Here is a 142,892-nt window from a genome sequence, read left to right as displayed (position 1 = left end):
TGTACTGTTACACCACTATTCTAGTAAAGGGGAGGGAGGGCTGGGATATCCCGCTAGCATGTTTCACCCCACCACATTTTGTATGTATGTGCCTGTCCCATGTCCGGTGCCTGTAATTCAGTAGTTGTCGTTTGTTGATGTGTTACATATTTGTTTTTCGTTCATGTATTGTACATTCATTTGGACGTTTGTTTTCCCGTTTGAATTGTTTTAAATTTGTCATTTCGGGGCCTTTTATAACTATACTTTGCAAAGAATATATAGCACTGAAGTGAGATGATCAAAAACGTCAGTACCTAGAATCTATTCTTCAAGACCATCGTGTATTTTTTGAGAAATTGATATGGAATATTGATCATCAAGGTCTTGGTAAAATTCATGCAAGTTTATCTAACTGTTTTTTTAAAGAACTAATTGCAAATATATTAACCTGTATGTTGTCTAGAAATTGAACATTTGGTGTTTTTTGTAAATTTTATCCTAGTGAACTTATCATCCGACATCAACATGACAAAAGTTCAATGATGTTCACAGCTCTTTGTTTAAAAATCATCTAAATTATACATTTCAATATACTTATGTCGCTTTCTTGCTGACCATGCATCGAAAATCTTCAATCCCTCCTCACACAGCTTCAAAACAAAAGGAATTAATCCCTAAACATATTGATTTACGGTATAAGGTTTTCTGTGTAAGAAAGGAGAGGTTTATACGCACATAAAACTAATTTGAGAACACTATGTTGTGCCAGTATCAATCTGTAGATTAATGGGTTGCGTTGTGTATCACTGGTAATAGTGATTTCAAATTGGACCTAGGCGTTACAAAGTAAAAAAATATCTGTCATTACATTGTTCTTTTCAATAATAGCACCTACTCAAAAGAGGAATACAATAGAACAAAATCAAATTTCTTTCGACGGAAAAGTGGAAGACTAAATAATGAAAGACGGTAAAACTCTTGTATTTTTATAACAGAATACTAGCTGTTATGATAAAAACGAACGCGAGTTAAACTATACGTGCACCTCAATTCAATTGTGGGATCTAGTCAAACATTTCTTGAACAGTTGTCATATCTGTAACCTTTTTATGATATTTGTAATGAAAACTTGTACTGATAGAAATCTTAAAAGTCAATTTCCAACTTGTTTTTTTTTTTATTAAATAAGACGATATTTACACAAAACATTGTTTAAGACCAAAACACAGATCATCTTCCATGCTCAGGTAGTTGGGTCTAAAAGACACATATCCTTTTAAAAAGTAAAATCACAAAAATACTGAACTCAGAGGAAAATCAATTCGGAAAGTCCATAATCGCATGGCAAAATCAAAATAACAAAACGCATCAAAAACGAATGGACAAGAACTGTCATATTCCAGACTTGGTACAGGCATTTTCAAATGATGAAAATGGTGGATTAAACCTGGTTCTATAGCGCCAACCCTCTCGATTTAATAGCAGTGTCATCAAATTCTTTTATATTTACATGATGCGTTAAATAAACAGTCACACTTAATAAAATAGTCAAAATATTGGTACATCAGACATCATCGAATAACAATTTTAAAAGGGACAATTTAACAGAACACAAAAGCATCTTCTGTCTACGAACACATTGATTGATTTGAGTGTCTGACGTCAGATTTGTTTTTATACGTCACATAAATTTGTCGTTCAATGTGCATACAAACAGTTTTAAAATTTAAGCCTACAGGGTTAAAAATTCAAAAGTATGTAAGATTAAATTACAGAAATAGACCGAGATTCAAACCAGTCCAAAAGTTATAGGTAGAATTTATGAGAATCCAAAAATAGTTAATTCCACTACGCGATTGAATGATTTTGACGTTTGTGGTTCAACTTATATAGTAATTCATACAAGTCATAATATATATATATCATAATGACACTTAATAGACCATTATAATACTGACGGGATCTTTAGAAGTACAGAGTCACGCAATAAGAACAAAAGATGAAGATGAAAGCCAATACAAACAACATTGACGAGATGTATAAGTACCGAGCCACGTCAAACGGATATCACATAAAACCATTCAACAGTTAAAGCAATATCAATAATAGGGGTAAAAGTGTTGTAAATAGACTAGTCCACGTATGCCAACAGTATGTAATCATCGAATGTCGATGATAGACTATTGTATACCAAAAGAAGAAGAGAACCAATTTGATTTAAATACAGGTCGATATATAACTTTTGATTTGGTTCATTGAAGCTGTGGACCTAGGAAAATCACAGATTTATATTTCAATAAGATTGTTCTCGAACAAAGGAAGGAATTCGTCATCACAATTGTTATATATGCCACTGGACGAACACTAATTATCCCCAGGGGATGTGAATATTTTGCTGGGAAACTTTTGAGTATCAAAGTTTCAAATTAATTTCGGGATTTAATTTTAAACATCGTTAAAACGATGTGTGTCTAAGGTGAACGCCACAAGAACCCTGTAATACTAGTACGAGAGTATAGCATGTAAACATTCCTTTTCAATAATATGGTTGTATTGGAAATCTTTTCATACAGATTGACAACTCATTGTCCGATATGCATGTAATATTTGCCACATGACGCCCATAGTTCTTTCTACCATCATCACCTTATTCTTTGATATTGCTGTAAACATCGATGGTTCACACCCAAACAAAATGGGAGTAATGGACCTTCAGAGCTTCTCCGTGTTATACACTTGTGAAATATATAGACGAAATTTCTGTATTGAAATGAATCTACATCTCACAAACAGGATTTTCAAATAACGATTTTGAGTTATCACCTTACAAACCAATATAAACGTATGGCAAGATATAACCATGAAGGAATTTAGTTTTTGTCAGACGCAAGAACTCATCACTTTATCATAATTTCAAATATCAAGAACAAGCGGTCGATGTCGATAGTCTGTTTTCTAACTGTTCAGAGTTAGACATGTCACTTGTTCATTCTTGGAAGCCTTCATATTCCCCTTCTAACGATGGGAACTCTTTCTGATTGTGTTGACTATAAATGCTTGTATGGTAAATCTGTACAAGCGGTTGCATTTCCTCTCCTTTCCCAACAAACAAACGAACGAAACGCCACTAGTCTGATTTCTCTGGAGCTCATCCTCAATGGCTCTTATACGTCAGGAAACTTACATGTATATACTAATAATGATTGTTTCATGAACAACGATGTATGGACGAACTATTATAAATTCGTCAATATCAGTTATGCATGACTAAAATATAACTTTTATTACAACTACTGTATTACTTATTTGGATTAATGACGGCTATCATGTTCAACATTGCACAAATATTATCATAGAATTTTTAAAAAAATCCTCAAAAATCCTCAAAAGAAATAATGCCTTAGCTTAGATAATTGGTATTCTTTTCACAAAAAAATCGTGTAAATGATTCAAGTTGTCAAATGAATTTAATTATGTAAGAATAAAATTTTAAAAAGAAACTAAAAAAAATCATGCATGTTGTATGTTGTATTTTTTTGTCAATTAAAAACTTTAAAATTGCAATAGTTTTATTAGCATTTAAACACAGCCAGATTTGAATACAAATTAAGAAATTCCGGTAAAGTCAATGATATCAAACAGATGTACAATGGTATATCAAATTGGGTAATATTGGATGTACAATGGTATATCAAATTGGGTAATATTGCATTTAGTTTTCATTAAATATTAAAACTACTATTTTTTACTTCATATTTGAATCTTTACGCCAATTGCCGCTAAGAAAGTCATCAAAAATTGTTTCCTTTTATTTTTATACACTTTCGGAATTACGAATCTGAATTTTATTTTCAATCAATTTACACAATTTAATTATTGTATCTTTATTCTCATCGTGTATTAAATCTTAGTGTATTTACATCGTGACAGCATATACTCTTTCTAATCCTTTCTGTTTATCAGGTCAGGACCACTACCTTATATGGAAATGCATGAATTAGCATACTTATGTTCTCGCACATGTAATTATTTATTTACATGTGACGCAATTTATTTTTACCTATGTTTTTGACCAATCCACTAAATGAGTCACAATGCATGATGGACTACTACGTGTTTACAATCAACCAAGAACACGTGTTATTTATTTAAAAACAACACATTTTTTCGTGCAATGCGGGATTCACAATTTCGCTTAGTTTTTCATTTTGTGTATCCTCATTTATAGTTCGTGATATAAAGTATTACTTCCATGCTCAGATTAACGAAGAGTTGTTTCTATGCGAAGAAAACAGGGTTTGAATTACCCGATTTATAGCCATTAACATATTTGATGATGGCACAGAGATTTCATGTATTCGTCTACCAGACAGCAACGAAACAACAGCGAAAAACACAATTACCCATGAGACAAACTTACTAGTGTAAGAATAAGCCATCGATAACAGCCAGTGATAATACTCACGAGTACAGCAATGTTCGTATAGATAATTAAAGGCAGATGTGTGATCCTTGAACTTTGTGTTCGTAAAAAAGGCGAAGAAATATTTACATACATGGCAGTGTTAACAAAATCTATAAGTATTTATCTTTGTCACATTTCAGTATATGGGACTTCCAAACTGTTCCCTTTGTTTTGAAGGTAGTGAAGTCAGCAACTGTTGTTCCAGTTTGCTCGATTTTAACAGGCTCGTACTTTTGCCAAACTGAATAAACCATTACAGCTGATTTCTTACACTTGCAAAGTAAAACTTTGGTTGGCTTGCTTGCCTTGTTTGTATAGTTGTTTATACAAGCTTTAAAAATAAGATTGACATCTTTAAACAATATATATTTAATATATATAGGCATAGTTTAAGTTGTATATTTTCTATTTTGTACAATATACAAACAAAGCAAGCAAGCTAACCAAAGTTTTGCTCTACATGCATTAGGAAATAAGCTGTAATAATGTTATCCATATGTATGTGCGACAAGGTGGAAAAATTTATATGTTTTGTGAAAATTGCATCGTTGGACCTATAATAAATAAAGAAGATGTGGTATGATTGCCAATGAGACAGCTGTCCACAAGAGACCAAAATGACACAGAAATTAACATTCATAGATCACCGTACGGCCTTCAACAATGAACAAAGCCCATACCGCATAGTCAGCTTTAAAAGGCCCTGATATGACAATATAAAACAATTCTAACAAGAAAACTAACGGCCTTAATTATATAAAAAAAAATGAACGAAAAACAAATATGTAACACATAAACAAACGTCAACCACTGAAATACAGGCTCCTATACAATATATTTTTTTATGGGATAGATTTCTTCTCCTTTGATATATTTAATTGGGCCGGGTTTTTTTTTGTGTGGTTGCTTGGATTGTTTGACACATTCAAGAAATTTTTGGGTCATTTATAGCTCATTTATCATTGAACCTATGCCTGCTTACTTTACTAAATTATGTCTTTGTTGGAAAGATGTCTCATTTGGCACTCATACTTCATCTTCTTATTTCTATATACAAAGCACGTTTTAGAAAGAAAAACAAATAGGTAAAATAGCACCCACTATGATCCAGAGACTTTTAATATTGGAGATATTTTACATATGTCAACAGGAAAGCAGCCGAACGATAAAAAAACCCTCTGAGTTATATTTTGTGATAAAATTAGCAACAAACGGATATTATCGATGGATGAAACAATAAAAAATGAATTGAGCTATATACCGTAACCGCTCCAGGAGGGCGGGGATTCCGAGGGGATGGAACCTCTTTTTTGAACGATCAGTGCATTTGAATGGGGACATGACGTTTGAACCCCCTCCCCTGTTGTCAAGGTTTAGGACCCCCTTTTTTGAAATGGCTGGATCCGCCCCTGCCGCGTTCGTAACACTTATTTTTAGCATACTGAATATTATGATGTTCTTACTTTTAGTTCAGGTCCTGATAAAAAAAAATTACACATTCAGTACAGAAAGAAGTGTTTCAATGAAAGTTTTCGTGTTTTTCTAGGCAGAAATGATTTTGGAATGACATTATACCTGTTTAAAAGAGCTCAAATGATTTTCTTAATGGACAGTGGTCACTTCATTGGATATTTCACTGTTTCATGTCGTGAAATTAATGCTGGTTCAATTCATAACAATGCACAAAACCGGTTCAACTACTTTTGCAAGGCGACAAAGAAAGTCGAATCGTGAAGCCAGTAAACAATATTTTTTTAATCTGAGCATGCAAAATGAAGATTACGTTATATATTTTACATTAAATATATTTGCAGAATAAAAACATTGGTAATGAGAGTCCCAGACAATATATTAGTTGACTGTTTTCCCACTAATTCCACGTGTTTTAAGTAGTAGTTTACTCGTAGTAGCCCACAATGCATTGTAGTTCATTGAGTCGATTGGTCAGTTTTTCAAGGCCATATTGGCCTTGTGTTTTGGAAATTACTATGCAAATATATTCTGACGTCAGAATATCTAGAGTTCTCGACCTGTTTATCCTTTCCAAATAACAACATTTATACCTGTGTACGCTTGAACTCACACCTGCGGCTAAATAGCTATAAGGTAAACGAATTGACCTCAAGCCGAGAAATATACAGTGACCTTTACAAAATAATATACACACTCTGCTCACACATTAGTTGCATTGAAATGATTATCAAAACAATAACGGTAAATATAACTGAAATATTTTCAGTTCAATATCAGTAAAAATGTTCAATAAATATTTTATGAAAAAAATCTCAACAATAATTAATTAAAATTTCAAAAACAATTACTAGAGATAATTTTATTCAATCAATACAAAACGGTACATATATGCATATTCATTTTCGTTTATTCTTATATTGTGGTTAATAACTTCGACCATTCGTCAGCTGTGCGCTTTTAATTACGTATATTGTCGATAAGGTATAAGAGTTAAACAGATTTTATTTTTTCCCAGAATTCAATAAATCGGGCTAATACGTCACGACCCACTCGAGAATTCAACCAAAAAAGTTACAAATACTTGATTTTCTCCGTTATTAGAAGGAATATAAATTTAAAACTTTGCAAATGTGTTTTTTATGTTAAGATGAACATAATTAGATGATAAGTAAAAAATCGCGGAATTTCCCTTTAAGTTCACAGTGACCATAAAAAATTTCAGGGAATGTTTTTATATCATAGTTTTACTTGCACACAACCCTAAGTAATGATTTATATACTTTGATTTAGTATCATGTTATGATCTTTTTATCAAATGCTTCAATAGTAGAGAACAATGACAGATTCATATATTGATTCCTTTACGTGGTTCCCGAAAAGAAGTTGAAAGAGTGAAAAGTTCACGGACGTCGGACCCTAAATTTGATACATTCAATATGAAATCTTTCTTTCATATGCATCAACAGAGAGAGAGAAAAAAACATCTTTATATAGACGAATCGACAAAAAAATAATTCAACAATATATATAATGAACATTGTTTGGAAAAGTCAACTTTTCTAAAGTAGCTTTCTAAATTATGTTTCAGAAAAACTTAAAAAATGCATTTATTTAATATATTTTTTTATTTTTTTCTAATTTAATTTAATTAATTTATTAACATATGTATACATTATCAATTAGTGACTAATAAGAGTGTAAGGTACTCTGTCAGCTAGTTTACCTTAATCAATTAGTGTTAAATGATATATGAGTTGTAAGTCGCTCATGATAATTATATAATCTACTTAGTACATCAAAAGTAACTAATCAACTGTTACGTTTACAGGAAGTTGGTACACCTGTCGCAAATATCTAAGTTACTGGTATTCTAGTGATTAATTGTATCAGAATATAATAATAAAAAAAAAAGAGGTCAGTCAGGTAAAAAAAAACAAACTACTAACGATCACAATAGGCACTGGGTTGATTGAATGATAATAAGTTAATTTCACCCATGAATTTGATTAATTTAAAGACAAATTGCGCTAGCAAAAATATAACGAGACTCATTTTAATAAATTTTAGACGCTTTAGCAAATATTTGACAGTATTGCTGTATCCGACATTATATTAATTTTGGAATTTAGAATCCGTCAAAATTGAAACCGCTAAAATTTGTGGTATATTTTTTTGTCTCTTAATCGCGTGTTTTACACTCGCTAACAAAATTCGATATACGATAGTATAGGACTGATCCCAACTGTATTATACAGTACGTTTGAATTACAGCATGAATGAATTAAGATAAAAAGAAAGTTTAGTTTGATGATTCATGTCGTTACACTTTAATAAATGCATTTAATTGTCTTTAAAACGACTACAATAGAATATAACATGGTTTACAACGAGAATTATATATGGGTCTACATATTTGAATAACAATTGTTTTTCATTGATTAGAGTTACTTAATATTAAATACGATAATTTATGTAACTAATATTGTTTTGTTTGAATGATCTCTTACTGCCTTCCAAACAATATTTTAAAAGACTTGTCACTGCATAATGGCGTTAAAATATTTCTGTTTTGATTTCTCAACAACATTCTTATTTTATGTTTTTTTCAAAACTAGTAAAAAAAGATGAATTCGAAGATGCAGAGTTTGACTGTCCCTTTAGTATCTTTCGTCCCTCTTTCAAAGATGCATCCAAAGATGCATCCAAAGACGTATTCGAAGATGCATCCGAAGATGCATCCGAAGATGCATTCGACTCTAGAACCTCTAGTAGTTTTTCTCTTAAAGTAATTACTGTCAGGATTTACATTGGATTTATAGTTAACATGGGGACAATGGTAACAACAAATCTTCTCTTAGCAAAATATCTAAATACAGAAGTCATCAGCGGTTTTGTGATTTTTTGGACGTTACTTATGATTTTAGTTGTGTCTCTCAATTTATGTCTACCTTATTTCTGCTCGAGCATTTGCAAAATAACACAAAAACAATCAAACATATATTTATCAAAACGAGGCCAGATGTTTTCAATATATTATAGAATTGTTGATATGACAGTTGATACTGTATTATTTTCCGTTTTCTGGAGTCTTTCGGATTTAAAATGGACACAGTTCATGATAGTAGCATCAGTTTTCTACGGCGTAGAAATGCTTACTTGCATAATTGTACTTGGCAAAAGTATTAGAGACTACCGCAAAATACAAAATGTGTGTGAAAATTGCAACCAGAAGACATCAAAGGAAAACGCCAAAAAGAAAACGGTTATTGAAGTAAGTAATAATAACATTTTTAAGTTTCATTTGTTTTGTTATATTGCCAAAATAATCTTTATTGTTTTATTATGATCCGTGAATTGCCACATCTATCTTAATCAGCATAAAATTAGATATAACATATAAAAGTTACATAACGTTAGGAATAAGACTACAAATTCATAGACCCTTGCTTTCTATGTTAAATTTAACAATTTCAAGCATGAATGGCTACTTTGTCTTAAGTTCAAATAAAGTGAACAAACCCTATAATTCTGACTTGTACAGAAATATTCAACATACTGCTTATTGCACATGAGAGCACACTAGCTCCCGGTAGTTTGGTAGTACAAAAACAGGACTGCTCTGAACAACAGGACAAATGTGCCCTCTTATTATGATTTCATGTATTTTTGTTTTCGTTTCAAAAGAAACTTTCAGGGATGTTTCTGCAATAATTCCAATTCCTTTAGCTTTAATTTGATACCGAAGTTATTTTACTGATTGACACAGTAACAGCTATGCAACTGGCTAAAAATGAAAGAAGTCAAACAGAAAAACAATAGAACACATGCCACAACATAAAAAACTGAAGAATAAGCAACACGCACCCCACCAAAAACTGGGGGTGATCTCAGGTGCTCCGGAAGAGTAAGCAGATTCTGTTACTCATTTGGCACCCGTCGTGTTACTCATGTTAAAACAAATCCGGTAAATAGTCTAATTCGATAGGTCACATTCATGAAAGGGAAGGAGATTGCAGTTTAAAGCTTCATCTAATATAAAATAATGATGCTTTAACAACATTGTCATTCGAATACATTCGGCCTTTCTTTGTGCGTTTTCTGTTTCTTACCCTTCCGGTCTGTATTTGTTATATATGTGTGAGACCGATTTAGAAAAAGACAGCAGATTCATGCAGTATTCAACTAGTGATCCACCAGAAGATCTAGTAATGTCTCATTTCAAAGTTTCATCACACAATTCAAGTAGCTGATTAACAAGGTCTTTGCCACTGACTTTAGATGCTTGTATGTAGTCTTTCTATGGAGAGACAAAACATGTCCAATCTCCATCGGAACCAGCTGATGCAACAGTTGGACGTTTTACTTTTTCTACTTTTGCTGAGACAATGGCACCAGCGGCTGCGGAGTACACTATTGCATGAGTTTTTAGCAATGCTACAACCACGACAGAGTCGAGATCATCTGTCTCATATTGGCAACCCGGTTCTTCACTGCAGGCATGTTTTAATGTTGCGTCAATAGTTCTCAAAAGTGTTGAGTCATCTCCATCATAAATGAGTATACCACTGTTTTCTTATATTTTGAATTGACATCAGAAATGATGGAGATCTGAAACAATAAATTAATTAATTAATAACAATCATTAAGATATTCTTCTATTAACTTCAAAGATATCATCATTTTGTTAGACAATTCCTCACTGAATTGTTAGATATTTCTCAATGAATAAGATAAAGAATTTAAAAGATACATTGTTATGTCTGTTCAAAAAAATATGTTATAATTAACATCTTTCTAAAGTTTTAACTCCCTTTCATTCTCTAGTAAAAGTTATCAAAGGTACCAGGCTTATAATTTGATACGCCAGACGCGCGTTTAGTGTACACAAGACTCATCAGTGACGGTCAGATCAAAATAGTTTAAAATCCAAACAAGTACAAAGTTGAAGAGCATTGAGGACCCCACAATAACACAAAGTTGTGCCAAATACAGCTACGGTAATGTATACATGGGATAAGAAAATACTAAGTATTTCGAATAGTTCACACTTTTGACAACAGCAAATTTATACAGGTGACCATATAATTGATTTTCAAGTCAAGAACTAAGTGTTGACTGCTGGGTTGGTGATAAACCGCGGGGACGAAACTTCCACTAACTGTAGCATCGACCCAGTGTTTTTTTTACAGTTATCAGGCTTTTAATTTGATACGCCACACACGCGATTCGTCCACATAAGTCTCATACGTCACGCTCAGATCAAAATAGTAAGAAAGCCAAGCAAGTACAAAGTTGAAAAGCATTGAGGACGCACAAATCCCCAAAAAGTTTTGTCAAATACGGATTAGGTAATCTATGCCTGGGATATGAAAATCCTTAGTATTTTGAAAAACCGATACCAGACTTGTAATTTATACGCCAGATGGGCGTTCGGTCTACAAAAGACTCGTTAGTTAAGCTCGAATACAAAAGTAAAAATGTTTTTTCAGGAAATTTAAATTCATTAGATCTACTTCAAAATCTTTTATCACAACTTTTGTTTTATAGAATAATGATACTAAGCTGATTGTTAACGTTCATTTAGATTTGTGCATATTTGTAGAAAACTTAGAGTAGACTTTTGATTTCATATTATGTGGTTTCATGTATTGTCGTTGGTGCTGATTTGCTATAGGTTGAGATTTAAAAAAAATCTAAAATTTGATTTCGTGGTTTTATCAAAGTTCGCAATCAAGCATAAGTTTCGTACTTTGTTAAATTCTTAAATTTGTTTTCACCTTAACAAACGAATTTCGTGAAAAATAGTATCAAACGAACAATAATAAATTATTGGTATTGCACCTCTACTGAAATACACATTAGCTATTGATGCAATAAAACTGGCACCCTCCGTAGTTAACAATCACAATAAACCGATAATCGATAAGTTGGACTTAATCTATCTTTTCTATGGGAATACGTTATGAAGATACAGAAGCACTGACTAAAGATACGATAATACACTCGGGACGAACATTCAACCAGCATTGTCAACGATCATTACATTAATTTTCTCTCAAGAATTGAAATATAGTAATTATCCTTTATTTTTGCAGTATTTAGATAAATGTGTGTCAGTGTTTGTGATTTACGTGAAATAAATAAGTTAGGGATTGGACTTTACAAATATATAATATAAACTTAGTAGACATTATTACAAATCACCTTTTTATCTTATTACAGAAGCCATGTGAATCTTTACCAGATACACAATCAAATGCTGAAAGTTTAAAGTTAAACGATGTGAACATTGGTAAGCTTCAAACAAGTGTTTTATTATTTATTCTACCAAACAGCTGATAAACAGAGGGCCTCAGACAAATCATCCCAATTCGATATATGATAAAAAAAAATAGTTTCCTGGCTTTAGACATTTTGGGGTTTGATACGACAGTGTTAAAGTATGTTTGTAATGAACATATCTAAAATGATAGTACCATATGTCGTTAATTATAGTACAGCATTAATGTTCTAAATAAATTCATTTGAGGTAAATAGAGTCATTGCGTACATGTTACCTACAAGATAACAAAACACTAGCACTTTTTGTACTGATATGAATTGTCATTGATATGGTTATATTTATAAATTTACTGCTTATAAATTTTTGAATTTTTTGAAATACTAAGGCTTTTCTACCTCGGGCATAGATTACCTTAGCTGTATTTGGCAAAACTTTTAGGCATTATGGTCCTCAATGCTCTTTAACTTCGTACTTTATTTGGTCCTTTTTGGGATTCGAGCGTCACTGATGAGTCTTATGTAGACGAAACGCGCGTCTGGCGTATTTCATAAATTTAGTCCTGGTATATATGATGAGTTTATTGTTAATTATAGATGATCTTTAAATGTTAAGGGTTTTTCGTTTTAATGCTTGCAGGAATAGAAACCTTACTCTTTGCAGTTTCATTTCTAACTGCTGAAGTGTTTTTTCCCAATTCACCAAGACATATAATGCCCACATTTTAATTGCATCATATGACTTCTTGTCTTACTGTTAGTTTATGAGGACAACAGACATTAGCCTGAATAATTGAGTACTTATTTCTATAGCTTTATATGATCTACATTGAATTGTCATAGATGTCTCTCTTCCTTCATCAGACTGGTGTTGTAACTAGAACAACGGCAGGTGTCTTGCAAAAGTAGGAACTTCTCATACTATTTGGACACCCGTGTTCATTTCCTGATTTTTTTAGGTTCGTGCTGTTGATGTGTGTATATTTTTGTTATAATTGTTGGTTGTCTGTGCCTTCGTCGTTTTTGGTGTTAACAAATTTGGTCTTTGTCTTTTTGGCACTTTGTTTATAAATAAGATGAAGTATTAGTGCCAATGAGACGATTCTCCATCAACCATCCAAGTCATGCAGTTAAAGTGAACAATTACATATCATAGCTTTAGGCCAGATCAAACAGCAAGCTATAACTGACCCCAAAATTACTAATGTACAATAATTCAAACAGAAAAACCAACGATCTTTTTTATATACAAACGGAGAAATACCTCTGAACCACACAAGCAAACGGGGCAACTAGTGAACAGCAGGCTCCTGACTCAGGACTGACCCATAAACATGCAGCGGGTATGGACATTTTGTTCCACTGGAAACGATATTGTTGTTGAAGGCAACCCTCTTTCTGATTACAAGATACCGGTTATTATTTAAATCCATATTTATGAAATATGTAGTTGCATGTATTTGAAATTTTCGAAATTCGTAGAACTAACGGACGAACTGTTTGTGTATTTATAAAACAAATACATTAAATGAAAGATAAGACGAAAAACGGCCATCATTAATATTTTCACATGTCATATTTATGCAAATGAAATTGTAATAGTATTGTGATAATTTCGTTGTATTATCAGGATTTGACAAACCAAACGAGCCTTTACTGCAAACACTTCTAGAAGATGGACCAAAGGCGGCGAAAAAAACCAAAAAGGTATAATCAAACTATTGATCTTATTGTTAGTTGAAAAAGAAATTAAGTCCAAGGAGTAAACCGGATGCAATATATCTGTTTGACTATTTGTTCATTTGCTAAACTTAAACTACTTTTAATTTGAGTCATTTATCCAAGAAACAAAACAATGCACTATACTAAAGCATTTACTCCTTTGAGGATTTCTAGAACTATACTTCTTGAACATTTAAAATTGTACACTTCGACGTGCTGCATCAAATACATGAAACACATTAAAAGTAATGTTCGGTTTTGACATCAATGAATGTTTTTTTTTGCTTGTCAAACAATTTTCTAGTGACGATGATTATTTAAGACAAGTGTAATGCAAACCTGAGGTATACGTTTTGTTCAGTACATTTCTTTCATTGATTTAAAATTATCAATTTGCATAAATTTTCGATGACTCAAATTTCAGTTTATGTCATCTTTAAATGAAATAGATCAGTATGTTCCTTGATTATACAAATATAGAAAATAAGTTGGGCTTTATACAAACATTTATCTTATATGATATTTCTCCTAATTCAGTCTTCATCTAAAGTGCATCCAGATACAGACAATATGACTGGACGTGCAAGGGAACATACATTTAAAATTGGTAAGTTTTGATAAAAGTGAGGAAAATGAAAATCCATTTGTTGATCAAGAAATACGAAAGATGGATATTTCAGGAAATCATCGATACACATCCACCATTCCAAGAAGATGAACATATAATAAAACATTTTTTTCTAGGTCAGAGTGTTGTATTTGTTTCGCAATGTATTGAGAAGAGTTTTTTATATTGTTTGACGACGATGTTGATTGTAAAGAAATCATTTACAAGATGATAATATGAATAAATGTTGTAGATAGATAAAGTTAATCCTGGTACCTTTGATAACTACTTTGAATGTTGACATGTTTCCTATGCTTTCTTTTGGATGAATATCAATGAATGTTGTAAACATAAAAACGATATTCCTTATTAATAGTGTTTTTATTTTGTTATCAGCCTTGGATATTGATAAGCCACCAACAAATAAAAAAGTAAATGATCGCTTACAAGGTCGAACACAACACCGTTTACAAATTACAGATGTAGAGGAAGGACCACAACCAAGAAAGGTTTTCCTTAAGGTAATTATTAAAGAATCAAGATGAAACATAAACTAGAGTAAATTTTCATTGAGTACACTTCAACCAGAAGATTTTATGCTATTTAAATGTTAACAATCAGACATGTTTTGAATCGTTTTACTGTTCAACTGCTTTGATTCTCACTATAGGAATGAGGGTATGCAACTTCGACAAATACAGCAATTGTATGGTCCAATGAGAACATTTATGCTACGGTCAACCAAGTTTCTTATGCCGTTAATTAACATGTGAAGGATGATCTTTCTTCATATTTAGATGAAATGTTTATCAGATTCCATTCTATAAAGAAAATTTTGAATAGCACGTACGATACCTTTTTAACTAGATATGTTTGTTCAATATGAATGTGCGAATGAATGTTTATATATTATCAAATAATCAAGAAACTTTGTACGATCCTACCAACGAATTATTCATATTAGAAGGGAGTCCTGACTTTTTGCCAAATTTCAGAGTACTTATCTTTGAATTACAATTTTGTTTATATTTATTCTGTACTTTGTGGATCTCAAACATTTGACACGTTTCACTTTATATACTTTGAAACTGTGTGATTTGTCATAATCAAATATGATGATGTGCATATATTTTAAAATGCTGGTCAATTAACAAATCAGAGAGGTCTGCCCCATACGTATATAGTAATTGCTTATAATTTAAGTATTGATGTGTAAACAAGAATATCTACGATAACTACTACACAGTGTATATTTTAAATTTAATATTGTGGAAGCGAGGATATTTTGTCAACTCTACAAACAGTTCTAGTATCTTATGTTATGGTTTTTGTTTCATCAGATTGCCTTATCGAGGAAACTAAAACATGTGTATGAAATAGAAAACTTTAAAATAACCTATTGTCATAGGTTTATTTTTTTGTCTTTTATATGAACTATGTCATATGCTTAAAACTGATGATGCAAAAGGACGTAATTCAACACTTGTTTGAATCAATAATCTGTTCTTGGTACACAGCCCAACATGATTTAATTGATATTTGTTTTCAGCATATGCGATTCTTTACCCCTCTTTCGGAATATACTGCTGAAGTTGCTGAAGCCAATTTTAGCAAGTGTCATAATATTTGCCGTTTTCGATAGTGTGGAGATTGGTTTAGAACTTTTATAAATAATAAAAGAGAGAGGGTCCCTATGAATTTAATATTTTACAAGCATATTATACATATAAAATGTAAGTCTAATTTCGAGATTGTCCGACGCCCAGTAGTCAGGATGTTTTGACATAAATTATTATTGTTTTTCAATTATTTAATTATTTTTTTTACACGATTTGACAACGTGTGAGAAATGAATATCGCTTGCTATCAACAATACCTATGTCTTTTATACATACCGGCCAGGGTAACGACTCTGAACCCATATTACTGACATGTCGTGCTGATATAGACATTCCAGATGGTGTCGGATACGATAAGGAAAAGGCCATGTAGTAATATGCTACACATTGAAACACATAGTCTTATTATATAGGTACATCTGGTTGGAAAATAGTACAAACTTAAAAACATTTTTTTTTTTTAATGACAACCTGTTACACTTCAATAGTATATGTCAGTCATAAGCAGTGTATTTTGCAGACACATACAATTGGTTTTTACCCTAAACATTTACTTGTATGTCAATAAATACATATTATCAACTCTGGTCAGTCTGATGTCTTTCATGATGGTGCTTTGGTCGTTTATTTTGTTTTCTTTAAAAAACCTGAATGTAAAACATATTTATTTGATCATGAAATAAAATACCAGGTTTGATTTGATATCAAATGACGTTAAATCGTACGACACACACATGCCTTTACCTGATGTCCTGAAACATGTAGTTGATTGACAACATTACATGCTATATGAATAGTCAAACTGACAAGTCAAAAACTAATTGCTAATTCTATGGCAAAAACAAACGACAACAGACACTACAAAACACAACATACAAAACTTAAGAATGAGCACCAAAAGCAGGGTTAATTTTATGCCCTTTTTTCTTTTTAGAGAACTGCACTAGATTTACCTCAGAGATAGTTTTTACTTTTCTTTGTTGTGTTTTGCGAATTGTGTACTTTTAAATGTCTGTTTGTCTTTTTCGTTTTTTTGGCCTTGGCATTTTCAGTCTTTTTCTTGATCTTTGAGTTTGAATGACATTCTGGTATCTTTCGTCTCTTTATTTAAATGAGTATATGAAAGTTTTCTGAAATAATTTTCAACCATCTATCAATATTTATATTATATAATTAATGATTAATTCGGGCACCTGTTAAACTTAACGTGCTAATTGCAACATTAATTATGATCTTAATTGGTATTTTGGTAATACAAAGCGTACATGTTGTATAATAATAAAGAGGGTGTACTAGTATGTGTCAGTCATTAATAAAGCAACTACAGACGGAAATGAGAAGTATTTATTGTATTTTTCCCCGATTTCAAAAATGCATGTCATTCTGTTTGACAACTATTAATTTATATTGATGTTTTAATTGTTTATTTGATAGGAGCATTCTGATTTGAATCGAGAGGTTTCTAAAAAACCATCAATACCACCAATTATCTTACATTCTTCAAGAGACCCACTTTCCTCTGACGACGTTTCACTTGACTCTGCAAGCAATAGTGATGACAAGAATCACATCCAAGAAGTGACTGTACACAACAATTATTTACAACCAGTATCTCCTTATGTGAAGTCAGGTATTTTAAAGTTTATGGATATTAAATGAAAATTATTTTTCATGTACATTCTCAGTGTTTTGTTTTTATATAAATTATGTTTTTTATTGCAACAGTTTTATACTTCAAGATATAAATCTATTCTTTAAATGATGTGCTTCTGTTACTTAATTTGTAATTTCATGATCACGAATGAAAAGATAATTTTACTGTAGTATGATGTTGAGACATATTGTTGACTTTTGAGAAAAAAACAATTCTAATCTTCTGATCAATCAAGAACAAATTCACATGGGTTTTGGAAGTCTTGATTTTTAATTAATCACTTATTCGTTACTTAGAAAATATTGTGACTTTAGTTTATAAAAAAGACACATGGAAAAACTATCACTTTAGGCTCGACTTGATTCTCAACGTCAGGCCTTGACAACAAATTGAAATTTTAAATGATTGAATCCTCATCTGATAGAAAAGTATTGTATACATCAATATTTTGTAGCTAGAAAACTGTACATCCTCGTCTGTTTAATCATAGATTTTCAATGATAATAAACACGTTTTATTTGTATGTAGAGTTCTCTAATAAAAGCTTCATTGATTGCATAATGGATATTAGAATTCAAGAAATGCATAGCGCAAAAATGGACAAGTTCAAAGGTAAATTAAATTTGCCATTAAGGTTGTTCATGTGAGGAGTATCAAAATAAAAGTATTAAGAATTTTCCGTTTCACATAAGTGTGAAACATCATTTCGTCGAAAAACCTTGGAATACTTACTATTGAAGTTATTGTCTATTTCAATATGATATAAAATATGTTAATTTGAACCTGTGAACGGCTTTCGTCATAATAGTCACAAGGAAGCGCGGGTACCAAGAGAACATTAATCATTCATAAATCAGGGATTATTTGTCCTCAATGCTAAGTTACAAACATGAATGTCCATGGAAAACTCCAAATGCTGATATGATGATTGTCATTTTCTTTCGAGCTTATCATCTTTGTTTTGATTTTTTACAATGGTGAGGTATTAAAATAAGAATAAGGTATTATGATCAGATTACAATTCAGATACCTATCCGTAAAGTACAAAAACAAAGATATTAACATTTATATCTCATTGTAGGCATTCAACAATTATCGAAACATATTTCGTATTTTTTAGCTAAAAGTACAAAATTCACAAATATGATAAAACATGAGATAATTCAGAACTGGATGCTAGAAACAAAGCATCTTATATCATTTTTTTTCAATAAGCACTAACACCAAATCGAATATTTGTTTTTGATAACATTTTTCTTTTTCTTTTTCATACTATCATTTTTTACAAGGAATGATGAACCTACTTATTAACTGTAATGCTTTTGTTGTTAATTGTGACGTGGACAGGAGACTGCACACTAAAATTAAGTTTTCAGGTTTGTATAATTTCAATGTTGAATTAAAGTGGTTTATTATACTGCACTGAATATAAAGTACTTACAATAACATGATTATAGTCAAAAACAGAAATACAGAAACACACGAACAAAGACATTGATTGATTGCAACTTAATGTTTCAAAATGCACACTAATTAAGTCTGTTTACAAACATTTGTATCTGAAACATTCAATTTAGTAGAATTTCGATATCTCTCTTATAAGTGGTAGACACACATGATATGAAAAAGATATCTGGTTTATAATTTGGCACGCGTTTTGTTAACAAAAGGCTCATCAATGACGGAATTGTTAGTCTTCAAAGCTCTTCAACATCGTACTAAATTTTGCCTTTAAAACTCGTTTTTACTTGGGAGTCGCTTGTGAGTCTTTTGGAGACACAACGCGCGTCTGGCGCAAATATAAAACTTCAATTCTGGTAAAAATGAAGATTTCATAAGTCGAAAGTCCAAATCAGCGTACATCTGTAAAAACCTTGTTTAAACATATCAACAACAATTCAGGACACTCAAAGTTTGCATTTGAACACTGTAATATTATATCCGGTAGCATGAATAAAAAAAGAACACATATGGTTGTTAACGGATTTTTAAAACGTTTATACAGTAATCGATATTGTCTTTTGTTGCAGACATTCCAACAGTTATAGATTTAAGCCAAACGCATATTTCAGACTTTGCTAAACTTGTGTTCACATCTCATCATGTTGACAGGAAAACACTTCCATCAAAATTTTGGACAAATGTACTTTTGCCTTTGATTAGAAACCACGAATCTGTTTTATGTCAATTGTTACTCACAATCATGACTGACATGACAAAAGACCAATGGACAAAATGTCATCATTTTTTATTGGAAGGTTTGGCCTCGTCAATGATCAACCAAGACAAAGATACATCAAAAGTTATAGCATGGTTTATTACAAAGAAGTTCCTTCTAAGTCTCGATAAATCAGTTCGAGAAAACATAATTGATATCTGGCCTTCATTTATATGCAATTGTCACAAAAAGCAAAAAGTGTTTTGTTCCCACGAAATTGCAATAAATATCGAGATGAACACATTTAGACTAGATTTACCGGAAATCTTTTGGAAAATAAACATTAATTATACATTTGATGATAGAGTCAACAATAAGGAAAATAATTTAATTCGTGAGCATTTACAAAATATGAGTGGTAAAATACATATTCCTAATAAAGAATCAATATCAAGTGTTGATGCTAAACACCTTTTCATCGAACACAATAATTTATCATTGATCTGCAAATCGCCTTTTAAATCCAATGGATTTCGACAAAAGAAACACAAGGTTATAGAACAGCCGTCTATTCAACTATATTGTAAGAGAAAAGGATTCATACCTGTGGGTGAAAATCATTTTCCAAGAACATTAAATGGTTTGCAAACAGATGTTTTAGAAGGTAGTCCCCACTTTTTATCACAACTTAAAATTGGTAATCAGGTTGGAACAGATGAGTTCAAAATGGGTACCCTTGGAGGTTTTGTTCAGGTGCGAGGAGATAAAGCGTTTCTGACATGCCTCCACGTATTCCTGAGTGCAGAGGAACTTGCATCGGATAATATTTCACTTGACGACGAAAAGACAGTTCCAGTTAAACTGTACAAGAAAAACAAAACTTCCCATGTATGTGGTAAAATCAGAGAAATAGCATTTGAAGTGGACAATGAAAAAGAAACTAGCATTGACGCAGCTTTGGTTGAAATACCTGCAGACAGTATTGATAATTCGAATTATGTTGATGTAGAAAATGGACAAGTATCCTTCAACGATATAGGTTAGTAATATTAAGCAAACAAAATAAACCACAATGATGGAATCTTAAGAATACCAGGAACACATATTGTTTAAAGTTGACTGCATTTTCATGATCGTCAGTTTTTGTACAGGAAATTGTAGTCTTTTCTACTGTCGTATTTTCGGTCATCAATCTTGTCCTTTTCACGATGATGAACTGCAGATTGAATTTTTGTTTTGTTTTCTTAGTATGGTTTATGAAGTTTGGTAAAAACAACATTTACATTATAACTTGTTACCAAATATAATATATATCGCATGCATCTTGTATTTAGTAATTATCAAATATAAAAAAGAAGATGTGGTATAATTGCCAATGAGACAACTATCCACAAAAGACCAAAATGACACAAACATTTACAACTATAGGTCACCGTACGGCCTTCAACAATGATCAAAGCTCATACCGCATAGTCAGCTATAACAGGCCCCGATAAGACAATGTAAAACAATTCAAACGAGAAAACTAACGGCCATATTTAAGTAAAACAAATGAACGAAAACAAATATGTAACACATTAACAAACGTAAACCACTGAATTACAGGCTCCTGACTTGGGACAGGCACATACATACATAATGTGGCGGGGTTAAACATGTTAGCGTGATCCCAATCCCCCTCTAACCTGGGACAGTGGTATAACAGTACAACATAAGAACGAACTATAAAAATCAGTTGAAAAAGGCTTAACTCATCAGATAGACAAAAAATACAAGTGGGCGTGGCCGGGTACTTATACATCCCGACACAAAAAAGACACAATGAACAGATCTGAGAGTACTCGCAGTTATCTGATAGCTAGTTAAAAGCCACTAACAACTAATAAAAAAATCATGCCTCTAAGACTAAACACTCAATCCGTACACATCCAACATACAATGGATTTAGTGTGAAGACGTCATAAACTGTTAGAGAAGAACATGACCTTGTGCAATGCCAAGTTACAGGTATCGACATATTGTAGATTCATGAAAATGTATATGTATATAACATACTAGTAATATTTAGTAAGCATTTAATCTACTGATAACAAAATCAATATTTATACCAATAAAAACAATTTTCAATGATCTTATTAAATATTTGTTATGAATACCTTAGGTTTTCAAAATTGCCGGGGTAAAAAAAAGTATATTGATATAGTGCCCTGATTCCAAATGACGTGACGTCATTGCATCCCTAACGACACGTTTGTGATAAAATGTTTTAGATTTAACCTTTTATAATTAGTTAAATTGTTATAACTGACTTTTGTTCTCTTTTCTGCAGAACTTAGATATGTGAAAATAATATTATAACATGTCTTTCAATATTGACCCGGGTATCATTCCTCGACCCATATCGGTCCTCGGCTTGAGCATCGAGGCCGATATGGGAGTCTCGGGCAATATGGAAAAGGACATGTTATTTTTTATTCTTCCACCACCTGATATTAATTAAAAGATACCTAGCTGGCATAAACGTTGATAACCATTGCACATCATAACCAGCCACTGGACGTTAAGCAACCAACAATCAATCAATCATTATAACCAGAATCAAATATGTTATCTCATTAGAAGACAAAAGCTATGAATAAGTGCTTTATTAATTTATATTTTTGCTTCAAAAAGTGTTAGATATAACATCCCTAATATGATTAGCATGTAAATAAACGTAAACGAATTACTAAAATGTAAATTTATTGATTAGAGCTATGTTTATTTTATTCTTTATTCGAGTGAATAGTTACATAAAAAAAAACACATTTGGTAATGTTTTAATTGTTTATCAACTTATTAATTGAATCGGTTGTTTAATGTGACAATCAAGTGTCATTGTGTCAAATGTAGACAAAATGCACCTATATCGTTAACAAGTTTATATTTAACAACCACTCATTTTAGGGCATTGATGGTTGATGTTTTATCAACTTAGTATCACAAGTCGAATAGTCAACGCTCCAGGGTTGTAATGAATATCATTGATGCATTTAAAAAAAAAATACTTTCTTATGTTCTATCACGTTTCCTAGTTAGCATAAGGCCACACCAATTTAATTTCTTGTTCTACGGATTTTTCGACTCCAAAATTGGATCGAGCGAAAATTTATTAAAGAAAAAATAACTTGCAAATATTGAAGGCGAAGCTTGAAAAGTGTAGGCGAGCGTTTAAACATTTTTTTTTAACATAGACAAATAGGTTTTGACAATATTTATCAAAATAAGATGGTATAAAACTTGATTTACCACATATACTTTGATATGCAGTGTTTTGTTCCTGTTTACAAAGAAATAATTAAATGATCACCATTGAATTGTCAAAGCTGTCTTCCCCCATTCTTCACAGAACACTGTGGCTGTCTTGTATGAGGCAAGAACTGCACATCAATCAAGAACGCCTGTGTTCATTTCTTGGTTTTGTGGTTGAAGCTGTTCGTTGATGCGTGAACATTTTAGTGTTTTGTGTTATATGATTGTTTTCTGTGTCTATGTCGTTGATGTGCTCTCATTTTAGGTGTCTGTTTGACACTTTGTATATAATTAAGATATAGTATGCGTGCCAATGGGACGAGTTTTCTTTCCAAGTCATAATCAGGTCGGGAACAACTCCTGAAATAATGAGTGACCCCTCAATGTAATAACTTTTTTTTTAATTTCAAGTGATATAATGTATTTTTTGGTGAAAAATGTTATTTTAGTACAATATGGCAGATATTTAATTTAATTGCAATACTCATAGAAGAAGACCCTATATCAATACTGAACGAATAAAAATGAGATGAAGAACAACGATCAAGAGTTGTTGACGTATTTTCTTAAGTATGTTAGAGTCCTTCCTTTAATCACAAAGTGATAAAAAATTAATCTAGAGTTGTTTCTCCTTGAGATATCATTAGATTCCTCTGGTCCGTCTGCCACAACGTGTCCGACCACTTGTGTTTCCTTGGCAGTTCTTTTCTGGACAGCTCCGTCCTTCGTTTGGGGAATTTCTTCGTTCTGCACTCTCTGCCCTCCTGCTGGCCGTTCTGCTCTTCTTTCCTATGGCCCTTGATGGCGATTTCTCTTGTTTAGCATCTTTTCTTTTTCTTTTAAATAGTTTATATAATTGGTCTTACACCTGCTTTCTGGTCGACAACATATTGACAAGTGCCCGATACGGGAATTCCATGATTGAAGCTGATACGGGAATTCCAATATTCTGATTCAAGCTGCGAGCGCCATCTATGTCCATGCCAAATATGACTATGAGCTACAGGCTGCAACACCCACGCACCCACACAAATATTTGAAAAATATTGAAAATATAAATTTTTTATAATCTCTATTATTTGACGAACCTTTTCCTAAAGAACTATACGTCTATCTGGTATTATATGGTTCAAACACGTCCAATAATTTTGTAATATTCCTAGAGTTTAATATATATCTTCTTAATCATGTTAATTATTACAAATAAGTGGACACCTTACATAGAAAAGTTGTTCAAAATACGATAAAGTTTCCCCCCTTTTGAGTTTTAAAATCTATGTTTTCTCTTTTTTCTCTGCAACAGTGAAATTGCCCCTTGTCTGAGGGACAGTCCCTTATTTAAGGGAATATTCATGTTCCCACCCTGATATATATTTAAAGTTATTACAATCAAAGTGCATATAACGGCCTCCAACACCGGGCTTTGGCACAGACCAAGCAGCAAGCTATAATTAACACCAAAATTACTAGACTGTAAAACAATTCAAACAGGAAAACCAACGATCTAATCTCTATACAAACAGGGAAATACATATGAACTACACCAACACACGACAACTAATACTAAACAACAGGCTCCTGACTCAGGACATGTGCAAAGATATATAGCGGGTTTGGATAGTTTTGTTCCAACCGGGAAATAATATTGCAGTTGTAGGTAACACTTCTCCAGAAGTTCTGCGTACTTTATTCTACCAACGAAAATCAACACGATTTTGCAGGGGAAAGTAAGTAAGGGAAGGACACCAATGTGAATATATCTTTTTATGTTTACAAACAGTGGGGGAGATATGCAAGATTATTTTTCCGGATGCGGGAGGCGGGAAAATAAACAATTTTTTTTTCCGTTTTGAAAAAAATATGTGCGTGAGGGTTCGTCAAGCAAAGAATTAAACGTGTGTGACCAAAGTAAGATTTGGTACTCCATTCTGGACCTTTTTGTACAACTTTTGGATTAGTTACAGTTTTAGTAGAATGATACTTATGAAACTTATAAAGCGAATAATACTTGCGGGATGGTGACTTAAGCCTGTAATTTCAAAATCTCTTATTTAGAATTGTTAAAGACTTCGAATAAACAGTATTGAAATTAGTAATTTTTCTAAAGTTCTATATCACTTTGTCACGAGAAATCACATAGAAGTACATTCAATTACGTGAGCTTAAATGCATATCGAGTTTAATTAAGACAAAATCTTACACCGAGGGGTATCAGGATTGATTAAATGAAAGACCGACCGGAGGGAGGTCTTTCTTTGAACAATCCTGACACCCCAAGGTGTGTTCTACGACAAGAAAAACCTTCAAATATGCATTATCTGGCTTATATACCGTAAAAAAATATTAATTTTATAAAGATTTGTAAAATTTAGTATCCTATTTTACCGACAACACTAAAGTGGGATATTCCTTTCTAATGCGTTCAGGTTTTAATACGCCCTGCGGCTCATTTAAAATTTGAAATAAAACTCACAAAATAATTTAGATATAAACCTTTTGAAAAATGTTATCCATACACAATTAAAATATTACTGTAACTGTATGAAGTTAGACACAAATGTATTGTTACCATCCGATAACCGTGTATGACAAATACAAGACACATTGTAAGTTATTTATTGTACCACTTAGCTTATCGAAAAGGGGAAGGGGAATGTTTTTTTCTTTCTATTAGTTATGTTATTTCTATCGCGGATAAAAGTGGTTATTTTTTTAACAATTTTACTTGAATCGAATGAAAAATTCAGAAAGATTGTCTTTTTAATGGCAATACATTTTATAAAAAGATAATCAGGATATAATTATATACCCTCCGCACCCGACCCTTTCGTGAGTTACTTTTGTGTTATTCGATAGAATATAAGATTATCTTGATCATTTGATAGAGTAAAAGGTAAACATAAATTTTAAAAAGTTAGGAACTGACACGAAGACGAATATAAATAAATGTAGGCCACAGTATGATTTCCTATTCAGTGTATCGTTCTGAACATGCATGAAATATTTCCCACTGGACGTTAAGCAAGCAACCAAAAATTAATCAACAGATTCAGTTTGACTCAATAAGATTTTCAAAATCTTACACACGATAATGTTAAATCTGGATTTATTTTATGAAAGTCTATATTAAAATTCATCTGACACATATGATAATGTGTCTTTATTGTAGCGATAAATCAACAAAACTTCACGTTATGTGTTTCTAAAATTAAAATGCGGGACTACAATGGTTTCTTTTACACCTATCATTAATTGAACTTTAAAAATAAATTTCCAAATCGGCAACAAAAAACTATTAGACGAATAAAGTTTTGAAGTAAATCATAGATTGCATGTTTATCAAGGAAAATAATGACCTTACACAGGTCATTATTTTATTCCTTGGAGCATATACCATTGAAACATGGTATCGTCCAGGTTGATTCTGAAAAAGAATGACCTGACATTCTGAAAGAAAATAACTCCATATAGGTATATAACGATTGATAACTGATATATTTTAATTTCGTTTCAGTTCTTTTATACTTTTATTTTCTTAGTAAAAAGGAGTATACTATAACTTAAGGCAACAGTAGTATACCGTTGTTCGAAACTCATAAATCAATAAAAAAATAATCCGGGTTACAAACTAAAACCGAGGGAAACGCAATAGATGTAAAAGGAGAACAATGACACAACATTAACATATATATAACACACACAGAAACGAACTAATCATTAGACAATATCCGATGAGAATAACAAATATAACATCAAAACTTTATACATAAATTTGGGATAGAAAAGTACATTGACACGTCTTATAGTAATGTGAATGCACACTCAAATATAAGAGGAAACAAGCAAAACAACAGAAACCAACTTTGAAATGTAACACATACAGAAACGAAACAAAATATAACAATGGCCATATTTCTGACTTGGTTCAGGACATTTTTTTATAAGAAACAATGGTGGGTTGAACTTGGTTTTGTGGTGTGCAAAACCTCCCGCTTTAATGACAATGTTAAATATAACATTTAAATGACAACATAACATAATAGTTTGATTTGTGAAGAGTAACTACATGTACAATGGACATTTTTCTTATTAGTATAATATACATATAGAGTTGCAATGATAATTGCTTAGAGGCCAGCTGAAGGGCGCATCCGGGTGCTTGAATTTCTCGATGCATTGAAGACCTGTTGGTGACCTTTTGCTGTTGTCTGTTCTGTTGTCGGGTTGTTGTCTCTTTGACACATTCTCCATTTTCATTCTCAATTTTATTATATAATATTAATGTGTTCAATTGTACTATTTATTACTAGTAATACCAAAAAAATGGAATATATAATATGGATCTGAACTGAACACATGATTGTAATGTTGCCATTTAACAATTTTAAAAGTAGTTTTTTGCAATATTCTAGAAAATTTGGTTGTTGTAAAAAACATGTTTCTTTTATACAGGCATGAAGTCAGAGTATTTGAATAGTAGCTGTGTTGACTATAAACCTCTACTTTTTTCCATACCAAAACCAGTTTTACGTACTGTCTCTGTTGGGGCTGTGTCAGGATGTTTTGATGGAAATAAAGCCCAGGTTGAGGCAAATGAGGAGAAATGTATCGACTTGGAACCAATCGACAAAATATACAGCAGGGCCGTCCTCGACGAAATTAAAAGAAATGTAAATATTGTTATCAATCATCTGCAACTAATTCCAATTGCCGTGTTACCGAACGATAATATCATCAAAACGAGTATTCAACAACATTGTGATCGTAATTTATCATCTGAAATTAAGAATATCATTATTGATGTAATAAAAAATATATATCCAACGATCCATTGTACAAGTGAGGTGGATATCGACAATTTTATATTATGTAAAACAAACAGCAGATTTTCGGCAATAGTAGGAGATGTTCACATGCAATATGCATTTCTTAAGAATACTGGTAAAAACATGGCCATAAAAAGAACATCACGCAGAGTTTACAATCAGCTTTACATATCCAATATACCGTTTCAGCCAGGTGATTCAGGAACTTGCATTTATGTGCTTAGTCCAGTTCAGGGTTGTATTGGAATGGCAATTGCTGACCATCCACAAGGAGGCTGCATAGCAACTCCTATAATGGACATTCTAAAACATTTCAAAATAAGAATCAAATGAAACGTCAGATTAACAAATTTCATTAGACGTTTAAATGGTTTATTCAAAGGTGTTTATGTTGTGTAATGAATTTCCATACTTATTAAATAAACTCATAATAGATACCAGGACAAAGTTTAGCGTTTCATCTACAAAAGACTCATCAGTGACTCTGAACCAGACAGTAAAATCTCTATTTTGATTATAGGCTACAAATGCATATCTCATAATGTGTAACAACAGGTTGAAATAGTAATACATTTTTTTGTAGTTCTGACTTTTTGATATATCAAAATAGACAAACACATGTGCTGAAACATACAAAATGATTTATAAACTGCATTTCTTTTTCATTTTATCTTTTTCTATCGAATGCAATACAATCGCTGATGAACAAATATGTGTTTCGTCAGTACTTATATTCTATCCATAAGTAATTATTTAGCGGTAATCTAGTACGATCATTTTGTGTACTATTTTCATATACATTATTTATATGAAAAGTAAAAACAAGAATGTAACATGGCATATCCTCTTGTAGATCATTTTGATTTCGAAAACAATCATTTGGAGACCAGATCATGCGTAATTCATCGACTGTGTATATATGATCATTTAAATGTGTTTACTCGATTGTTTTAGTTTGCACACAACGCCTTTATATATGTGTGTTTAAATTTTGCTGTGGCAAGAAATGTACTACTCTGATCTTAATTGACAGAGCTTTATAGTCTTACAGATGAGGAATCATAGATATTTTCGAGTATTCTGTCCTTCTAAAACAAAAATATATTGTCGCGATGATATAGTCAATTTCGAAGTTCAATTAATTGTTGTCTGCATTATTCAAGGTAACATTCAGTGGCGAATATTTCATGCACGTTCAGGACAATCCCTGGTTAACAATATATAACAACATTGCTACTGTACATGTTTAAGTATCTGTATTATTCGACAAACAATTTCGTTTAAGGAATTGACTGCCCTTTGAGTGAGCTACTTATGTTGGTGAAATCCGACAACCTTTGCGTAAAAGGATGAATCAACACCGGTCTGAAAATTAAGAACCGCACTTCAGGGATTTTTATAACCATTTATATTAACCAGACCTTCTTAATCTATCAAATTACGCATTTATCCGCACAGCAATAGCTTGATTCTAAGTACTACTTTCAAAACAGGTAGAGAAAGTTTCTGGATAAAGAAATTAGGTACTGCGATGCCATATGGTTGCAATGCGAACATCAACTGAGTAGGAAACAAGTCTGGTCTACAGTGATTTAAATGTAATGAGCACTATTTCATAATACTTAAAGACATCACCGTATAGCCATCGGAAAACAATTACCATCGGCCTTATTTTAAAATGTCTTCAAAAATACGGATCGCCATCTGGGAGCTTTTATATTTTCTTTCACATCTTCGTCATTCGTTAGAATTATATACATTTTCACCTAGTTGTTAGTCAAAACACGACAGTCTACGGATTATAATGAAATGACGTTATGTTTATTTCAATGTTTTATGGTATTTTGTTCTCCTAGAAAAAAAGTTAAATCTTCAAAATACCAAACTACTAGAAAAATTTATAACGGAAAGTCCCTTATCAAATGGCAAAATCAAAAGCTCAAACACGTCAAACGAATGGACAACAACTTTTATATTCCTGACTTTGTATAGGCATTTTCTTATGTAGAAAATGAAGGATTGCACCTGGTTTAAAGATAGCTTCACCTCTCACCTGTATGCAGGGTTTTCGCTGGAGGTCGCCATTTTCGCAATTTGCGAACAAATAATACGTGTGGCGATAAAAATTCGCTATTTGAGAAAGAATTTGGCGAAAGAAAAATATATAACGATTTATTTTACTCCATCTTGTTTAATTACTTTTTTTCGAGTTTCTCGGACTGTACCCGATTAGACAATACTCGGAATTCAACTTGACCTCATTAACATTTGGACAGAAAATAAATAATCAGCTGATTGCATTTTATAGTTATCGACAACAAAGTACTAATTAATCAAGGTGTTGATTGAATTGTTTGACAAAATTATATGGTAAAATGGCTTCCGCTAAATGTCACATCCAGAATTTATTTACCACTTTGCGACGCACGTGTTTGAAGCAAACTTTTGACATATTCTCTCCTTTTAAAGATATTTTAGAATAAAAAGCTGTTGTTGTGACGAAAAATGTTCAAAAGCAAGAAAAATCTCCGATTCAAAACTTAACTATCCTTTGACTTTAATATAGGTAATTGATTTGGGAGACTACTTTAAATACGTTTGAGGGACACACGTGTTTCAAGCATAGTTTTATGTCTCATTTTTTCCATTTACAATGGTCAAGAAAAGAAAAATGTCACTATGAAGAAATCTATCAAAAAAGGATGGGAACAACAACTCGAATGAGAGTAATCCTTCAATATAATGACTACACATGAAATGAGGGATCAATTTCATGTGATGAAAGCTTTTGGTTTGTTGTAAAAACCACTTCTTAATTAGTACAAAAGGGTACATCAGTATTTTTCTTTTAAAGAAACTTTCCCTACGAACTATACCGGTATTATATGATCAAAACATGTTCATTAATTTTGTTATATTCATGGACTTATATCTTCTTTGTTATTAAAAAGTTAAACAAAATTCTGTTGTTTTAAAGTAAATGTTTAGTGTTTATTCTTTAAAATGTAGACTCTAAAATAAGTTTGAGAGAATAATCATAGATACAATGGGGCAAAAATCATCTTATTAAAGGGAAGGGGTTAGACAAAAAAGATAAATTTAAACGAAAAATATATGTATGTTACTTGGCGAAAAAAATAATTAAATGGCGAAAGAAATAATTGCCACAGGGAAAACCCTGCCTGTATAACATACTAAAAGTAATACATTTCATTATATTAACAACTATGTGTGAACAAAACAAACAGACATAATATGTAACAATGTCAAAAATAGGGGTACATAGTTCAACATTGTATTATAATCTGAAACACTATGACACAAACGAATTTGTAACAAAGAAGCACAAGGCATACTCATATTAAGCAAAAATTAAAACCTGGAATACAAAACATTATCAAAACACAATGACGGGATGTATTTGTATTGAACCACATCATGTATCGAAGAATCACAAAAAGGTTTATAGACCAAGGATATAGCACAAAATGAAAGACAAGAATCATGTTTTCGTCAATAGTACAATAATACAATGACGGGATATATATGTACAGAGTCACGTCAAATGAATATTACCAAAAGCAAGAATAAATAGTAAAAGTAATATTCATAAAGAAAAATAAAAGTTCTTTGACACACCCCAGGTTCATCAACGTTTTGCTCAGAAACTGGAGACGTTTTCCAAAGTCTGAGTAGTAGCTACAAGCTCTTGGATATCGAATAAGTTTAAAATGTATTTCCCATATGCAAGTGAAGTTTGTATATGCAACATCATTTTGAATGTTTATAAACACGATGTTCCTGACTTTACTACTAATTCATCAATAAAACGGAGATTTATTTATCAACATCATATGCCTTTTAAGAAAAATGTAGGAACTTAAAATTTCTGAATTTGTTGATTTGATGACAATTTAAAGATCGATCTTGGCTGATTCTTAATACTATACAACAGTTCCCCTAATTTGACAGAATTCAGTCCACTTCACTGCATGTTCTCCAGTATAACCCATGAACAGTGTTGTATATTTTTAACAAAAATGTTTATCAAAGATGGATCCAACACTGAATTCTAATAATTAGTTTAATAAAGCATATCCTTTTGTTCCTACAATTCCTTTCTGAGAAAGAATAATTGGTATTCAAACTATCTACCAAAATTCATCTCAAGACTTCTTATTGTATTATCACGATTTGTTTTCATTTTTAAATGATGTCGTGAAATATTCTGCGATGATCGTTTGTTGGCATTATACAGAACACATTTCACAAAAATACTAGCACAGTCCAAGAACATGTCTATACATAGTATTACCGTTATTGTCACGGAAGTGATGGAAGTTGTCAGTCCTGATAAAAAATAATTGGAAATCACAAGTAAAACATCATACATTACGTCTGCTACCTTATACATCACAAAATACTTCCGAGATTTATATGGTGATATCTTTCCGGTAAGTGACGATAATTAGATGAAAAATGAATATGTACATTATAATTGACATGAATAAGCCGAAATTGACACCATTTTGTCTATAATTGTCTCTGTTTGTTGCACAAATGGTGAAAAATCCAAATACATTTAGTAATTCCCCTATCGATATCCGAATGATGTAGAATGGAACATTAGATGAAAATAATCTATGCAGAATCATACAAGATATATCCAGGTTCGAAAACTGCATTGTGGTAATAACTTTGGTAGTGCAATTCTAAAAGATATAAACAAAGTTTAAAAACATGATTTAGCAACGGGACAAAGGTTTTAAATAATGAATATGTTTTAAATTCATATCGCTAGGTAGTATGACGGATCTTTAATGGATTTAGTGGCTTTTGTTATCGCACTTCTATTATATGATATTTTGCCAACACCATTTTATGAGACAAACGGACAACAATGGTGTCAGAACATATTTCACTTGACTTCTCAACAAAATGCGTACTTTACATGACCAGAAATTCCTGTAAAGAAATGGAAATTGGAACAAAAAGCATTTTGTTGAAACGACAAGCTTACGACTGGATTTTGATTTTTTGCTAACCTGGTTGGATTTTTATTGATATTCAGTTTGTTTGCAAAAGATGAAAATGAAGAAAAACATGGCGATTTTGTATTTTTTGGTGTCGTCCTATTATACAACGTATTATTCTCTACTTTTGTGCGGCTTATGTACTTCAGGAAATTTAGTAAACTCAACGAGGAAAATATTCACAAATATTGTAACACGTTTAGACAAGCTAATATACTATACAGATGTCTCGAGATCGTATCTGATACTTTATTATTATGTTACTGCCTATATCTATCCGAAAGTAAAATGAGTGGGTTGATGATAGGAATTATATGTGTCTACTGCATCGAAATGATTACTTCTATAATTGTATTCATGGCAGTTCTAAGGGATACATTTGACTGTAATAGACTACAATTTAATAGACGTCATAAAATTTACGAGGAGCCCCAGCAATCATCAGTATCAAGTTTCCGGGAAAAGGTATCTTAGCAAAAAAAGTTTCTAAATTTATATCAGTGTGACAAATTTAATATAAATATGATGGTTAGGGTACATTGCCAATTAGGCAGCTCTCCACTGGATGACAAATGACATAGACATTAGCAACTGAAGACGTTGTAGTTCTTTCAATAATGAGCAAAATCAAACTACATAAATAACACACGAATAGAAGGCCCTATGATTAAAATGTTAAACAATTCAAACGGGTAAATAAACGACCTGATTTATGTACAAAACTAAAAAATAATAAAAAACCACAATCATTGAAATTTTGAAAAAAACTTTGATGAATATATTTTTAAAAATCATTTTCTTAATGTTGGCATACTGTACTTTTCAGACGACTACAAAAAAAAGTGATATTGATCCACCTACAACAGAGACCAGCTTTACTCATGAGCCCTTTATTATAATTGGTAAGTAGTCATTAAGCTATCATGTTGTTCATTAATAAAAACATGTAAAACATGTACATTTTCGTGACAAAGGAATTTATGGTTTTAAAACATTTCAAGGCCAAAATATCATACCAGTCTAAGGTTTCTTCATTGAAAAGAGGACGATACCCATTGCTAACAGAGAACAATTAGGTACATGTTAATAAATTGATCATTTTGAACACTTTAACAATTGCCAAATTGTTGATGAATTGATATGATATTCTTTTATAACGATTTTTATGAATGGTTATTAAATAAACATTTTTGAATCACGTATTTAAATACTCGATAACATTTTAAAACAAGTAAAGATAAAACAGTCTTGCTCTAGATAGAATCAATATATTTGAATAAATTGGTGTTTTAATTGCATATTTTACATTTAAGATGTATATAAATTGATGAATTGATTTGTTTTGATAACCAATAGACTTCTTGACTGTTAACAATGCATTGTTGATCATGTTATACACATTTTCAACAGAATGTTTTTCTTTCGGTCTCCGATATTGTTTATATGTTACAGGAATCATAGGAAAACTGATAAAAGTCGTATTTTAATTCGCGCTTGCTAGTGAATAATTCATCAGTGATGTATCTTTGCTTATGGTAACAAAATTGAACCACATCGATTGATAAAAAACGAATTGTTATTTCATTACTTCCGTTTTATTAATTATTGAACAAAACAAAATGTCTTTTGAACAAAAAAATAATGTCCAAACACGAAGAGCACGATAGTCGTGTGAGGGCACTTGACCGCAATGTTTTTGATTAAATAATAAAAGAACCCTAAAAATCATTCCAGATGAATGATCAAATTCCGTAAAACAATTATTGTGTAGATAATTTTTATATGAATATATCTGAAAATACTTTTAGTGATGTAGCAAAGACTATTTGTAACAACTATAATAATAGTTTAATATGTGAATTAAACCAATGTAATTTAATAGTTAGTTTTACTGAATATTATCCCTGGGTATTCAGTTGTAATCTAACAGGGAAACTTGATGAAATGCTGTACACCAAGTTTAATTGTAAAACAGCAATATGTGCAATAAAGAATCAATTAGAGTTTAAAAAAAAAAAAAAAAAAAAAAAATGTAAATTTTTCCATATCACGTAGCTAGTGACTTTTGGCTTATATCTAATGGTTGAGGAAATATGAATTTTTCACCAAATGTTCGTTATAATATTAAATGTATTTAAATTGATTTTAAGATATAAAAAAGTGACCTGTAAAGTATAAATTATTTTTATATTTCAAGCACCAAACACCCAACCACCACCTAACTTAGAAACAAAAGTCCACAGAAAACGTCCATCAATACAGATCGTACAGGTAACATTAATAGGATAGAACTCAATTTGACTGCATTAAATTATTCCTAAGATGAAGACATGCATTTCTGTGCCGTTATATATGAACACCAAGAGCAGTAAGATTACAAGGTTCGAACCCGGTAAACCGTGTACCTTACCACAAAATTATTTTCATTTACCTGTGTTTTTTGTTGTTGTATATGGTTGCTTTTTGTTCAAGACTATTTTTGTCTTTTCCCCAAATTATTTAACATCTCACAGAAGTATAATACCGTCGCCTTAATTTATTCCGCTCTTATTTTATTGATTTCATATTTACATTGTATCACAGATCAAACTTATTCGATCAGTGCTTGTAAATTAGTGTCAATATGTCTTTAGATTGAGTCAAGCCATTTTAATTTATATTTTAAAGTGTGTCTTTCAATGTTGTGATGCTACACTATTGTTTCAGATTAGGGTGAAGGTTGGTAAAACGTTTAAACCCGCTGCATTTGTTTGCACATGCCCTAAGTCAGGAATCTGATGTTCAGTTGTTGTTAGTTGATAAGTGTTTTTCGTTTCTCGACTATTATAAAGATTATATTGTTGGTGTTCCCGTTTGAAAGGTTTTACACTGGTAATTTTTATGGCTCTTTATAGGCTGCTGTTCAATGTGAATCAAGGCGAGAGGATGGAGACCGTACTTTGAACTATAATGCTTTACTTTTATAAATTGTGACTTTGATTGAGAGATGTCTCATATGCACATCTTCTTACATATATATTATACATCAGTACCTAAACACTGATTGATCATCCACCAGCAACGGCGTCGACCCAATGCTAGTATTTTTCGTGCGTCCAAAATGTCTTTGTGAATTGAAATTTGTTGAGAAGGCTTAAATCTTAATATTTTGAAAGCTACGGGTATGTAACATTTATTCATCACCCCTATCAAAACTTCATTCTCTGTTCAATTTATGTTTGGAATTTACTGTTACAAACCCTCATTTAAACCAATTTAATTCCAATTACAAACACGTTTTGCAGGATCTCGATATTGACGAATTCAAGTCTAAACCTCGTGATTGCACTTGTGCTAGTTCCCAATTAACATATAATCCTGCTAGCCACGTTTTTATCGGTGACCTCAACATTGTTAATAACACTTTTCTACGAAATGTGTTATCGAAAGGTCCGAAATATCGTGAGCCTAAATCCATCAATTGGAAATACAACTTTAAATTATGATGGATTCAGTCGAGGGTTATGCCAGGCAATGGGCTAAGCTCGAAAAGGAAGACATAGACACTCTTTCCGAATTGATTAAGGCAGTGAGGTCGTTAATACAAATCAGAATTAAGAAACTGAATGAGTCCATCACTGCCCATGCTACGTCAATCTTTAAAGACACAAATGTTGCAATACACCTATCCGACATCCCTGAGAAATATGTTGTTGTCCCCGTAGCCAAAGCCCCAAATAACATTGTTTTTGTGTGTAAAAGTCATTACATTTACTGCTTGATAAACGAATTAGGTATTGACAATTCACTTGGAAACTCACATATACCCTCACGACACTTACCAAAGAGAAAATCCTGGATAACTATATGTCTGTTCTGTGTTCTTTTGGAATTTCAGCCAAAGATGAAGAACTGGATCTTCCATCACGGAATAGGATACCTAAACTACATAAGTGTCCTTACAAACAACGGTATATTGATGTGTCTTTCAAGTGCTTCACGTAACCTCTTTCTAAATTATCAACATTTATTGTATAAGCAATCAAAGACGGGCTTCAAAGTTATTGTGAAACTGCCTATTCTAGAGGTGGCGTGAATCAGATGTGGATACTTATAAATTCCAAAGATCTTTTAGAGTACATTCAATCTAACTCTCTTTCATCTTGTAACAGTATTAAAACATTTGACTTTTCTACTCTTTACATAAGTATTCCACATTCCAAACTAAAAGACAAATTGAAAGAGTTGGTATTGCTTTGCTTCATAGAAATGAATGGCCAACGTAGATACAAGTATCTTGTCTTAGGCAGGAATAAATCCTACTTTGTAAAGGATCACTCTGATTCAAACAATTTCTTTTCTGAAACTGATATTATTAAGATGCTGGATTTCTTGATTGACAACATATTTTGTTACGTTCGGATGACATGTTTTTCAACAGACTTTCGGCATTCCAATTGGAACAAACTGTGCTCCTCTACTTGCCGACTTATTATTTTTATTATTATGAGGCTGATTACATGCAGAAACTTCTCAGGAAGAAAGATAATAAGTTAGAAATATCCTTTCACTAAATAATTCAAAATTTGGTGACTATGTGGAACGCATCTATCCCATCGAACAAGAGATAAAGGATACTACAGATACAGTTAAGTCGGCTTCATATCTTGACTTATATCTAGAAATGGACATTGAGGGTGGGTTGAAAACAAAACTTTACGACAAAAGAGATGATTTCAGCTTTCCAATTGTGAACTTTCCATTTCTAAGTAGCAACATTCGAGCAGCACCTGTATACGGGGTATATATCTCCCAATTGATACGATATTACCGTGCTTGCATTTCCTTTCATAATTTTCCTGATAGAGGGTTGCTGCTCACAAGGAAGGTATTAAACCAAGAGTTCGAAATGGTGAAGTTGAAATCACCCCTTCGTACATTTTACGGACGCCATCACGAGTTGGTTGACCGTAATGGAATAACCGTTTCACAAATGATATCGGATATTTTCCTTACGTCCTTCCCTTTCATGAATGTGACCTACTGAATTAGACTATTTACTGGATTTGTTATCACATAAGCAACACGACGGGTGCCACATGTGGAGCAGGATCTGCTAACCCTTCCAGAGCACCTTAGATCACCCCTAGATTTTGGTGGGGTTCGTGTTGCTTATTCTTTAGTTTTCTATGTTGTGTCATGTGTACTATTGTTTGTTTAATTGTCTTTTTCATTTTTAGCCATGGCATTGTCAGTTTGTTTTAGATTTATGAGTTTGACTGTCCCTTTGGTATCTATCGTCCTTCTTTTATGACCAAAGGGAACATTAGGGAGATGGACCCCAGTTTTACTTTTTGATTACATGTTATTTTATGTGTTTGTAAGAGTTTAAAAAAAAATATGACAAGATAATGTATACAGTATTGAATTATGTTATGTTCATGTTTCATCTAACGATTATCCAATATTTTATTTATTTGTACACTGAACATAAAGGATCAATCCATGATAAAATTAATCAATCTACCCTTGATAATATTGAAGTTTCTAAAATGAAATAAACTTTTAAATTTTTAGAAGATATTTTATCGTTGTATATTCAAGAAGACAATATGTCGTGTTCTTCAATGAAAATAATACTTATTAAAATTTCGTGCGAAACTCCTTGTTGAATAAAGCGTTATAAGCAACACTCAAACATTTTAAAACATTTGTAAACATAATAACAAATTTATTTTCTCTAATAGTTCCGTATTTTGACAACATAGCCTTTATTTTACAATAAGCATGTCCTTCATGGCATTATTAGCAAATGGTAGAATTGAGAATGGAAATGGGGAATGTGTCAAAGAGACAACAACCTGACCATAGAAAAAACAACAGCAAAAGGTCCCAAACAGGTCTTCAATGTAGCGGGAAATTCCCGTACCCAAATGCGTCTCTCAGCTGGCCCCTAAACAAATACATACTAGTTCAGTGATAATGAACGCCATACTTATTTCCAAATTGTACACAAGAAACTAAAAAAAATAATAATAGAAGACCGACAAATGCAAGAGGCTCCTGACTGGTGACCGGCGCAAAAATGCGGCGGGTGCATCCTGAAACCTGTCGTCAAACCTGGTCTTGCTTCTTATTGATTTCATGATGCGAGTCGCTCACTGTTTGTTTGTTACTATGATTCGTATAAATTAAAATGAACAGTGAAGAACTATTGTTAAATGATCAATTTTCATGTGTTACATTACAAATCTGCATTTCTTTACATTACAGTAACGGTAATAATGATATTTTTATCAATATTAAACTTCTCTTCAGCCTTTGGAACAAATTGCGTTTAAAGATATCACAGAATCTGCAGCACGTGAAGTGATGCACTATGAACAGACTTCACCCACCTCTCCTGTGAATATATTTCCAACTTCATACAGCTTTGTAGAAAGTAGAAACCTGTCGAGGTTTGAAAACAACCTAAAGCTTTTTAATAAGAAACCATCGGATAGTCATACAGGTTATATATTTCAGAAAGAGTTTAAAGGAGAAGGTCCGATCAGGACTGATTTTGGCCTCAAATTTCAGGTTCATCTGACGAAAGATTTTAACCACTTTTTAAACACTTAAGTGACTGTTTCACTTGATTCAATAAGTTTATGTGAAATATTTTAACTGATTTAGTTATTAAAAACCATCCGATTCAAGCTCAAATATGAAAAATCTACCAAATATGCCGAAAAATGACACTTTATAGATGGTTTTTGTCAAAAATGAAAGTGGCCGCATCCGTGTTCATCCACAACCTTTAGATATGTTATGTATTATCATAAAATACAACTAACATTTCAATATTAAGGATGAACACGAATGCGGCCACTTTCGTTTTACACGGAAACTGTCTAAAATTTAACGAAAATGCTAGAATTTTGAAGATTTCAGTAATTTAGCATGACTGAATGGTGCTAAAACCCGATTTATGTGCATGTATTGACAAAAACAGCCCATATGTATGTAGCAGAAGCATTCTTCTGTCCAATAAATAACAAAAATCTATAATTTAACAATTTTGTAAAACTACTATATTTTGGGGCCAAAAAGAGGTCTTACCGGACCTACTCAAATAACTAAAGGGAATCGTTTACATTTTATATAGACAAGTTTTTCCTCTCGATTTTCTCGCTGCATTAAAAGACGCATTGGTGGCCTTCGGTTGTTATCTGCTATTTGGTTGGGTTGTTGTCTCTTTGACACATTCCTTATTTCTATTCTTATACGTGAAAGAAGCGCTTCAGTCCAGTTTTCGGGTATTCAAAGAGTTTTGAAATGGTCTCTTATTTATGTGAAAAACTTTACATAAACAGTACATAAAATATACATTTTCATGCAAAAATACAATTTGTCGTCATTTCTGTGTATGCTTAATATAACGAAAAGGATGTATTATGATAGCCAATGAGACAACTCTCTACAAGAGACAAAATGCCACAGAAATTAACAACTATAAGTCACAGTACGGCGTTCAAAAATGATCAACGCCCATATCGCATAGACAGCTATAAAAGGCCCTGAAAAGACAACGTAAAACAATTCCAACGAGAAAACTAACGGCATAATTGATGTACAAAAATTGAACGAAAAACAAAAACTAACGACAACCACTGAATTACAGGCTCCTGAATTATAACAGGCACATAGATACAGAATGTGGCGTGGTTACACATCTTGGTGGGATTCCAACCCTTCCCAAACCTTGAACATTGGTATAACAGTACAACATATGAACGAACTATAAAAATCAGTTGAAAAAGGCTTAACTTATAGGTTTATATACATTTAAATGTAGATGCCAATAACCTGAATACAAAATACATAGATTGTATAAAGGACAAAAGATTATACAGTTATCATGATAAGAAGATGAAAGCATTGGACAATGATAAAGGTATTTAATTTGTACTGTTTTATTATTTATTGCATCGTTGTATGGTTTAGTCATACACAGTTCTATATTTTAAGACGTGTAATAACATTTATGTTATGTGCAAGGTGACACTTAATATTTTAAATTTAATTGTGTACGTGACACCCCAGTTTGACATTATTATCTCCACTTTTTTTCTTGTTGGAACTAATGTTTAACAATGATTACACCGTAATTGATCCAATTTCGTTTATCTGTGTATCGGGAAATCTGTAATTCAAAGTACTAGCTCGTCACCCGAATTCATTAACGGGATAGAAAGTTAAATATAGGATCATCCAATATTAGTTTTTATTGTGTGTTTTCAGATATTACACAAACGAAAAATAAAATGTACCGAGATAAGGGAATTGTCTGATTTTCATGATTACATATGACTTTTTGTTACGTCGATCCATTGTTTTTAACCGTACTACATATACAAATGATATTAATTACTTTCTTACCATATACCTTTCGTTAGGATTGAACAACTTACTTCTTCGATGTAATGGTTTTGTTGTAAATTGTGTTGTTGACAAGAGATTGTATACTTCAATAACGACCTTTGCATGTAAGTATTAGAAACTAAAATATATATAAGATTAATATCGAAGCAATTAAATGTACACTACGCACACACACATACTGACAGCAAAAGGAACGACGCCGTTCATTTTTATGGGAAATCGTGTTTTTCATTTGCGAGTGACACATAAAATCTCAACATTCTTTCATAGCTTCTTTGAAGCTTTTAACTAAACAGCTAGAAAAACAAACGTATTATTTCCGATTATAGTGACATTTGTTTTACTAATGTAAGTGGACGATCATATGACGTATTCTTAAAAGCTAATTACATTTTGTAATTACTTTGCATAACATAAAGTAGTTTAAAAATAATTTTTCTTCAAGTACCATCAGTTTCTCGGTTTTAAATTAATGCTTTCTCCGTGCTATTAACGCTGATTCAGAAACTGTTTATACAGTTTGAGAATATTTAATGAAAAGGAAAAATACAGCACGCATTACTTACATGTGAAGGCGATTTTTATCTATATTTAAATATATGACGATAAATATTGCAAATATTGTACTTAAAAACTTTGTTATATAAAACAGTTCATCCTGTATCATATGTGTATATAATATTTATTCCAGCAATACCACTTGATTCCATTCTTCATTGGAATAAAGAAATGACAGATTTTGAGACTCTTATGTTAACTGTTAATTACGTTCGGCTAAATACAATTTCCTCCCAATTTTGGAAAAGGATTATCCTACCTGTGATTGATAATAAGTCCTCGATGTTATGTCGGTTTTTATTAACTGTGATATCCAACGTCAACACACAGACAAAGCAGGAATATCGTACGAATTTGATGGAAGGATTGTGCATTGCGATGGCTAAGCAAGACCCAGATACTTCCAAAATTATATCTTGGTTAATAACAAAGATTTATTTTTCAAAATTAAGTTGTAGTGTAAAAAGAAACATTATCGACATCTGGCCTGCAACAAAGTGTAATTGCACGGAAAAAACACGTTTGTTTTGTTCTAAAACAATGGTAATAATAGTAGAGATGGATGCATTATGTTCTGAGTTACCAAACAGCTTTTGGGAAATTGATGTCCAGTACATATGTAATGGAAGGGAGAGCAATAGCGAATGTTCTGAAGTACACGATCATCTACAGAATTCTAGTAGTACAATTCATTCACCAAATAAAATATCGATATCAGGTCGAGTCTCAAAGAACCTATTTGATGAGCACAAAAACCTCTCTTTGATTTGCAAATCATCGTTAAAGTCTACCGGTTTTGAAACGAATAATCACAGAATTATTCAAAAATCATGTATACAACTATACTGTAAGAAAAAGGGGTTCATACCCATTGGCGACAGTCATTTTCCAAGAACTTTCATCGGAATGCAGACAGATTTTTTGGACGGTAGTCCTCGTCTTCTATCACACTTGAAGGTTGGGGATCAGATTGGAACAGACGGATATAAAAGGGGTACACTTGGAGGTTTCGTTCAGGTTCGTGGAGATAAAGCACTTTTGACATGCCTTCACGTATTTTTGAACGTCGATGAACTTGCATCGGACAATATTTCACTAGACGACGGAAAAATAGTGGAAGTGAAACTTTATAGGAAGAACAAGAGATCAACTAAATGTGGTAAAATTAGAGATATAGCATTCGAAATGGATAATGCTGGAGAAACAAGCATTGACGCAGCTTTGGTTGAATTACAAAAAACCAAAATTGATAATTCTGATTATGTTCATACGGAGAATAAACGGTTATCATTTACTGATCTAGGTAAGTCCTGATAAGCAGTCGTTAAATTTATCTTTTTAACATACTTAACGTATTAAAGAAAAAAAACATGATTGACGTAGTTTCCACAACGTTCATTACAAAACTTTATTTTTTAAGACGCTTTTGATTTTTCAAATTATGTTTCTTTGAACAGCGGTATACTACTGTTGCCTTCATTCATGCTGTAAAAATGCCTGCTCTAACATTCATGCAAATTTGTTTTGGCGTTTATGCGATGACAAAACACTTTACAAAGTTCGATTTAAGTAATTCTACAAATTATCGTAGTTTTAACTTCGTACTGTTGTTACCTTTCAACTTTCATTAGCATCATTGATGATTTTTTTTTTAAGTTGAAACGTTCGTAAATGATTATAAGCCCATTATTTGTAAATATGTTTCTATAGTAGAGCTAGTGAATCAAATTTCGTTTCATAATTTTTTGATATTGGTATTCGATTTACGAAAATCTATAAAGATATCAAGAGGTTATCAGAAATCAAACACCATAAAAACTCGTTAATAATGCTCTCCTTTATGACGTCATTTACCATATAGAAGGTATAGGGATCGCCTGTATCCCTACACTATTAACGTTTATCAACGGTCTTAGTGATTGTCGTTGAGCAGGATGAACTAGAAATAATGTATGTTCTGTGGCTTTTTAATTACAATTCCCTAGTGGCAGAAGTGATGATTGTCAATTATGATAATTCAAATTTAAGACAAAAATCACGCAATAGAGCATTATAGTTTTCCTACCATTCGCTAAACATTAAAAAGAAAGTTACGATGCCCCTAAACAACGAATAATGTTCGCTAAAATCAAAGATTTTGACAAAAATGTATCGAACTTGAAAGTTGTCTATTCTCAGAACACAACAATCAACGTCGAAAATAAAAAAGTAAAAATCCAACGCCCGTAAAGCTAAAGCAGTTCATTAATTCATAAATTACAGATACTTCATGTTAATGATTAGATACATAGTTTTTATTCAGTTTTTCGTTAAGTTATATTTTTTTACAGGTATGAAGTCAGAGTATCTAAATGATAGTTGGGTTGACCACAAAGATCTATGTTTCGGCCTAACACGACCAATTTTACAAACTGCTAGCGTGGGTGCGGTATCAGGATATTGGAATGCAATAGGCCCTTCGGCTATGGAAAATAAAGCAAGACACATTGAATTGGAATCAATCGAGGAAACATACAGTAAAGCAATTCTCGACGAAATTAAACGAATCGTAGAAGTTGTTATCAAGGCTCTCAGACAAATTCCTATAGCAATTTATCCGGATGACAGTACCATTACAAGCTGTATAGAACGTAATTGTGAGCCGAACATATCACCTGAAATTAAAAACATCGTTAGTGATGTTATCAAAAACATTTATTCACCTAGTAATCGTACAAGTAGTGTTGAAATCGATAGATTAATCCACGAAATGGTTTTCTGTACAACACAGAGTAGATTTTCTGCAATAATAGGCGACGTTCACATGCAACAGGCTTTCCTTCGGCAAACCGGTACCAATATGACTATAAAAAGAACAATGCGCAGAGTATACAATCAGCTTTACATATCAAATATACCGTTTCGACCAGGTGACTCAGGCACATGTATATATGTGCTCAGTCCGAAACAGGGATGTATAGGAATGGCAATTGCTAACCATCCACTCAATGGATGTATTGCAACTCCCATATTGGACATACTCAAACACTTCAAATTAAGAATCAAATGAAATATTTCAAACTCATGTACTAGGACAAGATTTGAAGTCATGTGTTTTCTTTTCTCTCTCTCTCCCCCCTTTTTTTTATTACATATATTGATTCATAAACTTCAATAGATTCAACATTGTTCCAAAACTTCTCTTTATCGATGTAACATTAAAATGTAAAAATGTTACCTTTTTGTGATTTCATCGAGTGTCGATTTTTTACTCAATACGATAAATTTTCCTATTATGTTTGCTTAGTTTTACAATCAAAACAAGTATCGTTTTCTTCCACAATTTCATCTTTTTGTATCAAAAAAATCCTATTGATGTCAAAAACAAGAATACAAAAAGACCTTATTATATAGAATGTACATATACATAGGCAAAGTGCACAAAAATATGTAAAAATATCAATCAACAAATAAAAAACTGCCGTATTCCTGACTTGGTACCGGAATTTTTCTCGGAAAAAAATAGAATCAACCTGGTTTTATAGCTTGCAAGATCTCCAACTTATCTGGCAGTTGGATATAGTTCCGTTATATTGACTTAGCAACTCAAACACACATAAAAAGGTGTGACATTAATTTGGTTAAAACATCCATCATTCCTCACACATTGTGGAAAAAACACCACCGACATACACCACAACAGACACCATTATTCAAACGAACATACAATTAATATAACAAAGACGACAACAGAAATGGCGAAGTTCGGATCGAGTTTCCGTTTATGCTTAGAATTAAAGCAAACATACCGAACTAAATTGAAGGCAAGTAAAATTATCTCACTTCGAATCGATGCCTTAACAGCATCAATTCTCGAGATTTGACAATTTTGTAACTCTATCGATGGCAATAATGTCTTGTCTTTGACCTGTTATGTTTTTTGAATACAAAAGATTATATTTACAAATTTTAAGGACCACTTTTATTTCCGAATAAAGCTTGTAAATAGCATAAAATTCGTTTGTCAAAAAAGTAGTTTACATAACCAATATATAAAAAAGAAGATGTGGTATGATTGCTAATGAGACAATTATACACAAAAGACCAAAATGACACAAACATTAACAACTATAGGTCACCGTACGCCCTTCAACAATGAGCAAAGCCCATACCGCTATAGTCAGCTATAAAAGGCCCCGTTAAGACAATGTAAAACAATTCATACGAGAAAACTAACGGCCTTATTTATGTAAAAAAATGAAGCATGCCACAGTAGCATGAAATGATAACAATACCGTCAATTGGGTTATTTCTGGTTGCAGTGTTTATGTGGTCTATTTTCTGCCTCCAATGACAGTGCCAAAAAAAGAAACACACCAAAATAAAGTAACACTAAAAATTGAAACGCTGAAATCGCGTACCGGTATGATAATATCATAATGTTAATTGTTGGGAAAATATATTATGTTATTATATCTTCTGTATATTTCCTACAATTATATATCATATTTGTAAACAATAAATAACTTATTAGTATTTTAAAAGTGATTTTAATGTTCACAACTTTATTTCATAATTTCTTTCAGCTTTTAACCACGATAAACGGAAATATTAAAATTGCATCCAGTATCAGATTCTTTCAGTAAGTTAGCTTTGTCGTGTTTCTAGTTTGAGAAATTCAATGTTAAGGTAGATCACAAGTATATACTTTTTTGAGACAGAATTTTTTTATAATTTGCCAAAATGAAGAATTAACTATGCTATTTTCAAAAATTTAATAAAAAGTATGGGTCACCGTGCTATTTTTAAAGCTATGAGTCGTTGAAAATTGCCAAAATTTGGTTAGTTTGTTCATGAAAAAACGCATTAGTGTGCATAAAACAATTCTATGAGAAAGAATTTTGAAATAAATTGTGAGAAGAAAGGTTTCATAATATGTTTTAAAAAAATAAAAAGAAAACATGGTGTCACCGAACTTGTTTTCTTGTTAGAAGTAAAAATAAACAAAAGCCCTATTAGACCAGTATAAATTTTGTACTTTAAAAGTTATCTCCCCTTAAATGGCTTATTTGAAAAAAAATGATTTCAAAACTAAAAAAACTAAAAAAATTAATATTTGTTAAAGTATTTTGTATAATACGATTCAATAACTTAGTCTTCTATAAATAGAAAAAAAACTGTAACAATTGAATTGCAAATCTGTCTCCAAATTTGCAGATTGAGGCAAATAACTAGACCGATTTTGTACTGTAATTGTACAATCCAAGTTGGTGGTATACCATGAATCTACCTTAATTTGTAAATAAACGGGTAAATAAAGGTAAATTATACACAAATCCGCCACAATATCCCGACACCAAAGTTTCCAAATTTAAGGTATGTCGTCCTTTTTCTAAAACTTGGTTGCAACAATGGAACTTCAATTACATTTTGAGGTGAGGCATTTTAATTTTTTTGTTTATTATCTGTTTCGGGTAAACGGAATGGTGCTGAATATGTTAAATGCACCGGTATGAGGACAGTAGTTGGCAAAACATTTCAAGAAGAGACCTAATAGGTCTTGACAAAGAATCCCGAAACGATAAAGAACTCAGAATCCCAACAAGGATAAACGGCGTAGATGATAGTAATTTGCCAATGACGTCAACGGAAAGAAAACATGTTGTAAACGGTAAATAACGTACATAGTATTCACTTTCATAGTAAAAATATAAAAATATATATACAAGGGTACACAAAATAAAAGCAACATTGTAAAAACTCTTTTTCCTTTAAATCGCACATCAGATGCTATCTAGAGTAATGCCCCTTAGCAAAATTAATAACTATAGTTTGTTTTTAGATAGCACAATACAAATATTTTTTCACCCCCAATCAGATTCCTTTAAACTGGTGTAATTCATTTCATCCTTCTTTGTATTCTCAGATTTCCAAAAACAACAATAGAACAAATTTTATACCCAATTGAATTTAGTGGTCTTTTATGAATTGATGTTGCAAACTTCATTGAAGATTTATGAGAGAATTAAATACAAAAAAATCTGAGACACCATTTTGTAGGTCAAACTGTGTTGTGCAAAAATTTATATTTTTTTGTGGGATGCTATGAATAATAAAGAAGCAAAATTCATTTAAGTATGGACATCACAATATGGCAACTAATTACTTATAGTATAACTAATCGCCGTATTTGAATATCAGAAAATAAGACAACGCGTGACCGAACGACGCATGGATTAAACGAGTGCGCAAGCTATATATATGTTTTTCCTACGCATGTTTTGTTTCGACGTTATCGACGTCTTGACAACGCCTATTGTTGTATGACATCAGAGAGTGAAATAACCACGTTTATTTCACATGTGAAATTATCGGTTTTTATCTAACTGGGAAATCAATGTAATTCATTGCAACCAATGTAATAAATAACAATAAATTATGTAATAAGTATGTCATAATGAAATTATCACAATTTGAAAGATTAATCCTTCTTCTTTCTTTTGGTTCCTCATTTATAAAATTTACTGAGATCAGTTCCTCTTTTTTCACAGCTTTCTTATCTGTATGAACAAGAAAATGATGATTTTAATTGGTTGATCATGTTTATTACAATAATTTTGTTTTAGCAGAGGTTTGTTTGTAATATTAAGCTAATAAACGCTATGCAAAGAAAAACAACTCTTAATGATTGTTCATCTGATTCTCATTTCTTGACTATTGTTTTCCCAAAAATTGTGATTTGGTTTTGGTTTCATGAATAAACGTTAAATATCAAAAATAATACGTGTTATGATTGCCAATTAGGAAACTTTCTACAGGCGACTTAATGACACAGGACGTCCAAACAGAAGATGCGTCTGAGATAGTTTTGAGACACAGCTTAACATTTTCTTTAATTGATCCATCCAAATTGGTCTTACTGTCGAGAACACCACCATTGGTTAGCATATTGATTTGCTTTTCGTGCCTTCAATATGAAAACTAAGTATATAACGGTTTATTTTCCTATGATAATTCTTCTCAGTTAACTTTGTCATTGAAATGATTTGCATGGTTTTGTAGTATGTCTATTTTCAAGAATTCTTAATATAGCTTTGGTTAAAAAAAAGCCAGAAAATATATTTATATAACCATGTCTATAAACCTTGATCCTATCCTGTAAAAAGTAAAATCACAAAAATACTGAACTCAGAGGAAAATCAATTAGGAAAGTCCATAATACATGGCAAAATCAAATAACAAAACGCATCAAAAACGAATGGACAAGAACTGTCATATTCCTGACTTGGTACTATCTCACTGAAAATAAAATTCAATAACAAATTGGTGGCCAGCTTGATTCAGATAGATTTTTTTCCAGAAAATAGGACCCTGTACTGGTATTACATATTTAAAACAAAATAGTTCCTATGTATAGGTGTAAATATCAAACTATGTATATTTAGGTAAATTTGGTAACAAGCCTGTCTCCATGGACAGAGTTTGCGAAAAATTTTTTGCCTTGGTGGTCATTGAAGAAAATCTGCAGGTCCTTACTATTAGTTCTATTGAAAATACTAAAATTGTGTCAGTCCTATGCCAAATTTTGGTGGTAAAATCCTAAGGACCACCACTTTTTGTGAACTCTGCATTGATTTATACCACTTACCTGGTAAAGTCTGCAGGGACTGCAGCAGTTACAAAGGAAGCCATTGGTTTCTCTAGACTTACCTGGTAAAGTCTTCAAATTAATTTGGTTCGTTTAATTTTCTTAAAAATTTGACAAAGTTATTCTACTTTGGTAGGAAATGGACAGGACTGCTGCGTCTGTTTCATGAAATTGAAAATGGAAATGGGGGATGTGTCAAAGAGTACAACCCGATATAATATCACTCCGAGTCAATGGTTATATTTTAGCTGTATCATCAAAAACATGCGATTTATTGTTGGAAACTTTTGGCAACACAAAATAAAAACTAATAAAAAAAGTATGTCTTTCTTTCATCGTTCATTACAGATAAAAAGATTTTTTTCAGTTTGATTTTATTTGTACAAGTCACTGTGAGGAACATAAACATTGCAAATTCAGATATAAACTTAAACATAACAATTAGCATTATATATCTTTTCTAGTGCTGGAAATTCTATAAGATAATACATTTGGGACATTTATCTAATTTTATGAAAAAGTTTGTTCTTTAAATATAGTTTTATCTGAACATTACATATTTATCTGATAATTTTCTGTTTTTACCAAATTTTCAAATAAAAATGATGACATTAGGTTGACGGAAATAAATATGATTTAAGAATAGAAGAAACGCTTTACTTGACATGAAACAATTGACCCTTGATATTCATCACATTTTAATATTTCAAGTGCAAATATTGAAAGTGTATGAAGGACGTATATAATTTCTGATCGCGAAATACGGTAAGTATTAAACTAAAAAGCCACTTTTTGAGTATTTTCTTCCAGTCTATTTATGACATATTTCATACAACATTACATATACATGTATTAATTGTCTACTCGGAGTGATTTGAAATAAGGAATAATTATTTTGATTAGATGAATGTTGTTCGACGCAATTAACACTTAAATTTTCAGGTATGATGGTGTCTTCGAATTGAGGCGAAAGATTCAAAGTTATTACACTGAATGTTCTGACCCTAATGTCTATTAGAATAAAACTTCATGGTGATAAGCTATGACGTCTTGTACCAAATAATAATCCGTATTTATTAAAGGGCACACTGAATCAAGAGTCTTAATGATAGAAAGTATGGTATTTGACATGGCATAGAGTAAGTGGTTTCCCTCGTATAAAATCATCAACAACTTGTGTTTTGACATGAAGTTTAATGATATAGCTTATAGTGTTCAAAGAACACCTGGTTGTTGATATACTACCTTGGCATATTTACATTTTTTTTTGTCCTTTTTTATTCGAGCGTCACTGATGAGTGTTTTGTAGACGAAACACGCATTTGGCGCATTTAAATCCTGGTATCTATGATGAGTTTATTCATTAGCTGTAAAATATAGTTCTAAATGTATATCTATTTTTTTTTATCTGTATGGCAGATGTTATAAACAAGGCTTTATTGAACTTGATAAATGCTATTGTTTTGTCTCTTCGCTATAACGCAGCTCAATGCACTCATTAACAATATCTTCGAGCACATACATTATTTATCTATATTCATTTCTTTTAAAATTGTGGATCGAAAGGCACGTCTGGTGCATGTACAAAGTGTTAAACCTGATATCAATAATAAGTTTATTTATATAACTGTTATTAATATAAACGAGGACGGAAATGTTAAGTGAGTATCTACAAAGTTACATGAAATAGTATACGGATAAAGTGATTGACCTCGAATTATCAAGGAGGTTGACAATATAGGGTGTTTTCACGTTAAGCAAAATTCTTTTTCAAAATATTCAATCACAACTTTCCAGTTTTTAGTATTACAGGTATCAAAACATTGATTTGTCTACTCTATACAATTCTAGTAAATCTCCTTATCAACCCTCTATCAAGAATATCATGATAGGAAATACAAACCCGGGAATATCGTATCAATTAGGAGATGTATACTCCGAATGCTAGCGCTGCTGGAATGTTGCTACATACAAAATCGAAATATCACAATTGGGCAGCTGAAATCATCTCGTTTGTCGTAAAGTTTTGTTTTCAACCGACCCTCATTGTCAATTTCTATATGAAGGTCAATTTATGAAGCAGACTTAACTGTATCAGTTGCATACTTTATCTATCTCGAGTTCGATGGAATAGATGCGTTCAACATAGTCACTAAATTTGAATTATTTAGTTAGAGCACATCATCTTTATAGCGGAAAGTACGGAATAATGCTAACTACTTTTTATTTCATTGTTTGATTCAGTGTTTTCCTTTACAAAGTAGGATGTATCCCTCCCAAAAGATTCACCATATAGCCTATAGTCGCAATCAGCTGAAATAATCCAAACTATCAAACACGGTCACTCGTGATATAGTTTTACACATTCCATTCATAAATCGTCAAAAGAAAAACCATTACTGACCTACCTTTTAAGTGATTGCACTGTGATAGCCCTGACCTTCACATTTTCCAGAATGTGTTCCATTGTAATTCCGCCATCTTCGTTTCTATGCGGATCCTTTGTTTACATGAAAAAATTCCACAGTAAGATAATAGACTGATCTTTTTAAAGCATTAATTTTCATCTATACCATCGGCGACAGTTTGTTTTGAAAAATCATAAAAACTGGCAATAATGTCGTACATAGAGAGTCGAGTGAAACATTTTATGTTCGGACGAGTTTGAATCGACTATTCTGTTTTGAAAACGTAAAAAGCAAAAGTAATCGATACTTCACCTCGCGTCATATTCTATAAATATTATTTATATTTATATGAGGGTACATGTCAATTTAATATCCAAAGTACTGAGAAATGATATATACTGAGCCAAAAAAGTTTAGCAACAAAAATGTGAAATTGTATTTTATTACAAAATTATAACAACATATAATTTCAATAATAACAAAATAAAATTATGACATGTCAGAAGCAACATGAATGTTTATCACTCACATTAATTACGATTTTCTCTAGCGCGGGAGGGTCAAAATGCGGATATGAGTATAGTCTTATTCAAAATCAATTTCTCAGCCATGCCCTAAGTGCATCAATGAAAGATTGGCAGGCACCCCAGCAGCAGGCCTAGACAATGTATTTCTCTTGTGGCGGGAAAAAATATAGACCTTTCATATTAAGGTAAATTTAATACTTTGAACACATTCAATAGCTCCATAGATTTTACACATTTATTCTGTGTTCCCCTACTTTCTAATTTTACACAATGGTTAAGCTCAGTCACCTGTTTATCCACATTGCAAGATGTTACAGGGCATTACACGACAAAGATGGCAATCTGTTAAACCGGTATTAGCCTGTGATGCGTGGCTGAACAACTGAAAAGAACATAAATTTTACTTTGAAAAATAGTTTACCACCTGGACTTTTAGGAACACAAACAGAATCAGAGGTCAGTATAGAATATATCAACGATAAGGCACTTTTGAATACAGGATTAACCGTTTCAACCATTAGTAGATTTTTTCACAAAATTATTTGAGCAACATAGAACTTCAATCTTTAGATACTATACTCAAAATTGAATGTGCAGGAGGAACAATGCTACCGTATGATGGTTTTATTGAAGTAAACATTAGTTTAAAAGATACAGGAGGAACACATACATGTATTTTACTTGTAATACCGGATAGTCCGTATAACAACCAGGTACCGTTATTACTAGGAACGAATGTATTGACATAAATTATTGAAAAATGTCGATACGAATATGGAGAAAGATTTTTGCAAACTTCTAAATTAACAACTCAGTGGTATTTATCGTTCAGAAGTATAAAAGGAACTTAGCCGAAACAACCATCGTTTAGCTATTGTAAGATTTGCTGGAATTACAAACATTATTATACCACCAAACAGTAATGTTACTTTATTAGGCTACATCAATAAAGAACTTCCGTGCTTAAATAGATCAGCTATGATACATCCAACTAAGAATTCTGTTATACCGTCTGATTTAGATTTATCACCGTTACTCATTGAGTATAAAGGAATCATGAGATCTCAGTTGATATCAGCAATGTAACAAAAAGAACAGCAAATATTCAACCACGTGCTTTACTTTGCGAAATACAGCCCGTATCTATTTAGGACAATATTGGATCTGAAAACTTGGAATATACTCCACCTCTTTTAGAATAGGTTAAGGTTAACATAGTAAATTTAAAAACTCAGGAACTTGAAAAAGGAAAACAACTTATCCGTGATTACTCAGATATATAACATTTTCGAAAGGCGACTCAGATATGGGACATACTACAATTGTACAACATTAAATAGAACTAGAAGATGATAGACCGTTTAAGCAAAAATACCGCCGAATACCGCCTTCAATGTTTGAAGAAGTCCGATCCCATTTACGGCAATTAATGCGAACAAGTTTTATAAGGAAATGACATAGTCCTTTCTCATCAAATGTAGTTGTAGTAAGGAAGAAAGATAAGAGTCTAAGAATGTGTGTGGAAGTCTCGTCTTGGTGCATATGCTATTCCCCGTATAGAGGAAATACTCGACTGTCTTGCAGGAAATAAGTACTTTTCTACAGTCGATATTAAATCAAGGCTATCACCAAATTGCGATTTATGAACCACATAAAGAGCGCACAGCTTTTACTGTAGGCCCTTAAAGATTTTTTGAATTTTGTAGGATGCCGTTCGGATTATCTAACTCGCCTGCAATTTATCAGCGTCTAATGCAAGATTGCTTAGGAGATTATCACTTGAAAATATGTTGCATATTTATAGACGACATCATTGTACTTTCTAGAACATTTGAAGAACACATGGAGAGATTAAAACTTGTTTTTAACAGAATTAGAGATGCTTGTTTGAAAATGGCACCAACTTAATGTACCTTCTTTAAACCAAAGGTAAAGTATGTAGGTCATATAGTCTCAGAGGATGGAGTTGAAACTGACCTCGATAAAATAGAGAAAATTCAGAATTGGCCAACACCGAAAAGTCCAGAGGAAATTAGGCAATTTATTGGCTTTGCAGGATCGAGGATACTACCGCAGATTAATTCGAAACTTCAGTCAAATTTCTAAACCATTAACCGAATAAATGCCGACACCAGCTAAAAAGAAAAAAAAAACCCGCATACTAAAAAATCACGGACTTGGGGAGAAAAACAGGAAAATGCATTTGTAAAATTAAAGGAACTTCTTTCAACAGAATAAATTTTAGGAAGTACCGATTACACGAAACCGTTTCAATTACATACAGATGCTAGTGATTCAGGATTAGGTGCTGTATTATATCAACATCAAGAAGGATACGATAGAGTAATATCATACGCAAGCCGTGGACTATCGAAATCTGAAAAGAACTATCCGGCACACAAATCAGAATTCTTAGCACTCAAATGGTCAGTTTGCAACAAATTTCACAGTTATCTTTATGGACATGCATTCATAGTGTTAACCGATAATAATCTCAATAATAAAGCTCACCTATGCTTTAAGAACTGCCAACTTAGATGCCACAGGACAAATGTGGTTAGCTGCTCTTGCAGTATATGACTTTGATATAACATACCGTCCTGGCAAAAAAAAAACTCCGATGCAGATGGTTTATCAAGAATACCAACCAACATAGACACAATCATTCCGATGAAACCTATTACAGCTATTTGTGGAATGATTTCAACACCACTAGTGGAAACTATATAAATATCACCAGAAGTAGTTGATGAAACAACAGTAGATACTGAACATAAAATTTACAACGACATAGATTGGGTAAGTATACAACATCAGGATAAAGAACTTCAACCATGGATCGAATGCGTTAAGGTAGAAAAGAAACTGAAGAAGGGAGAAATTAAACAGAGTCCGTTACTCAGACAGTTTGAACATCTGAAACTGATAGACAACATCTTATACCGAGAAGTAACAGATAGGAATGGTAAGATACTTAATCAGCTTGTACTACCATCAGCTTATGTTAAAACAGTATTAGAGGCTCTACATAATGAAATGGGACATCCTGGACGTGATAGAACTACATTATTATTGCGTGATAGATTTTCTTTGCCAGGTATGTGGAAAGATATTGACAATTGGATTAAGAACTGCGATTGTTGTATAAAATGGAAAAAAACCATCTAGAGCACAGCTGGTAAGTGTAACAACTTCACAACCTTTGGAATTGGCATGTATAGACCTTTTTAACTTTGGAACAATCAAGAGGAGGACATCAGCATATGTTAGTAGTGACAAATCATTTCACTAGGTACGCTCAAGCCTATCCAACAATAAATCAGACCGCTAAAACTACAACAGAAGTTTTATTTCATCAGTTTATTGTTCATAACGGAATACCGAAACGCATACATTTAGATCAGGGAGCAAATGTTAAAGGGAATTCAATACAGGAACTTTGTCAACTTTTGGGACTAAAAAATCAAGAACTTCACCTTATCATGCAATGGGAAATGGAATGACAGAAAGATTTAACCGTATTTTACTCTCTATGTTAGGAACTTCGAAACCGAATGAAAAACTCAATTGGAAATTACATTTAGGATCACTTGTTCATGTGTATAACTGAACAAAACACGAATCAACCAATCAATCACCATATTTTTTAATGTTTGGCAGGGAACCGCAATTATCTATAGATTTAGCTTTTTGGATTAGTTACTGAAAAACAACGCAAACCACAAACAAAATATGTTCAGGAATTAAGGGAAAGATGAGTTAAGGCGTATGAATTAGCAGCTGTACACTCAAGAAAAGCTCAGGCGAAACAAAAGGAAGGTTATGATCTCAGAGCAAGAGGTACAGCGATTGAAAAGGAGATAAGGTTTTAGTTAGAAAAGTTGCATTTGACGGGAAACATAAAATTGCTGATAAGTGGGCGGATGAACCGTATATTATTTTATCTCAACCGAATTAAGAAATAGCTGTTTTCAATGTTAAAAGGGAAATCGAGAAGGAAGATTAAGAAAACTCCAAAAAAATGTATTTCTACCTATTGGCCATATTTCATACGAAACCTTTGATAACTATTAACACCACTGGGTCGATGCCACTGCTGGTGGACGTTTCGTCCCCGAGGGTATCACCAGCCCAGTAGTCAACACTTCTGTGTTGACATGCATATCAATAATGTGGTCATTTTTATAAATTTACTGTTTACAAAACTTTGAATTTTCGAAAAACTAACGATTTTCTTATCCCGGGTATAGATTACCGTAGCCGTATTTGACACAACTTTTTGGAATTTTGGATCATCAATGCTCTTCAACTTTGTACTTGTTTGCCTTTATAAATAGTTTGATTTGAGCGTCACTGATGAGTCTTATGTAGACGAAACGTGCGTCTGTTGTTCTAAATTATAATCCTGGTACCTTTGATAACTATTAACACCACTCGGTCGATGCCACTGCTGGTGGACGTTTCGTCCCCGAGGGTATTACCAGCCCAGTAGTCAACACTTCTGTGTTGACATGAATATCAATAATGTGGTCGTTTTTATAAATTTACTGTTTACAAAACTTTGAATTTTCGAAAAACTATGGATTTTCTTATCCCAGGTATAGATTACCTACATGTAAGCCGTATTTGACACAACTTTTTGGAATTTTGGATCATCAATGCTCTTCAACTTTGTACTTGTTTGACTTTATAAATAGTTTGATTTGAGCGTCACTGATGAGTCTTATGTAGACGAAACGCGCGTCTGGCGTTCTAAATTATAACCCTGGTACCTTTAATAACTATTAAAACTCCACCGAAACCGAAACTGAGATTAAAACCGACGAAATCACAAGAGAAACCGAAATCAGATATAGATACAGACACTTCAGACTTAGCTAGTGAATCTTCATCATAGGATGAATGTTATTTTGTACCTGCTACGACAACTGACAGTGCTCCAACAAACGCTGAGGATACTGTTCCATTACAGGAAGTGGGAATAGAACAAGATACAACAGAATAAGTTGGGGACGCCCAATCTGATATTCAGGAAATCAGAGATGATTCTGAATTAGGAAGCTTCTGGAATTGATGTATCTAGTCATGAGTTATTGAACGCAGATGAAACCGTTCAATCAGATGATAGTGATGTGTTAGATGATTTGGTTCTTACTCCAATACCTCCACCTAGAAGGTCGCGTCGTGCAAAGAGAGAACCTAAGTGGCCAAGGTCTAGAGATTTTGTTGTAAAAAGTGCAGTGTGTTCCGATTGGAGAGCAAAAGCAGAATTTATGGCTTTTCAGTGAAGGATGGAACTCTTTCTGGATTGGAAACAGAAGCTGGGAAAGCTTTTATAGACATTATTATGAAGTCATCTTAAAAATTCAGTGAGAATATTCCTTTCAGTGATTGAGATCTGTTTTTTTATCTTTTATATGTTTAATAGCTAATTTCATGAATTGATAGTAAGAAGTACTGAGAGTCAGAACTTCATATGTTTATTATGTATTGTATTTTGTTAAAACTTGACTGCAATGACGGGGACGTCATTTCCCAATGCAGTGGAGTTTGTAGTACAGCTTGATTTTATCATTTATGTTAATAAATAGTATTTGTATATATTTGTTCATGCATTGTCTTGTTGACTGACTTTGACAGAGTTCACAGTATGACAGTACTTTGCTTTTATATTCACTTCGGTATTTACATCCTGGGGTTTCTCTTTCTTTATTCCGATTGGTAACTCTATTAACTCCTTTAATATTGAGGCACTCTTTTCAAATTCTACACATATATATGGAACAATGACACTTTATTGTGATTTAGGTATATTTATTCTTCTTATTCTAGAAACCATCTTTATATTCAGTTCAGTTATATTCTTTACATTAGTATTTGATGCATGTATTTCTATATTTTTATCTTGGTATAAAAGATCTGAATGTGTAATGAAAATGTGTATGAAAGTCCACTTTGAATCCCACGAATATGAAAGAGTTCATATTTTATCGTTGAGTTGGTATTTGCAAGACAGAAAGAATATTACAGTTATTGGGTCTTTCAACCTTTTCAGTTGAAAGACCTATTGGTTTTGTTCTTATTATTATTATTAGGTCTTTCAACTTTTTCGGTTGAAAGTCCTTTTGGTTTTGTTCTGATGAGTATTATTTTTGTCTTCCGCCTAATTTTTTTCCTTCACTTTTTTTTTTGTTTCGCAAGATGTCGCTTAGAAATTTGGAATATGAAATCAAACAGTTTATACGCTTTTGAAACCAATTCTGCTTAACTGAATGCTTTCCCATATAAGAGTTATATCCCAGAACACTGTTTTTCTTGTTATCATTAAGGCTTTGCAACCGTATAAGAAACCGACAAATTTATTTTTCCAAATTGCTCGTTATATCCTCAGGATGTTCTGTTTTATTTTGACCGAAGCCGTATAGAGATTCCATATGAGAGTTATTACCTTTTATTTTTGAAATTTTGAAATGTATTTTAAACTTGAAAACCATAAGTGATAGAGACCTAGGGTCTTTAGATTTGAAATAGTTGGTCCAAAAAAAATGAAAAGGCAAGGTCGTATTTTAGATTTTTATTTGTCTTTGATTTCCCTATATCTTTGGAATGGTTATAGATATAGAAAATTTACATAGTGAAAATTGCTTGGTACTTTAAGGGCAACTTTGTTACATTATGACTGTATTGGTTTTACTATTGTATAAGGGACATAATCCCCATTCATGGTTGATATAAAGCCATTATTAGGCAAAACTTTTAAACACAATGTCCTTGACCGAAAAGGTCTTTTGCAATGACATTGTGGAGCAATGACCTTGACAAAGGTCACAGGGTCAAAGGCCAAAGTCAAAGGCCAAAGGCACTACTTGAAGAGTTTTATGTGAGTTTAAATGCCTACCTGTCAATCAATCAATCAATCAATCAATCAATCAATCAATCAATCAATCATTCAATCAATCAATCAATCAATCAATCATCAATCATCAATCATCAATCATCAATCAATCAATCAATCAATCAATCAATCAATCAATGCATGTTTCCGTCTCGTGTGTTTAATACAGGGTCCAAGGTCTCATTTTTTCCCGCTTGTTTAAAGAAACCCTATCCCAAGTGTTTAAGTTATAAACCAACCAACCAACCAACCAAACAACAAAACAACCAACCAGACAACCAACCAACCAACCAAACAACCAACCAACCAGCCAGCCAATCAATCAATCAATCAATCAATTAATCAATCAATATGTATGACATTATATTTAACAATATGGAAGGAAAAAACTCAATTATTCAATTTTAATATTGTGCTTACATCTCTTCTAAAAATAATTCAAAACGTACTCAGAAACTACAAGTTCGATCGACCTGAAAATTCATTAAACACCGTGGTGCAGTTATCTCCCAAGACTTTTCCTAGAGAAAAGAAATGGCAATGCCGTAAAAATCGCTTGCGTGGTCCGTAAATCTCAGTGAAATCCTACAATAAATTGTCCGCTCCTAGATTGAAATACCTATCTGGGTTACAAACTGGTGCTGAAAAATGTACATTTTTAGAAAATAATCCTTCAACGTGTTTTAAAGTTACTCCAGATCAATTAAATCCAAAGCATGCCCTGTCCGTGAACTGTGATCAAAATGTCAATTTTCTACGACGACAAAAGAAATTACATTGTGTACATTCCGTCTCTATACATGTTGTCTGTTCAACGTCCCCACCTGAAAAGAAATACATATATATATAAGTTTTCGTTATTATAAACACACGTCACGTGGTGTCTCCACAATCTGACGCGAGAGTCGCGCGCTGGACCTGAATTAAAATAAAAACTTGCCATACTAAACATGAAACTTCTCCGGTAACACAATAATATAGACCCCCTTCCAGAAACAAACAAAAAAAAACAACAAACAAATAAACAAACACACACACACACATATTAATCAATCATGTTTCTAAGGGGGTAAAAGACCGTTTACAATTGCTTTTTAAAAGCAATGATTTATATTGGTGTTTTTTTCCATATTTGGCTGTTATTAGATTCCAGCATAGAATATTGTCTTGCATTGAGTTTATCTAGATCATATACTTTTTTTTTGACATTAAGACTTATGAAGTCATATTTCTTTATATTCAGATTCCAGTATGTGAAGTATATTAAAGAGTGCAGTAACATATAGAGGAGCACTGCTCAGCCCTTGTATTACATACACGGTAAGCTGTGTCCTCTGTTTACATGTTTATTTGGTTACGTGTTGTCTATTTGTGTTTATGTGTTTTAATTCATGTGTGTCTTGTCTGTATTATCAGCATGTTATTTTTAGTTTTAAATATCTCCGAATAGAATAGTGTATAATAATCGATTACTTTAGATAATGAACGTTGACACAAGGTGTTATTGATGTCTATAGTATTGCATATTGAACAGTTACCGGAAATAGACTGTGGTATAACTTCTCATGATTTGTAGTAAAACATACTTTACAAATTATGGTATATCTGAAGTTAACTTCTCGGATAATTTATATTTTATTTTATTAGAGTTATCGTTCTTTGAACGTATGTATTGTGACTCATTGTGTATTTCATATGTTACAGGGTGTTTATTCAAGATTACTTTAATAAACCAATAGAATCCAACTCAAGTGTTTATTACGCCCAACTTGATCAGTCTACATGTGCATCTAATAAGATTTATGCAATACATCAATTATATAAAAAAATAAGTAAAATAACCGAAGAACACAATATTGGAGCTAAAATAGTAGGGGGAGATATGAACGATATACTCTCAAATTAAGATACAACAAAAAATAAACTACATAAAAAGTTTAAAAAGTCAGTCAATGGTTTAAATCGTTATCAAAGGTACCAGGATTATAATTTAATACACAGGACGCGCGTTTCGTCTACTTATAAGGCTCATCAGTGACGCTAAGATCAAAATAGTTATAAAGCCATACATGTACAAAGTTGAAGAGTATTGATGACCCGAAATTCCAAAAAAAGAATGTGCAAAATGAGTTTAAGATGATTTATATTACTAGGATAAGAAAATCCTTAGTTTTTCGAAAAATATAAAGTTTTGTAACAGGAAATTTATAAAATAGACCATATGATATGCACGCCAATACCGAAGTGCTGACTACTGGGCTGCTGATACTCGAAACGTCCACCAGCAGTTACATCGAACCAGTGGTATAAACAGTTATCAAAGGTACAATTACAATTACAAAAACAATTAACTCAAACACATAAATTTAATTTGAGAGATATTTGTTTGCATTTAAAGAATGATAAAAAAACCCAATACACATGGAAAAGCTAGTAGAATAGATTTTTTTATAACATGCACACAAGCACGCATGAACACTGTATCTGTTGATATCAGGCCTGCACAAATTTCACTTAAAGATCACCTTACAAATTCGCTTAGATTCGACATTCATACAAACAATCGTAATAAGGGCTATTTTAAAATGAATAATAGTATATTGACTGATACTCAGTATAATAAACTAATACATAAGTTAATTGAAAAATATGAGCAAAATTTAAATCTTACAAATGTCATTAATCAGTGGGACCTGCTAAAACTGACATAAGTCAGTCTACTACATTGTATTTGTATTTGGTCGTGTTAGGTTTATCACCATAGCAGATGCATTTTATTATCGAAATACATGCTTGAATATCATTTCGGTATCTTTCACCTCTAATTTATGCAGATAAACCGCGCGTCTGTCGTACCAAATCATGGTGTTGTTGATGAGGTTTTAGAGGTTATAATTGATATAAACTGATCGTAAGATGTCATAAGAAAAATTGAAGAGAAATTAGAACTGACCACAGCTTTAACATTTCGGTGATTCTGTAAGATGTCTTGTAGATCGATAAAACATTTTTATTAGAATATTGCGTTCGCAAACTTTGCTATAACATATTACTATTGATTATTGACCTCATAAATTAAAACTTTTGACAAGAGTCATTTTCTCTCAAATCATTCGTTTATAATGAATAGTTTTAATCCGATCGTAAACTGGTTAAATTTAAAAATTGGGTTCTTTAAAGAATTATTATTAAGAAAACTTTTAATCTTAATCTATAGAAAGCTATTCAATTATCTTTATTTCAGGAATACGCTAGATTCTAACCATCTTGTTCACCACAGCAATGACAGAATTTTTGGCGTGTCTGATATTGGTAAGTTTTGAATTTTGCTGTCCTAGTTGCAATCTTTATGCTTAAGGTTGAATGTACATATAACCTTCTATAATAAAATGTCGTGTGCTCTCAAATTATCACTTTTTATTAGTTTTGTGACAAATATATCGTACATTATTTTTAGGAGCTGTGATTTTTTTGCACCAATGGATTCGTCGTTTATTTTTATTCGTTTATCTAAAAAGAAAATTAACCGAGGAACTATAATGAGTTTTTTTTACAACCACTGGGTCGATGCCACTGGATTTCTTTTTACAACGATATTTATTTATTCACCAAATATGCTTGTTGCAATGTTACACCAAGAAACCAATGCATCCTGTTATACTCCATTGATTACCTAGGTTGTATAAATTTCTTTAAATACAGTTATACATTATGTTGTATTCTATCAATTGTCTAAACTTGTTTTTTGTGACTTCTGTAATGCAATAAGTTTAATTGTTCTGTTTTCGTTATATCTTTTTATGTATTCTTGAACAAAAATTTGATAAACATTAACCTTTGACAATTTCTGGTTAGGTACATAATATGACCTGTAAATAGAAAAACCTAAAATTGTTAGGAAAAAATTCAGACCAAAATGATTTTTGTCAAAAATTTATATCCAAAAACTCAATGATAAACGATACTCTAAAATTTTAATTTGATTTTAATAATATGTATAAATTTCTTGAAATACAGTTATATAGCATTTTAATACATTATGTTTTATTCTATCAATTGTCTTAACTTCTTTTTTGTCACTTCTGTAATGCAATAAGTTGCATTGTTCTGTTTTCGTTATATTTTTGTATGTATTCCTGAACAAAAATTTGATAAACACTAACCTTTGACAATTTCTGATTAGTTACATAATTTTATATCCAAAGACTAAATGATAAACGATACTCTAAAATTTTAATTTGATTTTATAATTAACTCATAAATACTTTTCCAATTCCAAAAAAATTCTAAAAATCGACAAGAAATAAAAAATTGGTTATAATCTTCTTTTTCGTTAATACATTAAATAGACTGTAATTCTTCTGTTTCCATTTAAACAATAATTGTTTTGTCGGTAATATGAATTGTAAAAGTTTCCTAAATATATAAACTCGTTTATATTTTTTCGTTTGGGCTTGTATTATATTTTCCCTCCGATTTATATGATTCGTTCATCCTATATTCACTCTTAAAATTCAAGAGTTTATCCTAAAATGAGGATAATTTTTCTAAAAATGAGGATACTTTTTCTAGAAATGAGGGTACTTTTTCTAAAAATGACGGTACTTTTTATATGGCCCTCCAAATACCGTTTTGATCCCTTACATCACTGAATAGACATTTCTTGTCGAAATCCGGATCTGGTTCACTTAAAAAATATTGACACCGTATGTTTGTGCCATTACATCGTGACTACAAGTTAAATTTTTTTCTGTTTAGTATTAAGTTTATATTAAAATTCATTTTGTTACATCTTGTGATCAATTTTATTTGGCAATCGCAGTCAGCTGGGTTAAAGAACATCAGTTGTTCGACCTGTTAGTCAAATGCGTTTTATTTAAATATACTTTTTCACTGTTTGTTTTTTTTTGGAAAATGTTGTTTGTCCTGTTTTTATACCCTTCTACAACGAAATTTGCTTTACATGCACACGTATAAAAATTGCGGTTTTTATCCAACGCAATCATATTTTTTCGTTTGGGCTTGTATCATATTTTCCCTCCGATTTATATGATCCGTTTATCCTATATTGACTCTTAAAATTCAAGAGTTTATAAAAAAATGAGGGTACTTTTCTAAAAATGAGGGTACTTTTTTTATGGCCTTCCAAATACCGTTTCAATCATCACTAAAGAGACATTTATTGTCGAAATCTGGATCTGGTGTACTAAAAAAATATTGATATCGTATGTTTGTAGCATAACATTGTGGCCACAAGTTAATTTTTTTCTGTTTAGTATTAAATTTATATTAAGATTCATTTTGTTACATCTTGTGATCAATTTTATTTGGCAATCGCCATGACAGTCAGCATGGTTAAAGCACATCAGTTGTTCGACCTGTTAGTCACATGCGTTTTGTTTAAATATACTTTTTCACTTTTTTGGTCTTTTGGAAAATGTTGTTTGTGCTGTGTTTAGACCCTACTACAACGAAATTTGTTTTACATAAACACGTATACAAATTGGGGTTTTTATCCAACGCAATCATAGGTTTGAACGTAGTTTTCAATTAAGACTCGTTTATATTTTTTCATTTGGGCTTGTATCATATTTTTCCTCCGATTTATATGATCCGTTCATCCTATATTGACTCTTAAAATTCAAGAATTTTTCTAAAAATGAGGGTACTTTTTATTTGGCCTTCCAAATACCGTTTCGATCCCTAACATCACTGAAGAGACATTTATTGTCGTAATCCGTATCTGGTGAACTAAAAAACTATTGACACCGTATGTTTGTGGCATAACATCGTGGCCACAAGTTAATTTTTTTCTGTTTAGTATTAAATTTATAGTAAGATCCATTTTGTTACATCTTGTGATCAATTGCCTTTGGCAATCGCCAATGGCAGTCAGCAGTAATAAAGAACATTAGTTATTCGACCTGTTAGTCAAATGCGTTTTGTTTAAATATACTTTTTCACTTTTTTGGTCTTTTGAAAAATGTTGTTTGTGCGGTTTTTAGACCCTTCTACAACGAAATTTGTTTTACATGCACGCGTATAAAAATTGCGGATTTTATCCAACGCAATCATAGGTTTGAACGTAGTTTTCAATTTAGAATCGTTTATATATATATTATTTTCTTTTAAATAATGAAACATGAAAACATATATTCGATTAATACTAAGGGTCTCATCAACTTGTAAAATACGCATACATTTGCTAACACCAATTGATGGTTCACTTTTATCTTTACAAATTGACTTATCTAATATATTTGTTGAAAAGATGGACGCCTCAATGTAATTACTTTTCCAGATTAGTTTCTGTATAGGAAAATTTACAATACTTGTCTTAGAGCTAACAGATTGTAACATCTGAAGTTTTTTTTTGGGATGTTTTGTTTGTTAAATATTTATTTCTACAATCCAAATATTCTTTCAGTCTATTTTTTCAAGAATAAAATGTTGAGATATATTACCAGTGTCATCTATAAATTTATTGACAAATATTAATTTTCTCTTAATCCAATTTTCAAAAGTAATTGTTTTATTTTCAAAATTAATCAGTTTGTTCTCCCAAATTACTTGTTTCCTTACTTCTGTAAAGTTGGTAGTTTTTTTTCTGCCCAATTCCTGATATTACCCAACATTTAAATACTTCTCTATTAAATTCAGGAATATGTTTGATATGTTCTAGATTTTTTTTCCTTTCAAAATCAATCTTTAAAATGAAAAATTAATACCTAACACGACGCTCAGATATTTTAATGGAATCAATTTCCAGTTTCAAATATCTTTACTAATGAGTTTACCCTAAATGCTTTAAGAAATAAAAATAACTTTGTATGTCCATCATTTCTACCCCCCCCCCCCTTTTTCCTCGTTTGACTTGATCATGGTATTTCTTTTAATCTTATCTGGTTTACCATCCCAGATGTATTTGTAACATTTACTTTCTACTTCTTTTCTGAATTTTTCTCCGGAACTGTACAGGCACTTGCCAAAAATGTAAAAAGTGGCAATAAAACTAATGTTTTTATAATAAGAATATATCTATTATATCGCGATTTTGATTTTTATTATTTTCCAAAAATACTCGGTTAAACGAAATGAAAGGATCAGATATTGAAAATTTTAGTCTATTATTTTCAAGATTTTACATTTTTGTATCCTTATCATCATAACATTTTGTAAATTTATTTTATGTCACAATCGAAACAACAAATTACCAAAAATGCTGAGGTTTTTTAAACAAGAAATATGAATAATTTTGAAAAATGCAAACAATATTACATTATATTTTACTGATAGTCTTTTTGGCCTTATTAAAAAGTAACCATTCTTAAACATTTAAAAGTACAAAAATCCAAAGGCGGTCAATATATTCCATGAAAATGAAAAATAATTTCATGTTTGTTCAACAAAAACAAAACTTTTAGCAGATTCATTCTTGAATATTCCCACATTGTACAAAGTACCAACATATGCAATATATTTATAACAACTCATTGCAATTAAAGTTACAATATTTTCAAATTTAAGAAGAAATTTTTGCATTTTAGACAACGCGTAGAGAAACATATTTAATGAAAAACAGGCAATCAAATAAAATAGTATCATTTTCAATAAAAAAGAAGAATTTTTTTAGATATTTTAAATAATGCAAATAAAATTTTAGTATGATCTCTCTGAGATTCTTTAAATTTTATAAAAAAACTACAAATTCTAAAATATATATAGTAAAAAAATCAAATTGTGGTCAATAATTTCCATTCAAATGAAGAAATGATTGCTTTCTTGTTCAACACAATCAGGAGTGAACAGATACTTATCCTTCAAATATTTAAATTTTATACAAAATTAGTCATAAAAAGGAATTTAAAGCAACTGATTGCAATTGAAGTTACAATATTTTCAAACATAAGAAGAAATATTTGCATTTTAGCCTACTTGTACAAAAATTTAATATCTTCTTCCTTCAAGTAAACATAATTTATGAAGAACAACCAATCCTGATGAACAAAAAGTACGGAAAGCATAAGGCGGTTAATAATTTATATCAAAATAAAACAATAAGTGCATTATAATTCCACGAAAAATAAAAATCTAAGTATTTTAATTCTTATTATATCTCAATTCTAATTAAAAGACTTGTCTTGAGATTTAAAAACAAATGATTTCAAATAAAAAAAGTATCATTTTTAATAAAATCAAGAAAAGTTTGGGTAATTTTTAAACAATTGAGAACAAAATGTCAGTATGATTTTTCTGACATTCCTGTAATTCTATGAAAAACAATCCACTCTTAACTATAAAAAGTACAAAAATCCAATGGCAGCCAATAATTTCAGTAAATAAAGAAATATTTACATTTTAGGCAACGCGTACAAAAATTAAGCATCTTTTTCCTTAAAGTAAGCATATTTAATGAAGAACAGACAATCCTGATGTACAAAAACTACTGAAAGCATTTGGAGGTTAATAATTTGTATCAAAATAAAGTGATATCTGCATTCCTATTTCACAAAAATAAAAGTAAAAGTATTTTAAATCTTATTGTATCCTATTCTAATTAAAAGACTTGTCTTGAGGTTTTAAAAATAACTGATTTCAAATAAAACGGTATCATTTTAAATAAAAAGAAGAACAATTATGGATATTTTAAATCATGCGAATACAATTTCAGTATTAAATTTCTCTGACCTTCTTTTAATTTGTGAAAAAACTACCGATTAAAACTATATACAGTAAAAATAACATATGGTGGTCAATAATTTTCATTCAATTGAAGTAATGATTACATTCTGGTTCAACAAAATCGAAAGTAAACAGATACCTAATATTCTTCCCAAGATTCAAATTCTATACAAAATAAGTCATAAAAAGGTATTTATAACAACTGAAGCTACATTTTTTTTCAAATATGAGAAGAAATATTTGCATTTTTGGCAACGCGTACACAAATTTAATACCTTTTTTCCTTTTAATAAACATAATTTATGAAAAACAACAATTCTGAGGCACATAAAGTACTGAAATCATATGGCAGTTAATAATTTGTATCAAAATAAAGCAATAACGACATTCTTATTCTAAAAGTTCAAGTATTTTAATTCTTGTTATATCTCAATTCTAATCTATTTTAAAAGACTTAACTCGAGTTGTTTGAAATAACTGATTAATAAAATAAGATAAAATAGTGTCATTTAAAAAAAAAGATTAAATAAATTTTGGTAGTTTTTGACAATGCGAACAAAATTTTAATATGATTTCTCTGACATTCTTTTAATTTTACGAAAAATGGCCTTTTCTGAACAAAAACAGTTCAAAACTCCAATGGCGGAAAATTAACGGCATTTTCGTAGAAAGAAGTCCATGTTAAATCAGGCATATAATACATCTGATGTTAACAATATTTAATACAAAACTATTTATCAACACAAACAACTTAACGCTTTAATGAAGCATCTTATACTTTTATACTATTTTAACTTTTTGATTGCAACCAATTTTATTGCAACTTAACATGGAAATTATGGTGTCTTCGTCGAGGTCCGCGTTCATGGATTGTTAACACTGTTGAGTTCGGTTTACATAAGAATTTGAAATGTATACGTATCCGTCCGATCCGTGCATAACTTTGATTCACTGATCGATCGATGACCGTTGTCACGGTAACTCCCACATAGGTTTTTTGACCTATCTGACGGATCCTATGGGTCACCGATCATCGATCAGTCAAACATCCGTCACCGATCACTCACCGATCAGTCAAGTTCACGTCAAACAGTAACGCCTAAGGTTGCAAGTACTGTAGTATATTTATCGACATTTGTTTAACATGTCTTTGTTTTCCTAAACCTAAAAAATAAATGTAAGCTAACTAATATCATGTCTATTCTACTTGCCTTTTTATATCTCCTTCGCCATGTACATTGTTGAACATTTGGATTCAGACATCTCCAGAAATCTATTTGTTTGTTTGATTTTAACATTAATTTCAAATTATTCACTGGTTTTGAAACTGGCTATTTGGTCGTGTTGTTTTTCTATCTAGAACTTTTAAAGTATCATTTAAATCTTCCCCAACTATCGGTATAAAGATACCAAATTCTTTTATATTATCACTTACCTTTTTAAAAAAACGTACTACTAGATATGTTTAATTTGTTGCATATATACACACCAACGTGAATATTGTGTCGTAAATTTGTAGAATATATTAAAATCTTTCTGTTTCTACATTTCTTTACTAACGTTTTCGTCAAAATGCGTTTCTTGCAAAAAAGCAATGTCAAATTTATGACCATTCGATAACCCTCTCTCTTTTATTGCTATTGTTTATACTATTTACATTGTTATATTTACTGTGTTATCTAATTTAATGTTCAAGTATGTCACATTTTTAAAACATTACAGTGTGAGATATATACAATACTTCTACATAGAAGTATATCTTTTGAATCCGGTATACTAATTACCCCTATATTTGTTATACATAGCCTTGTCTGTATGTTTACCTATCCGCGACTTTGTTAAACTATTTAAATTCATGTTGAAGATTTGTTGGCCCTCTAGGAATGTGTTTTTGTTGTGTATCTTAAATAGTATCACGACAAGAAATATTATCATAAATAATAACTCTAGTACTGACATTTTTAATTTGGATATTATTTCATATATATTTTTACTGAAATTTCGTAACTTTTGTGCGTATTAGTATCCTAAAAGTGTTCGAATATCAGCTTTATAGAAATAGAGGTTAAATTCCCACTAGTGGACTAAAAAGGTAGTGATATAAGCTATATCTATATGTATGCAGAATGTCGGAAATTGCAATATTATGTGTTGACACTTTGTCACTCTGTGTAGACTGAGTTTAGAAACGTTATTAATATATGAGTTCTTATAAGAAGAAGGTTAAGTTTAGCCCCATTTGCCCACAACCATTTCGTTTACAGTACAAGATATATACTGCTTAACTTTTGTACAATTTAAGCCTGCTATATCTGGCCAAAAGTTGAGTTAAAAATTGAAGTGGTCAAATTTCTATTTTTTCATGGCTACCTTTATATAGTCCTTTTAGATAAAAGTATGAGAAAATACTTGTCAAGAATATTAATTTGTATGTTCAATTGACTATGAAATTATCATAACCAACTATATTATGACCAGGTTGATTCTCAAATTCACTTTTATAAGTAAACAAATAGGTGGGGATGAACATTCAACATCAAATATTAATCAATTAAGGAATAACAGAACTGTAGTTGAAGAGTTGCCACCGTAAAATCAAAATTGACGTTGGCAACTCTTCAACTACAGTACTGTTATTCTGATTCTAATGCAATACAAAGAGAAAAAATACGATAAAACTTGAAAAATGTCTTAATATGTCAAATAAAAAAAAATCCGCGAAACTTCATGAATGATTTTGGCACAAAGACGTCATGGCTAAACGTGACGTTATACAAATGAAAACTTACAAACTGGACGTTATTACGTTACCTGTACGCTTCAAATTCGGATAAAATTATATTAAAACGGCTAATTCGAGGTAGGTTTTGTTTTATTTTCGATTATATAGTAGTAATCGAACATTTGTTGATTCATCAATTCAAAATGGCTGGTCCCTCCATAGTTACGCCTGGTCAACTGTGGATTTGACGGCAACTGATAGCCAATGAAAAAAATTGTTACATCCAAATTGCATTAGAATATTTTGTTTACTACACGGCTTGAGATATTCATCTAATTTTCGGTATGTAAGTTAACCATGATGCTATAGCTCGTGTACTATTTTCATTGCAGTCACTCATCTACTTCTTGTTTACTGATACTTTGCACAGTCGAAAAACACCTCCCCTAGAAGGCTCCGTTTAGTTGATCCAATTGATGGATTTAACTTTGACTATCAAAAATGGCCAGGAGCAATATTGGTGTTGAATCTATTCATTTCAAATTTGTGTTTTTAACGGTTTATCATTTCGCCTGACAAGTATAATAAACACCTGCGCCTCGAGCGCATGAAACTCCCGTCGTCTTGTGTGTAAGTTTTTTGAAATAAATGTAATCCTCAATAGTTTCTGAGATACAGAGTTATATAAAAAAAAATTAAAACAAAAAAAACTCAATAACTTTAATATTAAATTTGGAATCAAAACTAAAAAGTATACAGATCTTAAGATTAATATAACAAAGAAGTGTGTGTGTGTTTTAAGCAAAAATCATATTTTTCTTTTGAGATACGACACAACATCTGCCTCCACCCTTCTTATTTTTCAAAAAACTTTTAAATAAAGTTTTGAAGGGCGTATACAAAATCGTCTTATTTACCCTACAATAATAACCTACCAAAAACAATGCATTTGGCCGTGCATACTAACACAGACAGCCGGTGTTTAGTGTATATGTTTCCGACCGTATGATTCATATTAAGAAGTTAGTGAAATTTATTAGATACAAATGTATATAACAGATCAAAATACTAGTAGTTTATATCTAAAATTAAACTATGCTATTACAATTTAGGATTAGATTTTTGAAATAATAACATATAAATTGTATACCCCATACCCATATTTATGCAACTTCCAAGCTTGTCCGATATTATAGATATACGAAGATCGGGGTATGAGTGCAAATAAGACATCAATCCATCAATGTCACAATTTTTAAAAGTAAACCATTCTAGGTCAAGGTACGGTCTTCATCACGGCGCCTTGGCTCACACTGAACAGCAAGCTACTAAAAGTCACAAAAATAACTAGTGTAAAACCATTCAAACGGGACTAAGAACAGGTGCAAACAATTGCAGCGGGATTACACGTTTTAATGTTACCAAACATTATTCTTTTCAGAAACAATAGTGTAACGTCTAGTCCGGCGGCCTCATGAAAAATTGTCCACTACCTGTTACAAGCATGAAACTTGCCACAAACCTTCCTCTAGTTTTACCCTTTAATTACAGATAGGGAGGCATTTGAAAAAAATGTCCCACTTCCGGTAAAATTCAAAATGGCGGACAGTATACTTAAATCAGACCAATATCGAAGGCTGGTATGTGAAAAGGTGTTAATTTAATGCTACTAAAATTATATTTGTCACGAACAATTGTTATATAGTTCTTTTGAATACAATTGGAGTTTATAAGTCTTTGGAAGCCCAACTTCCGGTAAAAATTAATATGGCGGACATTTATTTATTTGGGAGGGTAATTGAAGTGTATTTGAATGTACTGCTACCACTACAAAAGTTTAAAAATCTGAAAAGACCAGTTTTTGTCTGAATTTGCATGAATTTTTACTCGGTATTCTTAATTTGTCGGAATAATTTAAAAAAAAATCTTGACATAGTATTAATTTGTCTAATAAGCTTCTTGATTTTTATTGACAAGTGTCTTGACAGTATGAATATTGTCTTAAAATTTCTAGACACTTCCTGTTTCATCTGATAAGAGTCTGGATTAGTCTCGACCAATTCTTGACTGTCTTAAATTTGTCTCGATCTGTCTTGACATATTCTTGACCTTCCTAATAGTGTCTGAATATGTCTTGACATATTCTTCACCTTCTAAATAATGTCTGAATATGTCTCGACACATTCTTGACAGTCTTAAAAATGTCTTGACACTATCTCAACAGTATAAGTTTGCCTGAAATGTGTACAGACTTATTCTGCACTGTTTATGACACCCTATTGCCGTTATGTACTCCTTTTTATTATGGCTAAACTACACTTTAAAGAATCAAGGATAAATTTGGTAGAGTAATATACCTTTTTTGTGCACCAAAATTGGAATACCCTGAATAATCCCCTAGTATGTAGTTCAATTATGATCTATTTTTATTAAACATTTAATTAATTATTTTCTCTTGGAATATAAGTCGAAGTAACTGACAAATAGCATTTAGATTTTTGCCACTCGAAAAACTGCTAGTCAAATTTGCTTTACTAAAATAGGTGTCTTAAAGGCAGTTTTGCAATGTGACCATGTGTCAATTCATCTTTTGGGTTTGAGTTGCTAAAAAAAGAGGGGGGACTTTCGTGTAAGTCAAAGAACTTGTTCTCTTCTTGATAAAAATACCTTATTCATTTTTTAAAACAACCCAAAAACTTTTTTTATTCAAATTTCAGTGTTGAATTTTATAAACTTATATAATTTTGTTTTTGTGAAAACTCCTTCCTGAAAAGAAAAAAAACCCTGTTTAGAACTATATTGGGCATGTCTGGTTAAGATCCATTTCAAAAGACTAGTCATTTCTATAATAATTTTCTTTTAATCTTTGAAATGGTCAACTGATAAGTTGTATGGCTGCTTACAGGTAAATCAGTAATTTCAATTTGACAGTTGTGTGTATTTTGGGTGTGGAATACCTTAATTGCATAGGAACATCATGTCCATGTCTAATACTAAATATATATTCCAACAGATGACATTCCATAAATTTTTCTTCTCTTAAATGAATGCTTTTTATCTCATCATAATTTGCCATTTATATAAACTACATTTTTGTACAATAATTATTTACCATATTAACATTGAATATTATGAATGTAGAATGAAATATATATATACAATTAAATTGGTTTTGATCATTTAGTTAAGAAAGATTTAGGAATAAAAATTTTATTCTTTTTAAAAACCCACATTTAAATTGTTATTTATCAACACACTCACATTTAAATTATTTTATACATAAGTTTTCATAGCCATATTTGCATTTGAAAAAATATTTAGATACCCACATTTTTCAATTATTTTCATGCCTAACTTTCATATTTTTGTAAGTAGTGTAACTTAAAACAACAGTATATTATGTCAAGAGAAATAAAGATTAAAGTTATATCATGAATATTGGTCATGATTTTTTAAACTCAGAACTGTCAAGTAAATTTAAGACACAATTCAAAATGTTCAGAATATGTCAAGACATACTGAGAAAAAATAAGAATGTCGAGAATATGTCGAGAAATTTCAAGACAGTATTTAAATGTCAAGAATTTGTCAAGAAATTTTAAGACCATATTCAGAATGTCAAGAATATGTCGAGTAAATTTCTTACAAATTTGATATAAATGAGAATTTGTCAACACAAATTATGACACAAGTCATACTTTTGGAGAATGTCGAGTAAAAGTTCATGCAAATCAAGACATAAACTGGTCTTTTCAGACTTTTTGACTTTTGTAGTGTACTATCATCATATTCTGCAGGAACCTTCCTATGGTGCTTTTCGTGGATACAATATATGGGTCACATGTCTATGAAATCACAACTTCCGGTGATATCCTATATGGCGGACATAGAAATATGAAAAGAGGAAAAAAATATTTTTTATTTTTTATGAATATTTTTTTTTTTTTGTGCTGGTCATTCAATTTTTGACTTTAAATTATTCTCAATCCAAAAAATTCACTAAATCTTAAAGAGGGACGAAAGATACTAATAATATGGCGGCAACACATTGATTTCTTTTCACAATCACCACCACAAGCAAACAAAGCAGTGCACGGGAGACCTGATTTCCCACATTTACAACGACCACCGCATCCTTTTTTTTTTTTTTTTTTTACATCATACGCAATGCACAAGCTCTTGACAAGATGACGATGTCTCAGAAAGAGCTGTCCAAAACGGTTCTCATTGATTATCTTTGTCCCTTTGTCTTCCACAAGCGCCCGGACAATGTAGTTATGGACCTCATTCCAAGCTCGATCCCCATACACAGACGCCTTGGAATATTGCGCGTTTAACATGTTGGAGAAGACTAGACCGAGACGGTGGAATAGCCTCAATTAGTCTTCCCTCTGGCGCAAACAGTTGTTTTCTTGCTTCTTAATTTCCATCTGATGTTTTCGTTCGATCGTACATTAAAATCACGTATCGTTCTATCAATGCCATTATTAAATCCATATCTGGTGATTTAGGTTTATCAATCATTATTCGGAGTGCTAACGTAACATTTTCAAATGCCATCTTTGTCTCCCACACAGTCTTTTTTTCCCTTTCCAGCAAACGAATATACGATATCAAGACCGGTAAAGGCATGGAACACAGGAAGTGTGTGTGATATCTCAATGCCTATCGCATTTGAAAGTTAACGAATGGATATACATCTGAAGCGTTGTCCACTCCAAAACGCTAGCCGTACTTCGTCTGCCTTAATTTCACGGAATAGCGACACAGCAATGACAGCAACAGCCGTATCGACTGTTTGAATCATGACTCGTTTAAGTCCATGTTTCACTGCATCAGTCACATCCACCATGATTCTAGTGTCAGCCTCTTCATGTGAACATGGTTGTAAATTTGGTGGATAACATAACGCATCCTGAGCATTTGTTGCTTCAACTACCTTTTCCGCAATATGTTGTTGAGCAAGGTGTTGAGAAAGAAACTAAAAAGTTCTTTTTTATTGTCATCATCTCTCAAAAAACTTTGCCAATTTTGAGGAATTTAATTTGACCCTGGATTAGACTGCGTATTCCCTTCCCTCGTTTGCTTCTTGTGGCAGCCTTCAAGCTGTTATCGATGTACACATCCCAGACTTCATCAGCTGTCGTTATTGTCAATAGTTTAAAACACTTACTGAGAAGATCCGATTTGGTTCCAAGACGCGTTTTCCCATTCTGGCTCAATGCTGGCAGATTTATATTGTTTTCATGTGCAAAGAAGTCTTCCAAGTCGCCACCACTTGTCTGACAAGATATAAAGAGTCTTGAAAATAACGACACATAACTTTTCAGTATGCTTATTTTATCCTTCATTGCCGAAACAGTCTTCCCGTGTGAAGTTCTAAATAATGCCATTGTATTTTTCTTGATTGGTTCATAAATTGGAACAGTTCTTTTTATCAGTCTGTCTTCTATGTATTTTTCATACTGTGTTTTACCGATCTTCTCTAATATTTGGATATTACCAACGACATAAGTTGGTGCTATATCCTATGTATCAAGGACAAGCAAATTTTGACTATCTCCCATGAACGGATCCCCTAACTCATTCATTACTTTTACCATCGACCAAATATCCTTCTAGAATGACTTTTGTACACTTGTCTTATTTTCGTGGTGATGTTTGTCTTCTTCTACCTTAAAAATCTCTTACAGTGCTCTCAAACTCTGTTGTCAACCTTGCCATTTCAGGTCCTGCAATCATCCATCGTCGTAAAGCTACAGGATTTTCAGTTTATCCAACTGCACCACCATACGACATTATTTTTGCATTGTTCTGCACATGAGCATGGTCTATTGCTATTACAGAAAACTTTCTTTTTGTTTTGTGAACGACAAATTTCCCAGAAAAAAACTCAAAATGAGCATCAGGATTGGTAGATGAAAGAACGATTGTATCACGAACATTAACCGGTAACCATCGTGAGAAGTGGATATGATCTAATGCAAAGAACCAAGTGACGATTCTAGAAAGTGCTTCTCTATATAGTTTAAAATGCCCTTCTCTTATGGCTCTGATGAAAACGAGCGCATATAGTTCAGGTTTCAGATTGAGGAACCAGCAGTGGAACTGAGGTCTTTCTGTAGACATTTGCAACACCACTCCTCTATGTCCAGTTTATGATCAAATTCCTTATTATCACTGTATTCCTGGTAAGCAGCCTTCAATAAGATGTACTAACAACATGCTGATATTTGATGAGCACGTCTCGTCCTTGTTACGTGACTAGCATTTTAAAATGCCCCAGCTTTGCCAGAATATGCAACATTGGCTTGTGTCAGCACAGGTGTCAAATTAGATCCTTCCAACCAATCTCCAATGGTCTTAAACGTTGCCATTTCAATATGAAGTTCACCGAACATTACTATGAGCTTGTTTCCACCGTAGATTTCTGGCAGAAACTGAAAACAGAGGTTGGTCAAACGCTATGACTGGATTCTGACCAGGATTTAATGACTTGACCCTAGTCTTTATAACATCAAATGAGTGCTTTATCATTGCCACAGATTTAGCCTCTTCTTCAAAGAGTGGTAGCAGTGCTGATACGCAGGGTACAAAATCCTTCATGTTCTGCATGATAGGCTCCCCAAGAAACCAATGTTCTTTCCTCTGTATCATTTTCCTTTGAATTGGAAACAGTTTCAAGCCACCTGTATTCGTTCTGGACTGCTTCATGTAAGTCATCAGTACATCCTTTACATGTACTATCTGTCACAGGAATAACAGGTACATACGTCTTCAAAACAGCTGGTTTGATAACAGCATATAAATCAGGCAATCTTTTAGTCACTCGTCCGCCTTGGATGTTGGTTAACTTGAAATATGATTGCTGTTGTCCATTCATTTGAGTTGTCACATGTTGGAAGAGAGAAATTCCTGTTCCATGGAATGAATCTTTTGTTGTGGTTGAGCTAGGTTTATGATCAATATTATCTACGGCGGCAGTAGTGATAACGACGGAGGACAAACATATCCGTCCTCTTGATACCTATACTGCTTACAAAGTGTATCGATAAGAGATGTTGATACTGGTAAAATTCGATCATATGATACTGACAATCCTAGTTCTTGTTAAATTCTTTTATGACTATTGACAATCAGCATTTGAGCAATGGATAACGTTTCTTGGGAAAAGGAATCAGTTGTTATGTCTGGTCCATACAGTAACATATTCACTAACGTTAAAAGAAAGCGTGGTACTGATTTTTCCTGACAATCGGCAGCAAATGTGAATTCTGAAGATGCTGCCATCATATCACTTCTAACAATCTTTACAACCTTAGATATCTGCATATAATTTGAGTCGAAATGTGCATCACATGCCCTTCGTAAGGCTGGTCCAATGTCATATTTGAATGCTTAAAAATATTCTCGACCTTGCTTATAGGCCTCACTATCATGTGTATACGTCAATTATCTATTCTTCAATCTCGTACTAATTCAGCTAATGCAATTCCGTGGCTAATTCTTGAGTGTGTTCTTCCCTCAGACACAATGTTATTAGTCACACTTGAGGCTTTTCGATAAAGATCTATTAAGCACTTCGCGTGATACTTTGCCTCTTAGGCTACAAGGTCTCCTGCACTTAACTTCACTAGTAAGGCAGTGTCTTGTAGCTTTTGAGCACATTCACTAACTCGATTGTCAATGCCATAGGTCGCTGCTTCACGTAACCTCTCATCTTCCTCAATAGTTTCACAAAAGAATCAAACATAATCTTTTATACCAATTTGACAGGGTAAACTCATACGTGATTGTCTTGCCTCTTGTAATAATGAGGCTTTCCCATCATCAAATATATATGTCATTCTGCCTTGCGGAGGCAGGACATTGGAGTGTGTCGTCACTATCAGTTTGACAAAACATGCCTTGAAACAAGTCCACATATTGGTCAACGTCTCCCTATTTGAGATGATGTTGGTACTTGTTCATCAAATGTATCAATGAGCTGAAACGATTTGTTGGACATCTCTAGACTACAATCAGTTGGTTGAAACAAAAGTTTATGATAGATAATAAAAGTTTAACTATGAACACTTGCACAACTAGCAAAAACATTAAGTGCTTATATTGACTATAATTCATATCATTCTACAAATAATCGGGTAAATTTGATGTCTGAGAATGAAACGAACTATCATATACTTACTACAAAATGCATCCAAATACCTAAAAAATATTTTTACAAAACAATATACAAAAATTTGCCAAAATTTACAAAATTTGATTTTTGTTTGTCTGCCATTTTTTTTTATTTTACCGGAAGTACGGATCTTTTATAAAGGTCTGCTTAAAATGAAAAAAAAACAACAGAAATTTGATGCAGTTATGTTGAGTCGTACGCCTATTAAAATACTTTAAGTCGAAATTAACTTGAGTAGGAAATGATGTCCGCCATTTTGGATTTTACCGGAAACGAGATATTTTTTACAATGCCTCCTTATCTGAATTAAAAGAGTAATATTTGAGAAAGGTTTATGCCGAATTTCATGCTTGTAGCAGGATGCGCACAATTATTCTGAAATATGCTTGTAGCCGCCGAACTAATCACTACATAAAAAGATTACGTGTACAAGATGCCATATTTGAGTTGCCAAATCTTATAAACCTATGGTTCAAATCTTTCAATTGATTTTATAAGATGTGTACCTATGACTAGATTAACAACTTAACAAACCAAACTAGAGGCTCTAAAGAGCCTGTGTCGCTCACCTTGGTCTATGTGCATATTAAACAAAGGACACAAATGGATTCATGACAAAATTGTATTTTGGTGATGGTGATGTGTTTGAAGTTCTTACTTTACTGAACGATTTTGCTTCTTACAATTATATCTATCATGAACTTTGCCCATTAGTAACAGAGAACTATATTTGGTAAAAATTTACATAAATTTACCAAATTAATGAAAATTGTTAAAAATTGACTATAAAGGGCAATAACTCCTTAAGGGGTCAATTGACCATTTAGGTCATGTTGACTTATTTGTAGATCTTACTTTGCTGAACATTATTGCTGTTTACAGTTTATCGCTATCTATAATAGTATTCAAGATAACCAAAAACGGCAAAATTTCTTTAAAAATTACCAATTGGAGGGCAGCAACCCAACAACCAGTTGTCCAATTCATCTGAAAAATTCAGGGCAGATAGATATTGACTTGATTAACAAATTAACTTCTTGTCAGATTTGCTCTAGATGCTTTGGTTTCATAGTTATAAGCCAAAAACTGCATTTTACCCCTATGTTCTATTTTTAGCCGTGGCGGCCATCTTGGTTGAATGGCCAGGTCATCGGACACATTTTTCAAACTAGATACCCCAAAGATGATTGTGGCCTAGTAGTTTCAGTGGAGATTTTGTAAAAGATTACTTAGATTTATGAAAAATGGTTAAAGATTGACTATAAAGGGCAATAGCTCCTAAAGGGGTCAACTGACCATTTTGGTCATGTTGACTTATTTGTAGATCTTACTTTGCTGAACATTATTGCTGTTTAAAATTTATCTCTATCTATAATAATATTCAAGATAATAACCAAAAACAGCAAAATTTCCTCAAAATTACCAATTCAGGGGCAGCAACCCAACAACCGATTGACCGATTCATCTGAAAATTTCAGGGCAGATAGTTCTTGACCTGATAATTTTTTTTATCCCGTGTCAGATTTCCTCAAAATGCTTTGGTTTTTGAGTTATAAGCCAAAAACTGCATTTTACCCCTATGTTCTATTTTTAGCGGTGGCGGCCATCTTGGTTAGTTGACCGGGTCACGCCACACATTTTTTAAACTAGATACCCCAAAGATGATTGTGGCCAAGTTTGGATTAATTTGGCCAAGTAGTTTCAGAGGAGAAGATTTTTGTAAAAGATTACTTTAATTTATGAAAAATGGTTAAAAATTGACTATAAAGGGCAATAACTCCTAAACGGGTCAACTGACCATTTTGGTCATGTTGACTTATTTGTAGATCTTACTTTGCTGAACATTGTTGCTGTTTACAGTTTATCTCTAACTATAATAATATTCAAGATAATAACCAAAAACAGCAAAATTTCTTCAAAATTACCAATTCAGGGGCAGCAACCCAACAACCGATTGACGGATTCATCTGAAAATTTCAGGGCAGATAGATCTTGACCTGATAAACATTTTAACTCCCATGTCAGATTTCCTCAAAATGCTTTGGTTTTTGAGTTATAAGCCAAAAATGCGTTTTACCCTTTGTTCTATTTTTAGCCATGGCGGCCATCTTGGTTGGTTGACCAGGTCACGCCACACATTTTTTAAACTAGATACCATAAAGATGATTGTGGCCAAGTTTGGATTAATTTGGCCAAGTAGTTTCAGAGGAGAAGATTTTTGTAAAAGATTACTTTAATTAACGAAAAATGGTTAAAAATTGACTATAAAGGGCAATAACTCCTAAACGGGTCAACTGACCATTTTGGTCATGTTGACTTATTTGTAGATCTTACTTTGCTGAACATTGTTGCTGTTTACAGTTTATCTCTAACTATAATAATATTCAAGATAATAACCAAAAACAGCAAAATTTCTTCAAAATTACCAATTCAGGGGCAGCAACCCAACAACCGATTGACCGATTCATCCGAAAATTTCAGGGCAGATAGATCTTGACCTGATAAACATTTTTACCCCATGTCAGATTTGCTCTAAATGCTTTGCTTTTTGAGTTATAAGCCAAAAACTGCATTTTACCCCTATGTTCTATTTTTAGCCATGGCGGCCATCTTGGTTGGTTGACCGGGTCACGCCACACATTTTTTAAACTAGATACCCCAATGATGATTGTGGCCAAGTTTGGTTTGATTTGGCCCAGTAGTTTCAGAGGAGAAGATTTTTGTAAAAGTTAACGACGACGGACGACGACGACGACGGACGACGATGGACGACGACGGACGACGACGGACGACGACGGACGACGACGGACGACGACGGACGACGACGGACGACGACGGACGACGACGGACGACGACGGATGAGAAAAGCTCACTTGGCCCTTCGGGCCAGGTGAGCTAAAAATAACAAACAAACAAGAACAATTAAACGACAGGTTAATTTTCGAGAATAGTAATTGATACCCCCTGCATATGGGTGTACGTGTACTGGTTTTGGTCATTTTTAATCCTTTGTACGTTTTGTCTCTTTGGCAATACACATTGAACCTTTTTCAGAACATAATTTTCGATATAACATATGGTTATGATACAACATGCCCACATCAATCGCATAGAACTATGAGAGCAGAGGCAATTTGTGGTAATTATTCCATTACAAGATACCAGTGTCTGTACACCATAGGATATGAAAGTTACATTGAATCCTGTCGTCAGTACACCATAGAAGATGATTATGACTGGTGGACTACATTAGGATATGTAAGACTAGGTAAATAAACGACTGTTGTGCTGGTTACAGGACGATTGAGTATCTAACAACTATTTTGAACCCCGTTACATTCAATTTAAATTGTTGTTTTTGTTACTATCTGTCATATATGTGTATAGTTTATTACTCTAGCATTTATCAAGAAGTTACTTTTCTGTTTGAATTATTTATAATATTTCATGTAGGAGACTTTGACATTTCGTACCTCAATGGCATTTCGTTAATGCCTGAGGACTGAAGAATTGAAAGGCCAAAAACTTAATGCAATAGTTGAAATTGTTGAAAATGAAATTAAGAAGGAAAATGCGAATGTGTCAAAGAGACAACCCGACCAAAGAGCAGAAAAACAACACACGGCCACCAATAGGTTTAAAGCACAACGAGAAAGTCGTGCACCAGAAAGCGGGCTCCATCTGGCCTATTTAAATACTGTACACTAGTTCAGTGAAAATGGACGTCAGACTTTACCCCGAAACATATAAATGAATCCATTTTCTTTTTTAAATCATACAAGACTTACAAAGATCAGGGGTACCTGACTTTGGTCGAAGCTTAAATGACTGAAACTTTGGGTGTTCCTAGCTACCCAACTACGAACTTTATATTGCCATATACCTTTTTTTTTATTCGCGCATCATTATCTAACGGACGCGCGTCGAGTGTACAAATTTTAAACCTGTTATATCTGATAATTCTTATAGAATAACAGTTCCCGTTAATTTAAGAAGAAATGTCTCTATCACTTTCTAACTGATTCAGGCTTATTACCGTAATGATAACTGAAATCACTTAAATACTGATTTTGCATGTTCTAAGAATTATATTTTCAGGACAAAAATTTGTACGCTCTGGAGAGTTTCTATTTTATGTAGACTGTAACAAAAATAGATATCAACCGTTTAAACTGCGGTCAAATGTTAGTAGTCAGTGTGAAATACAGCGGTCGCAATGCAATGAAATAGGACAGGTTATTTACAATAATGGTACAACGATGGATGATATAGTATGCCGCTGTGATTACAGAAAAGGATTTGCATTTTTATCTGAACCAGAAAATCCTTGCTACTGTATCCCTTCAAAAGAGGACTGTACTTGTTACAAAAAACAATGTTCTGGATTGCTTACTCCAGGTACGTATGTTGAAAGCATGTTCAAAATTTTAATTGAAACTCATAATTAATGTTATACCGTGTATGAACATAGATGATGCCTTTGGATAAGATTAGCAATCATGCCTTTTTCAATCGGATGATCAAATCTATCTTGTGCTCGAATTTAAGTCGATTACATGCTTACTTTTACTTTCAATTACATTTATTAATTAGTATCAGTGTTACAAGCCATTGCCCCACTATATATTTTTATAAAGCTGACAGTTTTACAGCATGTAATTAACACCGAAGTCAACCTAGTCCACGATCGCACTATACTCAATGACAACATGCAAATGATCGTAGTAAAGTCGTTGTACGGTCGTGTCGTGTTCTTCATGATTGTGATGAGCATCGCCAACTTCTAACTTGTTCAAAACGATCGTGGTGCAGTCGTGGCGAAATCAAATCGTTGAAAATGCGATACAAGACCGCAGGAAGGTCGTAGAAGGATATCAAAGGTTGAACCATCGTAGACATAGCTAAGCGTGGTTAAAACGTAGTATAACTGTGGTGAAATCATTGTCGAAGCGTAATGAGGACGTAGTAGCAACGTGAAAAAATAAAAAATCTCCATGTTCATGCCGCTCATACTGCGACTCTCAACCATCTGCATTTAATTTAGATCGCAGTTAGCGTGGTGCTATCGTGGTCTAGGGCATACAGAATTATCCAATTAATTCATAAATGTAATATATTGAAAGTCCCATCTGGATGATACTTTGGACACATTCTTGAACTTTGTTTTGAGAGGAATGAGAAACATCTCATTATGTCGATCCCTAATGAGATTTTGTTTCTTCTTATAATATGATAAAGTTTAAAACAGTCAACCATCTAGGAACATTTCAAAAATATATCTTTTTCATGACAAAATAAGGCTTAAAATGAGTTACAGCAGCTAAATTGAATACATAGTTTTAAGGGTGTTCGAGTGTATAATATTTTAATATAGAATTTCGCTATTCTTTTCTAAAAAAAACCTTCATCATACAGTACTTGCAACCTTAGGCGTTACTGTTTTGGCGATCAATCATCGGTCACCGATCAGTCACCGATTAGTTAAGTTCGCGTCAAACTCACGTCAGACTTATTTAAAGTAAATGAGTGATCGGACGGATCAGACAGTTAATACCGATCGACCTTGCTGACGGATTGAACTTGCATACTTCACATGATAAACTAATACAAATTACGGAATCTTAGTTTCGTTTAATTTATTTAAAATGGCGACTCGTGAAATACGTTCAAGTACAACTAATACATTTTTATTAATTATTTGGCAAATTGTTATGAATTGAAATGAAAAGAAATGTACAGATAAAATCTAAATTGAAATAGTATTATTAAAGAATGGTCTTTTCTACATTTTTTAGGTTATAATATTTTTAAACCCGGCGAGTTCTATTAAACGTTTTCTATATATCGTAATTTTGATTTTATTATTTTCCGAAAATACTCGGGAAAACGAAATGAAAGGATCAGTTATTACAAATTTTAGTCTATTATTTTCAATATTTTCAATTTTTGTATCTTTATCATCATAAAATTCTGTATTTTTTTTTATCACAATCACAGCCTTCCTATGAATATTTATCACAATCGAAGCCTTTAGATCAACAAATAGAAATATAAAATTGAGAATGGAAATGGGTAATGTATCAAAGAGACAACAACCCGACTATAGAAAAAAAACAACAGCAGAAGGTCACCAACAGGCCTTCAATGTAACGAGAAATTCCCACACTCGGAGGCGTCCTTAAGCTGGCCCCTAAACAAATATATACTAGTTCAGTGAAAATGAACGCCATACCAATTTCCAAATTGTACACAAGAATAAAAAATTAAGATAATACAAGACTAACAAAGACTAGAGGCTCTTGAATTGGGACAGGTGCAAACATTCGGCGGGGTTAAACATGTTTATGATATCTCAACCCTCCCCCTATACATCTGGCCAAAGTAGAAAAGTAAACGCATAACATTACGTACATTTAAAATTCAATTCAAGAGAAGTCCAAGTCTGATGTCAGAAGATGTAACCAAAGAAAATAAACAAAGTGACAATTATACATAAATAACAACAGACTACTAGCAGTTTACTGACATGCCACCTCCAGACTTCAATTAAACTGACTGAAATTGAAAGATTATTATTTCATCATATGGATATCAGGCACAATCCTTCCCGTTAAGGGGTTTAGTATCATACCATCATAACATATATGAGAAGAACATAACCCGTGTCATGCCAACAACTGGTTTTTGAATAATTGTGTTTAGTTCCGATGCAAAGACCCTATAAGTAAATCAATATTAACGCCAACATATGCAATCTTTTATGACCTGCCAACAGTATCGTAACTATATCCCTTCTTAATAAGTCTATTTAAAGGTTTTGTTAGTTTCTGCAGTGAATACTGACATTTTTGTGCTATATAAAGAATATTTCCATAAAAAAATTGGATGTGAAATACCTAAACGTGTAAGAAGTCTGCGTGTTGATCTATATTCACGAAGGATGTCCTTATACCGATGCAGGCGATTTGGTGTCACGATATCACAGTAGCATGAGTTCGAATCCCGGCGAGGGAAGATAAAAAAAATTGCAAAAGCAAATTTACAGATCTAACATTGTTGGGTTGATGTTTAGACGAGTTGTATATACATTATGTACACAGCCATGTATCACCATCATTGATGGCGATCCGATGGATACATTTGTTGTAGAGTTGTCATTGACTCAGACATTCTTATAAATATAAATATTTTCTGTGACCTCAACTTACATTAATTTGTAGGATCCTTTACTATGGACAATTTAGCTTATCTGTAACAATAACATCTTCATGCCTTATATATCATGTGCTGTAGTACGCCGCTAGATTCAGAAGACGTTAAGAGGCCGTTATCCGTTTGAATGGAGGATGTGCACAAAGTACTGATTCTTTGGCGTATACCGATCACTCATGATGTGAACAGTCATCTTAAGATTAATTTTGAAATGTCTGACATTGTAAAGTTCGACTATAGCAAAAATTGTAAAATGCATTTGTTTTACAAAAATAACCCACTTCATTTTGTTATTAAAATTGTGGTTAGATAAAACATTTTTTTCATACATTTTTTGTTCGTTTAAATGCCAATGTTATCATATGTTTCAATATTTTGTTACAAATAATTTTTCATATTCCTTCCAAAATAAGAGGCTGCTTTTTCAATTTGTCAAAAATCAAGGTGTTGCAATACTTTTTTCTATGTGTTTATATATGGCTTTTTCTATTTCTCTCATACATGTTAAATGTCTATACTACTCAACTCAACAAGATATATATATATATATGAGGGTACTTTTTATATGGCCTTTCAAATACCGTTTCGATCCCTAACATCACTGAAGAGACATTTATATTAAGATCCATTTTGTTACATCTTGTGATCAATTTTATTTGGTAATCGCCATGACAGTCAGCAGGGTTAAAGAACATCAGTTGTTCGACCTGTTAGTCAAATGCGTTTTGTTTAAATATACTTTTTCATTTTTTTGTCTTTTGGAAAATGTTGTTTGTGCTGTTTTAGACCCTTCTACAACGAAATTTGTTTTACATGCACACGTATAAAAAATGCGGTTTTTATCCAACGCAGTCATAGGTTTAAACGTAGTTTTTAATTAAGACTCGTTTATATTTTTTCGTTTGGGCTTGTATCATATTTCCCCCCCGGTTCATATGATCCGTTCCTCCTATATTGACTCTAAAATTTCAAGAGTTTATCTAAAAATGAGGGTACTTTTTCTAAAAATGATGGTACTTTTTATATGGCCTTCCAAATACCGTTTCGATCCCTAACATCACTGAAGAGACATTTATTGTCGAAATCCGGATCTGGTGTACTAAAAAAATATTGACACCGTATGTTTGTGGCATAAAATCGTGGCAACAAGTTATTTTTTTTCTGTTTAGTATTAAATGTATATTAAGTTCCATTTTGTTACATCTTGTGGTCAATTTTATTTGGCTATCGCCAATGGCTGTCAGCAGGGTTAAAGAACATCAGTTGTTCGACCTGTTAGTCAAATGTGTTTTGTTTTAATATACTTTTTCATTTTTTTTGTCTTTTGGAAAATGTTGTTTGTGCTGTTTTTAGACCCTTCTACAACGAAATTTGTTTTAAATGCACACGTATAAAAATTGCGGTTTTTATCCAACGCAATCATAGGTTTGAACGTAGTTTTCAATTTAGACTCGTTTATATATATATACATGTATATATATATGTTGCAAATATCAATATTTATCAAAATAACTATAATCTGATAATACTGGAAAGTATTAATAAATAAAATACATTTATATACATACATGAACGATATCGACACACGTTTGCAAATATTACACAAACATTTGACAGCAATTACATTGGTTGTAAATGTTTTATAAACCGCGGTCTCTCAAAACTTTGCATACATCCGTAAAGATATGTTGCAAATATCAATATTTATAAAAAAAACACTATTATACTGGAAAGATAAGTAAATAAAATACATTTACATACTTGAACGATATCGACAACGTTTGAAAATACTACACAAAAATTTGTCAGCATTTACATTGGTTGTAAATGTTTTATAAACCTTAAATACTAAACTTTGCATATATCTCCTATCTTGGAAAGTGCATGTAAATATATGGCCTATTTTTACATATCTTTGGAGAATGATTAAAATTATGGAAATAAAAAAAATATCTTTAGCATATCTTTGACGACCTTCTAAAAAATGTCAAAGGAATAGTACATTTACATATACATTAACAGGTCCGCAAATATATCTGGCAGAAAAGTAGTTTACATGACTGTCCAAATTGTTGTAAAACTGCCTCTTCGTGTAGTGTTAGGAAACGTGCACAACAACTTAATCCCTTTTTTTCCTAAAACTGAACATCTGTTATGAAGAACAACCAATCCAAATGAACAAAAAGTACTGAAATTATATGGCGGTTGATAATTTCTATCAAAATAAAGCAATACAACATTCTTATTCCACCAAAAAAAAGTTTAAGTATTTTAATTCTTATTATATCTCAATTCTAATTAAAAGACTTATCTCGAGTTTTTTGGAACTGAAACTACTATAAAGTGTTATAAGTCTCAGGTTGAAATAGCTGATTTCAAATTAAATAGTATAATTTTTAATAAAAAGAAGATTAATTTTAGTTGTTCTCAACAATACGAACAAAATTTTAATATGATTTTCTGACATTCTTTTAATTTTATGAAAACCAACCTTTTCTAAAGTATAAAAATTTCAAAAATCCAATGGCGGTCAATAATTACCATTTTCGTAGGAAGAAGTACATATTAAGGTAGATCACAGGTATATGTTTTTTGAGACAGATTTTTTGTGAACTAGCAAGTTTAACACTCGACGACTCAACATGTTGGTTTTGTAACAGAAACGTGACAATACATGTTTTCTCGTTCCAAAATGTATTAAATATTTTTTGAGACAGAATTTTCTTATAATTTGCTAAAATGAAGATTTTACCATGCTTTTTTCAAAAATTTAATAAAAACTATGGGTCACCGTGCTTTTTTTTCAAGCTATGAGTCGTTAAACATTGCAAAAATTTGGTTAGTGTGTTCATGAAAAAACACATTAGTGTGCATACAAAAAATTCTATGAGATAGAATTTTGAAATAAATTGTGAGAAGAAAGGTTTCATAATATGTTTTAAGAAAATAAAAAGAAAACATGGTGTCACCGAACTTGTTTTTTTTTGCTACAAGTAAAAATAAAAAAAATCCCTATTAGCCCAGTATAAATTTTGAACTAAAAGAGTTATCTCCCCATAAATGGCTCATTTGAAAAAAAAAAGATTTTTTAACCCAAAAACTGATATTTGTTAAAATATTTTAAATAATACGATTAATTAACATGTTTTTTTTAATTTGAAAAACAGTCTAACCATTGACTTGCAAACTTGTCTCCAAATATGCACATTTAGGCAAATAACTAGACCGAGTTTGTACTGTGATTGTACAATACAAGATGGCGGTATACCATGAATATACCTTAACAGAGACATATAATACAATTAGGTATTTTATGTTTCTGATGTAAACAATATTCAATAAAAAAAACTATTAATCAACATAAGTAATTTAACGCTCTAAGCATCTTATACAGTTATACTATTTTTACTCTTTTTATTGCAACCTTCTTCTTTTTTGTATAAGCTTCCTATAGACAGGAACACCTCTAATAATATTAGAGTATATATAAGGGTAGATTTGTGGATAATTTTTTATTTGTTTTTTATTACTATGTTCAGCACACTATGACGTCACGCACGATGTTCCTACAACCCCTATGATTTTAAACAGAATCTTTGAAATTTCCTCCGCAAAACAAAATAAAATGATAATTAACGCTAACCACTATAAAAACTAATTCAGTATATGTTTTCCTTTATGTTCTTATAGCTCTTGGTCATATGCTTAGTAATATCTAGTATATTTGAGGAGTAAAACAACAAAGCTATATGAAAAAAACGGATGTCCAACGTTACATTTTTGAACAACTGTTTTATCTCTTATGTATAGTGATCCTATTTCTTATTCTCTGATCTTCCCAAAACTTGGCAGAAGCAACGAAGTGTGTCAGTTCTTGGTTAAATTGAAGCCGTTCTTTTGTCGAATTTTGTTTGACTCGGTGGCTCCATATTAAGCTGGGATAAGAAAAATGTCCAATGACGTTTTACTTTGACTTAACGGCTAAAAGGTAGTTTTATAAGTATACATAGCTAAAAATGTCTAACAAATGTGAGATAATTATAACATCTCCCGAAAGAACAAACATTTGCCTCATTGTTCGCGAGTTTAAAAATAGTAGATTCTATAAAACCATCTCTACACAGTCGTTTTGCAAGCGGTAGCCATTTTGTCCAAGTTGATATTTCATTTGTCCAAGCAATTAATGCGGGTTTGTTACCTGATATTTCAATAAGTATTTTATAATTTACCAAAGCAAAATTTAGATACACAAAAAGAACATAAAGTCTAGATTCTTTTTTCATTAACTGCATGTTTGGGACTTACAGGAATAAAATGCTACGAAACATAACAAAACGGTAGCCATTTTGTCCCAACGTCGAAAAACGTCGAAAAAACAAACAAACGCTTTTTTTTCGACGTTACATGTGCAAAATTTGTTTTATTGTATATTCCCGATACTTAAAACGAATCGTTTGGTGAAATTTAAAAAATAATTGCTGGTTGTCGAAAAAACCCACGGTGCATGTTGTGCATGAAACGGAGGTAACTGAAACACTTATCGGAAACAGCGACAAAAACAGTTTCATTGAATTGATGCAACCCCGTATTATACGGACGATTCAGGAGAAGATTAGTACATTTTAAAAGAAAGCAACTTCAAATGACTGGGAAAATATTTTCAAGATCGGGTTATGATGATTTATTTAATGGTTGTATTGCGACAAGTTATTTGTCAAGCAATTTTTTAATACAGATCAATTCAAATTAATCAAGGGTAAATATGTTTTTATTTACGTGCAGAGTGTCGGATATATAAATATATATTTGTAAAAGGGTTGAATCAAGATATGAACAATTTACATATGATATTCACCATGCAATCTTAGCAGTCTGGGAGTGAAGTTTTGTTATAATTCATTTATTGAAAACCGTATACTTCTGTCCCATTTTCCCTTCTTTCAAGTTCATTACTTACGATCAATTTCCACAACTTGATATAAATAAATTCATGGTAAATAGACATCACAAATTTAATAGAGACAGATTTAGAATCAACCAACTCCACGAAAAAAGCAAATGAAACTTGCAAATTGAATAAACGTGCGTCAAAAGTTTCAGAAAACTCTCTTTGACGTCGTGGTGGTGTAACGTCTTGTTGTAGGAACATCGTGCACAACGTTTATGTGTATGGTTGTTAATATATGTAGTTTTTTTTTGTTGTTGGTGTGTGACTTTTAAAGTTATATATACAAATGTTGCCTTTTCACTTGTTTATTATCATAAGCTTATCGTATTAACATATGACGATGATGTGTCTATCTTATTCTTGTCCGTAACAATACAATTACATAAATAATAGATGCTTACATGGTTGTAATTTACATAGGGAGTTTATGATGTTAAGAAAAAAAGAAGCTTGGGATTACATATTACATGAATTTGAAAACTTGTTAAAATAACAAAATAATAGTTAATGCTTAAAATCCAAAGCATATCTTTCATTTCATCTAGATATGATATCTTACTTTGCTAAGACTGATAAAAAATTCACATCAAATTTATGTATTGAATTTAAACTAATTATTTTATGCCATATTTTAACATATTTGTACTATTTAAAAATACAATGGCTTACACTTAAAAAAATACTATTCAGTTTACCATAAAAAAAAATAGGATATTAAAATGGATAAACCAAAAAAAAAAATGACTAAAATAAAATAAATAATAAGATCTGAGATGGTGATATTCAAACTTAAGACTTAATCTGATTTACTTGTTGTTTTAAGATTACTTTCACAATATCATGATCGTTATATATTAATGTTGTAATTGTACACGGGTGATTTTCGCATTCATGTTGATATTATTATCAGAATATATCCTACAATGTCCTTTTTCGCTTTTTAATAAATGTAATTCATAAGCTAATGTTTTTTTTTTGTTTTTTTTTTATAATAAGGGCATTGTAGATTTATTATATATATCATATTGTATGTATGTCATGTAAATATTGGAAATAAAAAAATCAAAAGTTAAAAAAAAAAGTATAAAAAAGACAAAGACTGACAAATAAATAGATGCAACATTTATATCGTCTAAATCTTAAAAAGTATATAAAAACTAACTATTTCAACAAAAACAAAATGGGTCCGTGTAACACTTATCAATTTAAAGTTTTAAAAAGTTTTGTAATTTTAGAATTTTTTGAAATTTTGATCAAAGTTTTAAAATATCAAAATTCCGAATTGTGTAAAAGTTTTGAAATTTTAAAATTTTAACCAAATTATTATAATATTAAAATTCTAAAAATCGTTTTTAAATTTGAAAGTTTAGGAATTTGACCAAACTTTTAAAATACTAAACCTAAGGTGCTATTTTGATTCTTTCACTTTTTGAAAGTTTGATTTTTTAAATTTTTGATTAAAATATCAAAAATAGAAAGGGGCGAACAGAGGGGTACCTGTAAAAAGCGAAACGAAATAAAAGCGGAACGTAACGAAACAATATGAATTAAAAACATACTGATACTTAAAAGTTTATGTATTAAATAAAACCACAGACAGACAGTTGTAGGCGGTGAAAAATTGGATGGATGACAAAATAAATATTTCTCAAAAGAAGAGAATTCATTTCGAAACCAGACGTACGGCTCTGATATTGGCCATTTAATTGCTGGTTTTTCTAGCACCCATATTTTAGGAGAAACAGGAGTAGCAGTAAAAATTGAACAACTCGCAGTAGGTCAAATAGTATGGTTAAGTTGAGCATGTATATATATTTTCTACTGCACTCAATAAAAAGCAAAAAAAAGTTCTATACACGGTGTATTATCTCAATTTTCTGTTTTTCTCTACGACTTCTTTTTGCAATCATGTTGGCTAAAGAATACATCATTTCATGAACATTATGAACGACCAGCTTTAACGTTTTAATCTGTTCTTTGTAAGTTATTGGCCCAACATATTCAGCTTTGTTCGTTCCCTATTAAGAAGGTCGATTTTAGTTAATATTTTTTTGGTACGGTAAGAATACTGAATGCATGGTGTCCCAATTATTGAGGTTGTGCTAGTCTACAATGTGAGAAATTTTTAATATATATATATATGTATATCTTAATTACGCTGAAATTAAGAGTACTAAGATCTAATATTAGTAGATTGGAGCCAAGATACCGTTACAATGTATCTACAAAAACTCATCATAGATGGATACCAGGATATAAATTTTTCCGTTTTTTTGCGCCAGACGCGCGTTTCGTTTACAAAAGACTTATCACTGACGCTCGAATCAAATTAAGTTAAAAAGCCAAATAAAATTAAAAGGGACAAATAAATTAAACGTTTAAATCCAACTTATAGATCTGGTTTTGTAAATGTTAAAACCTTGCATATCATATATAAACGTATACCATAAACATTATTTTCACGAGCATCATATTTATGTGATAGGTGCCGCTAAACTACCCCCCTCACAGTTTTGGAGGTCAAGCTGTGTTGTCCAAGAATCTATAAAATATTTTGGAATGCTATAAAGAACAAATACGCTAAATTCATCCAAGTGCGGACATCACAAAATAGCAACTAATAACATAACAATAAATTGTGTAATAATTATGTCATAAAGAAATTATCACAATTTGAAAGATTAATCTTCTTCTTTCTTTTGGTACCTTATTTATATAATATACTGTGAAGGTTGAAATGAATTACATCAGTTGAATGTTATTTGATTGGGAGTGAAAAATCTTTGTTTTGTGCTACCTTAAGGGATATTATTGTTCCGTATTTTTATTTTGTTATTTGAGCATTTTAAAGTTATCGCAGGCTACGACAATCGACTTTGAGCAAAATAAAAGAGCACATGTACACCCAGTCAGAATGGGGCGTGTAAAGAGAAGCCACACTGTCAGCTGCATGATGGATTTTTCCATTTTTTGGTGGAAACCAATGTTGCTCTCGAAAAACACGTACAATGTAAAACGCTGAATTTTAAGTACACTGAAACTGAATCAAGAAAAATAAGGACCAAAACAATTGAAGAGGTGTTTGGCCAAACTGAAGTTAAAACATATCCAAAGGGCTACCTTGTCCTAGGGAGTTAAATCCTATGTTTCTTCGTTATTTGTATGTAAACAACATATTTTAAATTATCGATTTTTTATGCCAGTGACAAATATTTCATGAATGTTCTTGAACAAATTAGCAATAAATGCAACAGGGAGAGAGTGTGCACAATGATAAAGACATATAAAACCTTTCAATTAGTTTAATTGAGCTCTGAAGCCGGCGTATGACAGTAACATCTAGCCTTATATAGTAGTCCTTTGTGAAATTTTCATCATTGGCATTTTCGGTCCTACTTAAAAGTGACCGGGAATTGAAAAAGCGCCCGGGGAAAAGAAAAAGCGCCCGGAAAAGGAAAATTAGCGCCAGGGAGAATAAAATAATAATATTTTATATTGAAAATATTTTTTTTCCTAAAAAAAAAATCATTGCTTGTTTTGTCCTTAATATAAATGAGGATATGTACGATGCTACATCGAAAGTGTTGTTTATATCTTTTTATAAAACTAAAACTTTAACTTTTTTAGTGTCTATGCTTATCAGGAATTAGTAATGCTTAGATTTGAGTTAAACCAAACTCCTGCTTTTTACACCTTCATTTAACTACAGTAACTATAAATGCATAGTGCTGATTTGTTTGCTGATTTATTATGTGTAACTCTTTTAATTATGATTAGATAAATATTTATCTGTAAAATTTAAGTTATTTTTTACATTTCAGTTCATTTTAATATTGTTTTTTTGAAGTTTTACATTTTATAAATCTTCCGCATAAACTGTGATTTATTATTATCTGTCTTTCGAAATAGTATTCATGTATTCATATATTATTGTTTAAATTGAAACATTCACACTTTTTTTGTGCTTTATTAAAAATGTCTATTGTCTGAATTTGCAAATTACTTGTCTAAAATAAAAAAAAAATCAATGTACATAACTTATTTCATCGACACATAGTTGTCTCATGCCAATAAAATATGTATATATTTTCCGCTATTTGTTTCCCCCCGGGTGCCTTTTCTTTTCCCCATGCGCTATTTGTTCTACCCCGGGCGCTTTTTCTTTTCCTCGGGCGCTTTTTCTTTTCCCCGGGCGCTTTTTCTTCACCCGGGCGCTCCCGGTCGCATTTTAGTAGGATCCGTCATTTTGATTAGTTTCGTTTGTTTCCTATTCTGACATAGGACTTGTATTTCCTTTTCAGTACGTTTTACCGTTCGTATTACTGTGTGTTTTTCATTCTTTATTGGCTACAGGTATAGGAAAGGGTTGTGATCTCACGAAACATGTTTAATGTGACCCTGTCGCATTTGTGCGCCTGTCCCAAGTCAGGAGCCTCTGTCCTTTTAAGTCTTGTATGATTTTAATTTTAGTTCATTGTTATATTTTGGAGTTATATAATCTATAATCACTGAACCAGTACACTTTTTTGTCTAGGGTCCAGCTGAAGCACGCCTAGCACAACGTTCATTGCGACGCTATATATTAAGTATTCCTGCCGTATCTTTTCTTGGAACTAAAATAATTTATAAAAGGCTATGTATTATCGTCATGCAATCAATAAAAAAAGAAAACAAAACGTTTAAAGCTGCATGCGAACAAATCTCTATTTCTGGATCTACCTTTATCGGGAACGTCAAAAAGGCGAATAATACTATTTGGTTTACTGCGATCGCGAGTTGGTAAGTTTTCACTGATACTTCTAAATGTTGGGCGCTGGGAACACCAAATAGCTCTGAATTATTTATCTCAAACGCTTATCTTTATATATAAGATATTTAAATCAACTGATTCCGGTTTAAAAAGATTTTTTTTTTGATAGATGCACAACCTTAAAATTTCAGGATTCTGTTATCCTAAAAGTGATGTCTGATATGTTTCATAAAAAAACGACTTCTTCTTTTCATTATTTATTCATTAAATAAAAATGATTTGCTATATTTCGTGCTATTTATTTATAACTAAGAATAATTGTTATCAGAGCCGTCTTTACATCAGTGTTTACAGGTACCCCTCGTTTCGCCCCTTTTCTATTTTTGATATTTTAATCAAAAATTTAAAACATCAAACTTTCAAAAAGTGAAATTATCAAAATTGCACGTTAGGTTTAGTATTTTAAAAGTTTGATCAAATTCCTAAACTATCAAATTTATAAACGGTATTTAAAATTTTAATATTTTAATAATTTGGTTAAAATTTCAAAATTTAAAACTTTTACACAATTTGAAATTTTGATATTTTAAAACTTTGATCAAAATTCCAAAAATCTAAAATTTCAAAACTTTTTAAAACTTTGAATTGATAAGTGTTTACACAGACCAAAATGGCATATAGACACCGTATAGAAAAAGCACATAAAAAATAATGAAAGACAAGCATACAAACTAGAGGCCCAAAAGAGCCTTTGTCACTCACCTGATATGTGTATTTACTGTTATACTTTTGCTTTACCGAAAAACTGCATTCTCCCCCAATGTCATATTTTTAGCCCAGCTGCCATTTTGGTTGTCAGGCAAGTTCAACGGAAACATTTTTAAAACAAGATGTCATAAAGTTTACTGTCGCCGAGTTTGGTTAAATTTGTCCCAGTAGTTTCAGGAATAAAAATTTACCAGAATTTATGAAATGTTTTTAATTTGATTTGAAAGGGCAGTAACTTCTTTTGGGTCAATTGACTATTTTGGTCATGTTAACTTATTTGTAGATCTTACTTTGTTGAACATAATTGTATTTACAGTTTGTCCGAATTTATAATAATATTCAAGAAAATAACCATAAATTTCCTTAAAATTATAACTTCAGAGGCAGAAACTCAACAACGGCTTGTCTGATTCTTCTGTAAATGTCAGGATAGATTGAACTTAACGTGATGATCATTTTTACTCATCTCAAATTTGCTCCAGTTTCAGGGATATAAGCGAAACACTGCATTTTACCCCAATGTTTTATTTTAGCCATATCGGCCATGTTGGTTGGCATCGGACACATTTTAAAAACTAAATACCCCAATAATAAATGTAAACAAGTCTGGATAAATTTATCTTAGTCGTTTCAGAGAAGAAGTTTTTTTGGTAAAATTACAAAAATTAACAAAACTTTGTAAAAGAAAAAATATAAAGGACAATAATTCTTTAATGGGTCAATTGACCATTTTGATCATATGACTTATTTGTAGATCTTATTTGCTTAATATTATTGCTAAGACAGTATTTTTCTATCTATAGTAGTATTTAAGACAAATTTGAATTTGTTTGATAGCCTTTTGGTCATGACAGTTTGTCTCTAATATTTAATTAACTGTGCATTTGTATTCAGATATCGCAGATCAAATTTATTCGTTCTTTGTGTAATCATACGTTTTTTGATTGAGTTAAGTCTGCTAATTGATATTTTATCGTATGTTTTTATATGTTGTGATGTTATGCTATTGTTTCAGAAAAAGGGAGAAGGTTTGGGCCCATTAAAACGTTTAATCCCGCAGCAAATGTTTGCACCTGTCCTAAGTCAGGAATCTGATGTACAGTAGTTGTCGTTTGTTTATGTAATATATACGTGTTTCTCGTTTCTCGTTTTGTTTATATAGATTAGACCGTTGGTTTTCCCGTTTGAATGGTTTTACACTAGTAATTTTGGGGCCCTTTATAGCTTGTTGTTCGGTGTGAGCCAAGGCTCCGTGTTGAAGGCCGTACTTTAACCTATAATGGTTTAATTTTTAAATTGTTATTTGGATGGAGAGTTGTCTCATTGGCACTCACACCACATCTTCCTATATCTAATTAAAAAAAAATCTAAATTTCCCCAAAATAACCAATCCAAGGGTAGCAACCAAACAACATGTTGTCCAGTTTTTTCGGAAAATTTCAGGGCAGATAGATCTTGACTTGATACAAATTTTTTTCTACGTCAGATTTGCTCTAAATGCTTTGGTTTCAGAGATATAATCCTAAATCTACATATCACCCCTATGTTCTTGTCTAAGTCATGTTGGCCATCTTGGTCGAGAGGCGGGGTCATCTAGTTTCAGAGGAGAAGGTTTTTGTAAAAGATTACAAAAGTTAACAAAAATTTGTAAAAAAATTGCTATGAAGGACAATAACTCCTTCAGAGGTCAATTGAACATTTTGGTTATTAAGACTTTTTTGTAGATCTTACTTTGTTGAACATTATCGCTGTTAAACAAGATACACCAATGATGATTGTGGCCTAGTTTGGTGAAATTATCTGCCGTTGTTTATCATCTTTCATTGTAGGAATCTGATGTACAGTAGTTGTCGTTTGTTTATGTAATATATACGTGTTTCTCGTTTCTCGTTTTGTTTATATAGATTAGACCGTTGGTTTTCCCGTTTGAACGGTTTTACACTATTAATTTTGGGGCCCTTTATAGCTTGTTGTTCGGTGTGAGCCAAGGCTCCGTGTTGAAGGCCGTACTTTAACCTATAATGGTTTAATTTCTAAATTGTTATTTGGATGGAGAGTTGTCTCATTGGCACTCACACCACATCTTCCTATATCTATATAATATTTAAATTTTTTTTTTAACATTCATAAATTCTGTATTGCACTCTTTGCTGTTTTAACAAATAACTTAATGTACAGCATTCCATCAAATATCCCTGTTACATACAATTATAACTGATATCCAGGAAGAATATACAGTAAAACTTATCTTATTTTATACATAGCCATTTAATACATTTCTTTTTTCTATAATTACTTTATAAATAAACATAATATCATATAAAATCTTATCGAAGTATTTAATGATGTTACAGACATTGTGTTGTGAATTTTACGGAGAAAAATAAGCTAATGTTTTAAAACTATACACTAGTATAACTGTCACACCATGTACTATGTATATATGCCTTGTCACATATTATTTGCAGCAGAAAGTATGCCATTGAATTGGATCAATACTATCCAGTATTTCCATTTTCACCTCTACATAACATTTCTCTCTTACAGTACTTAACACTGGACAAGAGGTAACCATATGAATAATATCTTCATTTTCTGTATTGCACAGTTCACATAACGGTTCTGCTATAAAGTGTGTGAATTTGTGTTTGTCTGACTGTATGATATGCTCCCGTCGTCATTCTGGCTTTTTTAATTTCTTTTCTTAATTCAAGTCTTGGTTGATTTTGTAGATTCCATACTTCAGCTGTTTTTCCAATTTCTAAATTTTCTATATTTATATTTGTTAGGCTGATCTATTAAGAGCTTCATATTTGAATTGAGCATTGCAATATTGGTTTACTTTTTTCTTAGTTGCTTCTTTCCATATATCTCTTTTTGGAAGGGGTTTCTGTAAATAGTTGATGGAAGGAAGATCATACATCTCAGGTATATTCAGTATTCTGCTGAAAAATAATCTGTTCTTGTTGTCATAGTTATTGGCAATTTGTCTTTTCATAACATCTTTAATTTTGCTGTTGTCACATGTTACAATGGAGTATAAAAGGGATAATTGTCTTTTATGTATTTTAGCTTTCAGTTTATAAGAAAAAATAATAAGAAATATAGGTCACCGATAAGTTGAATTAGATATTTTGATTTTAATTCTAATCGCAATTTTGCAGCAAAGGGAGATAGTTTGGAGGTTTTTCAATGATGTAAACATTTTAAAAGTCACCTGGGGTAAACATGTATTGATTTTTTTGGGTTTATTTATTAACCATATCAAAATGTAACAACTACTAGTGTAACAAATAAAATTTGTAATGAAATGAATGTTTCCTTTTTGCTGAAATGTTTGTACCCTTGAGACTCATTAAGAGGACAATTGATGGTTTACTTTGACCTATAATGGTTTACTTTTATAAATTGTTATTTGGATCGAGAGTTGTCTCATTGGCACTTACACCACATCTTCCTATATCAATTCGATAGATAAAGAAAAGTTTATTTTATATGCATGTGTGACAATTGTAGTGTAGAGCGTCCAAAAACCGATAAGTCAGAACTGTTACCATAGTCAAAATTATCAACTAATGCAAGTTATTTCTCATATAACCAAAACACTTTTTGTTAACTAAAAAAGCCATTTCGAAAAAAAATGATATTAAATTAAAATATTTACTTTATAATACATCATTTTGCTAATTTTCAGAAAGTTTGAAGCATTTTGAAAAATCCCAAGTTTGTACTGTTTCTATGGCAACGGCAGCCATTTTGAAAATCCCAAAGTCATAAGGCTGCTTCATATTGTGCTCCGCATAATATAATACCATCATATAACATTTAATGGCTGTAGAACACTAATGTTCTTGAATGTTCCATCATATATTCACATGTTTGCTGTTTCCATGGCTATGGCCGCCATTCTTTATTTCCAAAGTCAGGTGCACAATTACACACGGTGGTTATCATTATGGTGTAGTTCCATCAACATTGGTCCATTCAGTTCCGAGAACTAAGCTGAAAAAAAGTGTGGAATAAGAATAATAATAAAAAAAGAATAGAACAATAACAAAATGTCACCCGATCTTCGTCAGGGTGACATAAATAGATCAGATAGCTTAGAAATAGTGTCACTGATATAAATGGACATATTATTCTAACTGTTAAACATATCAGTTCTTATGTATAATACATTTGATCTGAATTTCTATTTATTTGACGTGTCGTATTGTTTTGTAGATTACATTTGTACAAAAAGCAATTCTGCAAAATATACATGTCCACCAATAATGAAAATACAGTAAGTATTAGTCCAATTTCCTAGAATCTTCTGAGCTTGCAGACTTACAACGTAATGCTTGCAGGCTTACACTGTAATACTATATTTTGCTTGTTCTATTTGTTTTATTTCTGAATATCGGGATATGCAATTCATTTTTCTGAACTCAAAATTTAATTATACATTTATTCCTATTATTGAACACTGGATATAGGTTAATTGTGAATCATTCATGACTCAACTAGTTTTGGCCTGTAAATGCTATCTCCGGAATGTTAAATTAAAGTAATCTAATAAACATTGGCGAATTTTGTTCAGCCTATCTTTTTTTGTTTACAGACAGATAAAGTCTGCACCGAAACTCTGATCTAACTTCTAGTCAGAAGACCAATTTTGAACATTCTTTTTATATACATCATATATGTGGCTAAACAAAGAATATTTTAAGATTTGCGAAATCTGACAAGTCCAAAATTGAACATTTCTAAATCTAATCTTCATAGTAATTATAGCCAGTGATCTACATGAATTAAAATTAAATGATGGAGGAACTCTCACCAGAACAAAACTATTGTGAAAGCTGCATTTACATGTATTTTATAGAGTTATATAGAGTATGATCTAACCTTCAGTAAGTGTAATAGCTTCAACAGCTTCCTCGAACAAAAAATTCCTTTCTGAGGCCTCTGCAATACATTCTATTACTTCACCAATTTCAATTTCTCTGTCCTTCAAGGTCTTGGAGTTTATGCAATGTATATTCATTGCTGCCAGCAGATTGTTCAATTGGGTCTTCTCAATTCCAGCATGAATCATCCCTGAACATTTTATGTTAAAATAAGCATCTACATTTCATAAAATGGATTTGACTACAAATACTAATTTGTTAAATATGGTATCAATTAATACATATACTGAAATACATTTTAGTAGTACAGGTAGTTATCATACTAAAAGCAATATTTCCAGAAATAATTACCTTCTCCATCATTGATTCTCATGAAAAAATAGATGTATTTTTTACATGCCAGAAATGCAATGTTGTTTGATACTGCACATTATTGACTAATTTTGGTGAAACTATGAGCAGAATCTTTCAATTTCTGCTAGTTCAATCTGGCATTTTGCATGTTTAAACGCACAGGCGTGATTTAATTCCTTTGAACATTTATAAGTTAAATGTATTTGTGAAAAAAATAGTTTAGAATATAGAAAAAAAACTCTCTTAATCTGACCAGTACAAAAGATCTTTCCTTTTTTTTTATACTTTTAATCTTTAAGTGGAGAATGAAAACCATGAACCAAATTTCTATTAACCCGAATTTTATCAATTTTCTCATTGGTGTATAGTGCATTATTTTTATTATCTGAACAGATTATGTTAAAGATTGTTGAAAATTTTACTGAATCTCAATCAATTTATTACTTTCTCTTTTAGTTGCATAGTAGAATATGTATTTATTGATACATGCATTTGTTAACCGAAAAAAAAAAAATAAGTCAGTTAATTTGTGAGTACTGTATGGATAATACATAAAATTGTTTCTGTTCGTATCCTTTCCCAATAAATAAGGCCGTTAGTTTTCTTGTTTGACATTTTCATTTCAAGAATCAAGGGCTTTTAGAGCTGACTATTATGTATTAACTTAACGTATTGTTGAAGGCCATACGGTAACTATAGTTGTTAATTTCTGTGTCATTTAGTCTCTCACCGTCTTTTGTGGAGAGTTGTCCTATTGGCAATCATACCACATCCTCTTTTTTATATTGTAAATTCGTTTCATGATTAAAAAAAATGGTACATCATTGTTAGTATTACCGGGCTACTTTTTCAAAACAATTATTTATCCATCAAGGGCAAGAATTAAATCAGTCAGTGAGAATCATTATGTCAATAACAATGAATGCTTCAAAACAATCAATCAATTTTTAAACATTCTCATGAATTTCCCTACATTTCTAGAATATATATGATAATATCATATACATATCTGATTAATTATATCAATTTTTAGTACATGTACATGTACCCTTAATATTGATGTTTATATTTTTTTAAAGTAGCGAGAACAAAACTAGGGCCAGTGGATTCTGCTGACTATGGGATATGGGGTTTGCTCATTGTTGAAGGCTGTATGTTGACCTATAGTTGTTAACTTCGTTTTGGTCTATTGTGTCTCATTAGCAATCATACCACATCATCTTTTTTTTTTATATGTATTGGTGAACAAGCTCAGGGCAGGCGAACATGTTATCAGGACAAACGGACCCGATACCGCCCATAGTGGACAAAAAGTTTTCGTACGAAATGACTACACGTAGCTACAACGTACCTATATCAAAAGTACAATATCTTAATACATACACATGATTATTTCAGGGAAAGTCTCCATATGACTGGGAAATGCAATAATTGGTAGTCATTTATAATTGGAAAAGATAATAATAAAGCAACATATTAAAGTACCTGTAGCCACTTTAGTATTTATATCAAAAATACCATTTCCTCTCTTCACTTCAGTACGATATTAAGTTTTGCCCAATTTGATTCGGTCAACATTTACACATTCAGTACACTGACAATATTCCTGACAAGCCAAGGGGTCTGAGTCCAAGTGAGTAATGCAAAGGATGACAACACTTAGTGCATTGTTGTAATTGTTTGGCAAGGGCATCACGCTCTACTACAAAACGGCAATTACTTAAACCAACAAGATCTGATGGAATGTTTGTGAAGTCTAAGTCAAAATCTACATTGTAATCTTTTTCTGCCAAATCTATAACAATTTCGTTTTGTAAAACAGGATGAAAACAGTTAGTAGTTGTTGTGTCTTTGACATATGGTTGGTCGATAGAAAAATCAGGGACAACATGTATGTCATCTTCATCTTCAACAGTTTGTGTCACACAATTTTGTCGGTTGCAAATTAAGTTTTCTACTCTTTTAGTTTTCTGTATTTGTCTATTCTTTGCAAACTTCCCCCGCTCATTTCTTACTACAGACATACTTCTAAAGCAGACGATATTCTGGTTATAATATAGTTTACGGTTGCTCCGATTTATTAGGTCTTTCCACTTTTCTGTGGAAAGACCTATTGTTTTTCTTCTGATTATTTTTTTTTTCTTCCGCCTAATTTTGTTCTTGCGATAAACATTTGTTTCGCAATATGTCGCTTAGATATTTTGTATATGATATCGAACAGTTTATGCGCTTTTGAAATTTACCCTGCGTAAACGAATACTTTTCTTTGTAGGAGTTATCTCCCCAAACACTGTTTTCCTTGTTATCGCATCTCCTTCGCAACCGTTAAAGATTATGACAAATTTATTTTACAAAATTGCTCGTTATATCCTTCGCATGATTTGTCCTATTTTGACCGAAGCGATATGACCGCTCCATATGAGAGTTATTTCCCCTTATGCATCTGATATAAGTGATATGAATTTCTATCTTATAAACCATAAGTGATAGAGACCTAGGATCTTTTGATTTGAGGTCCTTGGTCCCAAAAAATGAAAATTAGGTCAAGGTCAAAGGTCAAGGTCATATTCTAATATTTGAATTTGGCTTATTTTCACTTATATCCAAAGACTGTATAAGATATCAACAATTTATTTTTACTAAATTGTTAGTTGCGACATGTCGTAAGATGTAAATTTTGATTGCAAGCGTACGTTGAATGTAAAAGGGAGTTTTCTCCCCTCTTGTATTTAAAAATACGCGTTTGGTGATATAACTCATTAACTAAATATAATTAAGACCTATGATCTTTTGATTTGAGGTCCTTGGTTTATGACCTTGAAATTGATCTCAAGGTCATAGCTTAATTGACGTTCTAGATTTTGACCTTTGCTTTTATTCTATATGTATACATGATAAAGATATAAAACTTTTAGAAAAAGGTATCAAACCATTTAACCTTGAAAAAAACAACCGGAAGTGACTTTTTGTAAACCGGAAGTAGCTATTTTTTGTACTTTATTAATATAAAAGTATATAGAACCAGATATTTTTGGAATCAGTGTCAAGTAAATATTCAAATATTATCGGAAGTAACATTTTTCAAACCGGAAGTAACAAATTATCTCCCTTATTTAAAAAAAATGTATGGAAACAATATATTTTTGGAATCAGCTTATTAGAAGCTATCATTTGACGATTGAAATGACATTTTAAACTTAGTTTCACAACTTTTCATATCAAAATACATTGTTTTGATGGAAAGACCTTCAATTGTTCTCTGAACAATTGGTTTTTAATTTTACTTGTCATTTTTCGGTATCGGGACCGTTCGCCCTAGTAACATGTTCGCCCTGAGTCCGTTTGCCCTGAGTTCGTTCGCCCTTAGAGTCCGTTCGCCCTTCTAAAAATATCAATATTCAGGGCATTGAAGTTGAATAAACTTAATCAGATATATTTCTATGGTATATATTCTTGAAATTTATGGAAACATGGAAATATCGAAAAGTTTATGGCTTGTTAAGGATCATTAATTTATTGTTTTATTACAAAATAATTTGGATCACTGCTTATTGTGATACCTGTCTTTTGATGGATTAATAATATTATAAAAACAAATTTGTTTTGATAATATATTCAGCTTGAAATTAATTTAAAAAAAAATGTACGAACTGTAAAACGGAATTACAAGTTCATTCATCATAATACTCTGAGACTAGTCTAAGTTATACTGCATACATTAGTGAATGACTGAATACAATTATTTTGTTAACAAATATCAATAAAGATAAATACATTGTAAGCCAGTATTCTACTGCAATCAAAGGGAAAATGATGAAATTGATTGCGGCAAAATAAATATTCGGTGAATTTTTCAACAAACTTCAACATATTTTGTTCACATACTTAAAATTATGCCACTAGACAACAATTAGAAAAAAAATAAAAATCAAGGCGAATGTTACCTGGGCAAACAGGTATCAGGGCGAACAGGTACTAGGACGAACGTGATTCAGGGCGTACGGACCCGGATTCTAATTTTTCTCGAGTTCTTTCAGGTGCACATGACTTTGGCTGGTTCATTTCGTAGGTTAAACAGCATATGAAATACATATAAAAACACCGAAATGATCATCAGATGCCGTCGTTTTCGTGTATTATTTCTTAGTCTACAATAGCCGCCTCAATAGTACAAACTTCACCAACAACTTTCGTTTTTTACTTCCTTGTTAACATATTTATAAAATCGGAAGTGCAAAATTTAAGAATAAAATGACTCAGTAGATAAATTACTTGGATACCGTAGCTATACAAAACTTGTTGCGCAGTGGGCGCGAAAATTTAAACCCGTGAGCCCCCTTAAGCAGTAACATATGCATGATTAAAATAACTTCATATCAACAGAAAAGTCATGGATTGAATTAAACTATGATTGTGTGTTATTATAAAAAATATTATCTATTACATATTATATCTAACAGAATGACTATGATCAATCATGATTGATTTTCAGTTCTTTCATATTATTGTTTAGAAGAACCTTATCTAAGACTACCAGGCAAGGTGAAGAAAAAAAGAGCGAGATACAGAACACAAAAATCGAAGGTTTGCACTTTTAAAGTTTAAGGTCAAGTTAGCAATATATATAAATCACAAAATGAAACGATACCCAGATTTTCCCTCCATCACATTGAAAATGCAACAGAACGCTCAGATCTTAGAAGGCTGTGTGAGTTTCATTGATATATAAAAACAAAAACAAAAAAAGGTTGATATTTCTTGTGTGATATAAGTTTAAAAATGGTTTGATGTTTTCAATAAACCAGAGGTATGATAATATTACATTAATCAACTTTGCGATGAATAATGTCGTTAGTTGAAATTCGACTACAAATACTTTTTATCAATGGATCTGATTAAGTTATGTTGAACTTGTTTATTTTGAAAGTATTTCTTTCTTCATCCGTTATATAAATGTATTTAACTAGGAGCTTTGAGGACGTCGAACAGTAGTTTTGCTGTCTCAAATTGCGTTTAAGTGGCGACGCGTAGTTGCAATACAATTATATTTACTCCTTTTTTTCGATTATAATGTCCGCTGTAGTAGTATTCAATGCAGTTATGAAGGTGGATACATATTTTAACTTATGAGCGTTAATAAATTATATGGTGATATATAATAAAACAAATCCAACTAGCAATCAAATTCAATGAGGAGAATTGATTTACAAACTACAATATTTCAACGACATACATCCTATTCTGGAATGAATCTGTTTGGCGGACAAGTTACAGGCATTTGGATGTTATTTAATTTCATATGTTACTTCTTTAGTAATATGAGCTATTGCAAATGACATTTCAGTTAAGTAAATGTCAGAAAAAATATGATTTCTCAACAATGAGCTACCAATCATTTTCTTTCATTTTGCGGTACTGTTTTGTTTAAGGAAATTTATAAAATCTTATTTATAAGTATAACGTGCTGCTATAAGTCATTCGAAACAACAACAGACATTTGAATTATTGCTGTAGTCAGTATAGGCGTCTGCTTGTCCCTTCAATACAATGGGATGAATAAGGAAAGTTGTCTGCAAAAGTTGGAAGAATTGTAATATATGCATAATGACAAAAACAAAACACAGATTAAAAAATAATCAACAATTTAAAACCTTAAAAATGTATCAGTCGATGTGTTTAAAAAAGCAGTTATGACAAACTAATCGAAGTGTATTATTCGTACTTAAAATAGGTAAATGTAGCATACTGTGAGAAAAGCCCACATAAACAAAGATATTCGATGGTGTAGCATCAACATATAAAAAAGTCACAAAGAACTGACCGTCAAACTATACCTTGTTTAACATTAGTTTGATAACCATGATCTGTGCTGTGTAATAATTGGTCAATCAATTTCTCCCAACCATATTCATATTTTGTAAAAGTTTTTGTATTAAAAAAATAACACCAAGGGATAATGATTCGGCGGAAAACGATCTGTTAGCAAAATTATACATATATCTTCATAAAAAAACTCAACCTATTTATATCTAACCTACAAACCTATTGTTCAGGTTGGGTATTTGATATTCAACTGTTTATATTATACTCAACAGTACTTGCCAGAGATGACTTGCAATTCGGAGTGTTGCTAATATTTTCAGTGTTTATCTGTATATGTAAGTTTTAATATAAATAAAAATAAGGTGGATGGGTAAACTCAATATGTGAATAGACAAGTAATAAAGTCGGTTGTGTTTGACTGTAACCTCAACTTAGTATTATAACGTATTACATATTATATATATATATTGTTTTATTAAAGTGCAGCCTGATCTAACATTATAATACAATTATGAAACATATTTTATGTCAGCCAGCCTTCATAGGCTTATGATGCACTGTACCTATAAAATTCCCACAGTTATCTGTTATAATTGTCAAATATCAATTTAAATGTACAATAAACAAGTAGTTAATTTTTTCGCTTTACTGTTTGCGTTCTAATATCAGAAATGTTAGTAACAAATTTTGACATTGTTTTAACACCGACACTAATTAAAAATTTAAATTTATCCATGTCAGACATGTTATCAAAATTAAAGTTATATCTCTGTTTACAGTCCATAAACATGCGATTTCTCTGTAACGAATAGGTAGGACAATGTAATAAAAAGTTTTTTTCGTCTTCTACCCTTCCAGTTCTGCAAACTTTACCAAGTCGTCTATCAGCTTGTACTCCCCGATAACGTCCTTTCTCGATTTCAAGGGGGGAAACACCACATCTCAGTCTTGCAATTGCTGACCTTTCATGGCGTGAAATGCCTAATTTTAGGTACGGCGGAACACTGTCTATACGTGCGGAGTTTTGGCATAGCTTCTACGGCTTTTTCCCATGTGATCTGGTACTTTTGCATTAGTATGTCTTTTGCAAAGTTACTAATAAACTTGGCACTAAGCCATCCGTACATTTCGATTTAAATAAAGTATCAAGTCCACTTTCATTCATTATTGATTTTAAATTGTTGTACAACGTATCCTTATGATTTTGCGAAAAACTACAATCCCAAGCATATATCCTGGATGGTAATCTTTCCGATAGCATATTAACAATGCGACACCAAAGCTTAATCATCTGACAATGATTTCGGATAGAGACTGGAATCCATGCCATTTCACCTATCATTCCCGGTATCGGTGTAATATAAGAACAAGTATAACAATTGTAATTTGTAAACGACGTTAAAAGAAGCTGTTTAAGAATTTTAAGAATCCATATATGGTTAATACCACTACGCGAGTACAATAATTTTGTAGTTTGTCGTTCAAAGTATCATTTAAGTTAAAATAGAACAATAACATGATGACGGAATCTTTAAAAGTACAGAGTCGCGTTATAAGAATCAAAGAAATACGAAGAAGAGTCGTCACTTCTGCTGAAGTTCGTGTTGGGTGGATAATGAATACATGATTCGGAGACCATCTCAAAAAGTACATATACTAAATATTTTTTGTTACCTATATAGTAATAAATAAGCAATACAATTTGTAAAATACTCAGGAGAAGATCAAATATATTTTCAAGAACCAACACATATTGAAAAAAATCATTTTTAGATCAAGTAAAATTAATCATGTGAATAATCTACTTTTTTCACGTTTTATAAGACAAATAGTAAGTGGGTTTGGTCGTGAAACTACGAAAGCCATAAAAAAATCCACAAACAAAAGATCAACCCCTTAAGACTTTTATATTTAAGGTGCATGGACCACTATTCTTTAAGGTTTAATGTTCTTGGTCTGTTTGTCTTTTTCATTTTTAGCCATGGCGTTGTCAGTTTTTTTTAGATTTGTGAGACTGACAATCTGTGATCTAAGACTGCTACTCAATGATCGATAATTTATAACCCTGTACTGATTATTTGTTTTATTAGATAATATTGCATTTATCAAAAAATGACTCAAAGTCATAATTAAATAATAAATAATGTTAAATCCCTAATATTTCGATTTCCTCTTTTGACGATAAATACGGTAAAGATGTCAGTCTTCATGAAGTTTAAGATGGAATGAGGTTAGCTACTCCGGATTACGGATATCTGTGGAAAAATACTTGATTGCTCGTTCATTGTGGAAACGATAAAAACATTATTTCATAAAATAAATGAAACATGTCACCATTATTTTGATTATGTGAAAGTACTTCCTTTTTTCTTCTGAAGTTAGAATGCCTAAACAGATGTTTGAAATGGTCACAATACATACTTTCTAATATCAAGATATTTTTACAGTTTTTTTTGTAAATGGTATATGCTGCAAAAAAGGTAAGTGATTTCAATACAATTTGTCCTTGAATACCTGAATTCTGATTTATCCTGTCATATACAACACATAATCGGACACAAACCGTAACAGAATAGAAATGATTTTAGGTTTAAATTTAAAAAAAATCATGACGACAATGTTAGCCTTATTATAGTCAATTCCGACGATGCATTAACTCTTTGCAATGTTTAAAAAAAACCAATCAACAATCCTTAACTCATAAGGCTCGCTCGCTGTTTTGGCTTAATTTTATATTTTCGGCTATTCAAAAGAAGGATACAGATGCCAATGGAATATGTAAGCTCATTAGCCAACGAAAAACTGATGATGAAATAGCAAAGAGCAACAGCATACAAAACACAACGTACAAAACATGATATTGTTCTCTGGTGCTCCGAAAGGGCTAGCAGATCCTGCTTCACATATGTACACATTTGATCCCCTGTCGTGTTATACCCATACAAAATGTTATATCAAGATATGAGATATCATAAGTACATTTTTAAATTTCTCAAAACAGAATTGAATTAAAAATGATTCAAAATTATAATTAAAATATAATGATAAACGTTTTGTTATTCAGTGAATGTTCCTAGATAAATTTATTTGCTACACTTTTTGTAGAGAACCCCCCTCTCGAGACTAATGAACAAGTACTGCAACAGAATGTTGATGCATCCTTAAAGTGTAATTCCATTCTATTCTGTCTTAACCTTTTCGTGAAATTGAAGATGCATATCTTTACTTTGCAAATGTTTCCACTACTGTTGATCAGTTGTCATACTTATGCACATTACACAATTGCAACATTAAAAGTTATTTTGTTAAAGACATTTGTTTTGTTTTTTTACTCATTAGCACCATTTTAAATATAATTCGTCCTGGACTGCAAAACTATTCGTATCATTCAATATATCTTGGTCCCGTCTCCAATGTGACGAATAGGTCAAATCGATATCTGGAAAGGCATTTGACAATGTCTATTTCGTTTGACTATGTAATCTCAACTTGATGCAAACAGACACTACGAGATAATAGTATCACAAGGTATAAAACAAAAGATGAATATGTAATGTTGTTTTCAATGGTAACATGCAAAGTTCGTTAAAAGTAGCGATTACTTTTGTGGTAAATCAACGACAAAGGAAATGCACATGTAAATGCGCATGTGTATGCAAAGAAATTAAATAAAAGAACAGAACTTGAAGGAATAATCAAAACGGTAAGTCCCTTATCAAATGGGAAAAACAAAAACATCAAACGAATGGAAAACAGCTGTCATATTCCTGTCTTAGTACACGTAGAAAATAGAAGATTAAACCTGGGTTTATAGCAAGCTAAAAATTGCACGTGTATGACTATCCCGTTACATTGACTTAATATTGCGAGCCAAAAAAACCGACAAAAAAGTAGACATGTCAAAACAAGGGTACAGTAGTCAACATTGTGTTAACAAATTGAATCACTATATTAAAAACAATCAACTCCGTCATCAAAGAAAAACAAAATGACATGTAGACAAATCTATAGAAAAACTTCATAAACCATAATGAAAGACAAGAATATGAAAATATGAAAAAAGTACAATAATGCAATGACAAAGCTATCTTTACATTGCATAAAGCTCGAAAGTTGTTGTAGAGGTGGCGTAAGTGGTCTATGAAAGATGTCAATATCCCATTCAACATACAATATTTCCTCACAAGCAGTTGAGGTTTAACCGCTTTTTACCCGTCCCACTATACAGATACTTTCTATTGGCTGTTGAATTCTGACTATAAAAGAAGAAATAACCATTGAAATTTAAAATAGAATACTTGATTAGTATTGCAAAAACACATTGTATAAACATGATTCTGAATTAGCAAGTTGAATAAACATCTTTTTGTGTATTTAGTTTTTGGTAATTTGAAGACCGATATAAAAGGTAATACAAGCATAAAAGATGAACCGAAAGAGTATTTCCAGAGATTACAGATTACAGGTAAAGAAGAGGAACCAAAAGCACTTAAACAATCGGTAAAGTTAATTATAAAAATTCCAGATTGAAATTGGAATAAAAGAGCTTACTTACTAAATTTCGAATATAAGAGAGCATGATATATAATTAATGGTTCACGTTTGTCTCTATATATCATATTTGTTTTCATTAATCTTTTTGTACATAAATTAGACCGTTAGTTTTCGCGTTTGAATTGTTCAACATTGTCATTTCGTGGCCTTTGGTATGGGTTCTTTACATTGTCGAAGGCCATAGGGTGACATAGTTGGTAGTTTATGTGTCATTTTGGTGTTTTGCGCAGAGATGTCTCATTGGCAATCATACTACATTGTTTTCTATATGAAATATTTATATACATTTCAAACATTTTTGAATGCAATAGTCCTGTCACAGGTGCATAATAAATAGCATACAAACATGACTCTAATTGTATTTGACATTAATACAATAACATATTCTGATATCAACTTTATTAATTATCAAAGAGATAAAAAAAACACAAAAACAAAACAAGCCAGATTCTTACATTAAAATTTGCTTGTGGTAGCATAGAGTTCTAAAGAGCATACTCATCTCAATGAAATTCGCGATAACTGACAAACAAGAAAGAGTGGGGAAGCTTAAATCCACACGGACGGCTAATGCTGTAAAACAATTTAAAAATGTTACTGTTTCTTCAATATCAAATGCATATTTAAAAAAACAATAAAATTCAAATGAAAACCAATTCAAATAAAAATCAAATTCTTAAAAAAAACACCTTAATATGTAAAGCCCTGTTTGACATACCAATACATAACTAGGGCAACATTTTTTGTTAGCTTGACCAAGTTATTTACGTTGTTTGTTTGCTCTTTTTTGCAACCTTTGAAAGACTTGTTTTTGAATTTGATTTGCCCTTAAAGTCGAATTCACAAACATTTGAACTTAAGTTCACAACATTTTAACTTCACCCACTACCGGTTGTGTTGGTTTCATAACGGTGCAAAATGTGGTGCAGGTATTTCCTATATCTATTCAGTTTTATGTTTATTTTTTATGTTTTTCCTATCGTCATTTATCTTTTTGTCATTAAGGATTTCGAATACTCCCTTGGTATATATGCTGTCATTGTGTTATAGTGCCATGCTATATGTTTGTTTACATATGTGTTTGATTTATAGTGATTAGGATAGTGACTTAATATTGACTGATGTACCTTTATTTTTGACATTTTTACATATAATGTCTGTTTGTTTTGTTTACATCTCGTTGTCATGATAATAGAATTGCATGTAATTGTCATAGAAAGGAGAGGTTTAGCTAGCTATGAAAACAGGTTTTTTCCACCTTTTCTACATTCGAAAATGCCTGTACCAAGTCAGGAATATGACAATTGTTGTCCATTCGTTTAATGTGTTTAAGTTTGCCATCGTATGAGGGAGATCGAGTGTCATTTACTGATATTTATCGAAACGTAGCTGCAACTTTACATTTTCTTCCTGTTGCATCCATATTTGCTTCAAAAGCAAATGAAACAGTTATCTCCATACACATTAGTGGATTTATCACTAACTTGAACTCCTTGTTCCTAGGACGATCGGCCACACTGTGGTTTATAAGTGTAATATATATATATAGTGATATGTGTCTTAATCAGTTCTTTGTTTGGAGTGGAGCGATACGTAAGAAAAGTTAAGAAGTCAATAAGAATAAACAAACGATGATTGTCTTTTGTGAGTTGAATGTTAGCATTGTGTCGATCTGATTGCTAGTACTCACACACAGACTTTCAAACTGATTTTGACAGTTATTTATTATGTTTTGTTTCCACATTATGTATATGCCTGCGCCAATTTACGTCAGATTACTGAATGTTTACTTTATAAAAGTATCCGTTATTAACTACATTGTGTATTTGAATAAATGATCACAGTCATGATATGACGGGACACTTGTCTTAGAAAAAATACATAGATATTTCATATATAAAGTTAACTCTCACACACTTGGATATATCTTATCATATCTATTGCTTTGAAATCAACATTGCCTTCACTTTTATGTTTTATTTTTAAGCGTTTTCTGAATATAGTGATTTAACTTGAGTATTGTTCTAACTGATTTTATTCTCTTTGAATAACGTATTTATAAGTTTATTTATCATGAATACGACTGGTGCAGTTGTATTTATATATAGTCTTAAGTATTGGAAATTGTAATGCAGAAAACAATTTCGTATTCTAAAACAATCAGATAAATTTTTAGGGTCAAAGGTCAAGTAAGAAAATGAAAAGTATTTTCTCATTCTATTTCTACCATAGGGTATCTACAAAAATCATGTCAAATCTTTTAATCAATGCGCCTATTTGTCGATAGGACTGTTCTGACAATTAGTTTACAGACAATTAGACACTGTTCAGAAAGTTTTGAAATACTTCAGTTTGTTCTTGATCTGTACAGGCAAATACTTCTTGATTTTTTGATAAAAGACCAGAAAATTGAAAATGACTTCATAATTTAATTAGGAGCTGTTCAGACCGTGTATGGTTGTAGACTTTCAAGTTATGAGGCTTCTGTTTATGTTATTTGGATATTATTTTCTTGGTATTAACTTGGAATATTTGAAATATGTTTTGTGTGTTAAATTATAGGAGTATTCAGATTTGAATTCAAGAATTGATATCCAACAAAACTTAAAAAGTGCACCAACAGATACTTTTTACAGTAGAAGAACATTGACGTCTCCTGACGATAGTATATTGACTTCTTCAACTTTTGAAAAGACAGGTATTCATAGTCCATTGATATTAATTGTAAAAATAACTAATTTTGAAAGGAGTTTCTCCAGTGTCTCAGCTTATCACCCCGTGTACGTCCTGAAGAATAACACAACTTAGTATTAAAATAAACTAATCACTTTACCTATCTAGCTACTAAACCAATTCAAATCGAGTAAAGTGCACATAAATTTTACGAATTTGATAACATTAACCATAAATTCAGAAATTATTGAGTGCATTTCTTATTTTTAGAAGGATGGAAAATAATTTCAGAAAAATCTTTGTACATATATAGATAAAGGAAGATGTGGTGTGAGTGCCAATGAGACATATAGACAATAATAGTGCATTGACTTGACATATCAACTATATAAGGATGAGGCTTAGAAACGGGGAAATGCGAGGCTGTGCCGAGCTATTTCCCCGTTTCGGGCCGAATCCTTATATTGTTGATATGTCAAGTCAATGCACTATTATTGTCTTTATACTGCAATCTTAATCAACATTTTCAATGGTTGTTTAATGCGTTAAAGTTATTTATTTGATTTAAATATTAGGGAAAATTCCCTTTAAAAAGGCCTCATAGCATGCTCGCGGAGAAATATACAACACAATGAAGTGTACATATTTACCTGTTGAAACTCACACTCGATGGTGAACGAAATCGTTTGAGTATGGACTTAAATATCAACCATAAGCATGAAACATAATGATTTATAGGTTACAAACAAAAAATATTAACAGATGAAATATGTTTTTCCAATAATTGCAAAAGGAACAAGGTTGAGTCGATCCAAGCATCGTTGTATGCATTGGTAACAAGAACAGGTTGAAGAGGTTGTATGAATAACTACATACTATTTCGGCATTTTCTATTTAAATATTCATGAGGAAAAGTGATATCGGATCAGGTACTGTATATGACAAAGAAATATACAGTCAACGCATTTTGACTGCTCAAATAGAACGAGTGCAGTATAAATGTATGTATTAGGTATCAGAATGCAAGTTCTTATCATTGCGATTCTCACAAATTCTAATTATTCGAATTAAGAAATACCTGGAAATTATTTCTGAATTAACAGTATTACTTTATTTAAAAAAAAATAAGGATTTTCTTATTCCAGGAATAGATTACCGTAGTCGTATTTGGCACAACTTCTTGGAATTTTGGGTCCTCAATGCTCTTCAACTTCGTACATGTTTGGCTATATAACTATTTTGATCTGATCGTCACTGATGAGTCTTATGTAGACATTGTAGTCTGACGTACTAATTTAAAATCCTAGTACCTCTGAATATTTGATTGATGGTGTGAGACCCTGATGCCTTTTCATAGCAAAAATGGTTTACAGGTTTTACAGGTTCCTTGAATTTGCTTATGAAAAAAAACCCACATTTTAACCATTAACGTGTCTGATAAAAAAGTATATTAGTTTTCAATGGATTATATAAATGTAGTCTAAATAATGGTCAAACAAACAATACTATTCGTATTGTTAATTATAAATGCACATTTTGTATCGTGTTTAAAAAAAAAAGATAAAAACAATATACTGTCACCATTCAATTGGTTTTCTTAAACAGACTGCTATATACATGATATAAGTATAAGTAAACATATTTTTCGTTTAAATGTAGAATGCACCAAAAATTGGTTTGTAGACTGCATAATTGACGAAAGGTTACACGCACTGACTAGATCTTCAATGGATAGTTTCAAAAGTAAGTATTCTTATTATTGAAGCAAATGTTAAATACTTTGCCAAAAGAAAGTCTTGAGTCGACGAAGGACAGAGACCGCGATGCATTAACAGCCAATACATGTGAGTTGACTTGTTTAAACATCTAACAATCAATTGGCAGTACAAATTGATACAGTTGTGAGAAGTTCACGACCAAACAGGACCGACAAAAATTAGTAAAATCATCTAAGCCCAATTTACCTTAAGGAGTTGAAACCTTTTTTTGTTTATAGTTTCCAAATTTATAAATGGGCATATTTAGAAAGGTTTATCATCAGTCATGACACTACCGATGTATTAATTCCTGGGCTGAAATTCCGAAGACAGAGGTATCGACCCAGTGCTGTACAAAATAAAAACAACACGTTATAAATTTCATGCGTTCAAAGTGATGTTCTGAATTTACCTTCATCATGAAAGCATAAAGCCAAACATTTGAAAACCAGACAGTTGAAGCGCTTGATGACCAAAATAAAATCGAACCAATTAGTCATATCAATCTTTGGTCAGCATTGCCTATGGAGTTAAGGATAGTATTATGCCCTGGCGTATTCAGAGGCTTGGCGTTCTTTGTTAACACCTAAATCAATCCTGATTATTTGATATAAAGTTTAAGACAAAGTTGACCTTAGATGTATTCAATTCCGGTTTTATTTTATTGTAGTTTTTTTCTTGAAAAAAAACATGATACTGATTGTTTGTTTCCATTTTTATACGACCGCATTAAAAATTTTCGTCGTATATTGCTATCACGTTAGCGTCGTCGTCGTTGTCGTCTGCGTCGTCGTCGTCCGAATACTTTTAGTTTTCGCAGTCTAACTTTAGTAAAAGTGAATAAAAATCAATGAAATATTAACACAAGGTTTATGACCACAAAAGGAAGGTTGGGATTGATTTTGAGAGTTTTGGTCCCAACATTTTAGGAATTAGGGGCCAAAAAGAGCCCAAATAAGCATTTTCTTGGTTTTCGCACTATAACTTTAGTTGAAGTTTATAGAAGTCTATGAAATGTTGACACAAGGTTTATGACCACAAAAAAAAAAGTTGGGATTGATTTTGGGAGTTTTGGTTCATACAGTTTAGGAAGTAGGGGCCAAAAAAGGGCCCAAATAAGTATTATTCTTGTTTTTCGCACAATTACTTTAGTTTATGTAGATAGAAATCAATGAAATTAATACACAATGTTTATGACCACAATAGGAAGGTTGGTATTGATTTTAGGAGTTTAGGTCCCAACAGTTAAGAAATTAGGGGCCAAAAAGGGACCAAAATAAGCATTTTTCTAGGTTTTCGCACCATAACTTTAGTATTTATAAATAGAAATCTATGAAATTTAAACATAAGGTTTATGACCATAAAAGGAAGGTTGGTATTGATTTGGGGAGTTTTGGTCCCAACAGTTTAGGAATAAAGGGCCCAAAGGGTCCAAAATTAAACTTAGTTTGATTTCATCAAAAAATGAATAATTGGGGTTCTTTGATATGCCGAATCTAACTGTGTATGTAGATTCTTAAGTTTTGGTCCCGTTTTCAAATTGGTCTACATTAAGGTGCAAAGGGTCCAAAATTAAACTTTGTTTGATTTCATCAAAAAATGGAATAATTGGGGTTCTTTGATATGCCGAATCTAACTGTGTATGTAGATTCTTAAGTTTTGGTCCCGTTTTCAAATTGGTCTACATTAAGGTCCAAAGGGTCCAAAATTAAACTTAGTTTGATTTTAACAAAAATTGAATCCTTGGGGTTCTTTGATATGCTGAAGCTAAAAATGTACTAAGAATTTTTATTATTGGCCCAGTTTTCAAGTTGGCCCAAATCGTGGTCCAAAATTACACTTTGTTTGATTTCATCATAAATTGAATAATTGGGGTTCTTTGATATGCCAAATCTAACTGTTTCTGTAGATTCTGAATTTTTGGTCCCGTTTTAAAATTGGTCTACATTAAAGTACAAAGGGTCCAAAATTAAACTAAGTTTGATTTTAACAAAAATTGAATTCTTGGGCCTCTTTTATTATTATATTAAGAATTGTGCTATAGCAAGAAATTTTCAATTGCACAGTTATAAATTCAGCAATAGCAAGAAATCTTCAATTGCACAGTATTGTGCAATAGCAAGAAATATTCAATTGAACAGTATTGTGCACTAGCAAATATTTTCATTGCACAGTATTGCACAATAGCAAGAAAAAACTAATTGCACAAGATTGTGCAATAGCAAGAAATTCCAATTGGATTTCAATTGGAGTTATCTTTCTTTGTCCAGAATAGTAGTTGAATCAACTTAAATCATTGTTTTATGCAATATACAATAAAATTGAGAATGGAAATGGGGAATGTGTCAAAGAGACAACAACCCGACCAAAATAAAAAAACACAACAGCAGAAGGTCACCAACAGGTCTTCAATGTAGCGAGAAATTCCCGCACCCGGAGGCGTCCTTCAGCTGGCCCCTAAACAAATATATACTAGTTCAGTGATAATGAACGCCATACTAATTTCCAAATTGTACACAAGAAACTAAAATTTAAATAATACAAGACTAACAAAGGCCAGAGGCTCCTGACTTGGGACAGGCGCAAAAATGCGGCGGGGTTAAACATGTTTGTGATATCTCAACCCTCCCCCTATACCTCTAACCAGTGTAGAAAAGTAAAAGCATAACAATACGCACATTAAAATTCAGTTCAAGAGAAGTCCGAGTCTGATGTCAGAAGATGTAACCAAAGAAAATAAACAAAATGACAATAATACATAAATAACAACAGACTACTAGCAGTTAACTGACATGCCAGCTCCAGACTTCAATTAAACTGACTGAAAGATTATGATTTCATCATATGAACATCAGGCACAATCCTTCCCGTAAGGGGTTTAGTATCATACCATCATAACATATATGAGAAGAACATAACCCGTGTCATGCCAACAACTGTTTTTAGAATAAATGTGTTTAGTTCCGACGCAAAGACCTTATCAGTGACTCAATATTAACGCCAAAATATGCAATCTTTAATGACTTGACAACAGTATCGTAATTATATCCCTTCTTAATAAGTCTATTCAAAGGTTTTGTAAGTTTATGAGGTGAATACTGACACCTTTGTGCTTTATAAAGAATATTTCCATAAAAAATTGGATGTGAAATACCTGAACGTATAAAAAGTCTGCATGTTGAGCTATATTTACGAATGATGTCTTTATACCGATGATAAAATTTAGTAAATGTTTTGACTAGTTTGTGATATCGAAAACCCTGGTGTAATAATTTTTCAGTAATACATAAATTTCTTCCGTTAAAATCTAAAACATTGTTACATACACGAGCGAATCGTACAAGTTGAGATATATAAACACCGTAAGATGGTGACAAGGGAACGTCACCATCTAAAAACGGATAATTAACGATAGGAAATGAAAAATCATCCCTTTTATCATAAATTTTAGTATTCAGCTTTCCGTTAGTGATATAGATATCAAGATCGAGGAAAGGGCAGTGGTCATTGTTAGTATTAGCTTTATTTAAAGTGAGTTCACCAGGATAAATTTCATTAATATACATACTGAAGTCGTCATTATTGAGAGCCAAAATATCATCCAAATATCTAAAAGTATTATTAAATTTGTTTATCAGATGTTGTTTTGATGGGTCTTTGCTTATTTTTGTCATAAATTGTAACTCGTAACAATACAAAAAGAGGTCCGCAATAAGTGGTGCACAGTTAGTCCCCATTGGAATTCCGATAATCTGACGATATACGGAATCCCCAAAGCGAACAAAAATGTTATCTAGTAAAAATTCAAGGGAATATATAGTATCAAAGCATGTCCAATTAACATAGTTTTTTTGTTTATTGCTACTAAAAAATGACCTAAAAGAGTTTGAACATATATATTCACATTCTGATTTTTTGAATGCCCATTTAATTAGATGTGTGAATTTTTTCTTAATGAGAATGTGAGGCAATGTGGTATACAGGGTAGAAAAATCAAAACTTTGAACAGATTCAAAATCACCAATATAAGCATGCAATTTATCAAGTACTTCCAACGAGTTCTTGACACTCCAAAAGTAATTTATTCCACTATTTTCGAAGGCCTTATTTGAACAATTTATTATAAGGTTTGTAATTGTACCAAGTGTGCTGGTAAGAATAATAGACAATTTAGTAGTTGAACAATGGCTTGAAGACGAAATAAATCTATATTTGTAAGGGGTTTTGTGTAGCTTCGGAAGCCAATACATAGTTGGAACTTTCATTGTATTTGGCTCTGCTTGTAAAGCGGTGGCTAAAAGTTTATGTTTGTTACAGATTTCGTTTTCTGAAAATGGAGTCAGTTGGAATGTTGGTGAATTGGTGATTTCCTTTTTCAGAACCTCGATGTAAAATTTACGTCAAACAATAATAATATTATTAGCAGCTTTATCGGCCGGGACAAAAACAAATTCCTTGGCTAGTTCTTTTAGTTTATGTTTGATACGAGAAATAGGTTTTTTGTGGTTATTGTTAATAGTAAAATGTTCTTTAAAATGTTGAATACGTATATCAACTATCTTCCTTACTGAATTAAAAAAAGAGTCCAAAGATTTTTGTCAGCTTTTTCCCGTTTTATCCATTTCATACAGTAAGTAAGGAGTGAGTCGTGGATGATATTACGACACTCATTCCAATTAATAATTGACGGGGGACGATATTTAGGTCCTTTACTGAGAAATGATTTTAACTCTCGGTCTTGAACGATGTTAAGATCTCCTGTTATAACATGGGAAATGGGTCCATAAATATATTCGGAATTACTGCAATTACATGAAGTAGGTGTATTTTCACTGATATTAACATCTTTACACAATTGAATATAATTAAACACAAATTTCCGGGTAGATTTCTTGTAAATATAACAAATAAGAGGTAGCTCAGTATTGTCAAAATATCCAGGAATTTGTTCTTTAACAGAATGGTCGTTAAATATACCGGCAATATTTACAAAATCAAAGCCTTTGTTGACATACTTAATTTTAATAAAATGTTTTTTATGATCTTCAGGGCGATCAATTTTGGGAAATAATTTAGAATAACAATATGCCATAATAATTTGAACAATTTCATACTTAGGACTGCTATATGAAATTGTGTTGCAATCCTCCAAAATTTTATTTAACTTATTAACCGGTAACGAACAGAGTTTTGTTAACAGATAATGTCTGCCGTTGTTTTTTGAAATAGAAATAAGGTCCGAAATATTGGTATGATTGGCCCGAAATTTTCTTTGATTGCGATTTGTTCTACAACCGTGAGAACGGTTTTTACGAACAGTTTTAGAAACAATATCCAAAATGTTAACGGAATTGGTTCTAGATATATTACCAATTCCCATGATATTATCATTTAGACCGAGAGGGTAAACTGTCTGTAATTTTTTAATCCAATTTAATTCAATTATTTTCCGTGATCGTACAAACTTTGAATGCGATTCACCAGGCTGCTTAATTACTACTTCTAAAGGTTGAACTGCTAAATATTTAAAAGGATGATTGTGCTTCTTAAGGTGTTGGTAAATGATACTTTTGAATTTATTAGGTCTTTTAAAACGATACAGATGTTCTTGAGTGCGTTTTGATAAATATCTTCCAGTTTCGTACTGAATACCACATCCCGGTTTGTTTCATGTGAGTAAATAAATAATACTGTTTGTTTTTCAAGTAATATCAGTTTCAAAATTTAAAGAAAATGTGCGACCATTAAACGTGGACCTTACCGTATTGTTGGTGGAAAGACGGGGACATGTAAGTCATTTTTTGGCATGACACTTATCGATAGAAGGGTAACCACGATTTTTATTGTTAAAAATGTTAGCGATGGTAGTATTTTTAGATAACCGATTTTGAAAATTGAGACGTGTAGATACCTGTATATTCACTTTTACTACCAACTGATAGATTAAACAATCTTTACCATTCAGTCATTGTCAGTGATAACAAGCACTTTTTTACATTTTAATATTATGATGTATTTAAATGAGTAGTTATTGTTGCAAACTTCATTAGAAATTTGAATTGAGATCAGTTTTGAAATAAGGGAAAGGGAGATGTGAAAAAAAAATTGGGGGGTAAATTTTTTTCATTTCAGATTTCATAAATAAAAAGAAAATTTCTTCAAACATTTTTTTGAGAGGATTAATATTCAACAGCATAGTGAATTGCTCAAAGGCAAAATTGTTTTTTAAAGTTCATTAGACCACATTCATTCTGTATCAGAAACCTATGCTGTGTCAACTATTTAATCACAATCCAAATTTAGAGCTGAATCCAGCTTGAATGTTGTGTCCATACTTGCCTCAACCGTTCAGGGTTCAACCTCTGCGGTCGTATAAAGCTTCGACCTGCGGAGCATCTGGTTTTCAATTGATCTATTGAAAGGTAGATACACCTTAGGAATATTTAAACACATTAAACATGTGTATAATCTATACAAAATCTACCAATTTGCACATCTCATAGATTGAAACAAGAATGTGTCCTCAGTACACGAATGCCCCACTCGCACTATAATTTTCTATGTTCAGTGGACCGTGAAATTCGGGTGAAATCTCTAATCTGGCATTAAAATTAGTAAGATCATATCATAAGGAACATTTGTACCAAGTTTGAAGTCTATTGGACTTCAACTTCTTCAAAAACTACTTTGACCAAAAACTTTAACATGAAGCGGTACAGACGGACGGACGGACGAACGGACGAACAGACGAAAGGACGCACAGACCAGAAAACATAATGCCCTTCTACTATCGTAGGTTGGGCATAAAAAGGAACTCATTGACGATTACTTGTTATTATATATATAAAAAGCAAGATACAAATAACAGTTTTGCTTATTATTTGAATATTTCAATACAATTCAGACCCCCTCCATTTACCTTAATTAATATGCATCTTTTTTCCGCATACTTAATTATTGTGTGCCCATATACTTCGCTATCGGAATGCTCTCATCTTTTTAGAAAAGTATGAATTACTGAAATAAATATAAAGATCAGTATTTAAAAAGGTGTTTACCAAGTACACCAAGCCTATCAGTAAGAGAACAAAAAAAGACTCAAATGAGTTTCCAACTCATAAGTCGAAGATGACTCTTACATGTCTTATGTAGACAAAACGCGCGTCTGTCGTACTAGGTTATAAAACTGGTACCTTTGATAACTATAAACTGTCAAAAATCATTTTAAAGACGTAAAACGACAAAAAGACCAATAACAATTGTCAAAACACAACACAAAACTATTGTCTTGTATTGTATTATGGTGACGACAATTATAAGATATCAATTGTCATAGTTGAGGAAAAAAATCATAAATGGTGACAAATCCAGAATTGGTAAATTCCCAAAACGCTAAAGTTAAAAAATCGAAACTTTATACCAATCTGCATTGTTTGAACAATTATTTGGAATATCTCTCTAAAAAATCACAGCAAAAATGTGAATCTCACATTTCCCCTGACAGCATTCACGAAGAGGAGAATAAAAAAAAAAATACATCCTTTTTTTCTTCATTGGTAAAAAAAAGACGCTAACAATACTTCAACTGTATTTTGCATACATTTTCTTTTCAAAAATCTTTTTAAAGATTGATATACAGCTGGGTCGTAGAGGTATTCGATTGAACATCTTTAAAATTGAGAATAGAAATTGGGAATATGTCAAAGAGACATCAACCCGACCATAGAACAGACAACAGACGAAGGCCACTAATAGGTATTAAATGCACAGAGAAACTCCCGTACCTGAAAGCGTCCTTTAGCTGGCCACTTTCACAAAAATGTATTAGAGATCAGTGATGATGGACGTCATACTAAACTCCGAAATATACACAAGAAACTAAAATTAAAAATTATACATGACTAACAAAGGCCAGAGGCACCTGACTTGGACTTGCGTAAACATGCGGCGGAGTTAAGCATGGTTTTTGGAAAACTAAACCCTCCTCCTATACCTCTAGCCAATGTAGAAAAATCTGTGTACTATTCTCAAAATTTTCTATGACAAAAAGAGAGGGACTTCAAAAATATTGTATTTAACCTTTGTTGTCAAATGTACTTTTCTGTATAATACTATTGCTTATTACACAGCTTCGCCAATTGGAATTAGCTTTTTTATATCAATATTTTTTTCAGATTTAAAGAAGAATTTACTTATCAAATGCAATAATTATATTGTTAATTGCGACGTCGACAGACGACTTCATACTAAAATTATTCATTCAGGTAGGTGTCATTTCGTATACTAATGAATAACAAATATAAATTTCACAACTAGTGTGTTATGATATTTCTCCACTCGAGACAGTTAAAAAAATAAAAATAATTAAAATTAAAAAAGTGAAGGAATATCGTAATACACAAGTTAAATTGGCGGAATCTGTTTCTCACATGAATTTTATTCTTCCTTTTCAAACATTAAGGAAAGTTGTGTACTTTTGATGTGACGCCATCAGGTATAGTCGCCTTTTTTCATTACGTCACAATAAGAAAATTCAGAAGAAAACAAGAAAATTTAACGTCACAATTAAATTTCAACCAATCATTTAAGTTGCCGAGAACAGATTTTTCGTTAGTGAGGAGAAATATTTTTCTCACACCGGTGATGAAATATGGAAAAGCACAAAAATCTGAGAAATTGAAATTCCCGTTTTCGCTGACGGTGGAGGTGGACGTTTCGTCCCCGAAGGTATCACCAGCCCAGTAGTCAACACTTTGGTGTTGACATGAATATCAAGAATGTGGTCATTTTTTATAAATTTCTTGTTTACCAAACTTTAAATTTTTCGAAAAACTAAGGATTTTATTATTCCAGGCAAAGATTACCTTAGCCGTATTTGGCACAACTTTTTGGAATTGTGGATCCTCAATGCTATTCAACTTTGTACTTGTTTGGCTTTATAAATAATTTGATGTGAGCGGCACTGATGAGTCATTTGTAGACGAAACACGCGTCTGGTGTTCTAAATTAGAATCCTGGTACATTTGATAACTATATAGGCTGGATTTTTTAAATGTGTTTTAAGTATTTGGCATTTAGTTTATTTTCATTTATGTTGATTGAGTTTATTATAATTTTAAGCTAATAATCTTTCAAAACGACTATAATTGGATTGAAGCGATAAACCACAGTTCATCATTACGTATTATTTTTAGAAGTTTTGAATATAGATTTAAACAAAAGAAGCATGAAATTATCTAGTTGAATAAAGTTGTTAAATACATGTATGGAAACAACTTTAAGCAATTGTTAAAGTTCAATGATAAGAAAATATTGATATAAAAAGACCATTAAACAGAAAGGGATGTTAAAATCCACGAAGGATCGGAAATAATCAACCAAATGCACTTTTAATTTTCTGAAATTGAAAGTTATGGTATTGCGCTTGACGTTTTCTTTAAAATGATTGTAGACCCCTGATCCTAAGTGGAAGTGAGTAATAAGTCATAAATTTTAGTACATGTACATTTACCAAGCTTACACGGCATATTTATTCATAGTTCATGTTCACCTGGCTTAATCTTTCATTCAATATTAGTAAATAGTATACGTATACACTTTATTTTACATCTGTGTACCATTATATGGACAAGTGTTTATCAGAATAAATATATATGTATTTAAATCATATTGCTAATTCAATAGACATTTTCTAATACCAGTTCAATTTTATAGTATTGGATTATTATTTCAGATTTTCTATTGAAAAAAGATATCCGCTGGAAAGATTTAAAAGATTTTGAAAAACTTATATACACATCGTTTCATGTTGACAGAAAAACGCTGTCATCAACATTTTGGATTTTAAATTTTTTGCCTGTGATTCAAAATCAAGACTCAAATTTATGTCGTTTTCTACTGACAATTGTTGATAAGATAGGAAATGATAAATGGAAAACATGCTTTCATCATTTGCTAGCAGGTTTATCTATTTCAATGAGAATTAAAGACAAAGATACTTCAAAAGTAATAGCTTGGTTCATAACAAAGAAATGTTTCCATAGTCTCAAAAGGCCAATTCAAGAAAACATTATTGATATATGGCCTGGATTTTTGTGCACTTGCCAAAGACAAAAAGAGGTATTTTGTATTGATGAAAACGAAACAAAATATGTAGAAATAACTATCAACATTAACGCTTTAAGCCCAGATTTACCACACAATTTTTGGAACATTGATATCACATACATAACAAATACCACAGTCAACAATGCTGAGCATAGTCAAATACTTGAACATTTACAAAGTTCCAGTGGTAAAATTCACATTCCAGATAAAAAATCAATAGGAGGTGCTGATGCAAAGCAGCTTTTCAATGAACACAGTAATTTATCTTTGATTCACAAGTCTCCATTTAAATCAACTGGATATCGAAAACAGAAACAGAAAGTTTTTGCACAATCTTGTTTTCAACTTTACTGCAAGAGAAAGGGAATAATACCTATAGGCGAAAATCATTTTCCAATCACGTTGCATGGGTTACAAACAGATGTTGTGGAAGGAAGTCCTAATTACCTATCAAACTTGAAGGTTGGTAATCAGATAGGAACAGATGAATTTAAAAGGGGAACACTTGGAGGTTTTGTTCAAGTGCGAGGAGATAAAGCCTTTCTGACATGTCTTCACGTATTTTTGAGCGCCAATGAACTTGCATCGGAAAATCTTTCACTGGACGACGAAAAAACAGTACCAGTGAAACTTTATAGGGAGAATGGCAATTCACATATATGCGGTAAAATCAGAGAAATAGCATTCGAAGTCGACAACGAGAAGGAAACTAGTATTGACGCAGCTTTGGTTGAAATACCCGCAGACCGTATTGATAATTTTGATTATGTTGATATAGGGAGCGAGAAATTATCTTTTAGAGATATTGGTAAGTATTTTAGAATTGAAAGACCAATATCATACACTATATAAAATTAAAATTGAGAATGGAAATGGTGAACGTGTAAAAAAGACAAAAACTCGAACATAGAACAGATACATGTAACAGCAGAAGGTTACCAACAGGTCTTCAATGCAGCGAGAAATTCCCACCCACGGAGGCGTCCTACAGCTGGCTTCAAAACAAATATATATACTAGCTCAATGATACTGAACGCCATTCTAAACTCCAAATTGTACACAAGAAACTAAAATAAAAAAATAATACAAGACACTTTATAGGGATAATGGCAAGTATTAATACAAAGAACAGAATCCATGAAAAAAAAAATCTTTAGTAGCAATATTCCCTGAAATAGCCATTAATACCTCGGCTAGTTTCCTGAAATAGAACATGTAGAAAAGCAATGTATTTGTCTTTTGTGTCTTTGAACAAAATACTACGTTGCTCGCCTTACAATTGGTAATCATAATGGTTGTTTTTTTAACTTTTATATTATAATATAGGTTCAATATAAACAATTCAGAATATTTTTTTTATGGTTTGTACGTCATTTGTTAAATTATTATTGTGAATTGTGGTTGATATATGGTAATGTTTCTCCATCAACGATATGTGTTGGGAGACTAAATGTCATGTGTTAAAAGCAGCGTACCAGCCGTTCGTAAATGAATCAATATACATGCAATAGTATGCCGTCATAAACATTGCACACCTACATGAGGATCAAATACACTACTAATAAAAACTAAAGTCAGTGATAATTTTGTGTTGTGTAAACAAACAATTTCGAATGGTCGGAATCTAAATAAATTGAGAATGGAAACGGTGAAGGTGTCAAAGATACAACAACCTGACAAAAGAGAAAATGACAACCAATGAGCCTTAACACATCGAGAAAATCAAGCACTCTGAGGCAGGCTTCAGCTGGACCCTAAATTAAAATGTGTTCTTGTTCGTAGAAAATGGACGTACCACTAAACTAAAAACATATAAACGAACCGAAATTAATACCAGACAATACTTACAATGAATTAGGACAACGCAAAAATGTGTCACCTCTCAACCCTCCCCTTTACCTCTAGTCAAATATAAAACAAACAAACGCACACCAAACGAGACAGTAAAACAAACTTAGTTTAAAAGAATTCCGAGTTTGAATAGGCAACAGAAAAAGTTACCTAAACTAACAAATATAACATAAAAAAACATAAGAGTACTAGCATTCTTAACAAAAGCAGCTTCGAACCTCCTTTAAACTGATTGAAAGATTATGTTCTTATCTTTCATCAAAACCAAGCACAATCCCAACCGTCAGAAGTTTATTATCCTACAATCCTAAAATATACAAGACGAACATAACCCTTATCATACCAACAACTGGTTATAGAATGTATTTGTTATTTTCCGATACAAAGTCACTATGAGTGAATTAAAATTAATTCCAAGAAATGCCGTCTTCAACGACCCAACAACAGTAACCTAACTATATCCTTGTTGAATAAGAGAACGTTACCATCTAAAAAAAATACGGAAAATGGCACAGGGATACCATACGCTATAATATCAGGTTCAATCCACTATTTTCTACATTTGAAAATGCCTGTACAAAGTCAGGAATACGACAGTTCTTGTCCATTCGTTTTTGATGCGTTTTGTTATTTGATTTTGCCATGTGATTATGGGCTTTCCGAATTGAGTTTCCTCGTAGATTAGTATTTTTGTGATTTTTTAGCTTTTCTTTTCGACCAGCAGTAAAACATTTTGCAAGTTTATGCGGTAAAGGCTTTGCTCATTGTTGGAGGTGGTCGTACGGTGACGTATGGATGTCATTTTCTGTGCTACGTCCTGTGCACTTTGCGAAATGTTACACCCGCGAAAATTAACCGCTGTGTGATATTTTGTTTAGGATTGCAAGTTGGAACAAAATAACAACTTTTTGCATGTAGAGATGATATAGCATCCTTTGAAAGTGTGAAACAATCTGTCTGCACATAGTCCATATAATTTTGAAGGCATTTTAAGATGAATGTCCGAATAGATTTTATCCACTCAGGTAAAGTGTCCAGTTGAGGTTCATCTGATTCATGTGAATCGCACGACCTTTTCTTTTGTAACATATTTGTTGGTTTTATAGTGCGAAGACTATAACACTTTGTTGACAACCCCTTTTTCCCTTTTATGCTTTTTTGTTTTGTTTACATATAATTGGCAGTATAATTGATTTTTTTTTCGATTGTTATACGATTGAGAGGTTTACTTAGCTATAAAACCATGTTTAATCCACCATTTTCTACATAAGAAAATGGCTGATCCAAGTAAAACATATGACATTTGTTTTCTATTTGTTTGTTGCTTTGAGTTTTTGATTTTGCCTTTTGATGAGGGACTTTTCCATTTGAATTTCTTTGAAGTTATTTTTGTGATTTTACTTTTTACCCATATTCTAACATCATTAAACAGAGGTCTCAAATGCATCCGCGCGCAAAATAACTTTTTTCATCCAGCTAAGTTCTGATGAATTCGATATTTCGTTTTTTTAGGCTAAAATAATTTAATTCATACCTAATTAATCATAGATTTTTTCTGTCGATTATTTTTTGCGAAAAAAAGTGATAATATTAATAGCACCAAATCTTATAAGCAAATTCTACAGTACCTACAGTAGCTACGTTTTCTGTCCTCTTTGTGAATACTTTTCACTAGTTAAACGATAAAAGGACAAACATGTATTTTTTGGCTATTTATGGTATTTCTTTATTCAATCGTTCTGTAAACTAGTCAGATCTTTAACAAATTATTATTGTGATAACTATTCCTAAATTCGTAATTGATTAAGGTTTGTTTTGTTTAGAGTACAAGTGTTATGTCGCGTGCAGACGAAATTCAATTCTGGCATACTTAAAGAACTAGTCGTTTTACATACAATGGTATGATGTCACCACTGATTCATTTGCAACGAAATTCGTAGCTTGGTTTGTTTTCAATGGAGGTGAAAAGTCAAATTACAATGTTCTAATAATATATTTCATTCATACAGGGATGAAGTCAGAGTACTTAAATAATAGCTGTGTTGACTACAGGCCATTATGCTTTTCCAAACCACAACCAATTTTACAGACAGTCTGTGTTGGCGCAGTGTCGGGATTTCGGAATACCACAGAGCCATTGGTTTATGAAAATACGGACAAATCTATTGATCTGGAATCAATTGAAGAAACTTATAGCAAGGCCATTCTCGACGAAATTAAAACAAATGTTAAAGTTGTTATACAATCTATTCAACAAATTCCTATAGCAGTTTCCCTGGACGATTATACCATCAAAATGAACATTGAACAGAACTGTGACTCTAATATATCATCTGAAATTAAAGACATCGTCATTGCTGTTATAAAAAATATGTATTCAACAATGCAATGTACCAACGATGTTGATATAGACAGATTAATTCATGAACATGTATTTTGTAAAACACAGAGTAATTTTTCGGCAATAATAGGAGATGTTCACATGCAACATGCATTTCTCAAGAAGACTGGTAAAAACATGGCTATAAAGAGAACATCACGCCGAGTTTACAATCAGATTTACATATCAAATATACCATTTCAGCCTGGTGATTCAGGAACATGTATATATGTACTTAGTCCGGTTCAGGGTTGTATAGGAATGGCAATTGCTGATCATCCACTAGGGGGTTGCATAGCAACTCCTATAATGGACATTCTCAAACATTTCAAAATAAGAATCAAGTGAAAAATGATAGAATTTTCATTATTTGACAAAAAGGCAAACTGATGTGCTAAATCTTAGAAGGGTGGTTAGGTTACAATTTGCATCTCCCATCAATCATTTTGTGATAAAAAAAATGTTTACCATACTTTTCCCCCTAACTATTAGAATAACAACCATATCGAAAATCGCTCAATATACAAGTAGTTTTCAGACCATGAATCTCCAATATAGACTTCCGTTAAATATTCGTTGTTATTTGCATATAATTCCGTTATCTGACATATAAATGCTCCATTTCCCAAAAACATGGCCAAGGAGAATCTGTAGTCGTTTCCAGGCAAACTTTCTTGTTTCCTAAACATTTTAAATCTTAAACAGATATCGTTTGAATTCGCAATGATGTGAAAAGTATTGTAATTTTTTTATTTTCAAAAGACTTCATAATTGAAAGTGCGTTAGTCACTTCTGAAGTCTACCGCATTACAATATTAGGTGCAATACCACCATTGTTTTCCCCTATTAGTCTTTGTTAAATTTGCACTTTTCAAAAAATAGTGCAGAATTTAACTTTGTTTCAAATAAAGAAATAATTGGCATGATTAAAGTTTTATCCTGTCCAGTTTTATAGAAAAAGTTTCACATAACATTTCATTGCATATAAGAAAATAACCATCATCGGAAGTTAACCAATCAAATTTCTCCCCTTATTCTATGTGTGTACAAGGTTAAGTCACCATGTAACCTCAAGATAACAAAATTTTCTATAGAAATCACAAATAAAAAATAATGGTGTTTTGAAATACCCAAGACATATGTTTATGACACATAAATAGTTTTACTGCAATAAAATGTAGGATAAATTACCTACAACGGTCAAATTCAAGGGAATATTTTTTTAGACCTACTTTCGTATGCAACCGGATGTGACGTACCATGATTTTGGTGGTATTACACCTAAAGAAGACATTTTTGTTCAATAAACTGAATGTTACTTTTTCCCTTTGTAATACTGGTTATTTCAAGCATTTCTGTCAAGTTTTGTCATAATCAGTTCAATAGTTTTAGAAAATCTAGTATAATGAAAGACGACATCTACAGCGATTTGAGCAAAATTTCTTCGACAAATCCAAACCAAGCCGCATCAAGATAGAATAGAGTGTGGACCAATAAATGATCAAATATCTATCTTATCTGCCTACAAACAGTTGAAAATGATACACATGATGATTTTTGGAAGATAAATACCACTAATGAACCTCTTTGTCTTCTTTATACGGTCTCTTATGGTCAATTCATACCTCTCATTACCTCAAAATGTCAAATTTTCAGGCCAATAAATAAAAATATTGGGGTATCTTTCACTCATTTATGGTAGAAATGTTATAAAAAATGAGTAATTGAAGCATCTAAGCAGAATGAACAATCCATATAAAAGTTTACTGTCTGCAAGGAGGTTTCAATAAGTCCTTACGTAAAAATTAAATTTACGACGCGTTCCAAAGAGGGACCTAAAACCTTCTCTTTTAGTGAATAACTTGTCGTTATAACATTTAGAAATAATTTCATCTACTTATAACTATATATTTATTTAAGTATTACCTAGGAAAATGTTATATCATAGCAAAATATAAGAAATAAGGAGAAAAGGCCCATCCTCTCAAAAAAATTAAATATATGCATTTAGTATGGCTTGTTATGTCAACTGAATATTCATTGTACAGTCCTATTTCAAGACAACTTTCTCATAAAATGAGTTTAGGAGACTCAATCCACTCAGAATATTTCATTTTTTTGTATTGTTTCACTTAATTAGCAAGAAATATTAATAAAACATGATATTACTCACAAGGCCATAGGTGCAAGTACAGCTTCCCATATTAGGTTTAATACCACAATTGATTTTCCCTTATTAGTCTTTGTTGAAGCACTTTTCAAAAAATTGTGCAGAATTTATCTTTTTTTTCAAATAAAGAAATAATTGGCATGATTAAAGTTTTATCCTGTCCAGTTCTATAGAAAAAGTTTCACATAACATTTCATTGCATATAAGAAAACAACCATCATTGGAAGTTAACCAATCAAATTTCTCCCCTTATTCTATGTGTGTACACGATTTAGTCACCATGTAACCTCAAGATAACAAAATTTTCTATAGATATCACAAATAAAAAATAATGGTGTTTTGAAATACCCAAGACATTTGTTTATGACACAGAATTTTTTTTACTGCAATACAATGTAGGATAAATTACCTACACCGGTCAAATTCAAGGGAATATTTTTTTAGACCTACTTTCGTATGCAACCGGATGTGATGTACCATGATTTGGTGGTATTACTCCTACACTTAAAATTTTCTCTCTTTCATCAACAATGATAATGTCATTTATACTTTAAGCTATGTCTTACTAATAAGTTATTCAGTATTCTAACTACTTATCACGTGACCTTTGCAAATGATACAAATTTTGGTTAAGGTAACAAGAGTAGAGTTAATTTCTCAAAAACGTAATGCGTTTTATAGCAAATTTCATTGATGCCTTTTAAACATTATGTGAAAGACAAACAAATAAATCTGAGATAGTCAGATGCTAAAAAAGTATCAAAGCAAATGGTAAACACAAATGAACACTAGTTTTCTATAAGATTTAATAATTCTTAACGAAAGGAGTTTAACAATACATTGCAATAGTTGTGATTTTGTTCGTAAAAATATTCTCTTGCTTCAATTGTATGTTATATATATCTGCCATTGTATACACGTATGTTATTGTTTATCATTTTACATTTGTATTCAAATAATAACTATGACTTGAAGTAATATCATGAACATACCCTTTGTACATACATTTTAGATTTTATAGACTTGTAGACAGAAATCACATAGAAACAACATAATATGTTTCTCTATGTGTTCATGGAGAGTCAGTTGTTATACTATTGCTAGTCATTTAGATTCACGTATATCATTGAAGATTATGAACATTATTTTTTGACATGCAATTTTCTGAAATAATTTTAGGATCAAATAAAACTATAACTTATTAAACTTGCAATAGGACAGCATGTTATATAAATTGGATCACGAGTGTATAGATACAAAATGTACGATTCCAGTTATCACAGTTTTAATGATTTATTAACAATTATACTTTTTACTGTTTAAAATTTAAAAAAAGAATTTCTTCAATATCTTAAAATTTTGTTAAATAAAGACGGCAAATATGAAACATTCCATAATCTGGTTGCAGCCAACATTAATATATCTACTTGAACTAGAATTCGTCATCATGTTATCTTAGTTTTATGCAGTTGTATATATATCATTTGCTAAAATATTATAATACATGTTGTGCACTGGCAAATACTAACCTTATCACTGATATGCTATAAAGGTGTCATACCACCAATTAAAAGTCTCTATCTGTTCAACCAAATTTTGCAATTTTCACAGCTTTCTAAATATTTTACCTTAAGTTTAACTTCATAGAAACAAAGTATATCCTGAATTGTACAGGTGTCACCTTTCTGCATGCCAATTTTCAATATACATTCTAAATCATATAAGAAAGAAAAGAGCTTCCGAAAGGAGGTACCACTAAAAATAACCCCTGGTTTTCTGAAAATCTTAAATTAGTATACCATGGAGTGTATTAATCCTCAATTTTAAATGCAAACTCCTAGACAGATAAAATTTGGCTCAAAATGGTCTTGATATATTTCTCTTTCATCGAAAGTTTCATTTCTGCAAATGTATTGGTTAGTTTAGGTGAACAATGACATCAAATGCACAATTTTTTTGGTCCAAGTCGGCCTACTTTCACATACGTTCTAAATTTGAGGGAGTAATTGGTGGTATGACACATATATACTAACGTTTACGAGGCCGGGAAAAGGTACCGGTACTTTATGTATCTTTAACACATGTATAATTCAAATAAAATGATATAACACTGAAATATAGGATTCTAATATGATAGTAAAAAAAGACTACAAGTATGAACCAACACAACTGTTACTGTATACTTTTGTGATATCTGGACCAAACGTGGTTTGTCTTGATGAAAAAAGATAGAGAAACTATCCACCGTAGCCTACTGATTTAGAGCTAATAATTTATAGGTCAATCTAGGTCTCTTACAATAAGTCATGCATACTGCACAGTAAACTATTTAAATTCACAGTACGACAAAATGTGAAACAATTCGTAGGTGAAAGAGCGGTAAGCCCTTCATTAATAGAAATTGGTTGTCACAAGATTATAAAATAACATGTAAAATCAGTTGGATTGCTTAATCTGAAGGGATAAATTTGATATGTCTGTCCTTTCCGAGGAGTCCGAATTACTTTTGGCGATATGGCTTGTCTTTTTAACTGTTCAGTATTTTGGTAGTTTCTGTTAACCGTGATGATGTAGCACAAATGAATGTATAGTTTCATGTTTATTTCGGCAATTTTTGTGTATGTGTTATTAAATGCGCACATCAAGCATGTATACTTAATCTTGTTTATACGCAGCTGTTAGAGTTGTAATTATCAAACAAATACCAAATGATTTTAATGAAAATACAAATATAATAGCGTTCGAAGTGATTATATTTGACGATCTTTACCACTAACGATCAAAATAAAAATAAATAAATTTGGAGAGCAAATTATATATAAGACTGTAGTAGAACGACCAGACACTCTATATCAACCTCAACCATTAGCAACGAGCAAGATGAAACAGGATAGAACAGCAGATCCAACATTGCAAGAAAATGTCTTTCTTCTTTGCAATACATATCATACGTAGACAGCAACACGAAAATAAAAGATAATGAGGATCAGCCAAAAATAAAAAGATCCACTTTGCCAAAAGAAAATGAAAAAAAAACCCAAACATTTTCAACTAAAAATATATTATATATCTGTAATGTTGCAGTTTCAAAATACTATTCTATCTGGTTTGGTGTCTGTTTAAGATACAAGAGCACTCTATTTTTTCATGAATTGCATTCTCATTAATACGTTCGTTAATATTTATTATAAACTTTTAGAAAAAAAAACCTATTTGTGATGATTAAAGAGAAATAGTTTTTTTAAAATAAACATAAGGAAAAAAATGAAAGACGAAAGACAAAACAAGCACTGGCGTGGCTGTTGTTCAAATACAAACAGATTCAGACTTATGATGGTGCTGATGTCCAACGCCAATTATTTAAAAAACAAAACTTAAAATATTAAAAAATAATTACTCTGTCAACTTATAATACTTCTTTATCATGAGAATCAAAATTCCCTATTGTTTATAGCATTTCATTTACTTATTCGATCATTGGATCCCTCATGCCTAGAATAATATAAATTAAAACAAACAGTATTTGTCAATTGATAGAATATTTGATACATAATTGATTGAAACAAATTACTATATAAGTTAAGAGGAATAGAACAGCAATATTTCAACATGGCTCAATCATTTATATTTACAAGAAACATCGGATCCCCATTGTATTTTGAATTAAAAGTGTGTTTACTATAAACACAGTGTTTGATGGTTTGTACTCGTTATAACTTGCAATTAAAAGAACGAATTCGGAAAACATGCTATAAGTTAAAAAAATAAAGTAGCAACCATCCTATTTAACATACCGCTTTACAGATGATACCCTCTCACTTAATAAATCAAATTTTTCATCTTTAATTTTAAAGGAAAGGTTCAACATATACAGTTCAGTGTACCTAATATCTTGACTAACATGTAAAACTGAGTGTCGGTTGAGTAAAAATAAATATTATGGTGCAGCTTCTTAATTCTTTAATTTTCAATTATAATGAATCAACCATTCTAGCAACGACTGCATATGGAGTACATATTTTGAGAATTTGCGTTTCCTATTAAGTCTAGTTGTTAAGGGACACATAATATATATATATGATCACATAAACTAAGGGGAGGTAATTGTGAAAACGATAATTGGAAAATTTATGTCGTTATCTGAGAAACATATATTCCATAACATTTCATACCCACGATGATATACATAAAACCTTCAAAAGAACAACTTCACTATTTGGAACTCATCATTTCCCTTAAATGTGATCTAATGAATATAACTTACCACCAGGTGTATGATTGTAGGAGCAACACACTAAGTGCAATACGTGGAAGAGAATCTTCTTACACAGATCTAGCACCTGAGATCACCCTCGGTTTAGGTGAGGTTCGTATGATTAAGTTTTTGGTAAATCATATGTGTTCAGTGTTTTTTGTCTTTTGTTGGTCGTCGTTTGTGTTTTGCCTTGGTTTTACAAGTTTGTATTCTACTTTTTGATTTAAATATCCCTGGTATCTGTCGTCTTTTTTTCGGTATGCCGATTTTATATAAAATTGGTAATGGAGATGGGGAATGTGTCAAAGAGACAACAACCCGATTATAGATCAGACAACAGCAGAAGGTGTTCAATGCAGCGATAAATTCCCGCACCCGGAGGTGTCCTTCAGCTGGCCCATACAAACAAATATATATATATACTAGTTCAGTGATAATGAACGCCATACTATTTCCAAATTGTACACAAGAAACTAAAATTAAAATAATACAAGACGAACAAAGGCCAGATGCTCCTGACTTGGGACAGGCGCAAACAATGCGGCGGGGTAATAGATATAGGAAGATGTGGTGTGAGTGCCAATGAGACAACTCTCCATCCAAATAACAATTTAAAAATTAAACCGTTATAGGTTAAAGTACGGCCTTTAACACGGAGCCTTGGCTCACACCGAACAACAAGCTATAAAGGGCCCCAAAATTACTAATGTAAAACCATTCAAACGGGAAAACCAACGGTCTAATCTATATAAACAAAACGAGAAACGAGAAACACGTATATATTACATAAACAAACGACAACTACTGTTCATATTTATGATATTTCAATCCTCCCCTTTACCTATAGCCAATTCAGAAAAGCAAAGGCATAACAATACGCACATTAAAATGTAGTTCAAGAGAACTCCGAGTCTGATGTCAGAAGATGTAAACAAAGAAAATAAATAAAATGACAATAACATATAAATAATATCAGACTACTATCAGTAAACTGACATGCCAGCTCAAGACTTCAATGAAATTGATTGAAAGATAATGATTTCATCATATGAACATCAGACACAATCCTTCCCGTTAGGGGTTTAGTATCATACCATCATAACATATATGAGAAGAACATAACCCGTGTCATGCAAGTTTGATTACACTAGCAATTTGTTTCAAAATTGTGAATTTGATTTATATTTTGTTTTGCAGAATATGTTGTAATAACCAAGCACGTCACGTGTACTCAATTTGTTATCTAGGTACATTTGATGAGTTTATTCACTGAAATAGGATATTTGAAATAAAAAACCTTTCATTCTTATTTCGGTTTGTTAAAAAAAAAAAGGAGTAGGTCCAGTAAGACCCCTTTTTGGCCCCAAAAAATAGCAGGTTTACAATAGGTTAAAATGTAAACTTTTAGTTATTCATTGGACAGTAGAATGCTTCTGCTACATATATTTGGGCTGATTTTGACTATACAATGCACCTATATTGCGTACTAGCACCATTAAGTCATGCTAAATTACTGAAATCTTCACAACTCTAGCATTTTAGTTAAATTTTCGACGGTTAACGTGTAAAACGAAAGTGGCCACATCCGTGTTCATCCTTAATATTGAAAGATAAGTTGATTTTTTTTATAATTCATTACATATATAAAGGTTGAGGATGAACACGGATGTGGCCACTTTCATTTTTGACAAAAAACATCTGAAAAATGACATTCTTGGCATATTTGGTAGATTTTTCATATTTCAGCTTAAATCGGTGCGTTTTTTGTGACTAAATCAGTTTAAATCTTTCACATAAACTATTTGATACATGTAAAATAGACACTGAATTGTTTGAAAAGTGGTCAAAATCTTTCGTCAGATGAACATGAAATTTGAGGCCAAAATCGGTCCTTACCGGACCTACTCCTTTTCCATCTGTGTATAATTAACTTTGCATTCAATCAATTTATCATATTTCTGTCATAGTCAATATAAGTTGATACTTTATGTTATTAAACTATTAATAATTTAGTGCTACATAAATGTTTAACACGACATGAAAATAACAAATCAACGAATATCTAATGTATAACTGTTTCTCTAAAGTATAACAATCATATTCTAATTTGATTGGTTTCTGATGACTGATGTAATATTAAGAGTTTTTATACACATGGGAAATATCAGATTATTAGATTGGAAATCGATAAGAAATTTTAAAGTTATTATAAATGTTATATACCTAGTATCGTACTTGAAAAACCAATCAACACGGATACAGCGTATCTATTTGCAAAGAAACTCATGTTGAAAGACTAACTCGAGTGCTCCTTTTTAAAACTTCCAGAAACTCTACTTGTGAATTTAAAGGAGGATAGTTAATGAGGTAAAACTGAAATTGCTTTCAATTGGATAATTGATGATAAGATAGTTCAACAGTTAGTGGTACGTAATACAAAGAACAGAAAAAAGGTAAAACTTATCTTTTCATTTTGGTGAGACGCACGCTAACTTTGAAAATACGCAAACAAATATGAACGTTTTAGGCGGGTGCCGATCATGCCAATTTGTTACCAACCCGGAGCACATGATAATACTGTTACTTGCTGGGGAGCTGGGCAGGAGGGGTACAGTTTTTAGTTTTCTATGTTAATTGTGTTCTGTCGCTTTTCGACTGAACTTTTGCTTTATCTTTTTGTGTTGATTCAGTTAATGTTTGATCAATTAGTAGTAGTTTGAATGTCCCTTTTGTATTTTTGTCTCATATTTCAGTGGCGTTTGATGTAGCTTTGATAACTATTTACACCACTGGGTTGGTGTTGGTGGATGGTTCGTCATCGTATGTACCACCAGCCCAGTAGTATGCACCTTAATGTTAACATGCATATCCATTATATGTTCATTTTTATATTTACTATTTGCAAAAGTATGAATTATTCAAAATGCCAAGGATTTTCTTATCTTATGGATATATAATCTTAGCAGTATTTGGCACACCTTTTATGGAATTTCGGCTCCTCACTGCTTTTCATACTTGTTTTTCTTTCTCACTATATTCATATGAGCATTACTAATGAGTCTTATGTAAACACGGGTCTAACGTATCAAATTATAAGTCTTGTACTTTGATAACTACTCCGATACATGAATCATGATTAAATAAAAAAAACACGAAACCATAAATTTAAATAAAACACTTCAAAAATCGATAATTGAATGTTTATTCTGTTTAACTTATACCACCCCGTATAACCCCGATACATATGAATGCGGACGTTGACGCGTTCCAATCGATAGTCAGGACAACCTTTGGGATGACAACAAATTCGAGTGCCTCTCTAGAACCTATTCGAGTTTATATAAATATGTTCATGTGCATGATAGTTTATTTATTCAATTATACAGTTGTTGTAAGTTTTAGATTAAGATAGAAGGATTGATAAAACTGATCGATGCAAAACGCACAGACATGGTGCAATTTCATACGTTTTATGGGATAAACAATGCTGAATATCTTTTCGTACATACACATTTGCGAATTAATACCTTCGGCAAAAATAAATAACTATACGTTGCATTACTGCCTGCCTCAAATAGTCCGTAGCACCTAGAATAAACGCAATATCATACTAGATAAGTTTTCTTTTACTGTATTGTTCGTTCCACCAAATGTGTCGCGTTCGTTGTTCGTTTTTAAAAAATCACTGTACAGTTCGTTGACAAAAAATCGTCACAAATCACTTTCTTGTCAAGGTATTCGAGATGGTTTCGACGACGCTTTTTGTATTTTATTGTAAATGTTTTTTCTGTTAACTTATTCAAATTTGGTTGAACTTAAAAATATCAGTCATACAAAGCCAAAATTTCATGATTAACCAACCTACATCAGATAGGAATGTTTCTATTGCAAATTGGGACTTTCAACGTTTTTCCACATGAAATGAACAGTTAATAAATATATTCCAGAAAAAGTATAGTTCAGTCAATAAAACTTAAATGACTTACTTTTCACAATTTAAGGCTCTTCAATACCGATGTTTGTCCAAATTCGAATAGACGAAAGCAGATATAGGATCTCGTTGAACTTACTTTGCTGAATGACTTACATGGCATTTCAATTCCTTTTTTAAAATTTATTTTTTACATCTAAAGCTTTGTAGATGCGGTGTGATGGCCAGTGATACAACTTTCCATCTACGTTTAAATGAAATGGGTGTATTAAAGAATTATTATAGTCCAATTTATAACATTTCACAATGAGGAAAACCTATACCGTATAGTCTGCTTAAAAAGGCCACGATATAAAAAAACAACAACATGTGAAATAAATAAAACGAGGAAACTAACGGTTATATATTGATAACTTAAAAATTATGTATTAAAAAAGAAAAAAAATATGACAGATCTGTTTAAACAATGTGCTACAGGCTCCTGACGTTGGACCGATACACAAAAATAAGACGGTCGCATTAAACAAGCGAGCCCCAACCCTCACCTTTACACGAGACACTCGCATAACAGGACAACATGATAAAAAACCATGTACAGTTGCCATTAGCTCCACTCAAAATGTCTGTACAAGGCACAAAAACCGTATACATTAAATATCATTTGGGTATTTTAGCATGTGCCTTACAAAGTGTTATTTTTAACAAACGAATGCGAATTGGCCTCATATATATTAAGGTTATGCGTTTAGAAGGTAGTTTCTGGACCATAAAAGACCACTAAAGATGCTAATATTATAAAATTAATCACAAATAAATTATGGCTATATAAACTTAAAAATAAACGTCGAAAACATTTTCTTTTCTTTTCAGGAAACATCAACAAATATGCAAATGCAGACAGCATCTATTAACCAAACATTATTTTCAAATGCATTAGGATTTAATGAGACTCCACTAAAAATTGTACGGTCACCATACAACATACTAGTTTGTGTTACATGGGGTTTAATTATTATTGTTGGAACTATAGGAAATGGGCTAGTCGTCTTCGTCAAGCTACGTTACGAGGAGCGTTCCATACCAAACGTTTACATGATAAATCTGGCTTTCACTGATTTGATGTTCATACTATTTGTGGTCCCTGTTACATTAGTGCAAACGGTATTGCCAAGTTGGATTTTTGGAAACTTCATCTGCAAGCTCACAAACTATTTATTGTATGTATGTATTTTCCTTTTAATCTGAACCTTTTTTTAACCTGCCAGTATTTAAAAAAGTCATCTACAAAAATTAATTGTTTGTAAAATCTATACTATTGCCATGTCATATTTGTGTACTAAATTATGTGTATGAA

The 142,892-nt window shown here is 31.8% G+C and overlaps 2 protein-coding genes across 2 annotated transcripts; both read left to right on the top strand.

Annotated features, from left to right (window-relative positions):
- The first annotated feature begins 42,628 nt into the window (after positions 1 to 42,628).
- On the top strand, positions 42,629 to 45,119 carry LOC134717963 (uncharacterized). Its single transcript, XM_063580464.1, has 2 exons — positions 42,629 to 43,373; positions 44,401 to 45,119. The coding sequence occupies exons 1-2, from the start codon at positions 42,629 to 42,631 to the stop codon at positions 45,117 to 45,119; spliced, it is 1,464 nt and encodes a 487-aa protein (XP_063436534.1).
- A 5,291-nt stretch (positions 45,120 to 50,410) lies between these two features.
- On the top strand, positions 50,411 to 132,324 carry LOC134717962 (uncharacterized). The gene is made up of 14 exons (XM_063580463.1): positions 50,411 to 50,462; positions 60,771 to 60,847; positions 62,772 to 62,839; positions 82,168 to 82,381; positions 83,212 to 83,511; positions 101,016 to 101,076; positions 106,551 to 106,621; positions 108,133 to 108,195; positions 112,239 to 112,360; positions 114,977 to 115,112; positions 116,747 to 116,830; positions 125,019 to 125,108; positions 126,578 to 127,759; positions 130,812 to 132,324. Exons 3-14 carry the CDS (start codon positions 62,810 to 62,812, stop codon positions 131,528 to 131,530), a joined length of 3,072 nt encoding a protein of 1,023 aa, XP_063436533.1. The 5' UTR covers positions 50,411 to 50,462; positions 60,771 to 60,847; positions 62,772 to 62,809; the 3' UTR covers positions 131,531 to 132,324.
- Positions 132,325 to 142,892: the final 10,568 nt, after the last annotated feature.

This window comes from Mytilus trossulus, chromosome 5 (assembly GCF_036588685.1).
Source record: "Mytilus trossulus isolate FHL-02 chromosome 5, PNRI_Mtr1.1.1.hap1, whole genome shotgun sequence".
NCBI lineage: Eukaryota > Metazoa > Mollusca > Bivalvia > Mytilida > Mytilidae > Mytilus > Mytilus trossulus.
This window is presented reverse-complemented; position numbering and strand designations above follow the sequence as displayed.

Coding starts and splice junctions, on each gene's coding strand:
- LOC134717962 (XM_063580463.1), top strand. CDS start 62,810: ATGACAGAATTTTTGGCGTGTCTGATATTG. Junction 82,382..83,211: donor ATTAGGATATGTAAGACTAG/GTAAATAAACGA, acceptor TTATATTTTCAG/GACAAAAATTTGTACGCTCT. Junction 115,113..116,746: donor TTCAACTTTTGAAAAGACAG/GTATTCATAGTC, acceptor GTTTAAATGTAG/AATGCACCAAAAATTGGTTT.
- LOC134717963 (XM_063580464.1), top strand. CDS start 42,629: ATGGATGCATTATGTTCTGAGTTACCAAACAGCTTTTGGGAAATTGAT. Junction 43,374..44,400: donor GTTATCATTTACTGATCTAG/GTAAGTCCTGAT, acceptor ATTTTTTTACAG/GTATGAAGTCAGAGTATCTA.